This window comes from Neopsephotus bourkii, unplaced genomic scaffold (genome assembly GCF_033783945.1).
Source record: "Neopsephotus bourkii isolate Nb327-2 ecotype Australia unplaced genomic scaffold, CSIRO-AGI_Nbou_v1 NB_1037, whole genome shotgun sequence".
NCBI lineage: Eukaryota > Metazoa > Chordata > Aves > Psittaciformes > Psittacidae > Neopsephotus > Neopsephotus bourkii.
The window spans coordinates 1,950,862-2,095,040 of record NW_026901526.1 but is presented as its reverse complement, the minus strand read 5'-3'; positions in this window follow the sequence as shown (position 1 = coordinate 2,095,040).

The following is a 144,179-nucleotide window of genomic DNA, read 5'->3' as shown; positions in this document are numbered from 1 at the left end:
GCATTCATAAAAAACAAGAATGAAGCTTGTCACCTTAAGTTAAAAAAAAAAAAGCTGTGAAATTTCAGCCTTCAAAAGCCTTTGTGTGTGGAAGAATACTGTTGAAGGAAGTTAAAATGGAGCCCTAATGGAAATACTTTTCACAGTTACTGAAGAGCTGTTTTCCTTCATTCACTTAACAGTATATTTTTGAGCACAACTTTCCTGTGATTTATTACAGACACATGAGTATGAGAAGTCAGTTATTGCAGTTAGGTTTTCTCAACTTGTGTGTGTCCTGCAGCTGATACTCACACAAGTCTGGGTACAAGCCAGGGTCTTTCTGCAAAGGCAGTTATTTCTGACACTATATAGAGTTTGGATAGCAATGTAAGGAGAATGTAGGTGTTCAAGGGCAGGCTAGATGGAGGTTTGGGCAACCTGGTCTAGTGGAAGGTGCCCCTGTCCATGGCAGGGGGGTTGGAACTAGATGATCTTTAAGGTCCCTTCTGACCCAAACTAGTTGATGATTCTATGAGAACTTGATCAGTGGAGAGCAGCAGGCCAGAAGACATATGGCACTGATTCATCTCTCTGTAAGAAATGTTTCCTCTCCAAAAAAGTGTTTCTTATGCAGTTTATAAATCTTAGGAAGTTTGGTTTTGCCATATCTTAGGCTTTGGTTTGACTGTGTAAACTGACCCATGTTTTTATACTCTGCGAAAGTATTCATTATTTGACAAAAGAAAGAGAGCATAGTGAATGCATATATACCATTAGTATCAATCAGCCTCCAAAGCAAACAGAATATAGAGAAAATTCACATTTTTTTCATTTAGGCTTGTAACTTTAATTACATAAATTCTTGCCTAAACACCTGATTTCTGCAGGTGGTGATAGTGCACTGCTTGTGAAGTCTATTGTTGTAGTCTAGAGTACGTTCTTGTCACAATGAGCTCCCCACATCAAAATTCCAGCCGTATAAATAAATCTTGTCTTTCTTTTCAAGAAGCTTTTTAATTAAGAGCAGCTTTGGAATGAATTGCCAGAGCAGTGATGAGGTGCTATGGTAGGTTGAGGAAAGTCCCACCATTGATGCTTTGAATCCTCTTTTAGTATGCTCCAGTATTCAGTTTCTGTTCCACCTTATCCTAAGAACCAAAGCATTATTTTTCAAACAAGAAAAGTGGCAACTTCTAGTTGCAAAGTTAGATGATTGTACATGATTTCAGGAATTTTCTTGAGAGTTTTTTTGTGGTTGTTCCTTAGCACACCCTATTCCTCCAGATAGGGTTGCTGGATAACAGATATCAACATCTAAAAGGATAAAAGCTAGAGATTGAAATGTGCAGTTATACTAGTAGTTTCAGTGAGCTTTCTTTGACATGAATGACACTGGTGCAACTTCCCACTGCTCCTCTGCCACTTGAGTTAAAGCTGGCAAGTAAGCGATAAGCAGGTGGTGAAGGGCATTGTTTTTGCTTTCAGATGATCTAAATTCAGTTAAAGATAAGATCAGAAACATGGTATTTTTCATAAGGGTATTCTAAGAGTAGGACATTATAGATCATAAGGTATTCAGGTACTAGAGTGTGAGGTTCCCATAAATATATCCTCTCTAGACTTTGCTTAATCCCTTTACTTCCTGTTCAGTAATCTGTGTTTTGAGAAACACTTCTGTTGAACTTTATGATAGGATATTTGCTCTTCTCTTACGTTCTAATGAGAATAACTCTTTGTCATCTGATTTAGCCCTTGTTGAAATAGGGCAGTTGAGATCTTAGAACTCTGCTAAAAAGATCTTTGCAGATTTATGTAATTACATTCCTGCACTAAATAAGACAGTCATGATCATAAAGGGTGGTTGGTTGGTTTATAGCAATATTTTTCCTCATTGAAGAGTTCTAAGAGGATTTGGAAAAATCTTAGAAATATGCATTTTGGTAACTGTTTTCCTGTCCAGTTTGATGCCAGTTCTGGCTGCTGGGATGGCTAAACAAATAATGATGCTAAACAAATAATGATTCATTGGTCTTTTACATTAATTTTGACTTTTATTAATGATCAAAATAATCTACGGTTGATTCCATTGAAAATCTGTATGCCCCAATGACATATACAGAAATAGCTGGGTTTATACTGCTAAGATTTATGGTTATTCTGGTGGTTCTGATGAAAAATTACAAATGCTCATGAAATAAGTCAGCTCTGCCTAGTTGCTTATATAGAAATAATCTTCCTACTAGCCACAGGGAGTTCATCAGGTGTGAAAGTGCAATAAAAGGTAAGGCAAAAAAAGAATTATTGTGGCATTTGTCAGTAATGTGTCTGATCTTGAGAGACTGTGCAGATGGATATGCAGATGTATGAAGACAGAAGATTATCTTTCCATCACCTGGATTAATCTCCAGAGTAGCTCGTAATTTCTGACAGGGGTTAGAAGCTGCCCCAAGCCTGTGCCTTGTACGTCATCACTGACAGCAGAATAAAGCAACTAGCCACTTCTTTTGACGTGCTGCATGAGCAATGAGATCTGTGTTAGTGTCTATTCAGACTTAGAAAAGATGAGTAAATATAATGTTTTTTGTCAAAGTATGAACTGGCTATTTCTGTATCTGGTATGCTGTTCAGGTTAAAGCCCTTCCCAAATCTTCGCTGGTGAAGTCAAGCCATCAATCTATCAATGCTGTTAAGGTAGAAAGTATCTGGTTTAGTTAACAATTCACATTGAAACTTGCTAAGTCTGGTTAACTAACTTGATGTGTTGTGGCTTTTCTGATGAAGGCAGAGTAGTTAAGTATTTGTCATGGTGTTTAAAGTACCTTGCTTTACGAATTTTTTTGTGCAAATAATTTTTGTTGAAACCCCCAAACTGATTATTTTCATGCTACTATATATAGTACATATTTATGAAATATACAGAAATTAGTATTGGTCTCTCCAGGTACACTGCAGGGGAAAAACAATTCTTATTCCAGCAGTCAAATGAATGATCTACTCTTAGTTACCATTTTAGTGAAATTGCAGAAAGCAGTGATTCATATTGTAGTTGCTCTAGGCTTCTCCTCCATCCACTTTCATGGATTATTTTTTACAATCTAATCAGCAGTCAAAAGTAGTATAGATCACAACATATATTATGAAGATATCTTACAATAACTAATGTTCTGCTTTCCAGCTCTGTGGAGCAGTGACTGGGAATTGGGGCACTGTTCAGAGGGGAAGTATGTGAGAGAGGACAAATGAATTCACCTTTCAATTTCACTCACATTCTTTACCTTCCTTGATAAGACTGTAAATTGCTCAGAACAGTGCATTCTAATGTGTAAGCATATTTTATGCAGTATCAAGTATAATGCAGGACTGAACTGAAGCATCTATAGCTAGGAAAAAACAATTATGCTATTTCTTGATCAGCACTTTAAATCTTCAATGCAGTAAATTTGTGTCTATTTCTCACTTCTCTTGTTTCTTGGTATTCTCTGTCCTGCATCAACAGTGGGTTGTTTTGTTTATTTGTTTTAAAAGTGAGTTTCAGTATGGTAATGTTTTTGAAATTCACTATGGGCTAGTAAAAAGCCAGGTAATTTCATTAACAGTCATGGGTTTAGAACTGTTCTGTTAAATACCGTGTGATTATTTCAGGCATATAGCACTATACAAATGCATTTAAAATTATTTGGCCAAAACTGGGAACCAATAATGAAATATAATACCTAAAGGAATGAAAAATTACAGTTTGCTTCTACATGTGTTTAAATCTGTATAAAAAAAAGTTGCTCATTTGATTTCAATAGGACTACTCTCTTATGTAAAATTAAGCACATGTGGAAGTGCAATCAGATCACAGACATAATGGTCAATCTCCCATGATATCTTTAACGTAGTAACTCAGATTCTCAACTATACTTCTAGCTCTGCATGCAGTTCAAGATATTTATAGGCATAGTTAAAACTAAGATTGTTTATAAGAATGTACAGAATTAAAGATGCTTTTGCCTTTCTCTGGATTCTTTTAAAATCAAAAGAGAAATTCTGTAAGAAACAAAATTTTGCACACTTGATTGCTATGCAGTTGCCACTAATTGTGTTTCTAGGGTGATGTTGCACACCCTTAACAGAGCAAAGCCTGAGCAAACAGGTGTTTTATATAATGATGAATCAAATTTTGATACTAGCTGTTTAGAACAAAGACCCATAACTTTTGGTTACTTCTGCCTGTTTGTGTTTCAGTAGTTTCTAGTCATGCTACATAGGAATCAGATGCTTTCTGTGGCTAAACCTCTTTATTAGGGGTAATACAGCTGCACTGAAGAGTATTGCTCTTAGGTTTTGAGTGAGGAACGTGAATTTTATGAGCATTTCCAAAATGCCCTCTTAGGAATAGTCCCATTCCCTGATTAAGCCACTATATTGCTATCAAATGCAAATACTTTTAAGAACCAAGTGTGGAAATAATCAGAATGTTCTATGGAGAATCTACCAAATACAGGAATCAAATTATGCAAGGTAAAATGGTGTCTGGTAAGTGAAAAGTTGGATTTTGTGCATTTTTAAAATGACATCATAACGGCTTATTTGGCCAGGTGTTTTACATGCATATTGTAAATTAGATACCTAATGTTTTTCTCCCGTGTGGAACATCTTAAAGACAACTTAAACATCCTTTCCTCCTGCCACCAATGTCTTGGTAATATCTGGTCATATTTGAATTTTATCAGGATAGGCATGAAAAATCAAAGCTCATTTAAGAAAATTTTGTCCTTGGGTTATGGTTATCCCCAGCTTATATGTTAGGCATATAGTATAGCTGTGACTTATATAAAGTCAACAGTTTATTTGGAATGGATCCTCATCTTTACTCCACTGAAGCACTGAATGTAGCTTATTAAGCTGAGATGAATGAGTGCTGACATCACCTACGTTCCTGTGTAGAGAGTTGTTTTTTGTCACCATCTGTTGCAGTATGAATCATGTTTTTCTTATGACTTTATGAGAGAAAAAAATAACTGGAAAAAAAAAAGAGATAATAAGGAAAATGTCTTGGATATTATGGCCTGCTAAGGGGATTTATCTTGTTAAGAAAGGAGTACTGCTTGCCTTGGCTTCTTTTGCTGGCAGTTTTGTACAGCTAGCTAGTTTCCACCAGCTTGGGACAAAGTGCCAGTAAAAGTTATCTAACTGTTCTAGGATTCTGTTACAGAAGCACAGAATAGTTAAGACTGGAAGGGAACTTTGGAGGTCATCTTCTCTAATCCTCCAGCTAAACAGGGCAACTTAAGAGTCAGTTGCCCAGGACTGATTCCAGGCCGCCTTTTAATATCTCAAAAGGAGGAGACTCCACCACCTCTCTCAGCAGCCTGCACCAACGGTTGGTCACTCTCCAAGTGAAACAGCTCTGGGCTGTTCAGAGGAAACCTCCTGTGTGGGGGAGCCTGTGCCTGTGGCCTGTGTTCCTATCACTGGACACCACTGAAAAGAGCCTGTCTCTGTCCAGTTTGTACCCTTGCCTTCAGTTACTTATATACATGGATGAGATCCCCCTGAGCCTTTTCTTCTCCAGGTTGAACAGGCACATCTCTCTTAGCCTTTCCTCATAGGAGAGATGCTCCAGTCTGCTAGTCATCTTTGTGGCCCTCTGCTGGCCTCTCTTCAGGATATCCTTGTCTCTCTTGAGCTGAGGAGCCCAGAACTGGACCCAGCACTCCATGTGTGAGCTCCCTAGTGCTGAGCAGAGGGGGAGGATCCCCTCCCTCAACCTGCTGGCAATACTTTTCTTCATTGCAGTCCAGGCTACCATTAGCCTTATTTACCACAAGGGCACATTGCTAACTCTTGGTCAAATTGGTGTCCATCAGGAGCCCAGTTCCCTTTCTGCACAGCTGCTTCCCAGCTGCATGCCCGCCGGCCTATTATATGAGATTGTTCTGGTCCAGATGCAGTACTTTGCACTTTGCTTTGTTGAACTTCATGAAGTTCTTGTCAGCCTCTTTTGCCGTGTGACTACTTCATGTTTATCCTGTGTGTTCATGTGGTGAAATATTTGTGGATTGGGGCTTGTTGTTATGTAAAGTATATCTTTGCTAAGGTTTTGATTCATTGTGATGAAGTCAGCCAAACTGCTTTCTAGGAACAGGGAGGGGGAAGCATTACATTCAAGCAACACTGACAAACCACTAATCTTTACAAACTGGCATAATCACAGTTTACTTTCCTAGATAGACTGAGATGGTGTCTTTCCTGCATTGCCCAGAATAGATATGTAGGTGGATGAATGAAGTAATGTTCTAAAAAATGTTGCCCCTTAAAAAAATCCTTCACTTTACCTGAAGGACAAGTTGTTAGTTTACCTTCAGGGCTTTTTTGTGGTTTGTGGTTTTGAATTTGTTGGGTGGTTGTTTTTTATTTTTTGTGTGGTTGTTTTGGTGTTGTTTTGTTTTCTTCTGTTGATTTGAAGGAATAATGTCAGAAGAAATCAACAGTATTAATCGTTTAAAACAGGTTTTTAGAAGAAAACTAAATCAAACAACTGTCTGTATTATTAGAGGGCCATGAGGATGATCAGGGTAGCACCTTCTGTATGAAGACAGATTGAGAAAGTTGGGGCTGTTCAGCCTGGAGAAGAGAAGGCTGCGTGGAGACCTCATAGCAGCCTTCCAGTATCTGGAGGGGGCCTGTAAGGATGGTACTCTTCATTAGGGACTGTAGTGATACGACAAGGGGTAACGGGTTAAAACTTAAACAGGGGAAGTTTAGATTGGATATAAGGAAGAAGTTCTTTACTGTAAGGGTGGTGAGGCACTGGAATGGGTTGCCCAAGGAAGCTGTGAATGCTTCATCCCTGGGGGTGTTCAAGGCCAGGTTAGACAGAGCCCTGCATGACATGGTTTAGCATGAAGTGTCCCTGCCCATGTCAGGGGGTTGGAACTAGATGATCTTAAGGTCATTTCCAACCCTAACTATTCTATGATTCTATTATTACTGTTCATTAACCATCTTTGGGGCTTGGGCAAGTATCAGTAGATGCATGTGGAATGATTAGTACCAAAACATAGTAGCTGTTAAATTAGAATTCCAGAAGTCGTTTGCCCATGTAGAGGGCAGTCCAGTAGCACTGACTTTCTAGCCTGTAATCAGGATGATTACAAAAGATGAAGCAGCCTGCGTGTGATAAAATGAGCCCACAGAACCTACTTAGAGCTGAGAATCTTCAGAAATGCCAAGTCAATACAAATCTGAAGTACTACATTCCTGGGATCAAACTAGTTCATGGGTGCTCCAGTTCCATGTTGATGTCCTTTCACTGTATTATTTTTTTTTCTACCAAGTTCCTTGTTTTCACCTAGCCCCCCTGTACCTTCTCACTCTCTTCAGTTTTAACTCTAACTGTTCTGCTTTTGAGACTACGTACTGCTGGGGATGTATTTGTATAAAGCTGCCACTTCAGGGTGCTTTGGGACTGATGTTAAAAGTTGGCAAGGTCATAAGCAGATGATAGTTGCCAGCAGATTAATAGCTGGCTCCAAGCCTGGTGTCACTGGCAGAATTTTGGGTTTTATGATCATGGGTTGATTCACAAAACACCAGGCCTTCTGGCAGCAGGTGTGGTACACCTCTCTCAAAAGGGGATGTTAAGTAGGGCTCATTGAAAGGGCTTTAAACTAGATTTGAAGGGGGAAAGGGATAAAACTAGGCTTGCTAGAGATAAGCCTGGGGGTATCATACCAGTGTTTGAGGGACAGTGTGTTAGCAAGGTCTTTTGGTCTGCTGTTTCAATGAAGTCAGGGATGGAGAGCCATGTGGCAGCCAAGACACACAAGGCTTATTGATATGTTAGAAACCACAGAAATGCCTGAGAATACTCACATGGGTATTAAGGTTTCTAATCCCCAAAAGCTGTAGATTTTGTCTACCCAGAATTTAGCAAAGCTTTGACAACAATTCCCACAGCATTCTGCTGCAGAAACTGGCTGCTTGTGGCTTGGACCGGTGTACTCTTCACTGGGTGAAAAACTGTCTGATTGCTTGGGCCTAAAGAGTGGTAGTGAATGGAATTAAATCCTGTTTGCAGCCAGTCACAAGTGGTGTTGCCCAGGGATCAGTATTGAGACATTCGTGGTCTATGAGTGGCAGGGTAGAAAACAAGGTGTGTGGTGTTATACAGTTTTTATTCCTTTCTTTCTGAACTCTACAGGATTTATTGAGCCTTGTATCTCCCTAAAATGAGAGACGAAGGGAGAGAGAAGGATGGCAAACATTTATAGATTTAGAAATTTCCATATCCGGAAAAGAATTTTTAGAAAATTATTTGCTCTTTATTTTTCTACTCTCTTTATGTGATGGGTACATGAGGGTGGCATCAGCTGGACCAGCATTATTAATCTTTATTCTGGTCTGAAGGAAAAAAATGCTGTATTAATGTGCTCAAGTCATTTTGATATGAAGTCATATGTCAGATCATGAGACATGATTCCAAATGTTAGTGGAATGACCTTTCCCCTGACAAATGGCACAACCTTCAACTTTTAGTGGTTTTGGGGGCAGTTTATGTACAAGTAGCAATTTTTACATATTCAGGAGTAGGGAGAAAGTGCATTGTTTTTATCTGGTTTGCCTATCACATGATATGAGCTAGTTAAAGAACACTGAGGTAATGGCTAAAATAAGATCATAACCCACATTTTGTTCTTAGATTATGGAGGTACTGTAGTGTATTTTTTTTCATATTAATGATGATGCTTTTGATACTGATCATAGATATGAGTAACCTGCATATATGATATTTGGATAACTTGCTTGGCATTGAAGTGAAAAGGTTAGAATGGCAGTTTCGATTGGGATGTGTTCACATCAGGCTCCTCAATATCAGCAAAATCTATTATTGACATAAATGGGCTTTGGATCAAGCCTAAAAGTAATTGAAGTGTAGATCTTAATTATTCATACATTTCTTCACAATGAGCCATTTCTCCCTCTAAAATTTGGTGGCAGAGGGGGGAGAAGAAAGGCAACAATGGACATACAGCTTATACCTGTTTGTTTTCACATGCGATATTTTTGTTTCAACATTACAGTAGGACCACAGTAGGAAGAAATTGTTGACTCTATTTAAAATAAGTCCACAATGACAAATCATGACTTATTTATATTTAAATGTGGTGTAATATGTAGTTCATTTAATGTTCTGTATGCGATAAGACAAATACGGTTTATGGAAGAAATATCTTGTAAGAAGTCAAGAGAGAACGGAAATGAGTTTGGCTGAAGTGTTCTGCGTATTAAGCTGCCCCTTGTTCCCAGACGAGCTTTCTCGCCTGTTAAAGATAATATTTTTCCAACTTTCAGTGATGAAAAGAAGAAAGGTCTGCAGTGTACAGGCTTCAGAAACAGGCAGTGTTTTGGCATACTTATTAACACACTTTGTTTTGCACATAATGAGAACATTGCAAGCTGTTTGGGTCTTTTGTCTAAAAATTCCCACCAGAGGCTCTTGTAAGCCGCCATGGCTTCCAATGATTGATTCCTGTGGAGCCCAAGACTGGTTTAACTGCTATTGTCAGCTGTTTCTTGTGTCTGTTGCTGCTTGTTTTGCTATCAGTGGGCACCATGCCAAAGTTCGGAGAAATCCATTGGCTTTAGGTGTCCTCTCCTTCACTTCTTTTTTCGTGGTTGCAATTTTCATCAGCTTCTCATTGAAGAGAGCTGTCATTTTGAAGCACATCACATGATGACATAGATTAGCTTGCAAAGCCCCATCCTGGATAGAAGTGAAATGGAACTAATGACTGGCATATGGAAGCAGAATGTACAACCGCAGCGGATGAAGTGCATCAGACCTTGCTGTCCTTTGAAATTTTTAACAAGCCAATGATCAGCAGTAATTGAGACCTCTAAAATGGATATTCTACTCTATGTTACAGACTAAAATAGCGACTTTTTCTTTATTGACACTTATATGATAAATTTCTGTAAGACTCTCTTACTTTCTCAACACTTGCAGCTTTTTCCTAAAAGCCAATGCAACAGCAAGTGGCAACAGAGATTATGTATGGAGATCAGACAATCACAGTGGCTATCCCCCAGATCAAAATTAAAAAGCAGAAAATTACTTGTGCAGGCTTAACAGACAAATGGGAAGTGGTGCTATCTCAGCAGTCCTGTTTTTTTTGTTGTTTGGTTATGTTGGTTTGATTTGGTTTGGGGTTTTTTTTTTTGTTTGTTTTGGGGTTTTTTTGTTTGTTTGTTTTTTTTTGCTTAATCTGTCTCAGTTTAAAGCAGTCTTGTAGGCCTGTGAGGCTGGGAGCTAGGGAATAGGCAAAGCTTTCCTTATGTACCACTCATACCACACAACGTTTTGAATCTTGGAGTGTCTTCCATCTAGAGGATCAGGAAAGAGCTATGGGCCCCTAGTGAGGAAAGCCACAGTTTTGAAGTGGAAACAGCACTGGCCCTATGTTTAGTATAAATAGCTGAGAAACAGCCCTTCCTAGGATAACATCTGGGAACCCTTAACATGTTAGATTTGATTTTAGAATCCTGAGTTTGGATACTGAAGAATCTGTGTTAGCAGGACTCAGCTATACCACTTCTGTCTAGTTCTTAGGCTTAGATGCTTTTACAATCTTAATAAATTGAAGACTGTTACCTGGAACAGATCTCTGATGTCTAGAAAGCTGTAGTATGTGTTAATTTGATGAAGTGCAGAAACAGATCTTGTGACAGCCTGTTGCCCAGTGAGTGCTCTGATCAGACTTTCTCACAGTTCTATAGGGTTTCCTTCTGTTTCTGGCACAGCGAATCCTAAATTCTTTTTTGTAGAATGGAGCAGCTTCAGTGTAAACAATATAAAAAGGTGGAGTAGTGGGGTGAGGAATAAAAAAAAGGTAGAGAAGCAGCATCACTGCGGCTGACACTTCCCAAAGATAGTATTTTTTTCTTAGGTTTTGAGGAGATGAGGGAGTATGAGCATTTTGGAAGGTGCTGCAGAATGTAAGAGGATGTTTCCTAGGAGGCAGAAGGATTCTTAAGAATAATTAAGCATTACAAAGAGATGAAATCTAACATGATCTGTAGTCTACAGCTCTTCTCATTGGTAGGCAATTGCCCACTCGGGACATGCAGACCAGATACTTGAAATCCAGGTGTTTCATGGAGAATATAGGTTATACCACATGGACTAGCCAAAAAAAAAATACAGTGTAGCAACCAGCAGTTAGCATCTAAGTCTCCTTTTGAATTCAGCCCCAAACCTACATAAACCCCCAAATGCGTGTGGGTTTTTTCCCCCTATTTCCAGTATCTGAAGTAGTGCTGTGCGTAAATCAGTGGATGATGAATAAGAAAGCATCAGCCTAATGAAATCATTTGATTGCCAGAGAATTTTCAGAAGCAGTTCTTCATGCATGATGTAGGTAACCAAGTGTATTCTTCTCTGAAAATGTGCACCATCAAACACCTTAGTCACAGAAATATAAAGCGGTGCTTTTGAACGTTGCTTCTGTCAGTTTGATCTCAATGTGAGGTCTAGCTCAGTCGCAGATCTCTGTTTTGCCTCTGTGCTCATTTTCTTCTCTGCTTATAAAGTACAATTCTTTTGTTGTATGTAACAATTGTGTTTACTAGCAATGATATAATATTTTTTTTTTCTTTTGTTCAGAAGAGATATTTTTGTAAGAATCCATATTTGCTTTATATAGACAACTTTTGTCCTGCACAGATGACGATTCTGGAAAAGCAGAGGTTGTTATTTGTACAAAACCATGTAGTTCTCAGTAGCAAACCTGAAAATCCAAACAATAAAACAGTCTTTCTGCCTCCTGCTTTAACAAACCAGTTCCAAGGTAGAAAAGTGTCCCTTCCTAGGATTGTAACAAATATGAAAGATACCACCTAATGCTCTAATCACCACACTAAAAACAAGCATGGCACAATCTGTAGGAACATGAAAGCGCATCAGTTATGAGTACAAGTATAGCATCCCAGCTATAATGTGAGGAAGAGATGCCTGTTTTAAAAACATCTGCTACAGACTTTTCACCAAAAAAAAAAAAAAACAACAAAAAATCCAGTGCTATTAAAGGGTTAGAAAAAGTTGTTATTCCCCTGCTCTATCAGTCTAATAACATTTCTCTCCACATTTTGCTTTTAAGAAAACAGTTTCTAAGGCTGAAACACAGTCCTTCAAACGCACATTGTGATGTACTATGCTCATTGCATAAATAATATTGCAAATTAATTATACTGATTTTAATATAGAGTGTATTAACACCAAGTTAATGATATTTTTGAGCTCAAGACCAGTGGAAATACATCTATTTTCTTTTAAGATTCCAAGAGAAAACTGATATTTAGGAAATTTTCTTTGACAAAGGTCAGTTAAAGAGGATGAATGTTTATATTAGGTTTCATGTGCAAAGTGCCATCGTGATTTATGCTGTTGAAATTATATCTGGAAGATCACTCAACAGCCCTAAAATCTAGTCTCTTTAAAAGTATGGTAGGTAATGAGATCTCTCCTCTATTTGTTTGATTACACGGAGTAGCATATTGGTAGAACTAACTTGTTTTCATGGTTTAACCCCAGCTGACAGCTAAGCCCCACGCAGCCGCTCACTCACTTCCCCCTGGTGGAATGGGGGAGAGAATTGGAAGAGTAAAAGTGAGAAAACTCGTGGGTTGAGATAGAGAGTTCAATAGGTAAAGCAGAAACCCTGCACACAAGCAAAGCTAAGTAAGGAATTCATTCACCACTGCACATGGGCAGGCAGGTGTCCGGCCATCTCCAGGAAAGCAGGGATCCACCACGTGCAATGATTACTTGGGAAGACAAAACACTGGAATTCCAAGCACCTCTTCCCCCCCCCCCCCCCTTCCTCCTTCTTACCCCAGCTTTATATGCTGAGAATGATGTCATACGGTATGGAATATTCCTTTGGTCAGTTGGTGTCACTGGTTATGGCTGTGCCCTCTCCCAGTTCCTTGTGCACCTCCAGCCTACTTACTGGTGGGGTGGTGTGAGAGGCAGAAGCAGAAAAGGTCTTGACTCTGTGTAAGCACTGCTCAGCAGTAACTAAATCATCCCTATGTTACCAACACTGTTTCCAGCACAAATCCAAAATATGGGTCCGTACCAGCTACTGTGAAGAAAACCAGGTCTATCCCAGCCAAAGCCAGAACACGCCTGTGGGAAGAGAATGGTGAGACTGCACTGGTCTCACGAATGGGGCTCACAGTTAGCAGATAATATTTCTGGAGCCTTTTTGTGCATTCTTTAAAGCTATTTCATAGTACTGTAGTGGGATTTGTATCACCAAATATATATATTATAGCTAAAGTCCTGTTTACTCTGGCAAATTTCAGGTTTGAAGGCTGGTAGTGAATAGGGATGGAGACCAATCCACTTATTTCTGTTCCCTTAAGAAGTGCAGTAAGGAATTGGGTTGTTCTGCATGATGCAAAGATGGAAAAAATCCATTTAAGTCGATATCCTTCATGCTTGACAAGTGTTTTTCAGGTATAATCACAGCCTAATAATCTTCAGTATCTGTAGTCAAGCAGTGATGTACATTAAAATGCAGTATATGTTGGGTTTTTTTTTTGGGGAGGGGAGGTGAAGAGCCAATCACGGAACAGGAGGGCAGGAGAAGAAGCAGCAGTCGTAGAAATTTGAGATTACCTAATGGAGACTAAAGCAGTGACAAAAGGGAAAAATCAACAACAACTCATCTATAGATTTTGAAAAGAAATTTTCATAACGTTTCATTAGATATACTTTCAAATTTACATTGGGTAACTATATTACTCATGTTAAATATGATTTTAATCTTAAAATGTTTTCTGATAATCTTATGTGCTTTTTGCAATCAGATCAAGGTTTTTTTAGATGTAGATACTCACAGTATGTAACTAGCTAAAACCCAGTCCAAACACATGTGAATTTTCCAAGCTGAGAGACTCAACCCTGTCAATATACATGAGCATTAATTAGATCAGACTTTTTCTCTGAAATGAGTAATTCTTTGACCTGTGGTGGTCAGATAGTGCTCTGCAGTAAGGGGTATCTAAAGACATACAGTTTGTAATAAGGGACAACGTTTTACTTAATCCCAGGTAAAATTTTTTGAGAGAGGGAAAAGGGAGGAGGAAAAAGGATCCAATGTAGGAAAGTCCCCAAAAGTTTCTCTGTGTGTTGGGGCCAGTACGTTCTTTTGATCTGCTGCTTCTTTCTTCCCCACCCCATTTCTTTTCAAACCCTACCAGCTCCTCTACTAAATGACAGTCTCTGTTCATTCGAACTGTCTTCTGTATTCTTAGATCATCTTGGCCTTAATATAGTAAAGAAAGATCAACTATTGTTCATCTGGTCAGCAAAACAATGCGTTGTTTTCCTGAAGCATGGTTGAGACTTGCCAACAAGGAAGTGCTGAAGTTCTTTTCTTTTGCCTATTGTAAGTATTTTTGAGATAGAAACTTTTCTGATATTGTATAGTTCGAAAGAAGGCTTTTATTTGTTTGGGGGTTTTTTGTGTGTGGGTTCTTCTTTTCTTTCTTTTTTTTTTTTCCCTCTTATGCCCATTACTGCTTCTCAGTCCTTTCAAATAACATAACAGTACTGACAAACAAGTGTTTCAGTCAACTCTTATTAGAATGTGGTGCTTCTGAACTCTTTCACCTGTTCTAAAGCCTTTTTTTAAGTTCAGCTGAAAGTTACAAGGAACGACCTTCAATTTTAGTGTTTTTATCTCTTGATCTCTGTGGATGCTGTTGATAAGGGAGCTGTTCTCAGTTGGTGACCATAGAAAACTGTCATGCTAAGTTAAGACAAGAACTGCTTATGTATTATGTTTTCATTTCTTTGGCTCCAACACCCATCAGCTTTGAGCGTCCAGAATGAAGTATCATTTAATGCTATTAAAGTCATGTATTTACAAAACTCTAGCAGAAAAGAAAGTGCAATATACCTTCAGGATGTGCTTCCAGTGACCACTTTTCTCACTCCATCTTAACCGTGGCAACAGAAATAATCACTGATGTAATTTGTATGTATTAAAACAAATTTGTACATATTTAAGTTGCTCCCAATGCTGGTACCTTAAAGTTTGTTTCCTGGGGATACATAATATCTGTGGATTTCAAAAGATCAGAGAGAGTGTGAGTTCACTGTGAACATGATGTGAACTGGCCCACTCTGGGAACCAGGTCTTCACAGCTACCCTTTTAGAGGCTAAACAAGTATTTCCTGGCCTTGCTTTTATCATTATACACATTTATATGACGTCAGAAGCTCAAATAGAATTTAAAAGGACATCTGCAGAGAAGTAAATTTTTTTGTAATGGTACCTGATTATTTTCAATTGAGAGGACATTGGTGAAGTGAAAGTCATACGTGAGTAGGCAGAAGGAGCAGCTAGGTGTTATAGTGCAGTGCGTTCCCCCTGGTTTCCATATAAACAAGTTTTTAGTGTTGGCAACAGGTTTTCATTTTGTTTTCTGTTTTATAGCATGGGGTTTATCTGGCCTCCAACCCCCTCTGTGAAGAGCAGACAAAAATCTCCCCAAGCTCTGACTTAACAGTAGGTCTCCCCAGGCTGTAGTGAGGCCTGCACTGTGCTAGATAAGAAAAGAGTATACTTCAAACAGCTCGGCATTAATCAGCCAGCAAGGCTTCAAGCTCAGTGTTAGAGCAAAGGAATGCGGTTCAGAGGCTTGCTTACATTAAATGAAATTAAATGAGACTGACTCACTTAATTCTTGCTTTTAAAAAGCTCTTGAAGTGCTGTTTTAAACTAGTTACTTCGTGATGCCGCTGAGTGAGGCAGTTAATCTGGCTCATCTGAGAGGGAAAGCGGCAGACCCCATGGGATTCTTTTGGAGAGTTGCTGGGCTGGCCTTTGAAAGAATTTCCTTATATCTCATTCATACCTTTTCAGCCTAATGTATCATCTATTACCTTTAACTAGAAAACTCAGCTCCTCCTATCATATCACTGTTAGGGCAGTCCTTGTAAGGAATGCAGAGGGTAGCTTAAATTGCATTCTGAGACAACACAGGGTCTTCTGCCTTGCACTCAATATTGCACTGTGATTCATGGGCAGTGTTACCTTGGGCATTTAAGGGCAGTGAAGGAGGTGACAGTGAAACTTTACATTGTAATACGCTCTGCGTTGTGGTGGAGAAGGGCATTGGAGAATTTGAACAAATCTGTGTAGAAAGCTGAGCAAAAATACTTTATTCTCCTCATTTTACAAGTTTCAAAAATTGAAGAAAGTCAATATGCTCTGTGGTATATTCATGATAATACAAGATTTTTGAAAATCACATGGATGGCAAGTTACAAGTACAGTCTATAGTCTAAACGGAACGTGCCTAAGAAAATCCTGTAGTTATAGAAACTGTTCTAAAATGGTTCTGTATTAAGGATCTCTTTCCTAATTAAGTGATTAGCCAATCAGAGCAATCAGTTTATGCTAATGAGAGGGCTAATAGTGAATTCCCAGTTGGGGTTTAAATCCATGGCTGTAAGCTCAGAAGCATCTGTTCTAATGATTAAACCATTTGCTCTGTATATATCTGATACTAGTTCCATCAGTTAAACCAATGATAACTGTATCTCTTTCACCTTAGACAGAAAGTAAAGCACTGAAGAATAAAATCCTGTACTGGCACTGTCATTGTGCTCTCTGAACTGTGCTGCAGCAAGAACAGGTCCGTAGCACTTAGAACTGTATCCTCTGTTCCAGCAGAAACAAAGTTCACCTATCAAAATTATGAAGGCTTATACTGAGCAGTGGAGCCATTCTGAAGCTCAAGTGTACTTGCCACTGATGTATGTATTTGCATTTACAAAATAATAGCCTTAAATGCAAATAGTCAGGGGTTTTATGGAGATAGAGTAAAGGTCAATAGGAAGTTGGAGAGGTTCTATGTGAGTGCGAGGGAAGAGGGCTTTTAATAAGCAATTGACAACAGATACTTATAGTCCCTACCTTACCAGGTGAACACTTCAAAAACTAAGATAAATGAACATTTATAACTGTCTGGAAGGAAAATAATTTTTTGTCTATTTGAAGGCCACGTCTAGATCTTCTCCTCCCATCAGTCTCTTTCTTCTACTTAATATATGTAAACATTCTTTTAAAAATGAAGCTATATAAAATAGGATTATGTAGATATTTATATATAATACAATTGTTTTTATGCAATTTCATGTATTTAAGATTAATGGAATTCACTTAAACTATATATAGTGGCAGTTGTATTATGGAGTAGGATTGGTTGGTTCAGTCAACATTCAAGCATGCAGTTGTTAGTTTTCAGTTCAGATGGGGTTTTTTTTTGGAGAGCATCAAGACACTGTCCCGCTCTGACTTACTGTTTTCAAATGAGAGATATTGAAATAAGGCCTCACTTCAAGAAGAAAAAATTGGGTTTGGCATACTATGTTAGTAGAAAGGAATTTGTCCTCAGAATGTGATTTAATTTATGCTAATATCTTTTTTTGTTTAAGTGGTAAACTGGCATATAAAAGAGGGAAGTCATGCATTTTTTAAGAAAACCTGAAAAGGAAATATCTTTACTCCTGGTAGAAGAAAATACTGTACTTCCCAAACATGTTTTCCTCTGGTGTCACCTACAGGAAAGGAGCAGACAGGTATTTTATTATGGGCCTGTTATGTTTGGTTTGGCTACATAACATTAAAATAGACCTGAGGATGAGAACTGAGTATGTTAAGATAGCTGCCGTAAGACTGTCTTCTGTGTTTCCTCCAGAACTGCCCATTATTATCTGGGCTGCAACTAAGCAGTGTACTTTTTTATTTATTACCTTTATTCCAAAGATAAAATGAGAAAGAAAATAAATGTTCATCAGAGGGACTAAGGGATGAGAAGGCTGATGGAGAACCACAGAGTGGAAGAAGAGGGAAGGAATTCCAGTGAAAACAAGGAAAAGGTGGCAGAGGAAATGTAAGGGAAATGATGGGAGAAGAGATAAGCAGCCAAGTTTGCAAGACAGTGAAGGGGCTTTTTTACCCCTGTTTTTTTAAGTGAAAATTACTATGTTGTTAGTAAGTGGAAGTGATTGCAAAATCTGGTAGGCTCAGAGAGTGAGGGACAAGTAGGCTTAGACAAATACTAGTACATTAGGTGTTTTGTCCTGTTCAATCATTTCCACACATCTAGTGTTACAAACTGGAAGACAGAGACCAAAGGTAATTCCATGTCAGACATGTGTAGCACTCCAGCAAGCTCAGCAAAAGGAAGTAATTGAGGACCATTTTTATGCAAGGAGAAGAAGACAAGGCAGAGTCTAGCACTCCAGACAACAATGTTGTGTAACAGGAAAGGGTGCTAATTTGCTTCCATAGCAATCATCTGATTTGCTTATTTGCTTGCATATCCTGCAGAGGAGAGGAACAAGGATTTTTATTTTCCTTTCCTACCTTCTTATTGATACCCCTCCTTATTTCACATTCAGTCGTCTGTTCTGCAGTGTGCTATTCTCTTCAGTCAAGAATAGTACCAACTATTGCCAATTCCAGTCTTCTGGGAGATGCTCTTGCATTGGGCAGCTGTCTTCCTAAAGGCAGGGGCAATCACCTCCCTAAAAACCTCTCACTTTGCTGTTCTCAAGGCTGCAAGCTTGAGTTTGTCCCAGAAACCAATCATCCAGTTGTCACTCAGCGTGCTAGCACCATATGCTAACTTGATGGGAAGCTGTCTTCAAAGCAAATGCAATTGTCCAGTGTACCCCTCCATGATTGTGAAGATGCATATGTGCAACCATGCAGGTGGTGTCTGTGCGTATGCAGGGAAACAGAGTTAGCATGAAATGATTCAAGTGTCAAACAACAGGGAGGGTTTGTCAGTCACATATGCTGTGTGAAACCTGACAGCATTTAGCATTTTCCATTTTTACTTACAGAGGATCTGAAGCCCCATAGGTCATTTTAAAAAACCTCCACAAAACTGCAAATAAAATAAGCAGGAGGAGGTGTGTGTTATTGGGGTCAGTCCAGTCATTTCAGACATGAAGTTTGTATAAGTGAAAACACTGATTTATTCACATCTAGCCATTCTCATTTTCAGCAACTGGGATGAGCTACATCCAGAGACAGAAACATGATAAAGAGTCCCCTGATACTGGTAGTCTTTGAGAGCAGAAACTATTTTAAAGCATTCAAATGACTTTTCTTTTTTTTTTTTTTCCAAAGTTGTTAGCTACTAAATCAGCTTATTAGGCATGCTTCAAAACTCCACTGGGAATCATCCTGCTCTCTCTCTCTTTATTTGTCTTAAGACACAAATCTTTCTTCTAAAAAGCCATGTAAACACAAGTGAGTAGCAACATATTCCAACAGTTGTATTTTGCAATTCCCTTGTGTCACACTGAGGATGCTTAATTCAGTGGCACTATTCACATCAGTGAGGCAAGGACAATAATGGAGAGAAAGTGTAAAAACACCATTTAGGCTTCAGTTTGGAAACTAGAGGGCAAATCTCTTGAGGCTCTGTGTGGAAATGGAAAGCTTTGCCAGGTTTCTTTTCTGTTGGATTCAGAATCATTCGGGGTTTTTTTTGTTTGTTTGTTTGTTTGTTTTGTTTTTTTTAATATTTCCAAAAGACTAGGCCAGTAACAAGCATTCTTTCTCTGTGATTTGAGAAATAACACAAGAATATAAAATGATGTCCCCTTTCACCTTATATGAGGTGAATGGGTCAGACAGATGTCTGGTTTTGTGTCTGTATATAGACATCTGCCAGACTATCTTGGGAACAGTGCTCCTGAATGAATTTCCCAAACAGGTATGTAGTACATCTTCCCTGTGTTGCCCTTAAAGCTGTGTCAGAACAGCATGTTTCCTGCCTGTTTTCTTCTCAGAGTAAGATTGTTGGTATTACTTGAAAGGTCCTCCTCTACTTCTTAAAATTCACATGCTGATACAAGGAAGCAAAATGATTAAGCTCAGTTTTCATGTAGGTTGGACAAATTGTACCTAGGAGATTGGGATAGCTTTGTTGTTGTTGTCCTGAATGGGATTTTTAATAACAGATTTACCTAAAATTCCATCCCCTAAAGGGATTTGAACTAGTGGCCATTGCTGAGGAAAAGATGAGTTCTCTATCTGAAGATTCTCTCACATGGGGGGTTCCCTTTCCTCATGTTGACTTTGATCTCTAAGTAGTAATAATAAAAATAGTTGTTCCTGTTGAACAGTGCAGTTTGCAGTGTCAGTTCAGTGGTTATTGAATTTAACTTCAACTGTTAAATTTCAACTGAGAAATGAGGAACTGAAAAGTTTTAAAGTTAAAAAAAAAATCCTGGACATGTTCAAATTCTCAGATGTCAATGTTGTTTCTAGTTATATCTCGAAACAAAGAAAAATGTGTTCCTATAACTAAAACAAAGTCTAAGGAATACTTTAAAGGATGATAGGGGTGAGGTTGTTTGAACTGTAGTTTTTTTCCCAACTGTTATCAGAGTATCATTAAAAAGAAATTTGCCCTTTTTTTTTGTTATATAGTTTCACTTATCTCTAAATTTTCTTGCTCTAAATTGGAAAGGCATAGATTTGGCTGATGGACCACTCAGTGGATAAGGGATTGGCTGGATGGCCACACTCAGAGTTGTGGTCAATGGCTCTTTGTCCCATTGGAGATCAGTGACGAGTGGTGTCCCTCAGGGGTCATTGTTGGAACTGGCGCTGTTCAACATCTTTGTTGGTGATATGGACAGTGGGTTTGAGTGCACCCTCAGCAAATCTGCTCATGACTCCAAGTTGTTTGGTTCAGTTGATGCACTGAAGGGAAGGAATGCCATCCAGAAGGATCTTGACAGGCTTGTGAGGTGGGCTGATGCCAACCCTATGAAGTTTAACCGTACGAAGTGGAAGATCCTGCTTCACCCGGGTCAGGACAATCCCAAACATAAATACAGGCTGGGTGGAGACTGGATTGAGAGCAGCCCTGAGAAAGACAACAGGGTTGGTTGACGAGAAGCTCAACATGATCTGGTAGTGTGTGCTTGCATCCCCAAAAGCCAACCTTATCCTGGGCTACATCAAAAGAAAGGTGACCAGTGGGTCAAGGGAGTTGATTCTGCTTCTCTGTTCTGCTCTTATGTGACTCCACCTGAAGCACTGTGTGCAGTTCTGGGGCCCCCAACGTAAGAAGGACATGGAGAGGCTGGACCAAGTCCAGAGGATGGCCACAAAGATGATTAGAGGGCTGGACCACCTCTGCTATGGAAACAGGCTGAAAAAGTTGGGGTTGTTCAGCCTGGAGAAGGCTCTGGAGAGACCTTATAGCAGACTTCCAATAGCTAAAGGGGACTTACAAGAAAGCTGAAGAGGGACTTTATACAAGGGTTGTAGTGATAGGACAAGAGGGAACACCTTTAAGCTCAAAAAGGGTAGATTTAGAGTAGATGTTAGGAAAAAAATTCCTTGCTGTGAGGGTGGGGAGACACTGGCACAGGTTGCTCAGAGAAGCTGTGGATACCCCGTCCCAGGAAGTGTTCAAGGCCAGGCTGGTTGGGGCTTTGGGCAACCTGGTCTAGTGGAAGGTGTCCCTGCCCATGGCAGGGGAGTTGGAACTAGGTGATCTTTAACATCTCTTTCAACCCAAACCACTGAATGATTCTATGAGTCTAAAATTGGTTCGTATACATATAGATTCTAAAGCTGGACAGTTCTGGACAGTTACTGAAGCCAGATTGCCTAGTTATGACAAATGCACATGGGTGCTCAGACTAGCATATAGTGCAGAAGTACCTAACAAGCAGTTTAGTGTGGTTTGTAAAATGCCGATTTTCCATGTTTTTGCACAGATCAGTGATTATGATGTGCAAATGAGGTAGCAGAGGACATAACTGAGAGGTGCATGTATATGCAGGTAGCGTAGTTTCAGACTCTCCTAAATTATGCTCCTTGTAAGAAGAAGCGCTAGCAATGGTCTGAATGGTCAGCCAGGGACCTTAATGCTGATTTTTAAGTAGAAAGCGTTCAAATGGTATGGTGAATACAGTGGCAGAAGTCTTAGGGGAAAATTGCTGTTTGTAATTCCTCCAGTCCAGTGGTGGTATGATTATAGCCAAATGAAGAAAATACAGCAGATTCACTTATGTCTGCTACATCCTCCTGAAGGGATAGCATCAGCAACAGTAGAAACACCCCAGAGGGGAAAGATAGAGGCAAGCATAGAGGTGGCCTGGACACCAGGAGAGACTGCTGTGAGTCAGAGTTCACTGTCTGGCTTTGGAAATTTGATCTTCTTTCTGGCAGTGAAGTGGAATGTGATTCTTCACGTAGCAAACCAGCATACATATACATTCAGAGCTGTAAAAATGCATAGAAATCCTGAATGACAGGAATTTTGAAGCAAAATTTGCAGTGAAAGCAGTCATTTAATTGAACAGAGATTGAGCAGGTAGGAGCTTTTCATTTAGTGTGAGCTTCTTTCCTAAACCTCTACTTTGAAAAGGCATATAGCTGTTGCCTGTCAACTAAATTGGGCAGGTGTTTTGATGCCACACATTTTTATGCACTGTTGGAGCAGAAATGAAAGCTGTCAATAAAGAGCTTGGCTATACAAGTGTACGCCCGCTTACATTCTAATCTTTAGAAAAACCTATTCCATCCTTCACTACTGAGGTTTGCAACTAGTGGCAGAAAATGTATGAGCCTTCCAGAGCACATGCACTACAAGCTCACATTTCCTCTTATCAGGGAAGAAATTCTATTTTGTTTTATATTTTAAGAATGAAGAAAGAAAAGAATCTAAATACTAAACGCATTGAGCATTCCTGCCAGTGCCAGGCTTCTGCACTGGAGGACTTCTGTGTGACAAGAAATCAAAAGCTACTGTTCTCTGGCAGCCCTGCCTGTCGTTCAGTCTGCTCCAATAAAAGAAAAAAGAATACAAAAAGTGGCAATTTCTGCAACTACGCAAATATTGTATCCCACTGCCAGTAAGCTTGTGGCTGGGATTCAACATATGCACCAAGTTTAGGGCTAGCCAACACTTAGCATGTTTGTTTAGGTATGTTATATACACTGGAAGCATACAGTCTTTGTAGTTTATTGCTTTCCAAAGGGACTGGTACTCTTCCAGAATTAGATGTTAGCATAAGAAAAGCAACACAGAAGGAACTAGAATCTGTTTGACACATATGTTCCACAGGGCACATGAAATGCACCTTCCCTCCACAAATCACTGGATTTTTAATCTATTAAACTTTCCTCTTGAAGAAATGTGTATTTGCAAATGTAATTACAGTGATTTTTTTTTTTTTTTTTAGGGGTTCTTGCATTATCATTTGCATGAAGATCCTCATGCTTTTCATTTTCATGTGTCTAATGTTGTCTTTTATGGCTGTTGGAGGGCATGTGAAGTGCTCCCAACTTCCCAGTGGAAGCCTTTCTTTCTGGAGCATTTCCGGTGCTAAAATAATACTGGATGTCAGACTTCAAAATGATAAAACGGTGCATAAAGGTAAATGCAAAGAGAGGGTTATAGTCTTCATTTGGGAGGTATGTGAGCTGTGGTTATTGATAAAATTTCACAGACTTCTAATGTTATTTAAAAACTCATGGAAATAGGAGCCTCAGCCTCTTGCCTTCAGGTTTCCCAAAATGTTTTTTCCTTTTAAAGGGTGCAGGAACATAAAATATTTTTTAATATGGAGGACATAGTTATTTTAAGAGGTTATTTTAAATTCTTGCCATGTCCCTATCCTAGGGATTATTTACAGAGGGGGAGAGAGGGGCTCTGTGTGTGAGTACATTTGCATGCATATGTGTATGGACACTTGTAAGTGTCCATACACATAAACACAGTTGGCCTGTCATAAGTTTGTCCAGCTATTACACAGTATCTCTGCAACTTGAGGTTTAAGGGAATAATTACCTGTTTGAATGAGGCCTTTTGACTAGGTGTGTTCGATATTTAGATGTTTCAAGATTTTTAGTAATGGAATTCAAAGAATTTTGGCACATTATGGTGTGATATGGTTTAGAGCGAGCTGTCCCTGCCCATGGCAGGGGGGTTGGAACTTGATGATCTTAAGGTCCTTTCCAACCCTAACTATTCTATGGTTCTATGACTCTATTATCCTCTTAAATTACATGATACTCAAGCTGGCAACCAGTTTTGTCACCTGTAAGTGACTGTTCATCCAGCACATGCTCACATTCATACTATGCATTCACCATGGAGCTTGTTCTAGTTAAGATCCTATTAGCTGAATTACTTTGCAGCAAATTATAAACATCACCATGATTACAGAGACCAAACATCTCCCTGTTAAATTCTGCAGAACAGTAGCTCTGAGCATCAAAGCTACCATTCCAATTACATCAAAATTGGGTTGCTATTCTGTATTGAAAGGCAGCACCGTGAATAGCACAGGTGTGAATACCTCCTCTCATGGGGGAAGTTGAACACAGCAGAAAGGGACTCTCCACAGATCACACATAGGCAAACTGAAAGGATTAGTAATTTAAGCCAGTTTCTAAGTAAATGAAATCAGACAAACAGTGGGGTGGATTTCACAACCTTTTAGGACACTTTCATAATTTGCTTCATGAATGTAAACAACTCTTACAATGCCTTCACTGATCTGAGAGGCAAACGCTGCCCTGCAGTGGCAGATATGCAGGCAGCCCCATTAGAATTGGCAGCGGTTGTTTGAGTGGCATCCAAGGGCTGAATCTGGCCTGACACCTGAAAACTGGCATAACTACACCTGGGATAAAAGTGTTAGGAGTACAAAATGCATCACGCTAGTAGTTCCATCTTGCTCTTTCTGCTTCTGTGTTGTCAGGGTTCCTGCTACAGTAGGAAACTCCTTGACACAGAGCAGATAAATTGCGCTATTCTCATAAACTTAATGTGGCTTAAAACACGATGTGAGATGTTAAACCACGTGGTTTAACAACGTGGCTTAAATCACAACAATGAGATATTAGAGTATCTGATTAACTTTTTCTTTGCCCTTTTTTTTTGGGGGGGGGGGAGGCAGGGGTGAGCTGTTTTGAGCATCACTTTCCCTATTGTAAGCTATTGCAGTGAAAATTTTTCACATTGAGAAAAATCAGCCATTGGAATAATCTCACCAGGGAAGTGGTGGACTCTCCAGCATTGGACACTTTTAAGATCTGGCTAGGGAGGCTGATGTGCTATCTTGTCTAAGACTGCTTTTGCCAAGAGAGGTTAGACCAGATGATCCTTGAGGTCCCTTCCAACCTTGTATTCTATGATTTTAATGTTAGGTAGTCATGGCCCTTCCCTATATCACTCCCTATATCACTCACCCACTTATTTCTTCATTTGCTGAGATCTCCAATTTTATATATCTTTTCCAAATCTTGAATTAGGGACCTGCTTGTTGCAGCTTTGCAATTATGGAGCTCTGTATTGTCTGCGTGGGAATGCAGGGCGGAAATATGGAAGTGATATTTCTTAATTTTATCAGACTGCATTTCTGTATTTTATTTTTATTAAATTGTAATTTTGAGACCAGTATTTTTTCATTTTTCCTGTAAATCAGGAATTATGATAATTTTCACAAGAGTATTTGAAGTAAAACAGGTTATAACAAGTCATCAATAGTAAGTGTTATCTTCTGGTTTTAATCACCAATAAAATGCCAGAAAGGTTAAAAAAATCCTCAAGCCCTGACACACAAAAGAACAGATATGCAGCAAATTAGTGTAACATTTCTACTTCATGTTAGATCAGTTACTGTACAAAATTGGTGTTCTAACTCCCAATTGTACTTTCGCTATAAGTAAATACCTTATATCAAGCATTTTGCATGTATCAGCCACCTTCAAGGACTAATAAAAAGTCTTGCTGTAGGTCACAGCATGTTGATGTAATGCTGCAAAAACCATCAGGAAATTGTGAAGACATAAATAACTTGAGCCCCATCATTATGATAGTTAATGGCTTTAGGGATGGCACTAAAGCAGACAATATGGTCAGAATGAAGTCTCCATCTGTGTCGGTACTGTCAAGGGAAATAGTTTTACATCATTTCTTATCTCTCTTTTGGTCCCTTTGACAAGCAGCCCATGAGGTGTTCAGACCATGCACTGAACTGACTAATGAAAGATGATAGGATAGGAATTGATTAGTGAATTTATCTTAACTGTAAACCCTGCAACGTCAGATGAGAACTCCTCATCTTACCCCTTTCAATATCCATCTTTTAGTATGGTGCCCGTAAAAACCTTCCCACATAACTCTGAAATGTCGTTTTCACAGTGATTCAGAAGTGATCAGAAAGGCAAGCAAAATGACATAGAGAGCAGGGCAAAATTAATGGGCTGTCAAAAAAGTATTCTCACTTGGAAGGATTTCAGGCTTCTCTTAGATCTGATGCTCACCCAGAAAAAAATCTTGACAAAACTGAATACTAATAATTTCCAGTATAGAATTTGAAGTTTCTTTATTTAAACTTTTGCAATAGCTCATAAGTAGACTATTTGTGTTTATTGCCTATTCTTGTTACAGACAAACACTAATATAGTTCTGACGTTTGATCACAGAGAGAGATCAGGATGGTTACTCATGTGAGTGAAGTCATATACATGCTTAAATGTGAGCACAGTGGGAGCCACAGTTGAATGATCTGGTTCACTTTGACTAAGAACTTTGAATGCTGGTTTATAATAGTCCAAGCTGTGCAAAAAAAGCACAGCAAATTAAACAAACCTCTTCTGACAAGCAGCCCCTGCCTCTGAACCTCAAAAGGGGTGTGTTGTAATGTTCCTAATACATCTTGGTGAAAATCACTACATAAAAAGTATTTGGGAGGTAAGTTTTTATAATAGTTTCAAGCCCCACTTACAAAACAGAAAAGCAAAATCTCATCGAACAAGGAAAAAAAAAGCCAAACCCCAACTTTTTAAAATTAGAATAATAAAATATTTTAGGTTGGAAAAGACCTTTAAAATCATCAAAACCATTTCAGGCTGACTAATTTGGTGCATTTTGTTCCAATCTTGCTTTTTTGGTTTGGGAATAATTCATGATTGTTCAATTTGTCCAGACTACACTCATGAGTGTGTAATGATGGTAAAGCCTGATCCTGTTTTCAAAATGACTTGTCTGTGTCAAGAACTGATGGCTTAATTCTTACTCTTCTTCTGGAATCAGTGTTTTGACTTCCTGTATTACTAATTTGCACCATTTTATTTTCTTAATTTTCATGGTCTCTAATGTTGGGTCCTCCATGCTCTGCAATATTCAGGCTCTGAGCCTGTCATTGAATTGTCATTCATTGTAATTGAATTATAGCAAAGAGCTCATATGCCTCTAAATCCCGAAGCCTGGTTAGTTGGGTAAACTCTGACTGGGTGCTTAACAGTTTGAAAATAGGGCATAATATCTAAGCGGTGAATTGTGCTTTACTAACTCCAGTCACCAGGAGAACCAAACTTGAACATGTGTGCATCATGGATGAGATGAATTACTGTCTGGAGTGTCTCTGGAGGGAACAGGGAAAACTTGATAGATGCATAGTTTTTTGTGACACACAGTAAGATCAGTCCTATCAAATATGACCAAACAAGTATCAGTTTCTAGATGTTCATAAACAGATTCGTAAAACTCTTCACCTACTTGACCTAGGTCACCTATTTGAACCTAATTTTAAAAGGTGGGTGGTTTACCTTTTTTTCCATATGAGGAATACTGAGGTAACATCTAAGGTTCTCTTATTTGATGATGGTGTGGAGGATTAGAAATTGAGAATAGAACAAAGAGAGTTGTAAACCTGAATGCTAAAAGTGCATCACATCATTTGCAGGGAATCAGGGCGTATTAGCAATTAGTTAAGGTTTTTCAGGTGAAGAGACAAAACTAGATCTTGGTGATAGCTTTTTCTTTGTTGTTGTTTTTGCTTTTCAGTACTGAAAATGAAAATTGAGGGTAAAAGAAGTAATGGTTGTCAATAGATTATTTTACTGAAAAAAGTGAAAGGTGTAATTATTTTTTTGAGAAAAAAAAAAGATGCCAGTTCTTTGGAAAATGTTCAAACAGAATCCTTCAGATTCACAGGATTTTCTCCTTTTTTTTGGGGGGGGGGGGGTAGAGGTGAGGAGAACTGATGATGTGTGTATGTATTCTGTATTCCTGGACTAGGACTTGTGAGAAGTTATCAGTTGTCTGTAAATGAAAATCAGCTTCCCTCCTTGACTCCACAAATAGAGTAAGGGTGTAGGAGTTTATAGTCTCCCAAAGCTTGTAGTTTTGGGAGAATAAGTCAGTCCCCCTACGGATGTCAAAACAATTAGCTATGAGGGGATTACAGTAAGTTTGCAGGATAATAAAGACTATATGTTTCATATAAGTGTGAAGAAATAGTTTGCATTCTTACATATATGGCTTGATGGAGCACACCTATGTGCTGAAATAAGGTATTTAGGCAGGAATTATTTCTGTCTCTGAAATGAATCAAACTCTAAGTAGTTCCTCAGTTGAGTCTGTTACATGTTCTATTCAAAAAAAGCAACACTAAAGTCAGACCTGGCAAATTAAAACCAACCTCTTTGTGCGGCTTCTAGCACATCTTTTGCAATATGTTTAAGTGTGCATGTTCTCAGTTTAAAATGTATTCCTTCCATAATAGCAGTTCTGGAAGGCAGCAAATAATGAATCATCCAAACATGGCGGCTTCCAGCCAAATTAGGACACCACCACCGGCACAACCACAAAGCTGCCAACTTCCACTAGAAAAAAAAAAGCAGATTCTATCCTTGTGAGCTCAAGCTGCTGAAAGAAGCAGTTGTGCACCTGCTTGTATTGCTTTCCTGTCTTTGTGCTTTGCCAATCTGTACTGATTTTTAGTATAAACCATGGGAAGTTCAGTTTCTCAAGTCTCATCGTGACTTGGATCCACACCTCAGAGCTCTGTGTTGGCTCTCTACACAGGTGCAGTGCAGCACTTCTGTGAAGGTAGAATGAAACCCATCTGTGTCTTCCAAGCTCCAGCCATACCACCCACCTGTAGTCTCATACAGTATGCTGAGAGTGCTGGGTGCATACACCATGTGCAGCTTCCATCTAAGACTTCATCTGAGACTTCCAACACAGGCTCAGTGAGGAGGGCTGGGCAATACATGAGGACAGCTCTACAGTCACTCCCATCATACTGTCTGCTTCCAGTGCTGGTAAAATAGGGACAATATTATTCTGAGGCCTCCACAAACTTTTCTGTGTAGAGTGAGTAGGGTTTAAAAGCCACTTGACTTCTTTCCATTTGTTCAGAAATTTCAGCCAAGACTTACATGATGTGAATCTCCTGACTGAAATTAACTCCTGAGTAGTTATATAAGTCTTTGGTTTAATAGTCCCTTTTGAAGCCTGTAATTTTTTTTAGCTAATTTTGAAAATTAGATTTTATATCATCATCCAACCACACGCTTTCTGCTTTTCATCTGCCTTTTAAATCTTTTTAACAATATCTCTTCATTGGCGTTCACTTAAAACTTGCTATAATGTTTGTGGTAGTTTTCCAGATTTTCTAAGGTGTCTGTGAGGAAGGCATGACTTATATGACATTAACTTTTATAGAATCAGGTTTTAAGTATTAGATGTGAGGCCATATGTCCTAATGTTTATTTTGGTCAAACCAAAAATTGTCCCAATCTTAACCTTTAGAGCAGCTGAAATTCAGTGATCTTCCTTGTGTGCAACAGCACCAACAAGCTATCTTGATTTTCTCTTTTTTTTTTTATTTAATTAACACGGTTATAAATAGTCAATATGTGACCTATTATGTAACCTAGATAAAGATTCCTGTAATGTGTATTCCAGTTTATGAACAAGAGAACCTCATCCTACCATGAAAAATTTCCACTAGACTATACTGTTCTGGCTATTTAAAAAATGCCAGGGCAATGATAAAATTAATATAAGGTGTGTGCACGCATTAAGCATAGCCTATGATGCATTTTTTTAGTTACCCTGTATTGGTGGGAAGTTTTGGTTCTTTTTTACATTTTTAGATAATAAAAATAACAATATTTTTAGATTAAAAAAAAAAAGACAAAAAGTTCACATAGTGATGTTGGAATTGATTAACACAGAAGACTAAATTAGGATTGAAAGCCGCACTGGGGAAAGCAAAATAAAACAAAACCAAAACCAAAGGTATATATATATATTGAAGGGGAGGTAACTGATTTTTCCATAAGGTTGGGTTTTACTTATGATGAAAAATTATGTTTAAAAGATACCAGAACAAGAAAATGGATCTGAGTGCATTTCATGGATTTGTTTTTCTGACAGAAAGCCTCTTGCAGGTTTGTCAAAATGAATACAGAGAGACCACTTTATTTTCTGCTACTTAATGTTACTCAAGTGCTTCCTTAAAAAGGTATTTTCTATTGCTGGATGTGCAAGTAGAAGCACACTGGCCATATATTTGGCTTTTGTAAGAAGAAAAGAAACACCTGGTGAGATACTGTTTTCTGTACCCTTTTTTTTGTATCTGTGAAAGAGATTAAAGATGTCTTCTTAATTTATAAAGCCTTTGGGCAGTGAAATATGGCATGATTAATTTTAGTTCTCTGACTCCATACGGAAGTAAAACAGCTTTAAGGGAATGGTTAGCAGGACAGCTCACAGCTCACATTGGTTTATACCTTCTGACTGAACACCAATTTATTCTTTTTCAATGGTGTGCTTAAGTTTGATCTGGTTTCCAACTATTTCCCAATTATTTAACTTTGATAAACAAGAATAAAATTCCCTACCAAAAAATGCCTCACATATATCACGTCTTCCTGATTCCTGGAATATATTTGTTTGGAAAGCCAACTCCTTTCAAGGTCATGGATTTAAAACCAAACTGAATTATAAATAAAAAACCCCAACACTCAAACAACAACAAAAAGAACCACAACAAAAGCAGCAAGCACCAAACAATAGCTGGTTTAGGTTTGTTTTTACTGTGTTACACACTAAGTCATGTGTGGGTTTTATTTGTTTTATATTTCATGCCTAACAATCTCTTAGCCAAACAACCTTGACAGTGTCCCTTTAACTTATTCATAGCAACACGCAGAGACATCACAGTGAATTTATTTACATCTCTAAGTATTTCAGGCCCCTACAGGTTCTTCATGAAATCTTCTGTGCTGAACTTCAGAATAAGTCTCACTGTCCATTTGGATTGATTGATTGATGGCCTGTGAGCCCAGTTACTCTTCTGACAAGCTGCACTTGCACGAGCTTAGTCTGGGTAAATAAATAGGTCAGTGAAGCAATAAGGTGTGGCTTTGCAGTATGTTTTGTGCAAGTTTTCACCACAAGATTTCCAAGAGTGTATCATATGGGCAGTTGCTGGGACTGGACATTTCTTAACCTTACATGCTCTGGAATAGAATAGGTTCTGGTGGCTTTGAAACGAACTTGCATTAACCAAGCCATCAAATGATAGTTAATACAAGATTTTGAGAAATAATTTGAATTCATGAACTCATCAGGCATTATTTAGATGTTTTTTAATTATCATTTATATTTGCCAAGCATCTCTTTTTGCTTTTCATGTGTATTACAGACAGATTCCATTTCTTTTGTAAGTGTCAGCAATCACTAGCATCATAGTTAGTACTAATCTTGGACTCACAATGATTCTTTCCATCCTCTGTGAGCAGTCTGGAATCTTTGACTAGGTTGATCTCTGACCTCCTTTTAGGCAATGCTATAAAAATGTAAAAGTCCTGCTGTGCTTAATTAAAACAGAAGCATCAGTATCTTTTATGTACAATTAATGGTATTTTTTTTAAACTGGGAGGAAGATAGAGCAAGGCTGGTCCAGATCCTCAGCTGATAATTTATGTTTATTAAGGGTCTGGCATAGAAACTCTGCCTGTGGATTTGGGATTTCATTTATTTTTTAGTTAATGCACACAGTTTGAATTAGATACTTCAGTCATTGCACTGTGTTTCAGCAATGAACATCATCACTGATGACTACGAATTACAGGTCCAAGTAAAAGATAGGCACATTCATATCCTTCTTTAGTTTTATTAAGCTTTTCTGACATTTAGAAAATGCAGTTTACGTTCTTACTGTTATGCATTAGAGTTTTAGGAGAACTCAAATGGGATATAGTTGAACTGTGCATAATCATGGTTTGGGGAGCAATATATTCAGGGAATCCATTTAGAAGTAAGTAATTCTTCTGAATGACATCCTTCAGATGAGGGTGTGCCTGCACTGTGCATGTCAAAGATCTAGCCTTTCTATTTCTTCTTGTCATTGCCAGAATTACTCTTCTACTCTTCTCACAGCATTTTTCTTCTCAAAACTGATTCCATTTCACTGAGATGTCAGTGTGGCATCATCAAGCACTTTGGAAGATAAGATGCTGTAGAAGTGTGTAGAAGATAAGTGTGGGAATTTCTAAGCACTTTGCCCATTACCTGGAGTGTGCAGAGGAACCCTAATTCTGGCTAAGGCAAGCAACTAAGGGCCCCTGTGGCATGGAAGATGCAGTTTAAAGGTGATGATGACTGATGAAATAATAACTGAGGTTAAAACTTAATTTGCTGAACTTCTGCAGTTTCTTGTGGCCAAAATGCTTTTAGAGGAGTTCTATGAGCATGACTAGAAAGAGCCTAGGGATTACTTTAGAATGTTTCAAAGCTCCTACCTAATCACAAGGTCAAGAAATTACAAGATCACCAGGCTATCTTCCCTGTCGCTTTTTGAACCATAGGATCTGTAGCTATGAAAAGAGTATGTGGAGAATAGCCAATTAAACCATTTGCTTACACGAAAGAGAACTAGATTAATCTTGAGAAGTCATCTAGTTTCATATCTCTACCTCAAAATAAGGTCAGATGCTGACAGATGCTTGTCCTCATTTTTTTTCTTTTAATTTTTTTTTTTTTTTTGAATACATGGTAATGAGGGCTCTGTACCTTTCTCAGATTAGGTCTAACATTGATTTGCTGTCCTTGTCTCTTGAAAGCTTTCCTGGAAATGTGCTTATAACCTCTTTTCTGAAATTTAAACCCATTTTGCACCTTTTTCTATCACTCACAGATGTGAGGAACAATCCATTCATATTTGGTTTTTGCACTACTCCTTCACAGTCTTTCACCATTCTTCCTTTCAGGCTTCACTTTTCCAGACTAAAAGCCAGCTCTTTCAGCTCATCCTTATGTGTTCACGTTCTCTAGGCTTTTGAATACTGTGTTTTCTCTTCTCTAGACCACCTTCCATAAACATGCGCCTTTCTTCAAGAGTATTGCCCAAAGAAAGGCATAGTGCTTAAATTCAGCACTGCTGGTGCTGGATGGTTCAATAAGTCATTTGAAGTTTCTTGGAGCTGTTTGCATTAGCATAGCTAATAGTAGTGATTTCCTTATGCCATGGCTTGACAGTGTTGATTTAGGTCCAGCTTGTACCCCACTATACTGTTGCCTCATTACTTGTTCCCCTCAGCTATAATTTCGACCACATAATATCTTTAAATGGTCCTATTTAACCTGAGTTCTGTTTTTCCCCACCCATTTTTCTAGTTTTTCAGCAATGCAAATCATGCACTCTAGCATATTTTTGCTTAATGTGGTACAATGTGCAAGCTCAACATTCCACCATTGTGTTATTTAAAAAGAAGATGATAAAAAAACCCTTTGAATTTGGCAGGAATAGGTTGAACAGGTGAGGCTGACTGTTGAACACCAGCAGTAGCTCAGCCTGCCAGTCTATTTAAACAACTGAGTAAATCAGCTGCTGCTGAGCTTGGGGAGAGAAGGAAGCAGCCAAGTGTGCAAGGCCAGTCTGCTGCTGCAACTTCAGTCTGATGGTATACAAAATAAAATCTAAAAGAGAAGGAGATGTTATGGCATTTGGTTAGAATTAAAATGCTTGACAATTTAATCTTACTAGGGTGATAATAATAGAATAAATATTATTTTGAACTTGTTTGGACATGAAATTAATTAACCCACTGAAAAGTATGAGATGGAAGAGAGTTGGTAGAGAAATGTTGAACTGTAAGGATATACCGTAATTACAGCTGAAGTAAATTTTACTTACTTTAAAGAAATGATTGGGGCACTAATTTTTTTAACTAAATGGATTTAATTATAACTGCAGTTCACTTGTTAATTAACATACCTTTGAGAAAATCTCAGTTTAAAAGTTTAACAATTTAAAATGTCTATTATCTTCTAGTTTCTTTGTCAATTCACTGTATTTGCATTAGGAAATTTTCTACTGATATTTTGTTTGTTCACTGGGGAGAAAAATTCTGTAACTTGTCAAATAATAAAAACATCTATTAGTGAAGATGTGTTTGCTAATACACAAATCAACAAATATTATTATCAGTGAGTTATGGAACAAATAGTAATTTTGAAAAGCTGCCTCTACTCATTAGAATTAAAAAGGATCTTTTACTTGTCTAATAAGCATATGTAAGATTTTCTGTGTGGTTTTGCCGTATGCCCTCAGTGAGGGGCATCACTTAGTTGTTCTGGCCAAACTGGCCTATTTTATTCCTGCTCTCTACCAGCACTCCTATTCCTTCCCAAACCTTCCTGGTTTCACGTGAGATCAGTTTAGTTTGTTTACAATGTCTGTATCTTCTCTTTGGAGTTTTTCCTTTGCCAGCCTTTTCTGTCCACAGTGTGGAGATAGCAGGTACAAGGTGAAAAGAAGCCTGGCTACTTATAGAAACCAGGTCACATAAATGAAAGGAAATGCAATATTAACTGCACCATTTATTCAAATTGAGCATAACGAATGTGAAAAATGTGCAAGTAGCACCATTGGTGTCACAGTTTCTGCTAATTCCAGAAAATTTATCTCAATCAGATAAGAGCCTTAAAAAAAAGAAAAAGAAAAGAAAAACCAGAAAAAAACCCCAAAGCCCAACAAACCCCAAAGCTTCTGCAGTTATCTCAGCATCTCTTAAGACACATACACCCTAATTCAACAAGGTTCTCAAGCTCCTGCTTAATTTAGAAGGACTAGCTGATTTCAGGAGTATTCTCCTATGCACTTAAAGTTAAATGCAAATTTAAGTATTTAGATGAACCAGGATCCTCCTGAGATAAGCTGGGTAGAGGAATGAACTTGTAAAAATGTTAGATAGGTCAAGAAGCTTCTACAAAATCATCAAAGCAATAGCTGCATGTTTGTACTGTAAAGATACTAGTAAACATCCCATTTGACTGAACAAAAACCGTGAAGGGAAAAACCTGTAGAATATAAGTTACTACAAAGAAATTATTAGAACAAAAAAAAAGGTATATTAGCTTGTGAATTGGATAATGGAAGAAGTACGTCAACTGCTGCTTAGTTTATATAGTAACTACTTATGTCTAGAGAAGGAATAGAAATACAGTAGGATTTTGCAGGGATTGTAAATTATTTTAGTGGTAAACAACTCACATATAGAATTAAAGAAATTAATAACCAAGTACTTTATAGCATATACACAAAGTGAAGTATATATGAAGTGTTTTATTAATTGTGTTTTCCTACAAAGTGCATGAAATTTTTATTGTACACTATATTACATACTTTTTCACTGTAGAAGCTTGTTTACTCTTGCATATTTTGTTCTCTGAGGTCCAGCCGATATTGCCATTATTTTGATTATTGTCATATGTGTCATCCAAACTTAGTGTCATAATGGGTTTAAGTGATCAGTAGGAGTTTTGCCTACATGAGGGTTAGGTTAGGAGTTGCCCAAAATAATAAGCAGAGATAATTTAAAGAGTTACACTTAGAGAAGATCTCTTGCACAGAAGCTAAACACAGAATAAAAATCAAATAAATAAAGTCAATGCCAGGTTTCTTATTTTACCAGTAATTCTCACATGACAGAAAACTCACTTCAGTGGGTAATAACTCTGCGTATTTAATCAGCTCTTTGAATCTACAGGTAGATGGGTCCATATATTCATAGTTTTCTTTTCTCACATCAGAATGATTTCTGGTAAAAATACTGGGAAAAACATACAGTAAACCAGTTTAAGCTATGCATAAGTCACGTAAATGCTTGCATTGGAGCAGAACAAAATACACTTGTAATGAGAGCCTTACTAAGCAGGGAGACTGCTGGAGCTGACCCTGGCCTTCAATGAGCTCTTGTCACTGAATCTTCTTCCCATGAGAAAAGCTTTCCCTTAAAAATACTGAAAGTAGTGTAAAATGTTTGTTTTTTGCCCTCCTGCCCATCATTGAAGGCTATGGTTTTGGCTTTGGAAATAAGACATGACTTCCTACAAAGGCCTGTCTTCCCCTGAAGAGCAAATCTTCATAGATTGAAAATACAAACTGACCTTTGACACAAAGTTGTTCTCTGTTGGTGATTACAGGTGGAAAACTGACCAAAAAAAATCCTCTATCATCTTTCTGAGTAGCGAAATACTCAAGTTCCTTGCACAGTTTGGTTTTGTGATTGCTTCAGATGGCACGTAATTGCTGGCAGTCTTTGAAATGAACTCCCTGACATCTAAATTTTAAGTTCACTAGAGGGAATTTGTTTAAAAACCCCAACACACAAACAGGCGAACAATTCTCCCAAGCTATTATTTGCTTCAAGCTTGCAACCAAACTTAAAAATGCAATTGGTAATTACAGTAATAAGCAAAGTGTGGCGCTTAACCTCAGCGGGACTCTGCTGGAAAGCAGACAAGTTTGGAATGCTTTCTAAACTCCTCAGTGATTTTTCATCAGTCCTTTTATACAGCTCTCATAAAGGATACAGTGGCAAGATAGTATAAAGCTCAGAAAACCTCAGATAACGTGCTTTCAACACACTACATCTCGGGTTTTTTTTATTGCACAATAGCTCTGTCTATGAAATCTTGGAGCTGTCGATATAGCACTCTGAAAAGATATCATCTGTATTTGTAGTATCTCCTTTTTACCCATTAGATCATAAGAAGCACATATTTAAATTGTAGATTTAAATGATTTGGTTATTTATTTTTTATTTTAGTAACTCGACATTGGTAACACCTTAGGAATTTGGGGTATGCATTTAGGTACCTCTGGAAACAGATTATATGTTAGAATCTCTTTCTGACCTTTTTCACTGTAATGCTAAGACTGAGTGTGAGCCTAGAAAAAATTAGAAATAATTGGTGTTGTCATTATGGATACATAGTCACAGTTGTTATTGCAGTTTCCCTCCTCCAGCAGTTGACTCGAATGCTTATCTGTCACTGTGTTATTGGAAGATGGAAAATACTTCCTTTTTGATATTTATCTAAAGAAAACACAAAACAGATGAATTAAAATACTTGAGGAGTTCGAGTGATGTCTAATAATAGGTGAGAGAAATGTAACTAAGAGTGAAGTAAAGACAGCTGGTGGATATGTGTGGATATGTATGTGTCCAACAGTCCCTGGGTACAAAACAGTACTAAGTGATGTAAAGGAAACCTAAGTATGAGTGGTAGGAAACTTCTGTTTTGGCAGGTTTGACATGAAAATGAATCTACCACTGTCAGGAGGGTATTGTGACTGACGGAGGTGTATCTCTGCATCAGGAGGGAGTTGCTGTGGTGGGCATGTTCAAAAGATGGATGGGTCAGGCTGGTTGCAAACTTCAGAGCACCCCTTTGCTTTATAGACATTCATTAGTGATTTGTGCTAATGGTTAGCTCTTACTCATTATCAATCATTATCACTAAGTATTCAAACAGATGGTCCTTAACGATCATAGCCCACACTAGCTGTGCATGCATAGCCTTGCAGAGTCATATCAAGTGCCATTAGTGCTGGTGGCTCTTATCTGCACTGGCCTCAGAGTTGCTAAGGCTGAGGGACCAGGCTCCAGCCTTCTTTGGGAAGGGGAGCTGAAGCCAAGGGATGACCTTTTTCTTCCTTATTTTTAGCTGCTCATAGTTGTTTTAAGCTCTTCAAAAGGAAAAACAGGCAGTTCCCGTTCTAGTTCCACCATGCATTTTTACTGCCAGTACATCTTATTTTTGCCTTGCAGATTTTGCTTCTTACACATTTACCTGTACCCTTTTGTGTAGTTATGCTACAGGTTTCTCTTTAACACTTTGCACTATGTATATGCATGTCTAAATATATAAAAAGCTTAGCTGCGGTACAAACTGCTGATGCATTGTCTCTGGTTATGTTTTTAGTAATGTTACAGTGTTGCAAGGTGCTTATACAATAGTAGCTTCTGACACTCTAAAGAGTCCGTAATGTCTGGTTTTAAAGCAAGTAAATATCTTGCTTAGTGGACTTCTACTCTATGATTAGAACATGACTTTGCTTTGCCTACAAGGAAATATGTAGTTCAATATTATAACCCCAAATTAAACAATAGAGCCTACAGATTTATTGTATGAATAGCTTCTCTATCAGCTCTTTTATTATATTGAATAAGACATATCATATGAAGACTGTGTTACTGCCTGCTGTTACTGCCTGCACTAACGAGTGAAATGAAACCTTTTTTTAATTTTCTTTTAATGCAATTTAACTGAAAATCGACATTGGCCTAGGTAAAGAAAAAAATGAAGTATGAATGAAATACAGTATTCCTGTGCTATAATTCTTGTTTGTTTGGGTTTTTTTGTTTTGTTTTAAAATTGGAAGTTCAGTCTTCTTTTTGACATAGGAATAGCTGGGTTTTTTTTTTTTTTTTGGGGGGGGGTTGTTAATGACATTACTAAAATTTTTGGTTGTGAGAAACTAGGAGGTAACTGCATTATGGATCTCCGATATCACTGTAGGGTCAGGTGAAATAAGCTACCACAGTGTTTTATATGCCACCAGAACCCTGGCAAGGTGGAATCATAGGCTCATAACTCAGTTTTCTTGGGATTTTAATCTGATGTTGTATATAGATGCAAATCCTATACCATGTGCAGTACAGCCTTCTGCTCCTTCACTGCTCTAGCCACAACCCCATTTCTGCTCTCTCAAGCAGTTCCATGTTTGTTTAGCTTTCAGCTTTTAGCATAGCTGTACAGAGCTCTGCTCCTTTCACTGATCTGTCATATGCAGAAGGGGCAAGGGGTGAGGTGCAGGGTAAGTTCTGTTCAGGTGCCATCTGTACCTAGCAATCCATGCATCCATATATTTTCTAGAGGCCATAATAGCCTTTGCAGAGATTACAGCAGAAGGACTTTGGGGTTCATTTCTAAGCTCTGTGAGGTGCATGCTGCAGCAGCTCTGAGCATTTCTGCTACTGCAGTCATCCAGATCCTCATTTCCACAGCTAAGCTGAAGGTCTGGCCCTCTTTTCCCCACACTCTCCTTGTCTCATCACTAGACTGGTCTTCCTCTTTTGGTAAGACAACATACCTTTTTCTCCCCAGGCCTATCTATGCATCTCTATCATTCAGTTCCTCTTCTCAGTACTCCTTTTGGTTATTTACTTACCAGCTATTTCCTTTCTTATACCAAGAGGTTTTTATTATTATTATTGTTATTACTACTATTACTTTTTTTTTAATCAAGTAAAAGTGGGACACACTTGGGCAGGCACACAATGTAGCAGTTTCAACTTAAATAACCAAGGTTGGAGAAACATCTAAGCAACTAGAAGCAAATATATCAGTTCCAATTGTATTGAGAAATAGAAAACTATGGCTCTGTTCCTGTGAGAAATGTAGAAGCAGGGATAGATGGTTGAGATAAATATTTTCAATGTATGCAACAAGAAAAATTGTAAAAATAAGAATGTGGCAAAAAATACTGTGGCAGTGAGGAGATGGGCTGACAGGAATAAAAAATGGATGCTATAGAGGAGAAGAAAGAGGCAGGCTTTTGAGTGAGTCTGCTTGTACTGAACCTGGATAAAGCACTCTCCTAAGAAAGAAATTATTGGAAAGATTGTATGGCAGTACTTGACACCTGGACAAGAAAATTCAGGAACTGAAACACCTTTTAGAAGTCCTGGAATAGAGTTAACAAAAGGTTATTCTGGTTTTTCATACGCTCATCAATTTACACAAGTTCTGGTCGATATGGACTGGCTGCAGCCTTGGTTGAGAAGAGGTTGAGAGCGCTGAGCTTCTATCAACTCTCCAGCAGAAGCTGGGGACAAAACTGTAATTAAAACAGCCCTGGAAAAGTTTGTTACAATGATAACACATGATACAGTGCCCTTAGCAGCAGCAGGGAATAGGACTTGATGATGCAAAAGGTCCCTCCTGGTTGCATTTTCCAAAGTTCACTTCTAGAGCCTTAACAATATTTTTAAAAAAGTGTACTTACCAGGAAAGGGTACTGAGTAGGCTTTTTAATACAGTTTAGTTAGCTGTCTTCAAAAAACAGTTGCCTGTGTTTGAATAGATGGAACTGAGAACGTTTTATCCTGTTGCTATGTAACGCTGCCTTTGTGGATCCAGGAAAGGTTATAATGTTTCTGAGGAAACATCAACATTTTCATTGTTTTGAAGAAACACAATACTTCTGCAAAATTGAATTCCTACTCGGGCTTTCAGAACATTTTCAGAAATGGGTAAGGTTTGAAGTGTAAAATACTTCTGTCTTGTTCTGTTTTTGAGAAATTCTTTTTGAAATTACAGAGAAGGGGAAATACAATCTGTATAGATTGAGGAGAATGCATCTTAATAGAAATAAAGAGTAACCTGATATTCCAGGATGAAAACCAGCCTTTGACATACTGCTTATTAAGACCAATGATTTATACCCTCAACAGAAAAACTCTAAGAAAATAACAAACTGTTAAGTAGTTAACACAAAGGCATTCATTTTACTGGAAAATATGTTTTGCCTCTCCTATTGACTCACTGTTTAAAAAAGAATCAATATGTTATTTATAAACAAAGGCTGATCTTCTGATACCACTTACAGCCTGTTATCACGAGCATTAAAGATGTTCCTAAGATTCCACAGACTTTACTGGATTTTAACTCATGTCTTTACTGAATGTAAGTCAGAAGTACCTTCCTAAAAATCACTGCTATTACGCTAGTGTGAAAGAATAAGATGAACTTTGTTTATGATGGAAGCCAGTCCAGGATGCTCTAACTTCCCTAACTCTTCTATTTCCATTAAACACTCAGCCAGTGCAACAGGTGGGCTTACTCCTGTATGTGGAAATTGCACCATAATAACATATTTCATCTTTTGAAAATCACACCTAGACTCCTAATGGCTTTAGAAAAACACATCTCACAGCCAGGTGATCATGGAAGTTGCAAGACCAGCTGCCCCTGAATGTGACAGCTGTAGTTATCATGGGGCTGGGAGCTTTCCTACTCAGATTTAGGCAGATTCCAAAGAAGTTATGCATGTTCAGAGCTGGCTTGTCCATGTCATGGTTGGTCTGGCCTCTCTTTCATAGTTGAATGCAGTGCTGTTAGCTAGGACATGTATGTATCTTTTGCTTGGTGTACACCTGTAAACGGGCAACCTGTGGTACTCCTTCATAAAGGTATGATGCTGCTTGGAGAATGCATATAGGTAGAATCATTATAAAAAATCAGAAATGATGGATACATTTCCGCAATTGTCAGAATTAATTAAAAAGTCAAATCATTACTCATTTACCAGAGGAATGTGGAACAGGATACTATGAGAAGGACTATGCTATGTAAATTTTTCTTTTCCCTTCCTGCTATTGTACAATGCTCACTTTATGCAGAGGGATTTAAATGCTCCTGAATTACCCAGAGTGCTTCCTGTAATTACATGGGGTCTGCTTTGTCAGTACAGGGTGTTTTGACAGTACATTTCTGCCTAGCTGCCTGCCTTCTCTGTGTCTGCCACTACATAGATTGGATATGCTCTTTGCTCAATGTTTGCACCATGCACAATGGAGTTTTAATTCAGAACAGGGAATCATTTCCCTTGTCACAATATATATCACACTGGTTAATGAATAATACCTTTCTCCAGAGAATATCAGAGAACAAGCCATTTTAATATTGCCTGTTATAAGAGTTACAAGACTGAAAGGAGGAAAGAGTTCTCTCCTTACTTTATTTCAGTAAAAAGGATAAAGCCTTCTTTTGAAAATTAATTCATAAGCTTACATTATTATGAAAGTGTACCTGCAAATGTTATCTTAAAATGATTACAAGTGAGCAGTTATTTGGCTGCACCATTTATTCCTGTGCTGTGATGAGATTTTTCAGGGAAATAATATTTCTAGTCTCTCAGGGTGAGGAGGACACTGACAATTTTTAATTTCAGTAACGGTGGCCTTTGTTTCTTTGGGAGTTGTTTGGGAGTGTTTTTGAAGGTGGAATTTATTACTTTGTGTGATAGGCTTATCTGTTGTATAAACTAGATTGTTCCTAAGGCTTTGTAGACATACAGTTTCCCAAGACAATGCAAATATATAGATTGCTTAAAAAAAAATAAAGGTGTACTGACAAAATGTGTATCCATGGAATTGAAAGCAGGGGAAAAAAACCTGCCCAGAAATCAGTTATGTAGTGATTCTAACTGCAGCATGACTTTGATACCTGAATATGCCTTCAGGATGTCTCTACCCTAAGAATTCAGTTTAGGTCAATGTAATGTCCTCAACTGTCTCAACCACTGGAGAAGAGATGAAGTGCCAACTCAGATACTATTTCACATTTAGATTCTCTGTTGAAAAAGTTACTTTGTGTGGAGAAAGTGATATAAATCTGACATAGCTGCGTAAAGGGAATCTTCATGTCACAATGCTGCTGCCTTCACCCTGTTGGTGGCTTATTAATTCAAAGTAGTCACTGAATTCTCTGGTACACCTCTGAAGAGGGGTGGTCGTGAACAATGGGGAAAGGTTTTCCTGAAAGTGAATGGTTTCTGAAGAGTAATGGTACAGGTAAGTCAGGTAACGTGCAGTTACCATGCTCTGAACCAGCCCAGTCCAATGTGTTTTATACTCTTTGTTTTCTGCTAATGATAGCAATTCTATGAGACTTTAACCTATTTCAGATTAAGCATTCAGTTTCTCATGACTGAAAACTAAAAAGCCATAAAGAAGCTCCTGTGAGATTCTGTCCCACCCCTTATCACTTTCTTTTAAATGAATGACCACTTATATTTCAACAGAGGACTTTTGAAGAATAGAGACCTTTTCTAGGGTAAAGGGGGATTTTTAAAACGTGGAAAGTAAACGAGCTGCCTGCTGGTAGAGGCAGTATGACTGCTCTGTGTTGTGACCCATGTTTTTTAAAAGCCAAATGAGTAAAAAGCCAGCATTGTTTAAAACAGCTTCTGAGAGAACAACTTTACATACTCAGCAGCGTGTTTGTTAAGGAGAAAAAACATCCAGATTGAACAGAATGAGCATCTTTATCTGATGTGAACAGATAGAAGAAAGATGATTGGTAAGAAGTGGAGAATTTCTCCCACAGAAAATGGCTTCTTGATCTCTGAAAACAACAGGCGTCTTGTGAAGTGCAGTCAAGGCTTACAAACACATTGTCGTGGTACGCTGAGTTTGAAATCCCAGCTGACATTTCAAATGGTATTTAGAGTTATGACAAATCTGATTTATTTGGGTCTCTCTCCAAAGCTGCCATAAAAGAGGTGCTGATTTGGTGACTTATTAGTCACAGCACCTTCAGACAGATTCTTTTTCTAGTTCTGGAAATTGCCAGCAGATCTATATGTCCTTTTCAGTAACATAGTTTAATTTTTTTTTTTTTATAATTATTTTTTTTTAAGATGCTGTTCTTTTGGCTGGAATTTGTTTTCTGGTGAAGTCTGCACCAGCATGTACGTTTCCTTAGAAAAATATCCTGTGGATCAACAGTTTAGGTAGATGAGGGTAATGCCTTGCAAAATTCTGATTTGAGTGATTAAGAAAGAATTTACTTCAGCTCTGCAATAAAAAACGCCTCTTGTGAGTTTATAATTTAAGTAAAATGGAATTGAAGTAGATCATTAAGTATTATTTCCCTAACAAAATTTATCAGATTTATTTTCCAGAGCAAACTAAAACCATTAATTACAACAAATATCCTCTTATTTATGAAACCCTTTTTAACAGTTGCATTTAAGGAAGCATTTTAATGGAAAATTTGATGACAGTTGTGATCTTAGGATCTGACACAAAGTTTGATTCACTAACAATGCCTGAGTAAAGATGTCAATTAAAGCATTTTTCCCCAGATGCTTTCACTTATTTCACTTAAATGAAGCTCACTTCTTTTGTCCTGTTTCACCATAGAGTTTCTTACTCTTTACTGAAGAATCTTTGAAGTTTGAATGTCCTAATTTTTCATGCAAACAACAGTAGCTACTGGCCATGATTCTAAACTCTTTCATGAAGATTTAAGAGACTGAAATAGTAAATTAAGTTCCTATGTCTTAATGTTCCTATGCTTCATTAAGTTCTGATAATGTGTAAATCCTTATTCCAGTATTTTCCTTTAATATGTCATTTTTTCAGCTTCCTGATGTGTTTGTACATAATGGACCTATACGTTCTCCAGTGTAAACTTAAAATAGCAAGCTCAATTCAGCTCATGGTTTCTCTTTCATTTGTTCACTGAAGTGGTCTTGTACAATGTTAGATGTCCAAGCTGTGCACTGGGTGAAGCTTCAGGTGTGGTCTCTACAGAGGATCTTACTTGATAACGGTAGACCACTTCCTTTTCCTCCTCACTTGTGTGGCTCTTGACTGCATATGACAGCTGTAATTCTCTCATTCTTCTGCAGGCGCTTTCCTGTAATAAAATCCAAAGGTACAGAAGAAGACTTTTGTACCTTAGTGTACTACTTCTGCTTCCATTAATCCATTTCTTAAGGTCATGCTGTTTTTTCTATTTGTTTTACTTAGGATGAGTTTGCAGTGTTAGGCAGGGTTTGTTTTCTTTTGCTTTTTTTCTCATCATCAAGGCATTAAATTGCCACAGTCTTTTTTCTTAGGGTGAGTCCATTATTGAAGCACCAAATGAAATGAGGTTGAAGACTGGTCTTTGAGAGACCCAACTCTTGTCACCCTTTTCTTATCCTGGCACTACACATTATCATAGCCTCTCATTTTCCCCTTCCTAGAAATTCACCTTAGCATTAGAAGGAAAAAAAAGAATTTCTCTATCTTGGCCAGAATCCTAGGGAACAGCTGTCTTTGCCATGATACAATCCTAATACAATGAAATAGTCCTAATATAAGAAATGTTAGTCCTAATATAATGAAATTAATTTAATTTGTTAATGTTAGCATGTGCCAGGGCTCCCAGTTTAGATTTGAGGCTGTTGCACAAGGTCTTCAGAAATGGGTCACCATTTTACAAAGTCTTGTAGAAATGCTTCTTTCTTTTTAAGATTACTCTTCATAGCTGTTCATTGTCCTTTGCCTCTGTAGTATGAGTAACAGTTAACAAAAGCCATTGCCTGGATAAGCTGAGAGTGACAATGACAGTGAAGCACAGATTTTTTTTGCCTTCTCCACTGATGTTATACACGCTGTCTCTGTAATGCATTGTGTGTGTCTTTTCACTGCTGTACATCAAGTAGACTCCTGACAGCAGACTGCCAACTGTTCAACAGAAGGGGGCCAGAGATAGTTTGGTTGGTTGGTCGGTCTGTCTGTCTAGCCTGTCTATCCTAATCTATTCTGATCCCCTTCATCCCTGCTGAGGCAAGGAAGCAAAGGCTAATGTAGATAAGCAGGAACTTCTGGTTTTTTGAAAGGTTTCCAGGTGTGTGTCTCTTAATGGATGTGCATAGAATACGCCCGCTGTATTTTCCCAAATGCTACCAACACTGTTCTCTTCCATCAAAAATTGAAAATAATAAAACCTCTATAGATTTTCAGATGATAGGAAGACATTTAGATATTAAAACAATCTGGAGAATTCTTCCATTTGCTGTCATAAATGTTAACTCTATCCATAATTTTGCATGTTGGGTTGACAAATAAGCTATTATTTTGTCTCTTAAAAATGCAGGCAGCAGAGATTAGTGATTGCTGCAAATTGATATGTTTAGCATGTCCTTCACAGCGCTTGACCTGACCTAGGTCTGATCCTCATTTATATGGCATAACAAAAATCTACTTAACAGATGCTCAGAGGATGCATTTTCGTAGATTCTGAATCTCTCTGGTGTTAATTTGCTTGCGTTGCTGAAAGCAGAGTGGAATATGTCTGAAATGAGCCATGTGCAACCAAAAAGAAAAAAAAAAAGAGAATGAAAGAATGTATTCATTTTGAATTAATGAAACAATGAGCTGGTAGGCCTGTTAATTGTAATACTCAATGGAAAATCGCCACTTCTGCACTCACTGAGCAGCTCACCAGCACAGTATATTGAGCTTTGTGAGACTGCAAAGGAATTTGAGAAGTCGAGGAAGCAAGAGGGGATTAAGTAAGTCGCAGAGTCTTTGTCTTTGTTATTTCCGCTAATATAGAAAGTGTGCAACTCCCGCAGTGGCCTGATCTGAAAGTCGTGTGAGCTGGTCAGGGAAATGCATGTGTTAAATCTTGCAAGATCTGTTCACTTTTGCAGTGTGAAAGGCACATTGTGATAGCACTGCTGTGGTGAGCTAACAAAGCCTTTAGAGTCAGTTGTTGATGTCAGCCATGCTGGGCTTGTGCTAAAGCTAAGAAAGCCACAACTAAATGTATTTTTCAGTTTTGCAGCCCTGCTTGCTGAACATAGGATGGAAGACCCAATGGAAAACCCAAACAAGGGGATCTGTCCCAGACTTTCTTCAGCACAGCTGTGGCCTCCCACAGATTGATTATGTAGTTTTTCCTTCTCCACCTCTTGATGTTGCTGATGCTGCTGTGAGCATTCAGATTCTTGCTGCATTACTTGAAAGATGGAATAGCTACAGCAAGGGCAGACCATCCACTGATGTAAATTGCTACTGCTTATTAGCAGGGCTAAGCCATGTTGCATCAGCTGACTATCTGCTCCATAGAATATCTTGGGAGTTGCTTTTTCTGTCTTTTAGAAATTATTAGAATGCTGATGTAGCAGGAGAAGTATCCAGTAAGACGATGCAGTATTTTGCTTTTGCTAAAGTGTTAGGAAAACAAAATTAAAATGAAACACCACCACACAAGTGGCATGGTTTAATAGGTGACAGATTCTAAAAAAAAAAAAAAAAAAAATTAGTTGGTTTTGGTTGTTTGTTTTTTTCTTTGAAAAATATTCAAAACAGAGATACTGAGGGGGAGGGAAAGATGATTGATATAAAGATCAGCAGATGGACTGCGTATACTGCCTGGATTCTAATAGCTATTAAATGAAATCAATCTGACTTTTGCTGGGTTCATGGTAGTTCACCACTGAATAGAGGGGAGAGAGAGTTGCAAAGATTATGACCACCATATGTCTTAATCCAGAGAAGAGGCATTTCCTTGTGTCCAGCTTCCAGGACCAGCTGACTAGTGAGCTCCCTGATTTGGTAGCTGTTTTCACTGGACCGCAACATGAAGGCAGTCCAATAGACAGCTGTCCCACAAGCCTGAGAGCCTTGTTTTTGAGTCTGTAAGGTGAAGTTGCTTTGCAGATAAATACACAGACATAAATACACAGGATAGGACTTCCACACTTTTGGATTCTTTTAGCAAGAACCTTGAAGTCCTGAGAATCCAGTCAGATGCACATAATCTTTAAGACCTGTCACCACATCAGGGAGATGGGAAATCTGTTTGAATTTGTGTTCAGTGCATCTACCTTTCTGATACAAACCTGGAGCTACAGTCTCCTTTGAAGTGAGGCACTCAGGGTCTTTTGTTAACAGCTCTGGAAATTGCAGCGTGCATAGGGTGACCTCTGTCATCCTCACCCAGCAGTGACAGGGTGTTCAAGAGAAGAATCTGTCAGTCTTACCATAATAAGAGTTATGTATAGGAGTTACATAAAATATCTAGACCAAGACTGAACATACGTCTCAGCAAAGAATGGGCATCACCTTCATGTGTAAGAAATGTTGAATGCAGGAAGAGAGGTACTGGGGGTGAGAAGTAGGTGGAAGGATTCGTAAAATGGTGATTTGCTTCTTCAGCATGCCAAGTTCATAATAATTCCTACTCTCTTTTCTGTGGCTTAAACCCAGCTGAAAGCCTTTTCTTTTTATCCTTTTTTTTTCAGTGCTGCATCACTACATGTAGCCATTCATCTCATAGAAGTATGCTTGCCTTTTCAGGGACCAGTGTTATCTGGTCATGTATACTTACATAGGGCAAGTGTGTGTTGAGGTAGGTGTTTTCACCTTTGTATGGTAGTTCCATCTTCTCTTTTTATTCTATTAATACTCATCTAATACTATTTTTTCATACATTGTTCTATTGAATTTCCTTGCTACTGTGGTAGACAATAGACTCTTTCAAGCGTTTGTCATTTGTCTGTCATTTTTAAGCATTCTTCAGCATTTCTAGGATCCCTTCAGCATCCTTTTTGCTGATGAGTTTAATGCAGGGCCAAACCCTTAACAGGAGAGGTGCAGCACTCAGATATATTTTCTGCTTTTTGTCTTTCTACTAAAAGCCAGTGTGTCCTGATGTCTGTGGAGACACTGAAGTACAGTTTAGTGGAGTGCTGTAACATGAGAGTATTTTTTCCCCTCCCCACGCACATGTAGGTGTGAGTAATCACTTCACTCAAGCCAATGAACCTATTCTTGATTTATGTTGTGATAAAGAAGCGCAGATTCCTTTTTACCAGAATAACAACTATAGTACTGGAAGGAAGCTGTAAAATCTTCATGAAGGGAACCATGAAATGGTAGATTTTAAGGGATTCTTCCCCCTATGATTGATAATGTATGAGCAGCCGTCTAGTGGTACGGGTGGAAGCTGACTAAACAGAAGGGAGGATTTAAGGCAATACTGCCATATGTGAAATGCTTGAAGCGTTTCAACATTTAGCACCAGGGGAAAAAAAATATTCCTGAATTGTTGATTTAGCACCAGACAAGACATACTTGGCTCCAGTGCTAGTCATTCAACTGTTCTTTGTAATCCTGAAACTGTTATCTGAAGGGCTTATAATACATTGAGATCATCGCTTTGGCACTCTTAAAACAAACTGGAAAAGAAGAAAGCAATAATACCAGATGAAATTGTCCAAGAAAATTGGCTCTCACAGACCAAGGAGGATTTGTTATCCAGAGGCTCAGATCCCAGTCATGCATCTGACTGCTTTGAGTGCCTCTAGTGACACCAGGCAAGTAGAAAACTGGCTCAAACAGCCAGTTTAGAACAAGCCCTGGCAACCCAGCTGCCTCAATGCCACCTTTGTTCAAGCACAAAGGGTAGATTGGTGGTAAACCTTTTTATTCTGCTTTCTGTAGAAAAGCTGTGTTCAAGTCAGAGTTTGCTAACAGTGCAGTCCTGCATGCCTGAAATGAAATGCAAGTTCCGTGGATTGCTAAATAAGGTTTAACAGACTCGATGAGAGCTCTGATTTCTAGCTTATGCTGAAAATAGTAATACTTACTGATTATTTGTCTCTGATAAGTGAATCCTTAAACACTGAGTATACCAAAACGAGTCCTACCTTCCCTTGTTCGGACCAGGTGTTGCAACATTGAGTACTTACATTAAGATGAATTAGATCCACCCTAAATTTCAGGTGTATTCAGGAAGGATATAAGAATTAAGCATTGTAATTACCACAGTTCTGTTAATGGATAAAAGAAGTAATCCAGCATTCCTTCATCTGTTGTATTTATATATTTATGTCTTTATATGTATATATAATATATATTAAGGAACCTATATAGCTAGTTTACCTGTAGCATCCGTGGTGGTTTTTAACACATAACTCATCAAACAGAAGCTAACTTTTTCTTCTACTTTCAGTCAGAGAAAGCTGTAACAGCAATGGAACTGACCCTAAAATGTATATGTGTGGCAGTACCCTATTTTGGAGTCCCAGGCAAGAGTGGACTCTTGGGAACAGCCATACTGTTAAACATGCTTGGAACACAAAGCACAGGTTGTGTCCTATTTTTACCTCAACATTAGATGTTGCAACACAGCAAAAGAAGCCGCAAAATAGAGCATTTCTTTCCACCGAGGATACCATCTCAGCCTTCAAGCCACTACCTGGCCATTCCAATTTCTCATGTGTTTTCTTTTTTTCCATGTCTCCATCATACAACACAGTGAAGTTTAATCACCTACCTCTCAGTGCAGTAGGCAGTTCAGAAGTTACAATAAGTCTCATAAATGTCAAACATGGTGAAAACTAAGGGAAACTCACAGGAGAAAGTTGTTTCTGTTAATTCCGTTTAGATACAATGTGGACCATCCTGCACTGTAAAGGTGCTCGTTCTCTTGTAGCTATAATGACTTACAGTGCTTTAAAATAACATCTTTTGAAGAAATAGCAGGGCTTGCCATGTCCTGATAACTCAAGGAAATGCAACTTCCTACTTTTACAGACTTCTGCTGTAAGTTTCAGATTCTTCGCAGGCAGACTGAATGCCTGAAAATGAAATGTCCAATTTGCAGCTCCTACTGCTTAGCAGTATTTATCTGTTTTCTCAAGATGATTGCTTTCTTTGTGGATCTCCATAGAAGTATTAAAGAGGTTTTCATAGTTCTCAGTGTTATATGTTATTCTTCTAAACAAAAACCTACCCACTCATGTATCCTGCTGTATGCACAGAAGAGAGGTTGCAGATTAAATCATGATAGATGCTTAGGGAGGATTACAAAGTTTTAGTGAGGGTCCTTTTCCTTACCGATTTTTACAATGTTTTCCTTGTCACAGTATGTCTAGCTTTTGAGGCAACTTGGAGAGACAGAAAGATACAAAAAACTTAACATTTAAAAATGAATTATTGTGAAATACATGAGTGAAAGAATGACTAGCTTGTGATTTTCAGTTTATGTTTCAGATCTAGAAGCAGGTTCTGTGTGTCGCTGGAAGATGAGAATCACTGCTATCTCTTGGCAGATACCATTAATTTCTAGCCTGGCTGCCTTGTGAAATAATGGCATTCAAATTGTCACTGTTCCAGTGCTGATTATTGCCCATCTTTGATCACAGGCCAGTGTGATTTTATACAGAAAATCGTCATTTATGATGAAGAGAGGAAACATTTTAGCAATTTTTATTTTTAAAATTGTAGTCATTGGCAGCCCTCTGAAGTTTGGAATATTATGGATATTATGAGTAATCCCAGGATTGATGGATTACTGAGCAGCATGAAAGTGAGATAGTTGAAGCTGTGTGGTAACTGCAGTGTATTGAGCAAATCTCTCTGTGCATGTGTTCTGAATAGTACTTTAATGCCAACTAGCTTGGAAGGCATTTAATAGTATCCTTCAATATATAGGGACTTCGTTATGAAGAATATCATTCCCTGAAGCACTGGTGTACGTGAAGGTCCTCAGCAAACATTTCCAGATCCCTTGAACTGTAAGGAAAAAAAATGGCTCCAGGCAGCCTGCTTCTTCTGGTGGGCTTTTAGAATAGCCTTGTGCTTTCCTGTGTGGCCTTTCTGAGGCTTGGGTTCTGAAGTCAGGTACAGTCTGTGCAGATCAGAGGCACAGCTCCTGTTTCTGTGCACTGCTTGTAAATTGGCAATACACCTTTATGAGACAGTAGAGAGGAATTTTTGAAGCATATATAGTTTAATTCAATTTTTTGTTCTTCAGTGTTGAAAATCCATTGACTGCTAAGTGTCAGCAGAAAATGAAAGTCTTGTGACTTGTGAAGAAAAAAAAGGATGGAAAAAATTGATTCTGTAAAAAGCTGAATAGAAATTTTTCTTGTTGAGGGGCAGGTGTCACGTAGCTAAAAAGTAAATTTCATAGCATAAGTTATGACTTATTTTCTCCTCTTTATATCCCATATTAAAAGAAAATTAACACAAATGTCTATAATGATTAGAGTCAGGAGATGCAGTGCTAGAGAAGTAACTAGTCTTAGCTTTCTGTCCAGTGCTATCACATTGTAATATGTATATGGTGCACACTATACAATATGCCAAAGATCATTGTGTCATCAGCAGCATAAATCGCACGTCTGAGGAGGATGGAGGAAAAGCAGTTGTGTTACTGGGTAGTGCTAATCTGATAATGATTAGCAGTATTATCGGTGTTCTTCCCAGAGGACCCAACAATCTTACTATCTAGTTTTGTAACTTTATGAGTTATTTAGAAATGAAACACGTCTGGCTGTGGGATGCGGTTTGCAAAGACCTGAAGTTTAGAGCAACAAACAAACAAAAAAAAATAGAATTCCATGGGGAATTTTGGGAAATAGAATACAATTACTGTAATTAAATGGCAGAGCACAAAAAGCCATGTGTTTTCATGTGATTTATTTTAACCTAAGGCAGAAAAAGAGGAAGTTGGGGGCAGAAGATGCACCTTTAAAAAAGGCACTGTGTGTGTCTGTACAGCATAGTTAACTGTTCCAAATGCAGCTATTTTGCTCAGATATAATTTTGTAGAAGGTGAGGTGCAAAAACATTGCAAAGACAAGCAGACAGTATTTTATTCACTGTGTATCAGCTATAACTCCTCAAATAGTATTGAAGGAATGTTTAGGATTCCTCTATAAAGCTGTCAAAGAGAAAGAAAACACCAAATGAACCATTCCTTAATATTGTTATAAAATTGTGATGACTGGAAAACTATAAAAAGAAAAAAGGCTGAGAAACTGGAAAAATAGGAATATCTGCTGCAGATGATGAGATTTGGTGGCAATATATTACAGGATTAGATTAGGGTTCTTTTGCTGCAGGTGAGATGGCCAGTCAAACTAATGGCATACGGTTTGCTTGCTTAGATGTTCAAAAGTGGAGAATAGATTGGCTTGTGATGTTGTGATAGGAGCATTTAGAGGTTATTGCTGACAGATAAGAACTTAATCTGCCCCAAAGCAACAGAATTAGTGGCTCTAGTGGAAGTAGCATCGAATAACTTACAAGATGTTCTTGTACAACCAACCCGGAGAATGCAAAGATAGCTGAAAGTAATCAAGCTGAGGAAAGGTACTTTTGAATAGAGGAACTTCTTTTGTGTTTGTAAATCTAAAGTTGTCCAGTGTTATAAGTGCTGTAGCCTGAAAAAGCAAGGATAGCTGTCAAATTCCATCCCAAATTCAGGAGGCGAGTCCCCAAAACACCAAAAAAAGGGAAAAGAGATCAGCTGTTTTATAGATTACATATATAAAAAGTGTATTTCCTATTATTCTGCACAAACTGCTGTGCTCTAGGCCTGGCTCTAAAGTGTTCTTCTCCCTAGCACTAGTTAAAATGGTCTTGGATCCTCCCTAATCATGGGACAGCTGCAAGAAAGGCTGCAGCTACACTAAGTCAAAGGCAGCTGACCAAGCCTGTTAGAAGCTGCGAGAACTTCCTCTTGTGTACACTGTTGTGGGTCCGTTTACCTTATCTTCACCTGGCAGTAAGAGGCACTCTCAGATTTCTCAGAGAGTTCCCAGAAGTTCTCCAATGATCCTGGACCTTGGGCCCAGAAGGTCTAGAAATTCCCAATGCAGAACCTAGAGGCTGATGTGTTAACTGCTGTGCCTGTTGGCTGCATCCTTTTGCTGCATTCTAATACTGTTTGTGTTCTCACAAAATGAAACAAAACATGTCTCTGATCTGAGTGCATAAACAGAGAGCTACTGGAATGAGAAATTAAATTATTAGATTATAACCTAGTGAAATGCCAACTTCCTGGAAAAGCCTAGGACATACCCATTGTCTTTATAAAGAAGTGACTTCGGAGGAACAGGACTTAGCTTGTTTCCAGGTTGAGGTCCACCCAAATTCCTGAGAGCAGGAGCAGTTTTCTGTACTCCCTAAATAAAGATCAGGAGTCGAGGGTATTATGTCACCTATACAGTTTCCTGAATAAGCTGTTCTTTTACTGCCTTTAGTTAAAACAGACAAAAATATCAATGGCACCTATAATTAATCTCACCCTCAAGTGCACCGTCAAAATTAGTTAAGTGCAGCAAGTTATAAGCCCTGTCAGCACATGGGGCTGGAGGAAGATAGGAAGACATTTACCTCTCTAAAACTCTGTAAAGGCTACTTGAAATGTAATGGTTCACCATATGAAATATTGTCACCACCTGGAAATTCCTAGAGAGCAACAGAAAATCTGTTGAAGGTTATCTTTCAACACTGTGCTAGAGAGAATTGACAACATTCCCAGAAGAGGCAGAGGTAATGTTGAACATCTGTCCACCCTGGAAAAGGTATTTCCAAGATTGGATATGGTGGGACTTAAAAAAAAAAGAAAATTCCTATTTATGGAACTGTGTATTTGATTGTCACAGTAGACAGGGAAAACATAACTTGTAGGAAGGGTCACAGCAATTGAAGAGACCTCACCTCCCTCTTACCTTATTGAACAATGAGTATAATAGAATATATTAAATCATGATTGCACAAAATAATAGGCCTTTTTATCAGTCTTTGAAGAATGACGCTGCACAGTTTTGAAGAAAGAGATTAAGCAGAGTTTTGCATGAGTCTTCAACAGTAGTTGAAGGTATTAAAATCCGTGGTTACTTCAATTGAGACAAATTAATTTTCTCACAGAAAGTGGCACTGTATGACATGGGGAAGTTTTATCATACACCCTGAGAAATTCCGACGAGCAGTCAGATGGATGAGTCTTCTGACTAAAAAATTCTGGAATGGGATTACTCCCAGCTGACAGCACAAAGCAAAAAGTATGCCATCAAGTTTTGGATGAGAGCTTCTGACTTGTATAATAGGTATGAAATTAAGTTGTATCATTTGGGTGTTGTTTTTAAGTGCATACAGTTCTGAAATATGCAAAGTTTAGTATTAGTGTTTCAATGCAGCTGCATTTGCTTTATTGTCAGTTCAAAAATAATTAAAATTAAAAAAAAAGAATACTGTGGTATTTGCAGGAGAAAGGGTCTCTAATGGAACACTTTGACCTCGCAGCAGCAATGCCTTTTGAGTAGAGATGTATTCAATATCTGTACTGTTGCTTCTGGCTTCTATCAGTTAAAACATTTTCATTACCTGGAACCAGATTCTTTTGCATACTTATCATCTTGAAAAATACCTTAGTATTGCTCACTTGTTTAGGATTGTTTATCTTCAGACTTCAGGCCAAGCTGAATTTTTCTCCCCTCAAGTGAAGCTGGCAGAGATTTCTGATGCTGTCATGGTTATTTTTTGACTGTGACTTGAGGATCAGTCTTCTCCTAGGTTAATTTTGGATTTTTATATAACAAGTTCCCTGCTATTTCAGGGAACTCTAAACGTGATCTTGTGTATTATTTTTGTAAGTTTCCTATGGAGTGGCAAGAACTGATTTCTATAGAGTGGGTTAAAAAACAGTTGTTCTTCAGACCGAACTGAATAAAACACTTATTTTCCAGACCTTTGTCATTGTCGAGTGCTGGATTTGATGACTGAGGTGTTCACTTCCAGCATTCACTTACATGCAAGATACTAGATTAATTTTGATAGGAAAATTTGTGGGGCAAGAAACTATTCAATATCAACAGAAGTGGCATTATCATGCCTCAGTATTTTCAGATGTACTGGGTAAATGGATACTTGGATATTAAAGTGCCACTGTTTCACAATAGGACAAGGAGTAATGGTTTTAAACTAAAAGAGGGGAGATTCCATCCCTATGTGATGAAAAAATCCTCTACAGTGAGGATGATAAAATACTGGAACAAGTTGCTCAGAGAGGTGGTGGATGCACCATTCCTGGAGACATTCAAGTCCACACTGGATGTGGTTCTGGACAACCTGATCTAGTTGAAGATGTCCGTGCTCATTGCAGGGGGTTGGACTAAGATGACCTTTGATGGTCTCTTCCAACACAACCTCTTCTATGATTTCATGAATCTATGTGTTGTGTATTTCTCATGCAGTGTTGAAATGTCAGCTTTCTACAGTAGGAAGGTTTTTCATTTTGTTTTGGTTTGTTTTGTTTTGCCAGTCTAAAAAAACACAAACAGAAAATGTGCTGGGTTTGTTGGGGTTTCTTGGGTTGTTTTTTGTTTGTTTGGCGTGAAATACCACTTGACTAATCAGAAGTCCTTGGAGACAATTCCTATAGATTTTACCACTCTCTAGGACTGTCTTGGTTGACTAGTGCCTTCCACAGAGGATTTTATTGTCTTCTTATTTGTTCAGACTATTACTTAATGATGAAGGTAGCCTAGAATTAATCAGAATATTATTAGTTGATCAGAAAGCATTTTTCCTGTGCTGACAAAGTGGTACCTGTCCTATTACACTCTTACTTGAATGAGAATGGCCCTTAGTAACTGTGTATTTTAAGTGTACTTGCATGTTATTTCTCCTTTGTTTTGGACTACTTACCCATATTGCCACACCTTTTGCTCTCTGCTTAGCATGAGCAGCGAAACTTCCCAGTAAATGTAGCTTAGTCTCAGCTGGCTATTGAGAAGTCATGAGTGGCCTGTGAATGAGCAATGCAACTGCATTTAAAGAAAAAAATCAATTTTAAGACTTTGATGTGAAGACCATTAAAATCAATGGAAAGTACTTCCCTGAAAATGAATGGGGTTTGCACAAGTATCTGTAACGATTTTCCTATCTAGGGTACTTCCATTCCAGAAACTTAGTCAAGCGCTTAAAAAAAAAATCTGATGAGCATGTAGTTAGGGTATTCCTTCTTGCAACCTCTTGATAAAATTAGTCCCCAGTTTTCTAAATGCATGCACTACAAGTAATGTGTTATTTAATGGTACCATGATTTATGCCCATTCCCTTTTGTGCATTGAGATACATCTAACCACTTTCATATTAACAGGACAGGAGAAGGAGACTGCTGCAAATCCTTCAATTTGGCCAGGAGCCACATAGCATGTCCATATGCATTTCTGACGTAAGGATCTGCAAGAAATCTTCATCCCCACATTGTAAATTTCAAGACAAAATCAGAGTTCTGTGAAGTTCATGCTGTGGTCTGGCTTATTTCCTTGGCAAAAAAAAAAAATCAGTCATGAGCCATGGTAACATTAGTGGCCTTGCTAAAATTGTTTACTCCCTCACTGTGCATGTCCGCAATGAACACAGAATGTGAGCAAAGCCAGGAAGCTCAAGGTAATGCATCTTCAATCAGCATTTACCTCAGTAGATTTTCTGGTGGATTATCAGCCAGTTTGCCATGGAACGATGCCACCAAGGGTGGCTACTGCTTGGCTGCATTTCCTCCTGGCTAGGCATATCCTCTGAATTTATGAGAAGCCCTGGACCTTGTTGTGTTCATCCAAAAGAGAATCCACAGGCTCAGAGGGGAGAAGATTATGATGATGTGAAGGTTGAAGGTTCTATTCTTCATCTGTTCTTGCTGGACACATTTGGCAAGGATTATCACCAACTGACCTCCCTCATGCTGAGCAGCTGGAGGAATAATATCACCTGGTTTTGTAAAGGAAAGATAAAACAGTCTGTTCTTAGCTGTACTACTTGATGTTTTTATCTTTTCTTTCCTGAAGAAAAGATAGTACCTAGTAGGTTCTGGAAAAGCTGTGAGCAAGCAAGTACATCTTTACTTAGCTGAAAAATAGAAACTCTTACAGCAGTGGTGGTTTCCACATTTTGAAAAATTACCGGGGTTATGTCACCTTCTGTGGTAATCTAGATAATCTAGTGATCTAGATAAATGCTGTAGTAACTTCAGTTTTTATAGCAATAGAATACATTATCTTGTTTTATTTCTGTGATTGATCAGCAGCAAGAAACAAACCATTGTAGGCTGTTACGTATTTAGTTTCTCACTCTTTCACCTTGTAAAGATGGTCAGTCTTTACAAATGTAAACTACAAGTTCTTGAAAAATATCAACATAAAATGGCAAATGCTAGCAAATACTAACAGGGATTAATGCTGGCAATAACAGAAGCTATTCTTAGCAGGAGAATGCTGCAATATATTTTCCTTAACAAAAGCAAATTCCAATCTGAATTCCATCTCCTCAGTAAGACAAATTGCTGAGAGACAGAATTCATTAACAAGATTCTACTAAATTAATACTATCTAAATTAATTTTTACTATAAAATGGTGCTGAACATAGTTCAAAGTTCACTATAAACTCACTCCCCCCTCTACCCCCCTTTCTGAAACTGGGAACATTGCTGAGTTTGAGGCTAGTTACCAGCTTATTTGTTTTTAAGTTTTAGGATCTAAATTATTCTTTTCTTAAGTAATATGATTAATACAGTCTTTGCATACTCTTACACTTTTTGGTCTTTGCACTTTTAAGGAGAAAATTAGTACTCTTGCTTTCCTTTCTCTCCAAAGTTATCATGAAGTACAGAACTCCAAATCTAGTTCAAAATCCAAAGACAAAACTGAAATGCAAATGTATAGGAATAGTAGGGTTTTTTCTTTTTCTTGTGCCTCCCAGATTCTGTGGTTGTTTTGAAGTTTAGTTACTCATATGGAAATCAAAGAGCAGTTTTAGCCACATGATGCTGATTTCAAATTTTAGAGCTGACATTAGAAATGTTGTGATTACGATTCTGAATGTGCTAGGGTACTTTGACATGTCACGCTCATTTATTTATTTTTAAATTGGGTTAGAAAGAAATATTGATGTATTATTAATAGGCTATCTTTTCAGCTATTACCATGAGAAAAGTACTGATAGATAGCTGCATGATGAAATAGCAGGGTAATAATCAAGAAATTGTTGCGACAATAATGTGTTTCTTTTTTATCCCTCTCGTCCCCCAGCCCTAAGCTGTTACTACAAAAACATAGTATCAAGCTACTGCATCTTCAGTAAACTATGTGTTTCAGGCTCTATTGACAAAAAAAATCCTTATCTAATGATAATCTTCAACATTAATTTTCTGAATTTGTCTCTTCCAACATATGTGCCGCATGAAAAAGAGTTTACTATTCTTTTCTGTTGATGTTGCTTCCCAGAAATAAAACTTCTTTGTGTTGATGCCTGTTTCCAAATACTGTACTTTGGGGTAATAGAGGGTAATAATAGACATTTTGTATAAACCATAATAAATTGGACAGCTCATTTTAGAATTCATTGAGAATGTGTGTTTCTCAAGTCTCCTGTGTGCATCACCATCTGTTTCTAAAGAGTAATATACCTGTCGAGCCTCAAGCTATTTTCCAATGACTCAGGCAATTGGATGAAGAATCCAACAGCTTGATAAAGATAGCACTGTTGTCTACTTTAACCAGAGGAGCAATTTAAGCTTTCAGATTGCAGCTAAGCATGAATTTCTGCATTGACGCCATAAAGTAACACCACAGTCTTTTGTTGGGTTGGAATGTATGAGGCTTGAGAACAGCTTCTGCACTGTAAAGTCACTAGTCAGTTGTCTGACAATGTCATTATATGCAGCAGAAAACATTTGTCTTGAAAGTAAACCATCTTTATTTTGTATAAAAATTAGTGGTTAAATTAACCTGGTTTAAACAGGGACCAGTGGACATAAAAATGAGATATGTTGTATCTTCTAAGAGGCTGTTACAAAAGTGAAGTTTGAAGGTAAAGTTTAGCCCAGGGTTTACAGAGGGTCACCTGCTTAAGCACTGACCCTGAAAGCCACATCTTAGATGTTATGAGTTTTGTGGCTGAGCTTTGCATTAGGAGGATTTCATACATGAAACATTTAAATCCATGGAATTGTCACTGAATTTATTGCAATATTCCAAACTAAATGAAAGAACAGAATTTCACGTTGTTCAACTGATGATATAGTCACTGGCTTGTTTGAATTCTTCATACTGTAATACGTGTTAGGTAGCCAAGAAGGCACATTGTTTGCTGGCTAATGTGCAGACTTAGAAGTAAGGAGGTCTGCATTCAGTTTTTAATCCTGACAAGAATTATTGTTAAATCCAAGATCTAATAACTTGTACAAAAATGCCTCTGTGGTGTACATGCTCAAAGAAACAGAGATCTAGGATGTTTCCCAGAAACATTTCTGATCTGATTTACATACTTTAAATGTTTGCTGTTCGGATGGAAATATGCCTTAGTGGTGTCCCTTCTCTGCAGTATTTCTTTAGCTTTTTTAGCTCAAGCTGAGATGCTACATGCACAGTCCTCTGGACAGTGGATGCATCATAACTCCACAGCACACATCCACAATGATGCACTCCACAGCATCTACAGCAGTGGATGGTCTCCATTACCCACTGTATATCATATAGCTCTTTGGTCTCTGTGTGCATGCTATTTATTGAAGACACAGTAGACTCTGAAGAGTTAGATCCTTCAACCTATTGTGATAAAGCTGGCTTTTGCTTGATGACAAAAATACAATTCACTTTTCTCCCCAAGATATCCAGTGATCCCGTATGTTTAGGTTAAGGGTTAAAGCATCCACCAAATCTTCAAAACTGAAAAACATCTCTAAGTGTATGGTTGGATTTTTAGCTGTGTCTCTGACATTAGACAACTCTGAAAGTTATTCCATCTTTGAGCTTCAGTAGCCCATCTAAGAGGAGGGGATTATAATGTCTGCATCAGATAGAACTAGTATGATTCTTATTTCTACAACAACTCCTGCTACTATCAGGATTATTAGTATCAGTATTATGATACTGTTCACAGAATCAAGACTTTTTGTGTCACAATTTATACTAGTGTTTGGCCTAAGCTATGAACTATCTAAGTTACAGGTGGACATCATAGAAAGATGAGGTTTATGTTGTTGAGAGCAAGACAGTACAAGCTATATCCAGGAGGTCCTGAGCACTGTAATGAGAATGGTATCCAAGCTACTTACTCACTTTTGGTTTAAATAGGCATCATAAAAGGTACTAGTCACAAGGAGGAATTTAAAGGAGGACAATCCATTGTCTTTGCTTATGTTTATGAGGAACTTGTTCCAAGCATAAACAGTGACGTGAAAAGGCAGGCTGGAAAACATGATATAAAGCACTATTTTCTGGCTTAATTGGCATAGTGAATATCCATTCACTTTCAAGTGCAAGGTATTGAAATATTCTCAAAGTAAAGGCTGAGAGAACACTTGAGGAGAAAAATGCTTTTTCTTCACAAATATAAAATGAATTAGTTTGAACCTCATTGTTAGAAGCAGTAGGTCTGCTCAGATATTCTTTGTAAACTAGAAACTGATGATTTAAAGTATACAGTGGAAATCACATTTTTTTATTCATTTGCCTTCAGAAGCAATTATCAATCTTAAGCATTAAGTCAAGAAGTCAAAACTATATTTAGGGACCTCTGCTCTATGTAGAGTGATTGGCATGGTTTATAATGATGTTGAATGACAGAACTAATATTTATTTTGTTCTGTACTGACTGAATAGTATTTCCTTTTCATATTCAGATGCTGGGTTTCTTTGCTCCTAATTCAGTCTCGTAATGCAGTAGTGAACATAAAATCAATAGCCCCTGTCTCAAAGCAGTGTAGATCTTCTCTCCTTTACTTCACTCTCCAGAATGAAGTATCCACAAATTATCCTATAAGCATGTCATAAAATTTGTGCCCCTTGCACAGCCATCAAATAATTTGGTGACTAAGGACAACCATTTAAATGTCGTGTGCTGCCTCTTTCACTGTTCATGCTCAGAGAGCCTTGAAGACTACTAAGTCTTTCAGAAATGTTTTCTTATCCACAGGTATAGGGTGCTTGATAAAAATAAAGTAGGAATAATATCATATGTGAAGTCATTATAAGGGCTGTGTTATCTACAGTGCTTCACAGCTTCAGAGAAGCAATGATGCCTGAGGTGAGGGCAAGCTCTGCTTTTGCCAGTGTGTGCTGTTTCCCCAGAGCTTCTAGGTGACATTGCCCAGCACAAGTGTGGGCAGAGGGAAGGAGGCCCAAACCCCATGATTGTCACTAGTCCCTCTACCAGCCACTTTCTCTCTGTCCCAAGGAGCATTTCCCATATGCACTTCCAGTGTAATGTAATTATTCCAAAGTAAGAACCAACAGGAACTTATATTTCTCTTTCTTTTGTACTGGTCCAATTGTGGGAATCAGGTTGGGGGTTTAAGATCTTAGTCTCTTCCATATAAGTTAGCAGAAGCTTTAAAATTGGCTTTGGTGTAAAAAGGTCCCAAACAATCCAGATCCAGTTGTACATTATTGAGCCTGCAACTATGAGCTTATGACTGAAATCAACTGAAAAAAAAACACCCATGCTCTGAATTTCAATAGGATTTAAATCAAAAAGTAAACCCCAAAAAGACAAAAGCCAATAGTCCTCAAGTCACCTGACAGTTTAGTTTTGGATGGTTTTTTTAAGTATCATAATAAATAAAACATATTGTAGAAATGCATTTTGTAATAATTTTAAAGGCCTTCATGATGATAATACACATATTGGCAGAGGGCAAGAGAATTCCAACTTCATGAAGTCAGTTCTCTAGAGCTCTGTAGTGTCAAACATTTGATTTACAGCTTATGATATATAGGGCTTAAGTAAGCCTATTGGGACCCTCTGTAGTGGAGAATAAGCTGTTTTATAAATCTATACGATGTACAAGTCTACTGTAATGCAAATCAAAACAATATTGACACAAAGTACATTGATTGTCCCTGAGCCACTACCAGCTTTAATAATAGAATTGCTGCAGATGCATGATTGAAGTGGCTTTGTTTAAAGCCTCTGTTTTATTTACAGCACAGGTGGAAACTGCTCTGCAGTAATAAGCTTTCCCTTCTTAACAGTTTATATGTGTTTGTTGATGTTGGTTACCCCCAGGTTCCTGATTTTGAAAGCGACTTTGGCTTGATTCATTGAGCAATTTATGCACCATTTACATGCAGTTCCCCAAGTGTTATTTGAAGTAATTGAGTACATATTTTTATGATCTATAAAGCAGTCCTTTAAATTTGTACACATGAGGAAACTCTTTATGATGAACCTAAGAGTAACCATCGAAGTATGAATAGCATCAAAAAATCAGGGGCAAAATTTTCCCACAGCACTTCAAGTGTTTAAAACTTCATACTTATTTTTTCTTTATTGCAGTTACTTACTGTGCATATGATACTTCTCATGTGTAACATTCCAAGTATTTTATGAGCAAAAGTGGTTATTATTTTCCCTTTCCACCTACCCCTTTTTCACATATAAGATAAACACAAGTACAGGAAGATAAGTCAGTTTTGTAAAGTGGTGTAGAATATCTTTTATTCTCATGAAGATGAGAATAAAACTGCAAGAAAGCAGCGGTTTGCAACACCATTTTTTCCTGTTAAATCACAGGAAAGAAATAATAAACCTCTAAAACCTTTAGGAAACCCTTGCACCTTAGTTAATACATGTTAACTAAGAAAAAAGAATTTCTGAAACTTAGAAGATTTATAATTAGAACCCTACTGCTTATCAAACAATAAGTGAAAAGCACAATAACCATACTGCAGTCCAGTGCCAGATTAGCATTTCATGTTTGAAGTGTATGACAGGTTTATTACCAAATTGCAAATTCCAGAAATTACTCAAGACCAAAAAAATTGCTCAAGTGCATCATGGAGAGGATAATACTTTTGAATCATGAATGACTTAACTCCCTTACGTTAATTAGGCAAGCCACATTTCCTTGATTATTAAAAGTATATGCGAATTACATAACTAATGTGAATTATCAACATGCATGTTTGTGCATTTGTCTGTGTCAGATGAGCATGCGGAATAACTAAAATGAACAATATTTCTCTGTCCTATGGCATTTGGGTTCATGTGTACATGCAAGTGCATATCCAGTGCTTGTGAATAGGCTCACAGATATATACCAGAAAAGCTCCCTCAGCAAGAAATATATCCACTGAGTGGTGGAGATAAAATGGTTTCTTCCTATTCATTTTTTATCTAGTATTTGAACACCAAGGTCTTCATTCAGGAAAGAATAGATTAGGAATATCTTAGATGTTCTTAAACCCACTGAGCTTGATAAACTTGGTGATGAAAACTCAGAAATCTCAAAGATGACTATTTTTGCAGTTAGAAAGGGGTGGGTGACATAATGGACAACTAGAATAGAGCAGATATACCATCAAGAAAAAAAGAAAGAAAAAGGCAAAAAAACCAAGTATTTGTAGTTGCCTAGAATATAAGAGGGAGAAGTTTAACACCCTACATGGTTTTTGCAAGAATGAATAGCACCATAATCATTGTTTACACTGTGGGATGCTGACAGACCTTGTGTCCAAGGACAAGCAACAGATACAAAATTTTAAATTCACTAGGGATTTTGTCTCCCATAACACTACTATAAGCAATTTGAGAATCCTAACCTGTTTTAATCTGGTATAGGTTTCTCTGTAAATCTAACTGGAAAACTGTTCCCAGACAGCCATTGTCAATCTTGCACCATCAAAATGCAGTGCAGTGAGATCTCTTCAGATTCCTGTGCTATTCAATATTTTTATTAATGGCATGACTAATGAAATAAAGTGTGTTTCCAACATATGCAGCTGACACCATCCCAGGAAACCTGACAAAATATTTTAAGAGATTTACTCCCAAAATGATCTTTATAGATGGGAGACATGATCTAAAAACACAGGTTATTTCGATAAGTGCCTGATATTACATTTAGGTAGAAATAGCCAGCTGAACAGAGTGGAATGATAAAGCTATAAATGTTGTAGTTATGTTCTTATAGCAATATTTGATCATAGATTAAATATGAATTGTCAATGTTACCCTTATAAATATGTTAAACAGCATACAGTGATGTGTATAAAAGAATATATCCTGCAAAGCATGCGAATTACGAACTCTGATCAGATCTGGTGTAACACATGCAGTTCTCCTTCAGCCAACAAATTATTATCTCATACTTCAGGTCTCTGTTTGCATGACAAGAAAGAATAGAAGGGTTTGCTTTTTCGATATGTTTCAGTATGTCAAGACTCACAGACACACACAGAACTAGATTTTTTTTTTCTTATTTGCAATGCTATCATGGCATGAAACTGCTTTATTTATGGAACAGTCTCATTTAGTTTAAAAAAAGAAATTCACCAAGTTTGCTAACCAGTAAGAGTAGTTAGTTCAGACAAGGGTGAACTTTGGGAAGTATTCTAAATGCCTGATGTAAAGTTGTTGAGAAGGGCTGGATTATAAATCTTCCACTTGCAATGCTACATACAGATTCTCCTTCCTTATCTGGATAAGTTGTCTTTTGTAATTTACTGGTCACAGATCAAGCTGTAAAGCTCAGATGGATGACCTGAAATAATCAGAAGGAGCAGTATTCAAGTAGCACAGTTTCTAATGAACAGAATTTATTGGAGGACAAGGCTGGTAAACTCCATTTCTTGTTAAAAATTACTGACATATTCAGTATTGTGATTAAATAGCATCATATTTGGTGAACATTTTGTTTAGCTAGAACAAGAACAGACTGGATCACTTTGCTTTGCCTCATTTTAAAAAAATAATTTCAAATGTCCAGTTTAATTTTGGCTTTCACTGTTTGGTTTAATTTGATGCTGGGAAGTTTTGTTTTTCTGGTATATTTATACCTTGGTATAGCCATGCTATTTTCTACTTGGCTTAGCTTAGTCAGTTAGCAGCCATATTTTAGCTTCTCAGAGTTTGATTGCTGATACAGTGCCTAGTTATACAGTGGCTGTGTATATACTCTGATCCAGGAGGAGAGAATCTATTGCATCTTTCATGGAAGAAACAGATCTTCTGTATCCATCTCCCAGCAGAGGAGTCTTCCATGCATGCTGGATGGCCTGTGCCATTGTTGTTTTAAGAGATAGCCATCAGGCCTTGAATTTAACTGAGCACTGCAAGGCTTTGTTCCCCAATATCCAAATGGACAGGAAAACACAGTTTATATAAAAACCAAACAAGCAAGCCAACCAACCACCATCACCCCCCCCAAAAACAAAACAAAACAAAACACAAAGACCTCCATTTTAAACAATTGTTCTACTTCAGGTTCCAACATCTCTGTCTCAAAATTAAATCATTTTCAGATCAGGGAAAAGCAAGAGTCATAAAAGCCCACAGTCCTACATGTATTTGTTGGATGTGTTAAGAAGTACACATTGCCATGAGCCGTTTCTCTGTGTAGGAGGCTTCACCTTCTGCAAAGCTACTCCCTACTCAACTTCACATGCCATAGCTACTCCCAGCCACCAGATAAATAGCTGTACCTCTTTCACTAAAATACAGTAATCAATATTCTGCTGTGCAAGGAGCTGCGAGCACACTGAGTTGGCATGCAATTGCTGGTGTGTGAGGGCCAGTGACTAGACAACCAATGGTGTGCAGATTATAAGAGAAGGATCAGTATCACAAGACTTAAATGCAGCACTGATGGTGGCAATAGCACATGGCTCTTTACTGTTAAGTGATAGTAAACATCAGAGCTTCAGTAAATCCTCAGCAAACTTAATTTTATCCTCCTGCATTTTGATTAAGTCACAGAACAGCCTCTTTGCTAAACAAAGAACCAAGACATACACATACCTCAGCTAGGAACAGAGTGACATTACTAAGGTATCCCTCATGCAAATCATACTATTTGCTGTCTACACAATCCCTGAAATATCTAGCAGCAGGTATGATGGCATACATAAACCTCAGAGGTAGGAATACCAGGCTTTTACCAGAAAAGAAATAATTCTGTTGACCTGACGCTGAACTCATTCCCTGTGCTGGTTCAAGACAGCATCTGTACTTAAAGGCAGCTCCAGGTAAAAATACCATGCGTGCGGTCAAGACAGATAGCAATAAGTGATTTTCCCTTTCAGACTAGAGGGAGGACTGTCAGCTTGGGCTCTGATCCCTTGAGAAGCAGCAGCCTGCTGCCATTGCTGCTGCAAAGTGCAACAGATAATATTTTCTAGAACAAAATGCTAGTTTTTACTGATTCCCATCCTCGTGCAGTTAAAGGAGGGTATTTAGCTAGTCCTGAAATGGCTGGTGCTCATAGATCTCTCTTTCTGCTTTTTGCTCTGTATGTATTTGGAGATTCTCTTCAGTGAAGCTGTGGCCGTTGTCTCCAACAGGAGCAGATAATACTGTTCATCGGAGACTGAGAAGAAACTTTCTCTTATCATAGAATCATAGAATGGTTTGGGTTGGAAGGGACCTTAAAGCTCATCCAGTTCCAGCCCCCCTGCCATGGGGGGGGGGGACACACACTTTCCGCTAGACCAGGCTGCTCAAAGCCCCATCCAGACTGGCCTTGAACACTGCCAGGGATGGGACAACCACAACTTCTCTAGGCAACCTGTGCCAGGGCCTCAGCACCCTCATAGTGAAGATTTTCTTTTTTCCTGCCATTTAATCTAAATCTGTCATCTTTCAGCTTAAAGCCCTTCCCCCTTGTTCTATCACTAAATGCCCTTGTAAAAATCCCTCTCCAGATTTTTTTTAGGCCCACTTTAGTTTCTGGAAGGCTGCTATAAAGTCTCTCCTGAGCCTTCTCTTCTCCAAGCTTAATAACCCCACTCTCTCAGCCTGTCTTTGTAGGAGAATAGTTGTTGACTTCTTAAGAAATGCATCCTGTATGACATCCCTTCTGTCAGGAAGAGGCCAAGGATGTGGGTGGACGGTGAAGGGATTTTCATTCATTAAAGTCTCTGTATGACATGGAGAGCGTTGGAAGAACTTGAATGAAAAGGACGTACTATCTAGGCTTTGCTTTAATATTTCACTCCCAGTGCTGGAAAGAGTTAAAAGATTGGGACATTTCTCCTTTTTTTTTTTTTTTCTTTTTTTTTCAGAATTGTATCTCAAGTTTTCTTGCCAACCAAGATACAATTTGGAAATTCTTGTTTCTTGCCGAGCTTAGGCAAATATTTGGTACTAGAAATGAATGAGAACCTCCCCATTTGTTCATTTAGAATGACTAAAATTCTCCTTTATGATTTCCAGTGGTAGCGCAAACTAGCTTTTTGAAGTGTTTCAAAACGTAAAAAGCGTGCCACAGATTCTCTGAAGGTTCAGATACTCATCTTGCTACTTTCCTGTTCCTGTGTTACTTGCCTGACTAACACTGGTGGTGTCCTTGAGCAGGTGTCTATTTGCCTGGCTCCAAGTTGAGTTTGTAAGTCTCCAGGACATGGCAGGAGTTTTCCACTGCCTTCACTTAAGGATAGCCATCCCTCTACAGTGTAATTGCCCACAGATTAGGCGGGTGCTTAAAAGAATGAATTATTAAAATAGTGTGGAAACAAAATTAATTATAAATCCAAAATATACTATTTAGGTTTCTAGAAATAGAGGTACATAAGAACATTAGCGACTAAAGAGAAGAAAATTAAACTCCTCGCTTTTATTGGCTAGTTTTCTGGACCATTAGTGAGGGCAACTGGACAACTAAATTGCAGAGTAGAATTTAGAGGCAGCAGCAACCAGCAGAAAGAATGTGACCATCTCTTCGAAGTGGCAGTGACTATTTAGTACAGCAGGTATAACTTCTGTGCTTGGCCAAACTACTAGCAAGCCATCAACCCACTGAGAGGAAAAGTGCTTTTATCATGGTTAAGGAAATATATTTTCAGGTGAAGTTTTCCATGCGCTGGAGCTAATAATTCACGTCAAAAGCTAAGTCAATAAATCTTTTTGTAAGCAGATATTAATGAGGTCAATGCATGTGGCTCATTTCTGGCTTATGAGTGAGATAAGAGTAGTGCCTTCTTCTTTCTTTAAGTCCCCTTAAAGTTGATCTGATTATTTTCTGGCCATAGCACAGGTTTGATATAGATTCCTCTGAGGCTAAGGGCTTAATGACTCCTAAGAGATACTGACTGGCATTTAGTGAGTTTTGAAAAGAATTTCCTTGATGTCCTCTGAATCAGGGTTTCCAAGCACCTTAACAGTGTGATATGTCTGCGTAAAATAATCATTGCACTGCAAAAAAGACTCACATAATAATTTCTGGCCCTTAGCAACAAACAAATAGCTTTATCTAACTGTGTGCGTGCTCCAGATGGACAGTCTGAAAGTGCTTGGATTACAATACTGATGGAAGTCAAGCACTGAGAATGAGTAGTGAAATTGTATGGTTTACAAGACATGGCTGGATTTATTATTTATATGGTTAATTAGGAGTAGTCAGGATTTGAATGTAAATATCCTTCTCATGCTACCTTAAAAAGATATTGCTTGATAGGGTGCTTGTTTACAGCACCTATCTTGGTTTTGATTAAAAAATTGATGTCTGAACTAAGAATAGGACATACATTGTGCTACATGCCACATATAAAAATAGTAAAAAAGTTGTGTTCTTTCCTTATAGTTAAACTAATTTCATCTTTCTTGTCTTCTAGTTGTATGAAATAGTTTTATAGTTAAAAGGGAATTTGCATCATGCTTTTAAAAGTCTTAATAGCTATAATAATTTTAATCTACTATGGAGTGTTTATAATATATAGTGATCTGAAGCATTTAATTGTGTAAAAAGGAATATTAAAGCACATCTTCTAATCAAGAGAGTAATGAAAATATTAAGTATGATGGTTTTTGTTATTTTTCATAATTCCATCTGGACATCTAATTTTATTATTTTTTTCAAGGCCTAAATGACCGTGAAAAATGAAGCTAAATCTTCACTGTCAGAGATATGCTCACATAAACTCTATGCAGGTGCTTTATTTAGTGTCCTTTCTGGGACTGCACCAGTTGGCTGTACTGAGATCTTATCCTGCCCCTTGTCAATCAATTTATGTTTCCACATTCGCGCTATAGAAGCGAGGTTCAGGGCTTCTGTTAGGATTGGTGGGTTTTATTTATTTAAATAAAATACTGGAATATGAAGGACAAAAAAATATGAGTCATTATTTTCAGCGTGCTATTTAGTCAAGGATCAATCTCATCAAGAGGTGCAGCAGATCTGACATAAAGAACCTGCAGCTGTCCCAGAACAAAACACACATTGCACATAATAACAGCCACACACAGCTTTCCTCCCTCAAGTGTCTAGGCAAGATACCATAGCATACAATCAATGCAAATCTCCTAGAAGAGTGTAATGTAGCCATTTTTCAAGGATTTGATGCAATTCATCTTTTCAAACAGGCGATTTTTTTTCCTAATGACTTCAATTGAGAAAGTTGTTTCTTTGGTAACTCTATAGAATTTTATGATGACTTTGTCAGGAAAGTGCTTTTTTCTATCTCACCATCTTTGCAAGATTAAGTAAAACCTTATAACTGTACAACTAAGCCAACAAGATGGCAAAGAAAAGCAAGAACATTTCTACCTTGCACAAGTGATGCCATATTTGTGCTGAGTAAGCTTAGGAAAATTCTGCTGTACTGTTTTTTTTTTTAACTACTAGAAATTGAGAGTAGAATTTCCATTTTACGAGGAATTCTATCATGTAAAATATATATTCTAAGTTGGAACAGTAAATTTATATATGGAGTTTCACAGGAACTGAAAAGTCAGAGATTTTTATTTTAAGAGTCAAATTCTTCATTTAAGTGTGATTATTTCTATATTTTTTCCTTAATATTTTCACCTTTTTCTTAATATTTTCACATTGAGAGATAAAATGTATATCATATCCAAAAATTAACAGAAAAAATATTAACTGTGTGAAATCTGATTTTGCTGAAACAAAAATTTTCGTGAAATAGTTCTTTTTTTTTTTTATAGAAGAATGTGAAAATAACCTCAATTTTTTGACAGGAAGGGAAGAGCTTTTAAATTTAAACAAACAGTTTATCTTAACTCTTTCAAACAACTTTTAATCTTGTTTCTTGTCATTGTGATGATTAATTTTCTTCATATTTTAGTAAAAATCAGTGTGTATTGTTGTAGTGCTGTATTAATCCATTGTATAAATTCAGAATCTACATTTCTAAAACTTTTTCTATGGCTCTGTTCATAAGGAAAAATAAATGAACACATATGGGTTTGGAGGTTTTTTTATGCTGCATGCTCTTTGATATGAAAATAATATGATCTATGTTCTGTAGCTAAAATCTGTGAGGTTTCACCTGGGAAATAATATATGTAATTAGAGGATGATGGTCTTGTCTTTTATCACTGAAGGCAAGACAGGATTATTTTTTTTTTTGGAGACAATGATGATGTGTTTTATAGCATTTGGTATCAGTAAGTCCCTTAAGGGCTGAACATAAATGCAAATAAATTAGGATCTTCGTTACATATTTGCAATTTATGAGCTAGTCCAGTTTCACCTACCAGCAGGAATCCCATAAGGAAAGTAATTCTCTATTAGATGCCTGACATTTGCTTTGGGACTGTAGGAGCAAGAAAAAAAAAAATACAGAGTTCTTGTTTGGTCCAGAAACTCCAGTTTTTTACTCTTTATGAATGTCAAGACTGAATATCATTCAGAGTTTATTCCTTCACCCCCTCTCCTGCCATTCTCACTACATATTTTTGGAAAGCAGAGTTGATGGGTTCCTGAATACATGCATGCTACAGAACTGGAAAGCTGCTTATTGTAGCATCCCTTTATCTCATTTATCTGCTAAAATTAAATCTGCTTACATACTTAGCAGTATACTGCAGCTTAGACCTCAGCGTGATTTTTTTTTTACACTAACTCTTATTTTCTGTAGTGATTCACATGCTTTGCCCAGGGGTGTAAAAAGGATGTTTCTCCATGCCTTCACAGTATAAACAATCTTGCATATGCTTTGTGGTGGCATTGATGCAAGTGAGCACATTCAGTGATGCTCTTCTTTCCATATGGCATTCAGTTCCCTGCTTGGATGTTGCTGCCTTGTCTTTGTAGACAGAATCAGCTGAGCTTGCAAATCTTTTCATCATTTTATATTGCACTGATGTCATTGTTCAGCAAAGAAAGTGATGTGTTGGGACACAAAGAATCTAGGTTAAAAGTGAGGATTCCCAAAGTCAAACTCAGTGTGCTTATGTGAAGGAAATTAAAACAGCAGCAACCCCTGCTGGGAGTGGCTTTGTAAAATCAGGTCTTACAACCTGGCTGCTTGGGATTTGAATACTTTATTGGAGTTATGGTTGAGAAGTTTTGGAGATATCTCTGATGATTTTCTGCCTTCACTTTTAACTGTTTGAGACTATTTATTTATTTATTTACGGGAGCTGTTTTCCTGTGTGCCCATCTGTTTGGCCTTTGAAATACTTATGCCTAGAAGCTATAACCTGTAAGTAGTCAACCTGTAACAAGCTGTGGTTTCTGAGTTCTCCAACTGATACAGACCTACTTTGTTTCCTCTCCGTTATCTATTTTTAAAGAGAAAATACATGCTTGTAGAAATCTCAGCCTGAAAGTATTCACGTTTCCTTTTACATTCAACTGTCAGGTATTCCCAAGAACTTCTGCTTTGAAAATAGCTATATCGAAATGGAAAAATGTTTTCAGGTTTTAAGACCTTCTCCGATTGTTTCTTTGAATACGGGTAACTCAGAAGTAGCTTATTTTTATTTCTTCAGCCTGCAGCAAGAATAAAAGTGCCTTTACATTTGCTTAAGACAAAACATAGTTTGGAGCATATGAAAACTGCATGCTGAAAATACTCAATTTCTGGCTTTTCACTGAATCCAACAGTGTGCCAGTGCATGGTGCTCCAGATACATGCAAATATATGTGCACCTGTCTTCAGTGGAGCTCTTCACACGGATAGAAATGTTGCTGTTTACTTCGGTGATTGCCCATTGAAATAATGATAGTACATTTATATTTAGATAGTAGCATCTATTTCAAATGATCCTGAAGAACCTTATTATCGTAAGACTTTCTGTCAGTCATGAGTAATCCTTAGGGATTTCAGTGCATCATGTTTGGATTTTTATCACAGGAATGGGGAGATTTGGGGAATGATCTTTTGAGTCAATTTGTAATCTTCATAACTATAAATGGAAAAATCTTTGCCAACTGTTGAATTTAAACAAGATTTTTAGTAACGTGAAGCAACTTCCAACCAAAATGGATGACAAGTGAAAAATGAGCTAGACCATGGCACTGCAAAGTTCTGCAAAGGCCACCTGGTTATTGGTTATCAGTGGCGTGTCTCAGGGACTCATACTGTGGCCAGGAGTGCGTCATGTCTTTATTACCAACCCAGATAACAGAATGAAGTATCCAAGCAGATTTTCAGGTGATACCAGTTTGTGGGAGGTCTGCACAATGGAAAGCAGGGCTGCTATTAAAAGTACCTACACAAGATGCGAAAGAGGGCTTGCAGAAAACTTGCTGAGTACAGAGGCAAGTGCTAAGTCCTGTAGATGGGATGAGGACCCCCAGCTACAGACCAGATGGAGGGCCAAACAGCTGCAGCTTGACAGAAAAAAGCATGAGGGTCCTTGTGGAAAACAAATTGAAGGGGAATCATCAGTGTACCACTGGAACACAAAAGGCCAATGGCATTCTGGGCTGTACCATGGAGAAGATCCTTCCCCTCTCCTCAGCGCTGCATCCAGTGCTGGGCTCACCAGTACAACATAAACAGGAATATACTGCAGCGAGGCTTGTGGGCTTGTGTTGAAACACTGCAATAGTGGGAGACTGTAGCGTGAGCTGTATAAGGAGAAACTACGAGTTGGGGTTGTTCAGCCTTGAGAAGAGGAAAAGGCATCTTATTTCTGTCTCCAGCTACATAATGGCATCATGTGGAGGAGCTGGAGCCAGACTTTTCCCAAAGGAAATCAGTGGAAGGATTAGGGGAAATGGGCAATGTGTTGAGTTGTTGCAGTGTGTTCCCTGAAGGAGTTATGCACACATACACTTTAGATCCATAAATGCCTTCCAAAAGTTCTGTTTTGAAGGATTTTAGGACTATATATAGCTAAGGAAACTAGTGTGTTCTCATCAAATAAAGTTGAAACCGCAATAATATCATGTGCATAAATATGTATGCCAAATGAGTTTTTAAATTATTTTACATATGTACATCTAAAATGTGTAATTTTATTTAAATACCTTAAATGCAGTTGTTCTGCATTTAGAAATTACTGTGTTCTTTTTGTATATTGAAAGTTCTTCTATTTTAGTTTAAACCTTGCTAATCTAAATCATTTGCACTATCAAATAACCATTTGTAAGTGTTTTTCTAGAATGTAAAAAATGATTTTTTTTAGCAAACCCAGTTCTGAGCTGGTCTAGCTGTTTTTGTTCATGTGCCAAATGAGTGAGAAGAAAATATAAAGTTATGTTTTTAAAGACAATTCACGGTTTTTCCTACCTCATGCAAATAGAAATTTTTGGTATGAGAGTGTGCACAAGCAAACTCTGGCATTACAGCTCTTATTTAATGGCAGCAATTACTAAAGAGCTTTCCAGAGTGTTGCTTTCTTAATGCTGGGGGAAAAACCACCACACTTTCAGATCCAGCTAATACATTTTTAGTCTCATTTGCTTTTTAAAAGTATTCAAATGTTAGAAGTTGCAATAAATACTTTTAAAGCCATTAGCAGCTGTGGTTATATTAGCAGTATAGCTAGAGGGCAGTTACTGCACCTGATAGATGTTCACCCTAACTCATAAGTATCACTAAAGAGGACATTGAGTGTGGAAGCAATGCTAGCTCCCTTCTCCATTGCCTCTACAGGGCTTTGGACAAAGGTGACCGCTTCCACACTGTTGATGGGCATTTGGATATGTTGTACTGATGGAGAAGGAAACCCATAAACATAGGCTGCATTTTTGAGATGCTCTGTCCTTTCACAGCCAGGACTTCTGGCTATGTGCCATGCATAACAGAGTCCATCTTGTATCCGAGAGTAAGGACTGTAGAAACTAAGGTTAGGATAAATAAGGCACGTTCATCTTCCATATCCTAACTGTGCCTCTTCCATGATGGGCAGAAGAGCACAGGGTGCCTAAGTTAATAAAGTGGTGATAAAATCTTACAGTGAATTTCACGTAAGAAGATTACTGGGTGATTTGTGGTACTCTGCTTCAAATACTTTACAGAGGAAAAATGCCATTTCAGTTTTACTTCAAAGACCAGTTTCCTTTCAATGCTTTAACTCAACGCTTTTTGCCCTTTTGTATTAAATTGCAGCAGAGCTTTTTCAGGCTACTTTTCCCCCATTTTAGTGCTTCTTTTGGAAATGGCAATATTTCTAGAGAAAATAAATGTTTTATTACTGCACCAACTTCCACACCCCAAGGAATAGTGCACATTTAGACTTTTCATAGAACAAAGTAATGATTTCTTAGAGACTTATTAACAGAGATGAATTAAAACTGCAAAATATATAAATAAACAGTTGAGAAATGTAAAAATTAGTGGCTTAGTGCCTCCCTTAGCCAATTTTAGCTTTTAGAAAACAACAGCTTGCCATTGCCATTGGCTCTGCAGAAGCAGCAGAAATGTGCTTGGTACTCAATGGCAACATACTCTAAGCTATGTCTCTGAAAGAGTATTTAAATTCCCAGGGACCAAATTGACTCTTCAGGAGTGTAATGCTGTTGTAGCTAAGAAAACTTACTGCTTATTTACATGGTTGGACCACAATGTGCCAACTTAAGTGAACCCCTGAGATCTCATAAACTGTAGGGATGGGGCTTGACCACTTCAGTAGATGGTAGGCCTTTATGAAGCAACTGTATACCAAAGAAAAGGGTTCATGTAAGTGACACTTTTTGCCTTAGTACTAAATATATGCTTCAATATCTGCTAAAAAGGAACTATATAATTCATTTTGTAGCAGCCCTCATCACTAGTGCTTAGTGAAGCCCTCCCATGCATTTTTGTCTCTCTTTGTAGAGCTCTTTGGGCACTTTGTCATGGCTGAATGCTAATACTTTGCTATTCAGTATTTCTGTACTCCCTTCCAAAAGTGTATGACATGATCCATATATCTTGGTCTCATGTGTTGTGAGGGCTAATTAAATAAAACTTTTATTGGTCATTATAATCCATAATAAAGAACTGCCATATACAACCATCGTTAAGGCTGAGTATATAGTCGAGTCAGAGATCTTCAGTCATGACTGACAGTTTCTCTGCTAAAGAGGGGAGGAGATTCACGCAGTCTTTGAAGTTGGATACCTAAGTAACTGTCGTATTGAATTGGGATCTAAATTTGCTATATTTTCCTTGTGTGAGATTGTCACATTCCATTAAGTGCCATGAATGCTCAGAGAAAAATAGCAGTGTCTTTTATACTGCACAGGATACCAGTGTACTGAGAGATAATGTTGGGAAAGCTAATCCTGAGAAGAAACACAACATAAAAGCCAGACCACCTGTTGGGGAAAGTTGCTAAGCATTCAAAGGAACTTCCACTGATTTCAAAGTTATCATGCAGTCACCTTTTACTTTGCTATTAGAGGAATCTCTTTGTAGACGCCTTCAACTTGTCAGTATGGTAAAACTATGTTGGGTTGGTGAGAGTTTGTTTTTCTTCCATTCTGAGAGTGTGTGAATGTGTGTGCTTGATGGAATAAATTTGGTATGCCATTTCTAGGGTGCCTATTCATTACTGTCCTCCTGCTGTTCACATTTTATTAATGAAGCAACCCATCACCCCCCTACCAGCAGACACTTAATTCCTTCCCAGAATCCATCTGTTTTCCGTGGTCCTTTGAAACCAGCTTTTTATGGAATCAGCTTTAAAGAAGTCTTATTTCCATGGGTCAATTAAATACCAAATATTGTTATTTCACAGCTACAGTGCCTTTAGAGTGCCTCTTAGCTGTGATTAATTCTAAGATGATTTCTGGGGAGGGGATTGGATGATCAAGATCCTGTTTTAAAAGAAATGTATTCTTATGGCAGATCATGATCATAAAAGTGGAAAATGAACTGAAAATGAGAAAATGAAGAGCATGATCCTGTTGCTGTCCTTTACTCAGGCCCTGCTTAGTAATCACACTGGTTGCTTATCATGGGATGCATGATATTTTAAATATAGTTTTTAATTCTGATGGTGCATATTTCAAAAGTAATCAGAGAATGCATGTACACATCTATGATGCTTATGTTTATTACAAGCTTAATAAAGAATCAATATAAGCATACAATTACTTTAGGTGCAACAGAGAGTAGTTGTATTTACAATAATGTTTTGAAAATATTCACCATGCTTTCAAGAACTGAAATAACTTATGGTTATAGTCAGTTTATCTTCTGTTGGCATGAAATGTCAGCTGTAAAAATATATAGTGGAAATATTCTCTATATTTCCAAATTGAATGAAAGTTTTTGACAAGTTGTTGTGGTTTAACCCAACCAAACAATGATAAGAGAAAATAGCAAAGGAAAGGAGTACAATACCACGCGCTGAACCACCAGTCCGACCCGGCCCACCCCCTCTCCTTCCGGGTACCTCCCAGTTCCCCCCTGGGCATGACGTGCTGTGGTATGGAATACCTCTTTGGTCAGTTTGGGTCAGGTGTCCTGTCTCTGCTTCCTCCCGGCCTCCCCTCCTCCCTGGCAGAGCATGAGACTCACAAAGTCCTTGGCCAAACCAAAACATCATTTTTATCAGCTTTGTTCCCAGCCTGAAAGTCAAAACACAGCCCTGCACCAGCTACCAAGAAGGAGAAAAAATGACTGCTGCTGCTAAACCCAGGACACAAGTTTAGAAATAATTTTTTATATCCTCCATATTATGAATATATAACAATATATTTTAAATATATATATATAAAGGTGTATATTTCTACACCTTTATTAATTTAAGAGGTGTAATTTGTATGACCTCTCTACTTTTGAGGTCACTTTTATGCTTCAGGTTGGTGTCATTGCTGAGGCAATAATAATAAGACTTTAAAATGAATAGTGGGGCATCACTGAAGAACTGGTGGCAGGAAGTTTAACAGAATAAATGTTGTGGGGCCTAAGCACCAGTGGGGTTTGACTTTCATTTGTGCTGAGTGCCTAACTTTATCCTCCAGCTCAACATCTGCTGCTGAAGTTGGGGGAATATGTAAAAATGTTTGGAGTTAATCTTTAATTTTATTATGTAAATTATTAATTTGACCACTGACATTTGGTTTAGCCCTCTCATGTTTGCATTGTCTGGGATTTTTTTAAATTAAGACAACCTGATCCATAGTATTTTAGATGGTGGATAATAGATTTTGAACTGTCTCTAAACTGAAATGAGGTGACCCATAACTAAAGAATGAAAAATTGCTTTATTTAGTAACCATTGCATATGTGTAACTAATGCTTTGATGGAGACTGCTTCATCCTCCTATAAAATCTGAGACTTGTGGCCTTTGAGGCCTATGAGACGCTTAATGCAGTACAGATGAAACTTGCAGTTCTCAATATAGGGTGAAGATGTTTGAGTGATGGAGAATGCACAGTTATGTTTCATAATATTGCCAATGGATTAGGTAAAATTCTCTTCTCTGGCCTAGGTTGTGTATTTGTACTTAGACAAGACAGTGATGGTAGTGGTGATAAGAATTGTTCTGCGTTTTGTTCCCATAGCCTCTCTTGTCACCTGCTTCACAAACCAAAGTGGTTGTCTGCCATTTTCAGCAAGGAGATGCAGTTTGGAAATGCTGAGCCTGAAAAATCAAACACGATTTTTCTTCTTGAGATAATTCTGTCAGATAGGGTGAATATTTATCGATTAGATAAAAGGGAAAAATAGTAGTTGTTTCTGTTTGTATTCAAAGAAACTGTACTTGGGCTAACAATTTTATGCATTTAATTTACACTGTATTTGCACACATAGACAGCAATATGCTTTATATAAGAATAAGAGACAAAGCACTTCATTTTTATCATCAGGTATCAGTCATGACTTTATGTGCATAACAAAAAGGTATTGTGGCTTTCAGCCATTTAGTGGAATTACATAAACACAAGTGTTTTTTGCTAGGATCTGACTAGGTGTGCTTTCTGGTAACATGAATAATTCTATAAAGCTATTGCTAGAATGCTAGGAAGGAGAATGTATTAATTCCATGTTGAGATGAGTAAGCAATGTTGGAAAGAAACCATATCCAGGCCTGGTCTAGCCTACTCTTAGGTTTGTCTAAGCCAGAAAATTTGAAAGGTTTTGAGAACAGAGTATGAGCCATGACCTCTGGTGCAAATATTTACATTCTGTTATTGCACTCTATAAACCCAGGTTTTTGTAAGTATCACCAAAGTGCTACTCCTTCCCTGTACACTGCTGCTTTATGGAAAGCTACATCCTTGAGGAGAGTGTTCAGTTGGAAGTAAAGATTCAGGATCTTGATCTTCAAGTATAACCAATGTCTCGAGGTAAGCTGGAGGATTTGTCCCTATGGGAAAAAGATAATTTCATCTCCATAAACATTTACAAACAAATCCTGAATATAGATACGGAAATAATGACTAATCTTAAACAAAGGAAAGACCGGACTTCAAAACAGAGAGAGAAGTTCTGATATATGCCCAATGTCTATCATAAACAAATTTCACTGTACTTCAAGCAGACCTTGATTTTTTTGTGCACTGCAATGTCTAATGAAGGAATACCATGCTGCAAAGTATCATATAGATTTGGATTGGCTATATCCAGGATCCAATGACCATACAAGCTAGAACTCTAGATATTTTTTTCCTACTACTATTTTTCATTCAATACATCTCTAAAAATATGCTGTTTCTTAAAGCAGCCTAGTCTGAGTAAAACTTCAATGCCCAGCTCCAATGTCTGTCCACAGTTCCTTTCAAGGAAAACCCAAGTATGTTTATCAGATAAAAATGATAAAGGAATTTCTAGTAGCCAATGTTTTATGCTGAACTGATAGAAAAAGAAGAAATTTGAACATTTTTCATTGCCTGAAAAAGATTTTGAAGAATGAGTTATCTCATTTTAATGTCACATGTTTTAATTTAATAAGGAAATATTCCTTTTTGATAATAGGAGACAGTATACTGGAATATAAAATAGTAAACATCATGTTATAATCAATACCTGCATGTGAATGTTGCAACATAAGTCATGTAAATAACAATCTCAAATGATATGTTTGTTGTATTGCAATTAGCATATAGCATAATCCCCTCAGAAAGTGAGACCACCATATTCCCTTAAACATTTTTTATATTAATAGACTGCATTTTTTGACCAGTTGCATTGATTTGGTTTAGTATTGAAATACAGAACTATTTTAGCATCTAAACAGTCTTTCATCATCCAGTGGGGACTGGATGAATCTAAAAGAAGATGGAAGTGAGGTAGCTGTGAAAACTGTGGCCTTACTATCAGTCTTCGGATGTTGCTACGGTATTGTCATTTGGAATGATGATATTTTCCCCCAGTTTCTCTTCTTTCTTCTGAGAAGTCCCTTCTTTATACTTATAGGAATGAACATGATAGTCATACTACAAGTATTTTACAGATGGCTATGTGTGATGAGTTCTCTGTTGCATCTGGATAGGCTGAGCATTTATTTCTGTTTGTGTTGTTAAAATAAAAAAAATCACCTTTAAAAAAAATCAGATGTTTTTTGTTCCAATCACAGTAATGTTGTTTTCTTTGTAACAAAATGCTCTACAAAAACTGTAACTTCAAATGTAAACATGACTCCCAGTGCCCCCTGCCATGTACACAAACAAATCACCTAATCATCAACCTCAAATTGCATCTTAACCATAGCAACTGGAACACTTACCTTCTGAAATGCTTCATTAATGAAAATACCAGGAGAATTCTTTGCATCTAGAAAATTACAGTGATTTAGAAATGTTTAGTATTTCATTTGTAAGCTTCTAACCTGTAGGGAGTCATTTGCTTTGGTCATTCATCTTCTTTTATTTTTGCTTTTAATTCTTTCTGTTTCTTCATTTATTTTAAGTTTGCCTTTATAATCTCTAGGCAGAACCTGATTCTAAACATTTTAAAAGGGAATCTTCTAAATGTTTTGTTCTTCAGGGGATTTGATCATTTATGGGGGGAGTTATGTCTTCAGTTACATGAAATATAAATCTAAACATGGTACAACAATTTAAAATGTAAAACAGCCAGAATGTTATTTTCCTGTTATTATTTATTAGCCTTTTTTGCTAAAGAAAAAGATTAAACTCTAGATTCTTCTCTTTTGCCTTCCCATAAGCATGTGTTTAGTGGCACACTTGAAAATTGGGACTTCATGATTTGGACAATATGCCAAGAAGACGGTTTTAGTAGTGTAAAGCGTTCAGCAGCAGTATCAGTTTTATCATCTCCCATATCCTGTGATTTGTTCTTACCTCTTCCATCAGTAGCATACCATTTAAAAAAGAAAATGTAATCCAGTGTCCCCTCTCCTTCCAAATCCCCAAACAATAACACAACAGTTCAGCTTAGCTACTGGACGATCAGTTACTACAGATTGCAGAGGGAGCACCTCCTGTATGAAGATAGGCTGAGAAAGTTGGGGCTGTTCAGCCTGGAAAAGGCTGCTGGGAGACCTCATAGCAGCCTTCCAGTATCTGAAGGGGGCCTATAAGGATGCTGGGGAGGGACTCTTCATTAGGGACTGTAGTGATAGGACAAGGGGTAACGGGTTAAAACTTTAACAGGGGAAGTTTAGGCTGGATATAAGGAAGAAGTTCTTTACTATTAGGGTGGTGAGGCACTGGAATGGGTTGCCCAGGGAAGTTGTGAATGCTCCATCCCTGGCAGTGTTTAAGGCCAGGTTGGACAGAGCCTTGATTTAGTGTGAGGTGTCCCTGGCCATGGCAGGGGGCTGGAACTAGGTGATGTTAAGGTCCTTTCCAACCCTAACTATTCTATGATTCAGCTGTATTCTGAAGAAGACTGTATCATTGAATCATAGAATCAATACAGTTGGAAAAGACCTTTAATATCACTAAGTCCAACCTTCACCACAGAACTGCCAACTAAATCATGTCACCGAGGGCCTCACCTACATGTTTTTTGAATGCTTCCAGAGACGGTGATTCCACCACTTCCTTGGGCAGCCTGCTCCAATGGGCGAGCACCCTTCTGGTAAAGAATTTTTTCCTAATATCCAGTCTAAACCTGCCCTGGCACAGCTTGAGGCCATTTCCTCTTGTCCTATCACTTGTTACTTGGGAGAAGACACTAGCTACCTCCTCACTCCATTTTCCTTTCAGGTAGTTGTAGAGCAATAAGCTTCCTTCTCTCCAGACTAAACAATCCCAGACTCAAAACGCCCAGAATATATGGTAGGTAATGCAGTCAATTGGAGTACATGAGATGTAGTTTAAACATTTTTAGGAGTGCTTTTTATCGAGAAAAGACATGGACTGCTAGGTACACTGAACACTGTGCAGAGGAACTGCTGATATTGAATGTCATCAGCTCTGTTGAACTGTCCCATCTGTGTGAAATGTGGTCAAGGGAAAGCCTGTTTAGTGAGTGCATGGCAGTGCAGAGCCTGTTGCTGACTATGTAATATGACCACCTTATGCTCATCTCAGTGGTGTGTGCTTTCCTAAACGAGTGGGGAATAAAGCTATGAAGATGATGAAATTGCTTTGGAGCTTTCTTATGAGAGATGAAATTGATAGCAGCTAAAATGTGAAAAGGGTCTAATCAGAATGGAATGATGTATCAGGGGAAAATACAAAAAGAAAGCAAATACATGTGAAGAAAAGAAATGAAAGTTACATTTTTGATGGCTAAAGAGAAGTGAGATGATACTTAGGCAATCCTTCCATGAATTTTTCATCACATCCTGAGAAAGAAAGCAGTGCCACAGCTGTTTGGGTTTGAAACTAAGAGTCTTTTGATAGCTGTGCTGCCACGGATGATGCATGAATTGGATGGAGGCACTGTGCTTGGTTAATATTCCCTTTTCATCATTCTTTAATCCTATTCTGTTTACTGTTAAAAATGAAGAAATGAAACCAAAATTACAAAAGCCAAACCATCATAATCTCAGAGGTTCTGAAAAGTATTTTCCTGTGCACCTCATTCTCAGAAAGACTGCTTTTAATATGGACACCCTATTTTTTAACACCAGCTGCAGGTCATGTGCTGTTTTTCCATAATTCCCAGTTAAATTTCTTTTGTCTCCTACTAATTACCAACCTCAGGACCCTTATTTCTTCAGTTCTGAACTAGGAACTTCAACTATAAGACATTTCAAAAAGGAAACCGTGACAACCATAATTTCCTTTTGGCCTTTATTATGTCTTTTCTTGCATCTCATGCTTCTCATGACTCTAGAAACAGCCCCATGCTTGCAAAAGACAATAAAGCCACAATGAAATTGCACAGGACTTTTTCTTTCCAGTGTAAAAAACTGTATATTACACTTGGGTTACACAAGCACCTGCATATGACTGGAGAAGCCAGCAGATTGTGAGATGTACAAAAACAGGTGGAAATCTTTCCCAGGACAGTGGCAGTGCAGAGGCTTTTATGCAGCTGAGGAAGCAAGCTCCAAGCTTCTCTTGGAACAAAATCTGATTTGGTGTCAGAACTTCGGTTGCATTTGAATACATGGCTTATTCATGAAGCGTTCACCAAAGACAAAATAAGTATCTCAGCACATCTTCATAGAACCTGAAAATTATGTAGAACTGTATAATAATAGAAAGTAAAAGATTAGTCTACTTTAATGCTATCCACAATAAAATACTCGATATGCTTTCAAAACTAAACCATTTTCTATAGCCAATAGTGTTCTCTCTTACTTTTAAACTTATAATTTTATCATGTAAAATTTAAAAAAATTAATATAAAAAAAGAATCATTATACAAGTATTAATGATTCCCCTGAGTTAAACTTATTCCTAGTTACAGGGAATTACGATATATAATGCTTGATAATTTCTGAGAGAGGGCATAATTTTAACTTCAGCTGTGTCATTTTATTCTGTGAAGCTGCTTATTAGTAGTAGCAGTGGAGCCTTGCAAGCTTTATGCATTATAAAAAACGAAAAATATGAGCTGCTGTCCAGGCTCATAATAGTGCCTGACGTATCAACATGTAGGTTGCAAGCCTGTGAACACCATACCCATCAACTCAATAGGAAAAACACAGATGCAACAGCTCAAAACACTGATTCATTCTCTCCCCAAATCTGTAACTAATTTGCACTGCATAAAAATCATTTAAGTTAAATATGAGACTTGCAGATCATTTCAGTTTAAGTGTGTGAGCAGAAACCTTGATCCTAATAAACTGAAAAATTTTATGGTAGATTTCAGTTTTTCTTTTTACCTGCAGTCTTCCCCACACATTTAAAAGAAATTCTGATGAGGAGCATAGAGTTTTGCTGGTGTAAATTTGGGGTAAATGTTTCATTGGCTTTCAGATTCACTCAAGAGGTGATACATGTTACTTCTCTGTCCAGTGTGACATTGAACGTGTTTTTGCGTGCCAAGCTGCACCAGGGTTCCACTGAGAGCAAACAAGTGCCCCTTGTGCCATGGTATAAAAACTATGACCCAGATTCTCCTAGCTTTGCATGTAGCACAGTTCAGAGCTAAAGGGGTGAAAAGACAGCCTTATGCTGCTCGAACCTCCTCTTCTTAAGCCAGGCCTTCAGCAAAAATGTTGGGAGCCCACTTGAACACAGGAGTTAGGAATCACCAGAAGATCAGAAACTACTGGCCAGTCCTTTTCGCAAGTGGCCAAGGCCACTTTCCTGACTGTGTACCTGTGGGAACTGGTACTGTGCCACAGGATGTTCTTTTGGGGAATACCTATCAGAATGGCTTCACTGGCTTTGAGGCTCTGTGTCTCTGTGGAGACACAGAGTATAAGGTGTTGCTTCTAAACTCCAGGAAAAAATGGGCTTGTGGCATTGTCCTTCCTTAGTGGAGTACCGGGATACAAGGAATGTATTGCAGCAAAGTGGATGCATTCTTTCCAATAAGCCAGAAGTGTTTTGAGACAAGGACATTTTTTGCATCTAATTCCTCATCAAATAGTTTCTACAAGTTGACCCAGATTAAAGCCTAAAGGCAGAGATTCACCCCTCTTGATGATACCCATGGACATGCTGTACCTGTGCATTACCATTGCTTTCAGGAAAAAACATGAGAAAACCAGAGAGGCCAGAGTAAAGTCTGGAATGTCCTTGGCAGGAAGGATTGATGTCCTATGGGCTGTGGGTATTTGTCATCATTATTGAAGTCCTGATTCAGGAAGGTATAGAGGCCTTCTCATAACTTTCAGTGAAAGAGAATACCTAATTTTGCAGTGAATGACCTCAGCTAGAGTACTGGAGAGCACCTGCTACTTCTTTGTTATTCCCAGATGGAACAATCTATAACACCTAAAGTGATGTTTCTGTTTAAAGTGCCTGGCAGCCCAGCAAAGTCAGCTGTACTTTAACCTTCAGATTTGGATGCAGTTTGTGTGACTCCTCTGCAGTAATTTTTTAATATACGTAACAGAGAGAGCTTTGGTGTTGGTTTTGGTAAGGAAGGCAATGGGCTTGGCCAACATAGCCAAGGTGGTGTTATTGCAATAAGGGCATATGAGAGCATATCAGTGTTAAAAGTGCATTATAGTTAAACCTTCTGGGTCGTGCTGTGGGATGATGAGCTTCAGGATTCTCACTGTAAATATAACACAATGTATTTGCCTAAGTTTACTAACAGCTCAGTGTACAGGTAATTTCAGGTACAATATAAAGGAAATAAAAGCTGTACATTACAGGTCATACTATACCTCCGAGTACTGGATTTAAGAACAAAAAAACAGCCTTTAAAATACATCATTCTGAACTGTCCTTGAAAATTGTCTAATTTTATTGTCTAAGACTAATTATTCTGCTAATGTTGTGTGACTTACTTGAAGGCTATTTTTACCATGAAATTTTCCTCACAATGAGAATGCTTCATTCTGCTTCAGTAGTTAGTCATATGTCCTTGAAACATAGGTACTAGTTTTGAAATCATCAAGGGCTTTCTAAATTGCAGACAAGTTTATTTTGTAATTGAACTAGTTCCTCCTCTTTTCAACTCACTGCATTTAGCAAAAGTAAGTTTTCTTAAGGAAACACAGGAAATTACCACAGTATCTGGATTTGAAACCTTATGTGCTTATAAATGTATGTGCATATGTGAAATAATAATATTGCATGAATTTTCAAATATCTGGATCATCTGTACAGAACATCAGAACAGAAATATTCACTAGTAGATCCAAATATAACTATACTTGGTCATGTTGTCCTTTTCTGCTCTTTATTTGGTGCAAGTGTTTGGTTATGAAGGTAGCGTATGATGTCTTAATGTCAACAAACACTCCTTGAATACTGCAGTTAGGCTTAGCTATGCTGATTTCATGCAAAATGTGTTGATTCTCACTAGCTGAAGGCAATTTATAGTTTACTTTTCTAATGTGGGCATTCTGTAACATACAGAGATTGTTCTATTCTGTAAAATGTAGAGATGTTTCTTATTGATAGCAAGTATTTGCATATTTAAAATATGGATTAAAAATTTTAGGAATGTTTTGGGAGGAATTTCTGAACAGTGGTATTGGTTCTTACCAAGGAAGTACACTGTTGAATTTGCTTGCACTCTGACAGAGCTTATAGTATTGGAGAAAACAGATCCATAGCACATATAAAAAAACTTTCTGTTTGCAGTGCTCTAACTTTGGGCAAGGATTTCTAGACAAGCCTCTTCACTTGACTCCATTGAACTCCCATAATATCCTGGCCTTATTTTCTCTTACTTTCAAATTGTTACTTACGTTTATTTGTATTCTTTGTACGTAGGTGGAAGAGTACATGGCTTACTTCTATCCAAGAAGTTTTCAAGAAAGAACTCAAGAGGGAAATAGCTGTTAATCCAAAAATTCTGAGTCAAAGTAATTTATTTCTTTGGCATCTTCAGGAAGTATTCTTCTTCATGGCAGCGACTTTGTGCACATATTCAGTTATGAAAAAAGTTTACAAAAAAATGAAACTACAGGATAGAAAGAGTAAGACAAAGGTGGTCCTTCTTTTTGACACTGACATTCATGTTCTTGTGGTAGTACAGGAACCCTTGATTAAGAGTCTGTCAAGTCCCTTTTGAAGCTGTACAATAAATAAGTCTCTCTATGGAAAAGTTTGAAAGGGTATAAGCAAGGATGCTGTACTCGAATACCTGGGGGATATTTACTAACCTCTTCTTTCCAGTCATCAATTTTTTCAAGTAGAAAATGTCTGGAGGTCACATGATTAATGAGACAGCATTAACCCTTTCCAGCATTATGTTATACCTTCCAGTCATTAAGAACCATATCAGATCCTGGCTGCCAATTCTCATGTTTAGAAAAACATCCTTAGGGACTTCTACAGGGACCAGTGTGGAAATGGAAATTATAAATGGATGACTTGAAAGCTTAGAATGGAGAATTGCTGTTGCTTGCCACACTTGGTTGTAACTGAACCAGGAATTATAATATTATTACAATATTATTATTGTAGTATAATAAAAACGATATACCAAGTTGGAAAAGATGAGGAGATGCTAGTTGTAAGAGGTAACTTTGTTCATATTACACCTGTTTTGGAAGGATGAGGATTCTTTTTGCAAGAGGTCGTGTGTGAATGAGGACATTTGAGAGGGGGGTTTCAATATGAGTATTGACATATAAAACGTTGGATTTATGGCCTTAAGAGATAAGTGTTATTAAATGCTTCATATTTTACAGTTCAGATAAACAGAGCAATTTTTCTCTTATCAGTTTCGGATAAGCAGGTCTCTGAGAAATGTATTGTTACAGTCATCTGTACTTGATAGCTTACAGCTATGGCCATCTATTTGGCACTGAACCACATAATGCAGCCTGTGGACCCAGAGAACATGTAAACCGAGTCACAGTTGTAAAATCTTTTCTCCTTTGTCTTAGCATTTTATTTAGCACTGTGGTCTGGTCAAAATGTTCAAAATGTCTTTAGGCTGGTGGGATCGCTTAGCTCTGTCATGGTTAATGTCTTCAGCATTAAAAGGGTTTTTCTGAGATGGACTGTAGAATAACTTAGATTCATAGAATCATAGAATAGTTAGGGTTGGAAAGGACCTTAAGATCAAGTTCCAGCCCCCCTGCCATGGGCAGGGACACCTCGCTCTAAACCATATTACCCAAGGCCTCATCCAACCTGGCCTTGAACACTGCCAGGGATGGAGCATTCACAACCTCCCTGGGCAGCCCATTCCAGTGCCTCACCACCCTAACAGGAAAGAATTTCCTCCTTATATCAATCTAAACTTCCCCTGTTTAAGTTTTAACCCATTACCCCTTATCCTACCACTACAGTCCCTAATGAAGAGTCCATCCCCAGCATCCCTATATGCCCCCTTCAGATACTGGAAGGCTGCTATGAGGTCTCCACGCAGCCTTCTCTTCTCCAGGCTGAACAGCCCCAACTTTCTCAGCCTATCTTCTACAGGAGGTGCTCCAGTCCCCTGATCATTCTCGTGGCCCTCCTCTGGACTTGTTCCAGCAGATCCATGTCCTTTTTATGTTGAGGACACCAGAACTGCACACAATACTCCAAGTGAGCTCTCACGAGAGCAGAATAAAGGGGCAGGATCACCTCCTTCGACCTGCTGGTCACGCTGCTTTTGATGCAGCCCAGGATATGGCTGGCTTTCTGGGCTGCAAGCGCACACTGAAGCTGGCTCATGTTCATTTTCTCATCGACCAGTACCCCCAAGTCCTTCTCTGCAGGGCTGCTCTGAATCTCTTCTCTGCCCAACCTGTAGCTGTGCCTGGGATTGCTCCGACCCAGGTGTAGAACCTTGCACTTGTCATGGTTAAACTTCATGAGGTTGGCATCAGCCCACTTCACAAGCGTGTCAAGGTCCCTCTGGATGGCATTCCTTCCCTCCAGCGTATCAACCGAACCACACAGCTTGCTGTCATCGGCAAACTTGCTGAGGGCGCACTCAATCCCACTGTCTGTGTCAGTGACAAAGATGTTAAACAAGACCGGTCCCAACACCGATCCCTGAGGGACACCACTCGTAACTGGTCTCCAGCTGGACATTGAGCCATTGACCACAACTCTTTGTGTGCGGCCATCCAGCCAGTTCTTCATCCACCGAGTGGTCCATTCATCAAATTGATGTCTTTCCAATTTAGAGACAAGGATGTCATGTGGGACAGTGTCGAACGCTTTACACAAATCCAGGTAGATGACATCAACGGCTTTAGCGCTGTCCATCAGTTCTGTAGCCCCATCATAGAAGGCCACCAAATTGGTCAGGCAGGATTCCCCCTTGGTGAAGCCATGCTGGCTGTCACCAAGCACCTTGTTGATTTTCATGTGCCTTAGCATGCCTTCCAGGAGAATCTGCTCCAAGATTTTGCCAGGCACAGAGGTGAGACTGACTGGTCTGTAATTGCCTGGGTCATCCATTTTCCCCTTCTTGAAAATGGGGGTTATATTTCCCTTTTTCCAGTCGTCGGAAAACTCGTGATTTCTTACATATTTTATTTTTTTAAAAGCACATCATCCTTAACGGTAATGATTTTTTGATTGAACTCTGAGTTTAACAAAACATCTGTAGGAGAATTTATTTTTCACTTGCAAAAATCATAGAAAGGGAGGACATTTTAGATGTCCTAAGATGTCCTTCAATTACAAAATTGTAGCTTTGATTTTCTGGCTATTCATATTCTGCAAGCCAGTGTTTGCTCTACTCACTGAAATAAGTGTGTTTTGTTCCTGCATACCCTCTTACACCTGCAAAAAGTGGAAATTCTGTATTTCAAATAGAAGGAGCTCTTTAGGTAAGTGGTCATGTCCTTAGCAGCCTAGAAAGAGAAAGCATACAGTGAAAAAGGAAACATCTGTACTTGGAGTCAAATCTTTGGGGAGTATTTCTGCTTCCTTTACAAATACTACAAGTACCTAGATGCCCAGCTAAAATGAGCCGCCCTAGTAAAAGTTAAAGCTAGCTGTATGCTAAATTGCAATTATAACTTGCTTCTGCCCAACTCCCAATACAGTGGTATGGGTAAAAGAATTGTCAATTACTTCCTTATGAAGCTTTAAAAATGAACCATTTTTTAGTCGTGACATCTTAGAAGGAAAACAAACAACAAAAACAAAAAATGAAGGTGTTAAAAATTGTCTTGAAGGGGTTATAAAAGTTTTAACGACTAGGTTACATCTGTGAGGATGACTTTATGTTTTCTTGTTAATTTATGTTGTTTATTTCTTAATTTCTTATCAATTACAGTCTTCAGCAATTTCTTCCAATAAAAGTCCATCCAGGGATCTCCAAAATAAGTTCCGATTTGCTGTTGTGTTCACATTGAGCCGTTTCAGATTTTATTCTCTAATATTCAAAATGCAAATTTGGTTGGAAAAAATGGAAGTGGTTATAAGCCTTGGTTTGTGTAACACATATATCACCATTTTCCTTTCTGCTGGATGGGAACTCAATCAAGATTTCTAGACTATGGATAGTCATCAGTAGCAATAAACTACTTGCTCACAATTGGTATGTGGAAATAACAGATATTTCTAAATGGGAATTAAATTTTACTTTCTTAAATCCACCCAAGACTGAAAAGAGTTCTCTCCTACTCAAGTAGAGAGGAAGGCTGCAGGAGACCAGTTTTTTTATTTTAATAAACTGCTTCCACATATGATACACAGAAGGAATACAGTTTGGTACCCAGATAGAATAAAAAATCTGTTGAGATCCAGCTAGTAAAATAATCTTTTTTTTTTCTGGTAGGTTGAGGATGCTCTGCCCTGTTGTTAGAGGTTCAACACAGATCTCAGCAGTGGTGATGCTCATACAAGTTTGTTCTATGTTTGCTACGCATCCTTTTCACCAGGTTTCTTTTCTCATTTGAAGTCTTGGTCTTTTATTTCAATTTTGCAGCCTTTAGCAGACAAGCTACCCCAGACTTGATGGATAAGCAGTGCCATCATTCAACATAGATGTCAGCATTGATTTTAATATTGTTTAATCATAGACAGCTCTGTAAACTGACAGAAATTCTGGAAATTATCATGATTTCTCTCTCCTCTGCCCTACCACTCCTTGAACTGTACCTTGTGAAAGCTGTTGTTTTGAAATTCCCTGTTCTAGATTGCCAGATTATGTAACCTCATATAAAAATGTTAATCAAAACCAAAGGTGTATGTTATAAGGCTTCAGTTCTGCAACTTTAAATTGTGCTCATGTCGCTCAGCCAGTATATTCAATGTACAAAACAAAGTGGTAGTTGCAGTAGGAACTTACAGAAAATAATGGGCTAATATTCCTACAGAAAAGTAGATCTGAATCTGCCTTTCTTGAAATAATTTGAACTCTTATAATAATTTAACAAAAATATGGTTGAGGTTGTATGTGAATAATTTGGAGCCGACTTTAAGATACTGTAATGGTGCAGTATTGATAACCAGTAATCTTCCCTGTTAACCCTCTCCCTTCCTACCCACAGTATTCTGATTATTTCTGTCTCTGGTTTTGATTTTTTCTTCGTTTTTAATGTAGTAGAAGCATCACATTTCAACCAATTATGACAGTATATATTTTGTTTCCTTCTAATGGCTTCTCATATCTTTCCAGTGCACAGTAGCTATATGATATCTCTTAATGGCTCGAGGTCATAGACATACAATACCAAGACAGACAGGCAGAATTTCACATTAAAAATCTGAATTACATGCATCCATATCAAATAACCAAGAAAAGGGAGATCTTATTTCTATGCTGCATAAGAACTGTCTTCTACCTCCTCTTTGTTCATTAAGACTTTTGTATGTTGCTTAACACAGAGGAGGTGGGGAAAAAGGAAGAGGTCACATCATTTCATAGTCACAATTCACCATGTTGTTCAAACTTTCACATTCTGCAAATATCAAAATGGACTTGCATCCTGGGTTACATATTAGGTCATGTTTAATGTTTAGTGAAATTAATAAGAGGCTTCATATTAGTTTCAACACACGTTGGATCAGACTATTAGACATTCGACACATTACATTCAAAATAACATATATGTGATGCTAGAATAATCATGAAAATTATACTTTCTGCCAGAAATACCAGGAAAAACAAACAAACAAAAATACTTTTCTAATGCACATATGATTTAAAATGCTTCAAATTAGATTTACTCAGCCAAATCCGTGTCAGGATGAAAGCCTTGCAGGTTGTAGCTTTGGAGATAATTAATATGTTCAGGGAACAGCTATACTTCAAAGGCAGAGTATTTTCCTGTATTCAGGGAAAATATATAGTATGTGTACACCATGCATGCTACGACACTGTCTTAGAAGATAGGAATTATCTCAAAATATTAAATAAATAACCTTTGCAGGAGCTTAAACATTCCAATTTTATTATTGGAGTTTTGGGTTGCATTAAGTCATGGTCTGTTACATTTGCATGTGTCTTGCGGAGAACTCGAGCTCTTATAAGGAGAAGAAAGTTTTGAATTCCAAATTGTCAGTTGTTGCCACTAGAAATATATCTTTATTCCTCTGATACTTAAAATCATCAAAGATTTGCTTTTGCAGTGACATATTGCAATGATGTCAAGATTTTGAGAGAAGACCATGACATTATCAAGACAGGAGGCTGGTTTACTGGAAGAGCCATTGATAAAATGCCAGTCTCACACAGGAAGTAATTGTTGTTAAGATATTAGGAGGCACTAATGCCTCAGGTGTTTGCTCATGTGAGTGTAAGTATCAAAGAATCTGAAACACTGCGAGTTTTTATCACTAATCTGTGAAACATGAGAAGTGACTAGCATATTAACTATTGTATTCCACTGACTGAATTACGACAAGAATTATGACAGGCTTTTAGATTTAAAACCTTTTAAAATGGACAATTGTATAGAACAAAATAACACAGATAGCCTGCTTACTTAGACAACTGCAAGTAATGAATCTTTATTTCTTTTTCTAGCAATATCTAAAGGGTATTCTTTAAGAAGTAGCAAAGAGCTGAAGAAAGCTGGCAAATGAAAAGCAGTCTGGAGTAGTTCTGATGATTTACAGCTTTATTTCCACTGAGATTTGCAGAGGCAAGGATTACCTTAGAAACTGTGAGGGAGCAAATGTGAAAAGGTGGTTAGAAGCAGGTTTGGTCTGAGATAGGCATACATGGAAAGATGGATTTGAGGGAAGGGAGAGTCTTGATTAGGTTTTCTTATGGAATTCACAATATTTCCCTCATTTGCTGCCAGCTGGAATTATTACAGGGAAGGGTCTGCTCTTCCACAGGGAAGCTTTTTCATCCCGCCCAGAACCTAACTAAGCATCAACTCTGTAACAAAACTCCCGAGTTGTTTTCTCCTTCCACCAAGAAAGGATGGCAGGGGCTTACACAGCAATAATGTGCCCAACACCACTGCACAGAGGAACTCGAACTACAGGGTGGTTGTGCAGTAGCCCTCAGCAAAGAAGGATACCCAGCAGCTAAACAGTATTTGAGCTGACATTGCTAAAAAAGGCATCCTATCACTATTTTGTCAGTTCCTGACCTAGTTTCAAGTCTAAAACAAATGCCTGGTTTAGGCTTGTAGGCAGAGAAAGGAAGTTATTCAAGTGGTTTAGAACTAAAAAAAGAACAGATCAAGTTCAATTAAAAAATCATCTGGGATTTAAGGGAAAAAGTTTTTAGTTTTATTTAAACTTTATTTGCCTTAGAAAAGAGGAAAATTCCTGTTCCACTGCAGGTAAATGGGATGTTCTTCTTCATTCTCATTTATCTCAGATACCAGAAAGCGTAGCATCAAGAACAGGTAAATATGTCTATTGAAAGAAAAATAATATAAAGGCTGAAAAATGTCATAAGGAAACACGCAATTTAGTTAAAAAATTATATGCAAATGTTGCTTCTATACAGTTCCACTGATGGAGAATTTAGTCATTAATTTGTGAAGGATCATAAATTCTTTGCTCTTCCTCATTTGAACAATTTGTCATAATACCATATCATACCGGAACCTTTACAGGACATTTCCAACTTGATCTGTTTGGAGTGCTGCTAAGATTAGTCTTAAAGAGTAATTTTGGAGGTCATAATGCATGTCTAAGAACACTTACAACATCTCAGTAGTATGTTTTAATCCAAATCATAGACATGTACATTCAGCCCACCTAATTTTTTAGCACAGTTTTTTGGGGGAAAGTTTCTGTGGTCCTTCCTAGGTGAAAAACAGTGCTCCTTAGCACAAAATAACATGGAAAATCAAACACGGTGTGTCCATTGATATTTACAGTAATTTGAAATAAGAAGTATCAATCTTTCATCAGCTTTTTAGCTTCAGTGATTCAACAATACATTCTAATTTTTTTATCCCTGCACAAAGCTGCCAGTGCAAACTGGCCATTTTAAGTGCATTGAGAGACCCTGCATTTTGGCAAGCTACTTTTTCTCTTTCTCCTGTGCTTTAGAAAGCTCCTGGGTTTTTCCCCTTCTGTCTCTCTTTAATTTGTATACCTGGACATATACCTGTGCAATCATATCTCCACAAATACACACATTTGCATTTCCTGTGTAAACACTCTTCTGCTTTTCTCATCTGCTTCATTCTTTCTCCCACGTGTATGTATACTGTCCTCTGCCCCTCCTCCACCCCAGATGTGCTAATGAGGTTCAGTGGATAGCTATTCAGAAGTCATAGATAGAAAATGAATAATCCATTTTTGCAGTTATCATCTCAAAAATGGTTCTTTGCATCTATCAGCGGCGCCTTGTGTGGTCAAAAGCTGAATCTGTACTGTTCAGTGGAACACAGGCCAAGAGCAATCTGAAGCATGGTATAGTGGATAATCTCTACAGTGGATAATCTCTATAGCAGATAATCTCTATGTGCATCCATACACCTTACCCCATCATCTGACAAACATGACAATCTACCTACAGCACAGTACGCTGTGCCCAGCACTCCAGGATCTTCCCAGAAGGAAATCACAATCCTGTATGCTGCGCATTTGCCACAATATGGCACTCCAAAGCAAGTCATCATATACAGTGTACATTTAGGCCAAAGAATTGCACCTGTATGTATGCCCACAGTGTTCAAAAGCAGAGATAAGTAGGAGACACACTGTTTCTATCTTGTAATCTTTTTTTCTGTGCAGTCTTGGGTTTAACTTAGGTGTGATGCTGAGCTGAAAGCACAGTGTGAACCTAATCCTCACCAAATGTACATAGGGAGCCCAGTAGTCTTCTGAGGGTGTAAGGGCTGCCATCCTGTCTTTCTCAAGAGTGGCAAGAAGTGGAGCTCAGCTTTGGTTTCAGTCCCAGTGCGGAAGAATAAGAGGTGACAGTCACTTCAGAAGAGGCTGTCCTTCACAGTATGATTTGGAGTTGACTATTTATCCTTTAGAGTGCAGTGAATAAATATTTTTTTGTTACAATAAATAAAAAAGAATGGAAGTAAAAATGACCTTAACTTCAAAAAATTGTGATATAGCCTATCCTATAGCGTTTCTTTAGTTTAATTATATCAGAAGCCTGAAGCTTCAATGTTATTGTTACTAAGATTAGTCTGGCACGGAGTATTAATATTTTAAATTAATAAATTTTAATTGATTGTAATTCCTAAAAGAATGAGTAGATTTCTGATTCATTGTGTACAAATTCATTTCTTAATGACTCAGTGTGGTAATTTTGGGGAAGGAAACATTGTAATTTTCATGCCTATCAAAAGATAGAGTCCTTCTTAACTGCAGTGCTGAAACTAGTTAATTATAGAGCTGTCCACAACCTTACTGTACACTGTGTGTGTTTATATAGAGAGAATATAAATGCATTAATCCGTGTTTTGTGTTATTTTTTATTATTATTTGAAGATAACTTCCAATATACCTGGTTTACAAATAAGCAATTAGGTATTTTCTGGGAATGCCAGATGCTTGTCCTTAACTTCCCAAGATACTTTCCCTTTCATTTCCCTGTAAATTCATATGTATCTGGATAAAAGCTGTTTTCTAACTGTATATGCATTGTCCATATGGCTAAAAAGCTGTTAAATGTCTGGAAGATTATCCAGAGCAGCAGTGCAGTTAAGCTTTATGTTCAGTGAAGTGTCATTATTTTTTCAGTATAGTAAAAATTAAGGAATATTAAATGGAAGCAGATGAAAAGGTGTTATTACAACATCTCCTGATTAGCCAGTTTGATTTCCTTTTTGATCTTTTCAATCAGCCAAGAAACTGTCTTTAAAGTTATGTTATTGGGCAAATACATAATGGAAAATCAGTTATTTGAGAGGATTTTAACAAACCTCAGCCATTTTTACAAATGTAAATGTACTGTAACCCTTAGCCAACTGGCTAAGTAGCCATCTGCTGTATAGATGATCGCTGATTATGTGCAAAGATAGCAGGTCTCTAATGCAAGACTTTATTTTATTTATAAGGCTGTATACATTGGCTTCCATTCCAATTAGATTTTTTTACAGCTATAGCAATGTACAAGGCACTTTAATAAATGCTCAACAGTATCTATGCCTCTGCCAAGTTGGCTTAATATAATGAGTTGTCCTTTACAGAAATGTTCCAGAAGGGATAGTAAAGGGATTGTTTACCACTTGGTCTTATAAGGAGTTAACCAGGGTTCTGTAACAGCAGAGGTTTGTAGATGAAAATCACATGCTCAATTTTGACTTGCAGTGCACTATAAAACTCATATAAAACTGTTAAACCAAGAGATACTTGTCTTTACATACGAATCATCCTTGAGCAGACCTTCTTTTCTCAGATAACACCATCTCAGTTTAATTGCAAGTAGAGGAAGTGTTAAGGACCCTAAAAATAGTTTTGAATGTGGAATCAATAGCTGCACGACTGTTTTGACTCTTGCTGCTCTGGAAGTATGTGATTCAACCCTTCACTAATCTCTGCTACAAGAGATTGTTGAAGGGAGAACCCTTCTGATGACTATACGGTGAAATTGTAATGATTGTTCTGTGTCAAAACCAATAAGCCTAGACTTCATGTTTCTATTTATCTGGCTTTCATGCTAGGAATCCTGATTCTTAATGAGGACAATTAATCCATTTTCTGGAGTAATTATACAGTTTTGAGACCCTCTTATCAAAAAGATTGGTTGTTAAAAAAAAGAAAAAAACAGTATCAAGGACCTACATGTCAGTTTTGTTAGACAGAAGTTTTTCCAGGAAATTTGTTATTCCACTGAAAACTATGTTTAACATTTTTCTAAATGTCATTGAAAATTTCAGTGTGGTCAGTGTCGTGCTTTGAATATGAGGGAGAAAATGCACATAAAAATGTGCAACTGACCAACGAGAGTGAAATGTCCAAAGGAAACAGTGTTCTGCAGTTTTAAAATTTTATGTACTATAATATGTTTTAGTAAGTGAAGGTGAAATTTGCTAGTGGGTTAAAGAATGAAGGTGCCACTTCCACAGTGAGATTCATGTGAGTAAATAGTAGCTCACTATAAAGACATTATTAAAGATAATAAAAACCATGCATATAACTAAGGGTGATATTTCCCCTTTAAGTGCAGAAAAAAAAACCCTAAAAAAATGTCGAATGAAAATATATGCAAGCCTAGCGGTGAAAGGTAGATAATAAACATGACAACCAAATCTCTAATCTGAATAATACTACCTAAGTTGAACTTGTCTAGGTATTAGGTAACAGCCCTAATTTGCATTAAAATAGGTTTTAAAACTATGTTACAGAACTACAACATGATAATGTCATGTAAATTGTCAAACAGGGAATAAAAAGGTTTAGTTGGTTTACCACTTACTTGTAACTAGCTAAATGGCAGCATCCTTAGCTTGCCAAGAGGGAAGCAACACCAACAAACGTGATGAAGCATGATAGAGTGTAATCATAACTAAGACAAAATGTGAGCCTCTTAAAGTAACAAATACCTGGTTGGTTTACCATTGCTGCCAAAAATGAAGGCAGTGCAGGCTTCTGGGTAATCTGGATGTGCAAGCAATGGAAAAAAGAATGAATAAAATGGCTCAACTCTTCAAAGAGGTGCCAGTTTATTAAATTTTAAGAGCTATTATATTGATTCAAATCATTTCCCCTGCACTTTTAATTGTCTTGCATTTCAAAACTATGGTTTTGTGGTTATCATCCCAATCTAATTACTTCTTTGTGTAATTATGCCTTTTAGACTGTCGGAGTTTGGCTGTTATTCTCTCTGGAATGGTATGTCATGTCGATGAAATACAGAAGAGAGCATGCTGGACTCTTCCATAAGGCAGCAAATTCAGTGGGGCATGATGACAGTGTGTATTCTGCAGTACAGGGCCTTAAACACACACAACCTGTTCAAACACAATCACTTTATTTTATAGCTATCTTAGTTTAATAGGTAGCTTGAGTCTGGGGAAGGAAAGAGCAAGGGAAGAAAGAGCAATCGTTTATGCTCAAACAGCTTTCCAGAAGAGAAGTTTTTCCCTGGAGATATTTTTCTTTACATTGTTTAGTTTAATTGTTTCTGTAAGACACACAGATTCAATTTACATAGAACATCCCTGTCTTCTCTGTTTTTTTCCCAACATATCTGTGTCCTCACTTCCTAGCTCAGATACCTCTTCAGCTGTCCTATAAATACTACCATGCATTGCAATGAGGCAATTGAAGTTACATCTGATATTTTACTGCTTTCTGGAAATGGGCAGAAAATTAATAGGTTAAGTGAGTGAGTATGCTTCAAAGAACAAAAGGGAAAAATTTCTGATGAGCATCTTCCAAACCCCAGAAGCTATGTGCGATTGCTTATATTATCACAGCTGAATAGAAGGGAGGTTTTAATTGCATCAATGCTGTTAAGTGCTTAGGATTAATTTTTTTCTATTTTATGTTTTATCTCTAAACCTAGCATAATTATCTCCACCTCTGACTTGAAACTCATAAATGCTTTGGAGGGGTACACTGAAATGTGGGCAGCATGTCTTCATCTTTTAGAGACAGGAAATATTATAATGAACAGATTTCATATGTGAATCTTTAGGCTTACACTGTAGAATCAGAGATTTTGTGTGAACATTAGAAATCTCTGTGTGTGTTTTGTATGGAGCAGGCCTGTTTTTTAGCAAACCAGAATTGTACCTGAAGTTGGTCGGAGCTGTAAGTCTTCAGACTTCTGAAAACTGGCCCCGGGGTTTTATGCTTAGGAAATAACAGGAAAAGTGAGAGAAAATAAAGATCCTAATATAATGGAAAGACACAATTCTTATTTTGGTTTTTTTTTTTTCAGGATAGAACATGCTGATAATTTCAGCAATATGTTATTATTATCAAAGAAAATGCAACATGTGAATGAAACAGTCCAAATCCTTCCTTCCTAGAAAAAAATTATTGCAAGTGAAAAAAAGGTAGTCTCTGTCTCTGCATTACGAGTTCAATGTGCCATTGCTTGTGTTTGCACCTTGCCTGTTCATCATATCTCATAATACTTATTATGCATTGTTATACATGTATGTATGCGTGGGATTTGCATGCATGCATTTAATCCAATGTGTTTGGTTACTTTACAAAACTTGTCCACTTTAGCAGTCTTTATAGTGATGTTAGCAATGCACAAATGGAGGGCTGGCTGAAAATAACTGAAGAATTTGGCCCTTGACTATCAAACTAGTCTTTGCAAGTGACCATTCGAGATCTGAAGGAAGGATTCAAGAGGTTTTGAGCAATGACAGTAAAATTCACCAGTGAAATTATTTGATGAAGAGCTGAAACTATGGAAGTTCTAAAGGAGTGGAAAGTTATGGACTGTTTCCAGTAAAATATTTTCAATGAGAACCCAGTCACCTTTTCTTACCCTTTTAAGGTACTTAATGCCAGATTTTTATCCAAGTCCAATTGGTTTGTATTAAAAACTTTTGAAGATTCACGAGGCTACAAATTAGTACACCTTAGTTGCAAAATATTTTTCATATACTGGAGATTATGAGATACTTGTTAGAAACAAGTACTGTAAGCTTGAAGTTTTAAATACTGTGCTTACTGAATATTTTCCTGTAAGATAGAAAATGTCCCCTGAGTATTATGTGGTAAGTGTATCAGAGCAGACCTTAGAAAGCTGTAAAACATGATGTTTGAGTTCTGCACTGGACCAGTATACCAAGGAACAATCATACATGACTGATACAGGCATGAATGTATAAACTGGTTTGCATTTTCCATCTTCTCTTTCTTTGATTCTGTGCTTATGCTTATAAAAAGAGAGAATACATCAATTTCTTTGTCCCAGATAGGACATGAATATTACAGGGCAATTTTTTGTTAAATTGAAATTCCTGATGTATGGCACTGTCCAAGGCTAGAAAATCATCTTCCATCTACCCTGGTGATTTCAAAGCCATTTTGGAGATCACTGATTATTTATCTTGATTTATGACATACATGTTGCCAAATCTTGTCATTTTGGCTTCGTATAGCAAAAAATTCCACACATTGCATGAAAATCAATATGAATTCCAAAAATAACTACATTTTCCTCTTCTCTTTTTAACTTGCATGGCAGTGATTGATGGGCTAAGTCTGTGGGCAGATTTTTGTCTTAAGAGAGTATTTAATTCACTGATAATCCAAACATTGTTTCTGAGGGCTCTTAGCTACTGAATACACTTCTTGGAAGACGTACTGTCCTTGATACACATACAGTCCTTGGCAAACATCCTGGATTGATTCCCGGAAGATGTGATTTCACTTCACAAAGTCAAAATGCATATAAGTAGTATTAATAACTAGACATTTGGGAGCATTCTGAAAAAATATATTGGTTTCAACTTATTCTCAATTCTGGGATGATGTTAAAAACATCAATTTGGGCCCATGCATGGATTATATAAAAAAGAAAAACTCTACCATATAGCAGAAAATGTGATACTTCTCAGCTATTTTCTTTTATGAGTCAATACTGAGAAAATAGGTAATGATCTCTTTCTGAAGGTGCAGAATCCCAGAGATTCGTCCACAAGAAAAGGAACTCATTTACATATATATATCTGCTAAACACTAAAATAACGGTATCTAGCTACACAGCCATCTACGCATTTAACTGATAGACTTGCACATTCGAATAATAAGTATTTTTATTTTTCTTCCTGTTCTTGGTCTTTAGTTTGACAGTAAGTATATCTGAACTGAAACATTTCAGTTATAATGAAGTCATCTCATGGTTTCCTTATTTTGACCTAGAATATCATTCACCAAAAGACCTCATAGGTGATTCTCCCAGCCATGCTGAACACAGTTGCAGTTCAGTAATACATGCTTCCAGTGATTACATAGTAAATGAATGTGAAAAAGGTGTCATAAAAACAATCTGTGAATGAATCTCTGAGCACCACATGTTCTCTTGAGTTTTGTGACCCTTTTTTTCCTGTTACAAATCATTTTGCTTGCCAAACGCATCAACCGTAAGCATCTTACAAGTAGCTTGATAATGGAATGGATGCCCTACTTTCTGTAAAGATGGATCTATTAAAAGGAAACTTAAATTTGCAGAAATGATAGGCTTGACCCTCACCTTGGTCTCACACAGATCATTAACATAGAGTCTGATTTAGTGGCATCGATGATCTTTATACTGTCCTTCCAGTGTGGAGGGAATTAAGTTCCCAAATCAGCAATTTCGTTTGGACAATGTACCAAGCTTTTGTCATCTATGTAACATTTTATATCCTCTCTTTAAGATCATCTATTAATGGAAAACGGGTTGCACAGTGATGCATCAGATGTATCAAGACTAATAGCTATCACTTTACAACTTTTTTTAAAAGGATTTTTACATTTTGGCACAGCAGTCAGGTGACTTTTCAGTGAATATGTGATGTGTTTGTGGAAGTTTTCCCTGATGTAACAGATATCATCTCTACAGTTTTATCTAATAAAGTAGATCAACCACCGTGACTTAGAGAAATATAAAAAAGCTGTGGGTTTTCATTTTCCTTTTTATGTATTTCATTTTGGATAATGTATAGCCTTACATTACCACTGTTGCACAAATAAATGATAAGTCACAAGTAATAAGTTTCAATTATTTAAGCTCTAGTAAAACCCGTACCAAAGTACTTCCAGATGACTCATATGTATGAAAATGTCTCAGTAGTCGTTCATCTGTTACTGATAAGGGAAGCACAAAAAGTTGTAGTAATAAGATTTGGGTAAAATTTTCTAATGCACCTAAATGGCAGAAGATCTGATTTTTAGGGCATTGAGCTATGAAACTGTATGGTCAGGCACTGACTAGAATGTAAAGGCGCGTAAGTGCAGAAAGTATGATTTAGAACTTCTAATCTTACAAGCATTTGAAACTTCTGTGTTCATTTCTCTGCAATTTCTAAATGTCTAAATACTTTTGTGAGTCTTGGATCATAGAAGTCCAGATGTAAAGAGGCTTAAAGGTCTACAGAACTATTGAAGAGCATCAAGTTTGATTCAAGAGAAACTGAAGGGCCAAGATTTATGATTAAAATACTTAAGATGTCTAAACCCCCAAAAATATTAGGATTTCCCCAGGTTCTAAAAGTTCTGTTCTGTGTGCAGAGAATATCTCAGTCTTATACTGAGCAGCTTAAGTATTTTCTTTTTCTTAAAGTGACTTATTTATTTATCTGCATAATATCAAGGACCCAAATGTAAACCATTAATTCCTTTGGGTTTTAGATCAGGCTTTATTTCCCCTGGTTGTCTACAGTCTCTTTTCATAGTAAAGCTATCAAAGATCCTGATTACAAGAGTATGTTTTGTTTATTTATAAGCTTGCAGAAGCCACTCATCATTATTTTTCTCATCACCTTTTGGCATTAATGAGTGCTGCTTTAATGTATTTTGCAAAGGGAGTAGAAAAATATTCTCCTAATTCTGAAGAAGAAATAAGGTACTAAAAGGTGGAGGGGTTTATTCTAGTCACACAGCCAGGCACCACATCAACGAGACTGAGCCAGATGTTAACATGGCCCTCACCATTGCAGCACCTCAGCACCTAACCACTGAAGATGCACTTAGCCCTTTGAAACCCTCCCATGGGATAATGAAGTTCTATAATACTCAATGTAAAAATGAAGACTTGAGTTACACAAAAGTTGTAAAGGGTCCAATACTAAAGGTACTTAGAGGTTTATTATCTTGAAAATATCCAGAAACCTCATAGGAAGGAAATAGCTGGAGCAGGGAATTAAAAATTAAATGTGCCCCCTAAGCCTTGATCTAAAGCTCAAACTGCTGAACAGCCTTTCTCCTCCAGGAAAACTCCTGTTACTCTGTATCATATACTATCTGGGTCATATCATGCCTGAGTTTGTTTCTTTTCTCTACTGGTGTGCTGCACAGATACCCATGCACAGACTGTAAGTTAAAGAATCTGATTTATTGGTATCATCTGCAGAGGTTAATACTTACATAAGGAGTGCAATTAACAGGGTGGTCGTTCACTGTCTAGATGGTCGTGGGGGTTTCCATCATGGACATCTTTGTGACAGCTTCTTCACCTAGGTCAGGGGAGACTCCCTGAACTGTTGTCCAGTGAATTATTGTAATTTCCACATGACCACTCTGAGGTCTGTTGACTATCTCTAGCTATGTACAAAATGTATCCTATGAAAAAGTACTGTTAAGAAAATATATCTTAAGTATCTAGAAATAAAGTATCCTATCCAGTAATAAATATATCTGAGCATAATATAAAGCAGAAACCAGAGTTCTCCATCGGTGGTTCCTATCAGTCAGCTGCTTCTGCTGTCTATGCAAGGACAGAACTGCCTTGCAGGAGTCCTTTATCTATCAGTCGGGAATCTCTCCTGGGCAGAAGTGGGTTGGGGAGCAATTGTTGCTGCCTTACTGATGCCTGAGTGTGCGCAGAGGCACAGCCCTTACACCGAGCTACATTATTCTTATAACTTAAAGCATACATTTAAATCTGTAGGTTTCACCAGAAGTTACGCAAGCATATGTTTTCACCTTTTTATCATTTTAAATTATCCACATTCCTACCACTGGTTTTGGAGGGCTTCCCGAAAGATAGCCATTTTCTCACTCAAGGCTCAGCCGGTCCTTTCTGGGAAGCACTATTTCTGCAGAGCCCAGCTTTTCAGCAGCACACAAGAGAGCAGTGGCACCTGTTCTTTTGGCAGAGCAAGCAGGAAGAAAGTGTTGTTTTCTACCAAGTTTCCCCTCATGTTATTGTTTCCAGATGGGTCAAATAAACAGCAAAGATTCCTGAATAACTGAATGACTTGCATGTGCTTTTGCATATGTTTGAATGTATATTCCTGAAGAGGGGAATCAAGTTTTATGCCAGCCTTTTGCAACACAGCCTTTGTTGTTCTTGTTTTTTATTCAGCATATTTTATTTAACAAATAAATTTTAAAAAGTGCTGAACTGAACTCACTATGCCTCAAACGTCAGAAATTGTTCTGTTTTCCTGACCAGGAACCAAGTAAGAACTTCAGAACTGGGCCTAGTGGTTCTGTAATTATAATGTCATATTACTAGCGTGTTCTTAAAAATGTCAGCATAAGGAGAAAAAAGGCTATGGGATATTATTTTCTCATTATCGTGGTGCTCCTTTGAATACTGCAAAAAACATCAAACACACATTAGAAACAAAAGCAGATTGAGTAAATGAGATCATGCTGAGGTCTTTGTTGCTCTGGCTAGATGTTTTTTGATGTCCAAATGAGCTCAGTAACTGGCTTTATCTCTATCTGGGACTGCAATGCAGCCTGCAGCATTAACACGCCTGCTCAGACAGCCAATAATCATGGCTGAGGCTCTGACCTTTTCAGCTTTCCTCATAACTAATAAGCAGTTTTAAGTGAGAACTTCTTTTCCTCTCGAGAAGACACTTCTCATACAAAGACAAATACCAGAAGTGTTACATTTATGCAAAATTCAACTAAAGTTTCATTTTTCTTCTTAAGAAATCTCACTGTGGAAAGCACCTGAGTGTGAAGAACCACTTCTTTGTTCAGCTGCTTTTCCAAACCCACAGGCATGGCTGTCTCACTGCTCTGCATTACAGGGTGACCTTTTCAAATAAAATGTGTAGATTTCCAAGAGCATTTTGGGAAATTTCAGTGTAGAAATTAAGTGTTTGGTTGTGTTAACTCCACTGAGTAGTATCTGAATTTAATCACAAGAATTAATAGGTAGTACTTGTAAGCCCAACGGGTGTGCAAACTGGTTAACTACTTCCCTCTGTTTGCTGGGCTCCTAGTGAACAGTTGTCACTTATTTACTATGGCTTTCGAGTGTATCATCTGTCAGTAATTTGGCCTTTCTGTCGGCTCTTAGGTAGGAGAACATCTGTCTTCAATTCTTAAGGATCCCACTTTGAGCCCTGCATCCTTAAATTGCAAGTACATTCTCAGTAATACTGAGCCTCCTGGCTTCTCACTTTACTAACTGATAAGATCCACTTTGGTCTCTTGTGAAGTATGCATATAGACATAATAGTCTGGCCAAAGCTAACATTTTTCACTGGATGTTGTATGATGCCTTGAGTGCTATAGGCCTAGAGAGGACAAGGGTAAAAGCTGGTATACCTGAATTCAATGTGAGAAATGAAAAAATACATTCAAAATCTTTAAGAAATGAGTCATATCCAGTTACATAAGGGAACACTTCTCCGATGTTTCATTCTCAGCTAACAGCTTGCAAGTTTACAGTGACTTTATGATTAAATATGCCTATCAAATGTGTTCTTGAAAATCAAAGTATCATAACTAAAATCCAGGCATCCCTTTCCAACATAATTAACAATAAATGCTACAGAAGACAGTAAACAAAAAGCTGAGGAATTGCATTCCACTGTCTGCAACTGGACCTGCATGTAAGAGTGATACATATGAAATAAAAGATTTGACTGCTTTGATTCTTTTTATCATCTGTGATGGTTTATGAGACTGGTAAGATTTCCTAGGCCTTTTTTTGATTGACCAGAATGCTTCAGTGAATAAATCAAGCAACTGAATACATAGAGCAGTCTTCTGACAATACCATTTTTTACCAAATATTTGCAGATTTTTCTTTTTTTTTAATGCTTATCTTTTCCAAATTTAAAATTATTTCAATTCATTTCAAATAGTTATTCCTTGATAATGCAGAGGGATTTTTTTCATAGAATCTTAGCATCATAGAATGGTTTGGATTGTAAGGGACCTTAAAGATCATGAACTTCCAACCCTCCTGTCATGGGCAGGGACACTTTCCACTAGACCAGATTGTTCAAAATCGCTTCCATCCTGGCCTTGAACTTCCAGGGATGGAGCATTCACAACTTCTCTGGGCAGTCTGTTTCAGTGTCTCACCACCTTCATAGTGAAGATTTTTTTTTTCCTAGTGTCTAATCTAAATCTACTCTCTTTCAGCTTAGAACCATTTTTCCTTGTCCTGTCACTACATGTCCTTCTAAGATTTCCCTCTCCAGATTTCTTGCAGGCCCCCTTTAGGTACTGGAAGGCTGCTACAGGGTCTCCCCTGAGCCTTCTCTTCTCCAGGCTGAACAAGCCCAACTCCCTCAGCCTACCTTCATAGGAGAGGTACTCTCACCGTCCTTTGGGCTGACTTACTTGGTAAAGGGTAAATACGTGTGGGTCCTAGATGTGTTGAAATGTTACTGTTCAAATGGAAAATCACTGTCTTTGAAAAGAATGACTGACCTGAGTTGATGGCTGAAGTTTTAAGGAGAAGGGGAAACTCTGGAACCTTTCTTGGTCCATACTGGCGGCTTTGAACAACTCTTGAGATTGGGGTATGTGCTTTGGAGTAGCAGTTAGAGTATGTAAAAGGCATGTGTTTGTCACTGGGCCAGGTGTGAAGTATAGTGATTATGAAACAGTTAACTATTCTATGATATATATTTTATAGAGTGTGCCTGAGTAAATAAATATTTTATATGGTGATTGTATTGCATATTTTGATGATACAGTAAGGATATACCTGAGGATACAAGTACTAACATTGGCAAGAAATTATGTCTTTAGCATAATACAGCCGCATTGCTGTAGGAGCTGGCTGTTTGAAATGGACAAGCTTTTGAATTAGCTAATATTGGAAATCATTTTATAGACAGAAGAAAGCACCATAATAGTGGAATGTATTGTTATCATTAAAGAGAGAATAGAAACTCTTTCGTTTAGCTCTGTTGTAGGAATTCTCTTACCAGGATAGTCAATACAAAGGAGGATCTGAGTACTTAAAAGTGTGTTGCCATAAAGGTGGGCTGTTTTCAGTAGCTGGTTTCACAGCTATCCCAGAAGAATTAAGATTTTTCCTCCCTGGTTTGTGCCTCCACTTTTGATCAGGCTTTTTCTTCTAACTAGGAAGGATCCTTGCTGACTTTTTTTTAATGAACCTCAGCAATGAGGCACCATGTTTGATGCACACTAAGAAGTCAGCTGTGCTGTGTGCTCATTCTGACTACATCTTAGATCCAGCTCTGCACCTATAGACCGTGTGTCTCCTCTATGACCATGTTACCCAGCATTCCCATTTCTTCTGAAAAGGGGTAATGCAAATGTTATTGTATTGAGCAAATGATGCCATAGACAAATGTAACATTGTTAACGGATTATAGCTATAGTTTGAATCTGGTGAAATTCTGTGTTGTTTTTCTATCCATTAGAGCATCTAATGTAACCTCTATCATGAGAAAAATTCATTTGCACCTCTCAAAGATGCTCCCCTCACTGTGTTTTTTCTGAAAGATGGCATGATTAAAGTTTCAATTGCTTTTCATGGTTTAATACCAAGATAAGGAGACAGGTTTTTCACTTCCCTCTTCTTCCACAACTCTTATTACTCATCTGATCTGTCTCTGCAGTGCAAAATGCCAGTTGTTTTAACCTTGTGTAATAAGACACTTCTGATAACAGTGCTAACAACACAAGAAATGTTTTCCTTGGAAGTGTAATTTTCTTTTTGAACAAAAATTAACACTACAGAAGACAATGTTTTCTGGCTGTCTGGCAGCAATTAATCGGAACCTCCTGAGTACTAATTCACTGGAATCAGTTTGGAGTGTGTTATCTGATTTATTTTTAATTGAGTGATCAGACTTATTTTCTTTGCATAGATAAAGTTCCTAAATGTTTCCTGTTAATTGTCTTTGGTTTGAAGGGGAGCATTTTTAGCATTTGTCTTGTTGGTTGGTATTTTTCTTAACTTATTAATTACACCATTGAGGTTCAGGCAGTGCTGGGTCTAGGCCTTTTATCCAGGGCAGCTGTGCCCTGAGTCTCATTCAATTCCCTTGCCAATAACTGCTACTAACCGGAATGGGAGGAATCACTTTCTGCCTCCTTTGGCTCTGTCTTTATCAGCACTGACGCTTTGAGGGAAGTAATAAAGAAGCACTATCTTAATGACATCAGGAATGACCTTAATGGACTGGGAGATTGTTAGGAGTAACTTGTTGTTTGTGATTAGTTTTGGAGTAAGGGTAGTGGATCTCATGCTCACAGTAGAGAATAAGCCACAGAACTACTGGCTACGTAGCTGAGGGAACAGGGAGAAATGATAGTGGAAGAATTTTATAGACCCTTAGGGAAAACAGTTTTCATGAATGAAACAGAATGAGTTAATTTTCTTGAAACTTCTGTCAGTTTTGTAGGCAATACATGTCCAAGCTTGAGAATGAAGACAAACGTTATAGGAGGCCTTGATTGATTCCACAAGTACCAATTGTGTCATTTTGGTTTTTACAGTAGAGGAAAGATTATCTTTTTGGATTTTTTTCCTTTCCCCTGATAATTGCTTTGCTTGGGTTCTGGAGTTCCTTTGTGGCATCTTTTACCCAGTACATATACAGGAATTACTAGTTTTTCTGACTAAACCTCTTCTAACCATGTATATCCTCTGCTGATAGCTGAAGGCAAATTCCTTAGGTCAAATGAATATGCCAGAATGATATTCAGTCTAGCAATAGATCCAGCCCTCCCTGAGTTGGTATGTCCGCCTTTTTCTTATAATTGAAGAGCTTTTGGTTGTCATCACTTCAGTTATCCCCCATCTTACAAACAGGTGTAGGCCTAATTATTTTGGATCTCGTATATGATTATTAGAACTCCTGACATGATGACAAGATTTAAAAATAAAAATAAAAAAGTAATGCCTAAGCCATTTACTTTATTCTTTTCCTATTTGAGCTGCTTTAGAGATGTTGTGCTGTCAGAAAGCAAAAAAGTAGATCAAGGGGAGGAAGAACAGCATTTCAGAATCTGTAGTTTCCATTTCTTAAATATAAGTATGTACAGACATAAATATAAAATAAATATGTGTTCTTTAATATATATTTGGGTGGCTTAGACATTTTAAAGTGTAGACATTTATTGGTTTGTTGCCAGTTAAACCTGGCTTTGGGCTGGCTTGTATGAAACAAATTAGAGCTGTCAGCTTTGTTCTTATGGCTGAATTGCTTTAATCAAGAGCCACCATCACAACAAGAGCTCTTTTTCATCAGAGCATCTGAGAGTGCCACTCTTAATTGCAAATTGAGTATGAACTGTGTTCTCCCTTTTGGAAGAAGCCTTTTGGCCACAACTGGTGAGTCAAATGAGTGCGTCATTGCAAGGGAATGGCTGCATAAGCTCTTGTAAGGAAAATACATAAATCTCCAAAGATCCAGTGGAGCACCTGGCTTAGTCATTCCAACCACCTGATATATCAAGAATTCTTGTGTAGTTTTGGAAATCAAATATCTTTACCAGTGGTACAACTCCAGTGAAAAGCAACATAACCTGTCTTTATTGCTCACTGCAATAGTTACAGCGACCTGAGAGAGAAAGTGAGTAAGAATGTAATTGATGATCATACTTGATGATACAGCATTGCTAGCTTTAAAAAATCCTGGAAGATTTTGTTGTAGGCCTACTTGTCTGTGAATTTGGGTATATTTATTTAGGGTAGCACTGTGCTTTAGGAGAGTACTGTTTGGGAGAGCTGTCCCTTGGTATCTTTCCAGTCTATCATGGGGATACACTGTCTTACTCATTTTAATATATAGCCCTGTAAGTGCTTTTTCCATATCCTGTGTTCCTTTGCATATCACCTTGAAATGTGGCCAGCAGACTAGTGTGTAATCTAGAGAAGAAGCTATATCCTAAGTTAACCCTCAGTTAGATCATGGTAGTTGTTTTATCATCTTGCACCCTGCCCTTAGGAGCTTTCCTGGCTGAACTGCATCGAGAACTCAAACGCTTAGGCAATAGATGAGCAAGAAAAGCTGGTACAGTGCAGTAAGTGACTTAGCATCACAGATTCTGAGATTAAAAAAGGTCTACTGTGTTAATCTTGCCTTCTTCCATCCAAAAGCATAGATTGCTTAGGTTCTGACTCATTTACTTGCCTCTATTTTACCTTGTATCAAAGCTGGGGGTTTGGCCCTGACAAGCATGAGCCATTACCCCCAGTGTTGTAGGTAGGTCTAGAACATGCTCCATCTCTTTGAAAACAAAATCATACTTTCTAAATATAGCATGTAAGTCTACAATAACTTTCATGAGGAGAAAATATTGATCTAAAGAGTGAGGTGGTTTTTGCTAGATCATCTCCTTATCATGCTGACTGTTTTGAAGCTAGCTTTTCTTTCATATTGTATCTAATTCAAATAGAAAATTATTCATTATTATCCAGCTGCATCATAGTTGCCATCTAGATAGACCCGAGAGCCATAATTTATCTTTTATCTTTGACACCAAATAATCCACAGCTCAGAACTAAAATCTTTAATTGGGGGGAGTTGTGTGTATTTGTTTTGTTTTGTTTTGTTTTTATTTTCCTACAACTTTATATTATTTACTTATGAAAGAAGAGTACTAATATTTGTAAGTAAATGGAAATATTTTTTTTGTATGTGGATAGTGTCCTTCAGATAAATTAGATAAAATTCCTGTCACAGGAAATTTTGCTAGGACTTCTTAATCCTTAATGAAAGCCAAATTGGTTTTGTTCTGAGGCAAATGTATGAAGGCAACAATCATGTACAAAAGAAATGAAATGATGACCAAATTATTCAGCTCCTTCCTTACCTCGGCAGAGATTTATCAATCTTTAATAGTTCCCCAGAGCCCAAAACCTTGTTCTTGTAAGTGTTCATGGTTTGCATTTTTGAGCCTGGGATAAAGTCCCTCATACTAAGCAGCAGTAGACATCAGGCCTTCTTTAGGTTTACTCAATGGAGCAGAAGGACACAGCATGAACAAGGTGCTTTGAGGAGGCTGGAACCAGTAAAGCCTGGTTTACTTTGTGAGTAAGGTTGGTAACTAAGTAAACTTAGTGTAATAAGGGGCTTAGGCATGTACCAAGTTTTTCTCCTATTTTGGTACCCTTAATGGCCAGTGATTTTGAGGTCAGGCTGTTGTTCTTCCCCCTGTTAGGGCATTGACCATCTGTCCCCACACAGCTGCCTAGGTCCTTTAAACCTGTGTCACTTCATTTATCTTTGAGACTTTTCATGTCTTGTCCTACTGAGCTGAAATTGGTCTGTAAGTTATAATCACGCACATACAAACAGACAGGCATGAGCATGCACAGGCACTCAATGAGTTTAATTCTACTGAAGCTGTAAACAGGGGTAAAAAAGGTAGGATGGTATGGGCAGAGAAAAGATTGTAGCTGAGAAGTTCTGGGCTTAAACTGCAATCCTTGTCTGATTTTTGGTATTGGGCAGGAGATAGTCTAAATGTGTTTCAGTCTGGCTCATCACTATGTCACCATGATTTTATACACTCTCTCTTGTGTCTGCCCTGGGCAGGACTGACCAGCTAACACAGTGACATCTCCCCTTTGGTCTGCACTGTGGTTGTACCTCTCTTGACAAAAGGCTTACATGGATTTTCTTTTTCCAATGAAATCTCTCCCTGAACAACGTGTTCTCCAGCATGTGTACAGATGTCTGGATTTTGTCTTCAGTGCTCTCTATTACTGATATTGTCATACTTTAATTATAATTTTTGAGAAAATGCCACACAAGATGGTCTCAGGAATCTCCCTGAAAGTTAGTAAGAAAAACACTTCTCCTGGGTAACATGAAAGAGAAGAACACACACATCCAGCTCTGTGTGGCTTAACATCAAAGACCTGGGAAATCATCAAAAACCTTTTCCACCTTCTTTAGCCCTAGGGACACCGCCTGGGCTGCTTGTGAGCTTTGGCAGAAGTTGTTAGCATTTCCCCTGAATGGTCTTCCTCATACTTGCCAAATTCTTTGGAATCTAGTAATATAATATCACTGTTTGCTACAAGTAGAATTTCTTGCCATCATCTCAGGTCTAAAGTTACAGGAAGCAAGGACTATAGCACTGCTCAAACACAGTAACTCCTGCTGTTTTCAGGGTTGTTGTTTCTGAACGTTGTGAGTTTGTGTATTTTTCTTTTTTTTTTTTTTTTTTGCCTTATTTCTGCTTAGCTCTGGAAAAAACCCCAAACCCAAAACCACAACACAAAAACAGTTTAAGCTTGATTTATGAAAGTTGCAATTCCATAATCTCTTGATATTCAATTTAAGATAGTGTTCTGCTGTAGGTACAGAAAGGGTTCTAGGGATCAGATGTGATAGCAGCTGTGACTGAAACCAATAAAAGGAGGATGAAGGATTTATCCACTGATAAGTTGCTTTCCTTCAAAATAAAATTATCCAAAACCTTTTTCTGTTGGAACAAGGAGTGGATTTCATAGATGAGATATTAATGAGTATTGTGCTATACCTAACAGGTTTGGGTCTCAGCACTTTTGCTACAGGTTCATTCAGATCTGCTTGGGGATCACTATCCAGAATTCAGTGATGCTATGGAAGTTTCAGTAAGTAAACTGATGGAAGTGACACTGAAATTTATCAGTGTCCTGTGATCTTCATCTGGTTTTAACCACTTCATTCCACTTAATTAATACTTAAATTAATGCATATTACTTCTTCTACCCTATGAAAAAGCTTTTTCTTTTGCCCAGAATTTTCCCCAACTTGACAATAACCAGTTGAATAGGTAGGCATTGTCAGAAATGCCTATTTCAATGATTTGAAGGCACTTTCATGTCTTTTTTTTTTTTTTCCTTTATTGTTGCATTTATTTCAGCCTTCACCACTGCAGTGTACTTTGAGTAGTCACCAACTAGTGATTGTAGTTTGCGTAGAAATCCAACTGATGAGCCACTCTGTGTGCTCTTTCAAAATGAAGTACCACAGTACTCTGTTTCACGGAACAAAGCAGTTGTGAGCTGAGCTGTGGGATCTGAGGGCTGGAAGACATGAGGAAATAAGTGGTGGTTTGGGCACTGGGAGATGAGTTTACATCGCAAATCAGTTAACACTTTATGGTTCCATTGGGGTAGTTTTAACTATTAGTGAGAATTGCTTAAGTTAAGTGGAGGAGAATGCTCCCTTTTCTAACTCCACAAGTCATTAATACCACATGTGGGTCATTTATTCTTGTGAATTCACCTTCTCTGACTTTGTTTTTACATTGTTTGAATTTATGTGCCACTCATATGCCATCTATAGTAGTATATTTCCCCACTTCCCCCTTTACTCAGTTCACTACCATTTGCATTGATCTGGGGACCAACACAGACCTGTTAAAATCATTGGTCTAAATCTGTGTGTGTCTTCAGAAGAACAAGGCTTCATCCCTAAGGAGAGATCAGAAACAAAGCATATGCATGACTAAGCAGTATTTCCAGACTATCTGAGCTCCAATGCAGTTATCAACTCACCGTGAATTAATTGAGGAGTAGGAACCTCCTTGGCAGGTGTTTTGAAGTTATCCTAAAGGAAAAGAAAAGGAAGAAAAAAAGTCTAACATCAGGCGGTCTCCTATGCATCAGAAAGAAGAGATGAAAGGAAGCAAGGAGAGTGAGCACATCTCTGCTTAAATGAGCAGTGCTAAAATAGGGTGATGACGATGACATGACCTATAGCTCTTTAGTAATGAGAACATCCTTCATGTGCAGTGTGTGTTTGCCTGTTCTGGGCTGAAGTCAGGCACTGCTTCAGTCAGCTTTTAATGCCCTGGCTACTGTACAGACTAGAGAGGCTGGGTAATGTGAAAAATGTTTGATTTCTGAAGTGACTATGCTTCAGGTAAGTACCACAGGATGATAATACATGAGTTTATCACATAGAGCTATTGATTGTTTTCTTTTTATATTCCTGCCTAATTCACTTTTGTGATGTTCAGTCTATAAAGAAGTTTCACATATAGGCTAGAAACTACATTTAAGAAATTTTGGGATGTTGAAACAAAGTCTTATTTATTAAAACTTCCAGCAGCTCTTTCCTGTTTTAAGGGCTCTGACATAATGTTATGCCTGATGGTGAGCTGCAATAGGAAAGCTCTCCTCATCTGTGCTGAAGCAGGCAAAGAGCAGTGCACTTTTAGCTTTTAATTTGTGGAAGAGTTACTGATATCCTGTTCAGACTTTCACATGGGTAAAAGGCTCCTTGTGCTGCTTCCCCTTGTTGCTTTCATGTATAGCAAAGACATAGGCACCATTTAGAAAATGGTCAGAATTTAGAACGCGGCACAACAACAGACTTAATCATCCTACTGCAGTGTCACCATGGTGATTTTCATTTGCAACCAAATAAATAAGGCTTATTTTTTTGTGGTTATTTTTTATTTTTAGCATGCTTGCCTGTACAGAAATTTCACAGTGCCACAAAACAAGCCCTTGAACTACATGTTGAAGTAAACTTACATGAATGTGAATGTTTCTTGTCACTGAAGCCAACTGGGGGGCAGTACTTAGGTCCAGCAAACTGTCCTAGCCTGCAGTACTGAGTGGCTTTATGCAAACTCCCTGCTGTGATGGTCCCCTGGAACAAAAATACCTGCCAGTCAGGGCTCGGGACCTCTCCAAGGAAGTGCCAATTAGAGTTGGCTAAATTTGTGCTGGGGAATATAATCTGCAGCTTACAAACAGAGAGGGTCACATGCAGGTGCAGTCTGGGGTGTACAAAGTTGAAGCTGAAAAACATCTGAACTAGTTCACTGACTACCCATTGGGTTTGCTCTATTTGGCATTCTGTGAGACACTTTTGTATCTGTTACTGTGGGTGTCATATGTGAACCTGCATGGACAAATCTAATTTTTAAATTCTGAGTATGCGCACTTTATTTGCGGCTAATAGTAAGAGTTCAGTCAGTACAGCTACAGACATTTTGCCAGTTGCATTTATTTTTGACATATTTTGTTCCTTTGTGTAATATTTTCGTCAGCTTGCTACTTGCCTGTATTTATTGTTGCTGTTTTATTGCTGTTTTTATCCAGCAGTGCAGTTGGTACCTGATATTTGGGAGAACTGAACAATCTGAGCCTAAGTTTTAAAATTAAGACCAGCCTTTCCAGTAAAAATGGGAGAAGACAGACAAGAAATAACAGGTCTCCATAGAAAGTTGTAAGCTCCTTCAGGGCTATCTGCAGTAAGTACAGCTTCCTTCATAGCACTTACAAAACACAGCTGTTAAAATAAATCATCCCTTGGGTTTTCCTTTTGCCCATTATACAGCAACCAGTCTCCCACTTCGTCTCTTCTTTGTACTTAGGGCTTTCATGGCTTGTTACAGTTTTTCTCCATTTGTACAGTCATTGCCAAATACGTCTATAGAGACAGTAATTGCATTTCTAATTCGTTTTAGTAATGCCACTTATTTTTGCAAACCCTTGTACAGTTACCACACACTGGCTTTACTCTGAACAGCGGACCTATTTGTTTTATACGTGCATTATGTGGAAGAATATGACACAGCGCATGACGGGTTTAGGCTTTAATAGTCAGAGATGCCTATAAATAAAAAGCCCTTGCAAGTAATGTTGAAGATCATTGCTTATCCTGCCAAGTAAAAGGCCACACTGTGATGAACGCTATTTACAAGACAATAAGATCAGGAGACAGGTCTTTATTAAAGCCTCTGCTAACAGCTTTTCAGGCTTTTATCAGACCCTTGATCTTTCTCACTAAGTTTTGATGTGGGCTACAACAGGTTTCACATGAAAAGGATTTTTGACCTTTCCATGCGTTAAATAATAACCACAGAATATTTTATCATAAATAACTTGAACTGTTAATGCATGTCAATTCAAACACTGTAGCTCCCTGCAAACACTTTTATAAGCAGTTTATTCCCCTGTGTCTATTTTATATTTGAAAAAAATACTGTCCTAGAAAAAAAAAAAAAACAACCACAAACAACAAAACAGCCCAAAGCCAGCTCAGTACCTTACAAACACAACAGAGGTAGAATTTTAAGAATGTTTTAAGCAAGGTATTTCTTTAAACTGAAGTTGTATGTCATGCAGATGTCTAAGAAACCTCTGGACATCAAAGGGTTTCTGTATGTGTTCCTGACACATAGGGAGAAAGACCTAAAACAAGTTTATTCTATTTATTCTTTACCATTAGTACAAGAAACTAATTACAGAAAACTAATAGGAAGCATCAGTCTTCACTTTTGTCAGAAGTGAGGGATGTGAGTAGGTGTACTGCTCCCTAGAAGGGAAAGGTTGATGATAACTTATTTTATGAATCAACCTAGAGGTGGAACAAAAGTGTTCATCTAACTACCTGACAAACCACTAGCATACCACTTTCTGAAACAGATCCAAAACCTGCTCTTTCTAATAAGCACCTTCACAGAGAGATTCCAGCTCAAATGAGTCACCGTAACAGACATGCAAATACATTTTCTAAAGCACTGTTCCGCAAATGGTAACTGGGGTATGGTGCCATTCTTAGCAACTTGTAGAAGTGCAATTAGAAATATCCAGCCATGGAAGTGCGAATGGGTATGAGAAAGGATAATGTACGATTTCAGCATTGTTTAAAAACTGTAAAGCTCTTATGCTTTACATACAAAGGGCTTATGGTGGTGGAAATGTTATTATTGGTTCTAACTAGAAATTTTCTTCTCTGCTATGTTGCAGTCTTTTTACAAATACACTTCCAAACCCATTTCGCCGAGCTCTGTCTATTTAACCGCCAGACATACATGTCAAGAAAGCAGCAAAATACAGACAAAATCTCAAATGAAGAATTAGATACAGAGCTCAGGAAACCTTTGGCTTCTTAGATTCAGTCCTGGATTCATTTGTTTCAGTCTTGAGGTCTGTGGAAGAAAGCCAGCATAATGAGCAGATATGATTTTTATTGTCCCCTGCTGGAAAACTCTCTCTGTTGGCCTTTTTGCTTTCCTCTGTGGCATGCAGAGAAACACAACGAACCTGGGAGATCCTCAGTGCTGAGCTGGCAACTGGAGGGAGCTGAAATTGAATTTGTGGCAAGATACTATGACTTCCTAATTCCATTTAGGCCAGAACTGTTGTTGCAATGGCCTATCTTGAGGTCTTTTTGAGCTCCCAGTTCTTGATTAAATAAATAAGGAAGTATGATAACAAATAAAAGTAGCATTAGGAAAGAAACTAACAACCCTGAGTTCACAAAAGGGTAGCAATATTTCCGTGTAATATAGTACAGGATGAAAACTGCAAGCTGAGCTTGAACTTTTGAACAGAGGTTTGAAAAAGCCCCAGCTTAATGTATTGTGTAGACCAAATTCACCAGTGGAGTAAATGAGCATAGTCCCTGTGTTCTCAGCTGAGCTGCAGCAGTGTCTTATATTTCAGCTTAGCATATTCCCACAGGGCTGTTTTGCATACTATCTATCTATATAAACTGTTGTAGAGTGCAGTAAAAAAAGTATCTGTTCTTTTGGTTTCTTCGTGATTTACATCCTCTTTGTATGTGTAGAAAGACAGAAAGGCAGGTTATCATCAGGTCTATATCATATGGGAGGATGGACTTCAGCTCTGTTGCACTGAGACTTGTCTGGAGGAGATACACTTAGTTTTTTCCAGCTATCATGGTCTGTAGTTAATGAACCTCATCCGTGAAGCAGCTCAACACATGAGTTTGAAACAGTGTTCTAATTCACTGCATTGAAAATCAGCTAAGTCATATGCACATTTGTAAGGGCTTGCTAGGTGCTGGGATTCTACACTGCAGACATCTCAGGTACTAATTACATCTTACTGTTGCTTGATGAGCTCCATACTTTTGTACTGTGAGAATTCCTTTTATTGTGTCAAAACATAATCCATTAATCTTTCTAGTGCAAATGTATTCATTAGTAAAAAAAAAAAACAATCATACGAAATCTGAGGAGCACAGATTCCTTTTCATCTTAAACTAAGTAGGTGTTGTCTCAAAACTTTGAAATAGCTCAATTGACTTGTCACTGCCAACACTACCTTTTGATAGATGATATTGACTGTTATGGTTGAAGAGGAAATAGGTGAACCAGGGTGCCATTTTTCTGCTTTCTGACTTGTCAGTTATTTCATAATAAATAGGATGATCAAATGAGGGATCATTTGGTGGCAACCAGTCAAGCAACAAGTAATAAACACTTGAGAAAGTCATCAGGAGGAACTTGATACTTGTGAGTACTTTGTCCAACATCAGGGGTGAATCAATACAAATGCTGGCACAGAATACTGGATACCATGGCATCACTTTTTACAGATAAGCTCTCTAAGAGAAAGTTATCAAGTCATGGCTATCTACCTAAGCTCAAAATGTTGAGATAATTCAGTGTATCTGTACCAGCTCATCTTCCCAACCAACCCTGGTACCACTGGGAGGAGTAATTAAATAAGATTTTTATTTTCTTCTGTCCTAAAAGGAAATAATTATTTTGTCTTTTATATGACTTACTGATTTAGGTTTGCTGAGTATACTTTTTCTCAGTAACCTGACAATTTACATACAGAGATCATTTGCAGGGAAACTTGACAGACCTGGAAAAACACCCACAAATATCCTTCTTTTAATTGTTTTATTTTTTTATCAAGTTGTTTTGTAGCAACTTTGGCACACTTCTGCCAGGAACTTTAAGCATTAAAAACAAGCTGTGTTTTAGAGAATATTTTTGATATTCACTGATATAATTTGACATATCAAAGGATACCGTAAAGTTTTATTCCTGTCAAAAGCATATTTTCTTCTAGCAGACTGCTTTTGAAATGCTGCACTCGATATGCGTGCAGGAGAGCTTTCCAACAGAAAACAAAAAAGCCTGAAAAGATCTGACCTAAAAAAGAAACACCTTCATTGCTGAGATCTGCCTGGCCTTTAGCCAGCAATGCAGTGCTCTTGTGAAGAAATGGGGTCTGGCTATCACTTATGTAAGAGGGAGCAGTAGTGCCTGACACCTGGGAGAGCTGGGCTTCGGATTCATCACCCTCTCACTGTAGGCAGGGCTCTGCCGGCCTTCTGGGGGATAAAACAAGGAATATGCAGGATGCAGTACTTCGGCTCTGCTGCTTACAGCTCTTGGTATGGCATCCAGCAAACTGCTTGGCTGTGCAGGGGAATGGGAAAAGAGAAGATGAATGTGTCCTGACAAAGTAGTGTTGTTTTGGCAGTGTGCAGCCTGTAGGCTCCCAGATGCTCAGAAGCCACTTCCCGCACCCCTGCTGAATGCCTGTGCTTCTCAGCTGCTCTGTACTGACTTATAGCTACAGAATGCCATCTTCCCCTAGATCCCAAATTGTAGGGATGCTGACTCTCAAATTGGAACTCATGCTAATTATCTTACCAATAAACCTTTTAAAAATGAGGCTGTAAGTCAAACGTGATCCTTTCTTTCATTTCTTTTTTGCCTTTTTTTTTTTGTTTAGAAATGCAGCTGCATGAGAACACATGTTAAGTTGCCCATTTAGATATTCCGTAGCTAATACCGTTAAACTGCTAAATGCTGAGATGGAAACAGCAGTGGTATAACAATGTTCTGATAATGCAATATAAAAAATAACTTAGTTTCCAGGCTGTCTCATCTCAATGGATGGTATACTCTACAGTTATTCTTTTTGGTTTTTCCTTTTGACTGAGAGTGCACCAGCACCGGTGACAGCTACATAGGTGGACAATAACATTCAGAGCAGGTTCATCTAAAAATTCAGATCCATATCAACAGTAATGTATACATTATTCTCTTGGCCCTAGTTATTACCCAGTTGTGCACAGAAGGCAGGGCCCTGGAAGCAGGTTTTGGCAGGTATGTAATTGTCTTGGTCTTTTTGCATGTTTATCTGTTTATTGCTAGAGTACACAAAAGGATGCTGTTAATGTGCTGCTGTGTCATGTAGGCTCAGCCCAGCACGGGTAGAGCTGCTCTGAAAATCAGGAAGTGGGTTACAGGCAGAGCAAACTCGGTCTAAGGCAATCCCAATCTGGGGTAAGGCTTGAATAACAGAGACTGCAGATGCTAATAGTAGGTATTACTCTTGTGTGGGCTGAGGGGGCTCCTATGCAGTTTTTTTATGTCTAATTTCCATTCTGAGCACCATTCCGTTCTGTGGTACTAACTGGGATGTGACATCATTTTAAAACATTTACTCTTTTGCAAGTACAAATATTATACTAGATGAAAGCTGTAGATTCTCACCTCCACTCTAGGTGGGCAAAGGTGACGAAATGCTTGTGCACCGTGCAAGGAGATACTGGGCAGTGCAGAGCTTTCATAGGCTGTGGCTACGTGGAGGCCAATTGCAGTCCATGTCATACCTTACACTTCGTTGGCTGAAGAGGTAGAAATTGCAGTTTTTTACTAGTTTATCAAGAGTATGCCTGATCATGAACCAGTATATCCTGTGAGACACTGGCTAATGACTCCGATCCTGGAATGGTCATTAAAAAAACAAAGTTTGAAGCTGGTCATTGAGTTTTATTATTGCTTGATGCTTGCAGTATTGAGTTTACTTGTAGTGTAACTGTGATGATATTTGGAAGATTATTCTGGTTAGCACAATAGGTAATTTAAGAGCAGACACATGCTTACTGCTGTATTATACGAAACATAACTTCAGGCTCCAGAATACTTTATACAGTATTCTGGGCTTTATTAATCCCTTCAGCCATAAGGTCTTTCCTACATTTCAGTGATCAGGACCAGGACATAAGTGACTAGCAAGAAAGCTTTACTAATGTGTTGTGATTAAACGACACAGTGAACCTTGCCAACGTGATGCCAGTCTGTAAGTGCATTTATAAGTAGCATCCATTTAATTATACAGTCTTCAAGAAATCTAAAGTTTTCTTTTTGCTGTAGCACACTATGGGATTCCAACAAAAGAAGTCATTAAACATCTCACAGAATTCTGTAAGCTGAAAATAAAAATGTCTCGTTTAGACCACTGCAAAGTATTTCAAGGCTTAACTTTTTCCTTCACATTTCACTCTCTCTCAAGAATGTTCATGTCCAATTGATTATCCTTCCAAGTTTTCATCTTGAAAATGTAAGACCAGGATGGTTTACCAGTTTCAGCTTCTTTCTCCAAACAAACAGAAGTTTAAAGTCATGAAATTCATCAAAAGATACGGGATCTGCAAACTTCTCAGTTCCAATAAATGGGCTTTTTCTCAGTACAAAAACCTTAAACAGCTTTTTACCAACTCTCCAAATGTTTCTTGCATGCACTGAACTCTGTCGGTATGACTTTTGAGTTGCTGTCATTAAAATGAGATTCAAATAGGAGTGGAAGAATCATTTTAGGACTGCTTCAGTTTCACAGATACTTTATGTACCGTGTCCTTTTTTGAATTCATACTTTATTGTGTTAGGACGTTTGAAGGCCCATCTTTTTTACCAGTACCTGTTTGTTGGAGCACAGAAGCAATGCAAATAAACTTGTGAAAGAGCTATGATTTAGTACCTAGAATCAGCAGTAAAAACGAAAGCAGTCCTTGGATTTGCATTGTAGTGATGCTTTCCTGTGCCTAAATGATATTGACTGTTGTTCTTACTGGAGAGGAAATAAGTATGTGCTCAGAGCTACTCAGACAACTATTCATCATTCTCTCAGGTGACAGAAAGAATCTGCATGCCAGAATGCAAAATCCAGTGGCAGCTACAGTTGAGGCAAATCAGAAAGCCTGTGTTAGAAAACTCACAGGCTAATCAGAGTCAAATTTCCAGGCATGAGGCACTTCTTCAGAAGCATTGCTTTAGGACATAACTCAATTCTCAAAACACCACAGTCTGCAACTTAATTCAAGCATTTAGGAGAAAATGAGGGTCTTTAAAATATACGTTTTGTTCTTTATTGCTTTCTAGCGAAGCTTTGGTGGAGTACTGTAGTGAATAATAACATTCGTTCTTAAAATCTGATGCTGGCTCAATCGTTACGGAAAAATAGGATGAGGAACCCTGCTGTGAAAGGCGATGAGGCATCATTAATAAACATCATTTTTTACATGGTAAGAGTGAATATTGTTGCTTGGTAAACTCACTATTAATATCTGTAAATGTAAATGACTATTGCGTGGTTACTTTAATTTGTTGAGAATCATGTAGGTTTGTAACCCCTGACTTAAATCTGACTGCTGGTACAAAACAATAGGTTAAAACCTATGTCACTGAATTTGTTGCCCTAATTAAGAGTCAATTGGAAAAACTGACTATAAGAAATAAAGAAAATAGGTACCAACTGCCAGATTCAGTCTTAAGGGTATCTAGACTGTAAATCTTACACAGTAGGCTCAGAGAATCACAATAGGCTCTCAGGGTGCAGATAAGATAGAAATCATGCTGAACTATATTCAGGCTATGCTTTGATTTACATCCTCTTGGTAGCACATAGAACATGTTCACTCTTATCTTAACCTAGCATACCTATATTTATCCCCAAATAGAGACAAATACAGAAAAGGATAAGCAAACACAACTCTTGGAAAAGTGCCTTCTGCCTTGACCATGAAAAGTAGAGTAACTGGGCTAAGATTAGCACCTATGTTATGGAGTATGCTTTCTGTCATGTTGGCTCAACCTCTCACTGATTTTTAATAGACTTTTATTATTTGAATTCTCTAATGAGAAACACTGTTTCTACAAGATACTGCCAAAATGAAAACCATAAAAGAAAGTAACCACTAAACTATCTCATTCTTAACTGGATTTGAAAACACTGTAAGATACTTGTCATTGCTAGTTTTCATACATTATTAAAAGCTTCATATTCTTATTATAATGACTATAGGAAATGTGGAACCTAATCTGAAGTCAATAAAACCAGGAAAAACAAAAGCTTTATCAAGAAAAATGAAAGCACTGCTTGGAAACAAAAGCTAATTAAAAAATTCTTAAAAATGCCCTAGAGAGAGACAAATGTACTGATAGTAGTCACAGTCTGTTTAATATTGGCAAGTATGTCTAACATGACAGCGCATTCAAACCAACCTTCGCCTGTACAATCCAGCATCTGGCATGGGTATAATGATAAGACTTCATCATATTTATTAAAAAAATTATGCCTATTAAACTACATATAAAAGCATGTCATCTTGAAGCATTGCCGTTCTTTCCATTTATTGATAAAGATCTCACAAGTTTTTTAATTTGTTGCTTTCATATGTTTAATCTCATATTAATTTGTGAGAGTATTTAAGTGATACAGCATTAATGAGGTTTATGCCTGTAAAGAAACACAGGGGACTTCTTGTTCCTCCTTGAAAAAAGAGTTGAAAATACCTGGGTTAGTGTGAATAGTTAATATTGCTAAAACTAAAAGAGAGGGTTTTTTAAAATTCATATTTTAGGATTTCTCTACTAATTTCTGCTTTGATATTTCTTTATTCCCTGGTCTAAAAATGGTATCTTCCTCTACCTGTTTTCTAGAAAATATACAAAATCACCATATGGGACTATATGAAATACATTAACATAGAACCTTATAGCCTATTATCTCTATGATTTCATATCTAAATATGGAACAAAAGAGGTAATACATTTTTCCATCTCTAGCCTCCATTGCTGGATGGGTAGAGTGCCATGTAGATGTAATAGAGTGCCATAGTTTGTGTCTCTAACGGAACATGTTTTCCTTTGCCAAAATACCACCCACAAGTTATCTGCAGGCACCGGGGCAAAATTGAGTTTCTACAGTTCTTGTCACTTCCTTTCTGCAGAAAGAGAAAACCTTTTTGAAAAAGTTAACATTTTCTATAGTTTATGTAGGGCTTCCCCCACATAATACAATACAATACAATATAGCATGTCAAATCCTATTAACTCATGCTTCATATCTGTGTAACTCTGGCAAGGCCAGTGTTTTAAAGGCATACAGCTTTTCTACCCAGTAAAGACCACAGTTGAGGCCTTGAGTGCACTAATAAGCCTTAATGGCCCTGACCAATATCACCTGGGTCTCCTCACACCCACAGCCCCTGAGATTTTCTTAAGCTCAGCCTGGGGCTACTGCTTTCCTTATGGGCTGTGCCCTGTTAGTGCTGGTTTACTCCTTGAGCCAGAGCTCATCCTGTAAACTGGTTTTCTACCTTGACTGCAGATTTGCTTTATCACTGTGATACTGCTTTATAATGTGGGCTCTCAGTTGGACCTGGTCTCCATTCCCAGGGGTGTGCTCTTTGCCTTAGTTAGGTACTGTGTGATATGTATGTGGCTGAAGCAGCCTGTGCCCTGCTGTATGCAGAGTGCCATTTGCCCAGGCTCACTTCTCTTTAGGGTGTAGGGCTGCTCTGGCTGCTCCCTGACATGCTCACTGGGACAGCTTCCCTTAGAAAAAAGTCATCATGGTCACTGGTGATGAGCACGCTGTCAGGGAAATGCAGAAGGTAATTTTACATGCTTTTTCTCTTCCCTTTCTCAAAACTGCATCAATAGTTAAGGTAGCAGCCTTTCCACAAAGCAAAGCTGGGAACCCCTTTTATTTCCTTGTATGCATTGAAAATACATAACTGTAATTATTCTAGCTGTGGTACCTAGTTTTGAATCTTAGGAGACAAGGTTTTCTTTACCTCATCATGTATTTGATTGAAATACCAGAATCTGACTATTCAGTTCTGGAAAATGTCATTTTCTTTGGAGTACATCTGCCTGTCTCTTTACCCATTTATTGGTGGGTAGGTGGATGGATCTCTACCCATCTACCTATTTCTGTATCTTTGTATTTTTACATACATACTTAAGCTTTAAGAAAGCTTAAGTAACTGTTGAAAGTAAATTTATTGTTTAAAATCATTTTATATTAGAGGTGTTGTGAAGAAGTTGCATCAGACTTGTCATTACAGTCCCTTCTGAGATTAATGCTGCTAAGTATACATATAAAAATATATTTATTTGGGACTTTATCGATACTTGTTAAACCCCATGAAAATCTATTCCTCACAATGTGCTGTGACATTCAATATATTTTCAAGATTTCCATGAGCTGTAGGTGTTGCATTAATACAACCTGGTTAGTGATGGAAGTTAAAACCAACACAGATGATATTTCAGACCTTTAAGTCTTTGATACCCATGATATAGCATGTTGTTCTCTCCCAGTGGTAAGAGAATGCCTGATCTTTGCAGACCATCAGAGTCTCCTCTGAGGGCAAGAGCATTCTAATTTAAAGTTTTTAAATTCCTTTTTACTAAAGTGGTTAAGAAATAGTAGAGAAAAATGAAAGGTTTTGACTTCAGAGCCAGATGTAAAGCAACAAAGAAGGGAAATGGCAAAGCTACAATTAGTGTGGAGAACCTCAGTGTAATCATGGGCTGTAGAGTCTTACCCATAGAGCAGAAGCTGGAAAGGGGACAACTATATACTTTTCAAGCTAAAGACCCTATTTTAAATCTTGTATTTAATAAGTAATTCCTGTATTTGAGGAAGCAGCTCATTATAAAAGTGTTTTTGTGGTATAATGGTGTTGTCGATAGCTGTCTATGCATACTCCATGTTACTTAGCAATGACATATGCAGACATTACCACTAACCAGTGTGACACAGATCCTACTGTCTGTCATTTTGCCATATCTCTAGAGTGGTGGAGCTACTGATACACATGGGATAACCACTACTGCTGTGTACATGCAATGCTGCAGTGGTCACTGGAGATAAAGCCACTTTTGTTGCTGATAGAGGTATAATGGTGTATATATTATAGTCAGTGTCTGGAAATAAATTCTCTGTAATTTTTACAGTCCCTTTCCTTTTTGATAAGAGATTGTGGAAATTTGCTGCCAAACTTCACCTTTTCTGGGTTTTGTGTTAAACTTACCTTTGATTATTAAGCTTAGGATTTTACACTGATCATCATGTCTACACTGCCAGCAGCTGAAGCTGGGTGCAAGAAACAGAATTGTAAACATTCTTCTTTGTAGCTCTGAAAGTAGAAGGGGAAAAGGGATTGAGCAATGACAAGTCATCCATCCAAACCAGACTGAAGTGACCCATGCTCTTTATGCAACATAGTGACCTATTCATAATAAAAAGAAAATAGTAATACTCTGAAATCCAATAAGTATGTTTCATGTTTTATCAAATATGACACTAGACTTCTTTGTACATTTAAGATAATACATACAGCATGCAAATGTCATGTTGTCATTCTGCTAAGGGATTCCTCTGCAATCTCAAGTAGAGACTGGGGAAAGCCTTTCTCGTTCAAGGTATAAAGGTGAAAGGAAAATCCCCACCAGCATAGCTAGGAACAGCTTGTTCCTGAAGTTAACTTCAGAGTTGAATGCAGATTGGACACATGTTGTCCAATAGCTCCTCTTGTTTATGCTGAGCGTTTCCTTTTTGTGTCATGTAGAAATCTGGTTGTAAATCAGCTCTATCTTCAAGCACATACTTCTGCTAAGGAAGGTATCTCTTGTGGTTACGAACAGGCTGTGACTGGCAAACTACTCTGTGTAGTACCTAAGGTCTGGCAAAACCTGTGAACTTTCAGTCTGACACTGCATTGTCAGCCTGCAATTACACAGAACGATTAGCCAGTGACTTCACTGGTCTGTTGTTCTGGGTCTGTTTGCATTTTTCTCCCTCAGATTTTCTGTATTGGAAGTCTTCTAGAGTAAACTTCAGCAGATGCTGTGTCGTGCATTGCAAAGTGATTCCAATTCTTCTTCAAAGCCCTAGTACTGGGGGCATAACTGCTGTTTATTTATCTACAGGAGTTATTAGTTTAATGAATACCACAAACAAAACAAAAAGTTTGCAGGTTGCTTCCTCCTGTCTTCTGCAAATGCTTGAAAAAAGAGAGCAATACTGCAGAAAGTAGATCCTTACCTCTCCCTCACCACTTCTCTTCCCAGTCTTATTTCTGTGACTAATAGTCATTAAAATGTTAGAGTTCATCTGTAGGTAGTATAGCGTGGTAATGTTTACAGAACAGGGAAAAATATATGTTGGAAGGCAGTGGATAAATTTAAATGCTGGCAAGAAGCTGGATCTTGTCAATATTTAAGATAACCTACCCTGACTTGCCAAGTTATTGCTGTCAATTCATAGTCACTGCTTCAGTTTCTTGTAAAACCAAATAGCAACAAACTCTTTCAGGCAAAATCAGCCTTACATGAAGGAAGTGCTTGTGTCTCCTATCATTAGTAATTACTAGAAGGAAATAAAAAGTAAGCATTGGTAATTTCTGGAAGAAGAATAAAAAGGAAAGAAGCAACCAAACAAAAAAAACCCTCAAAACAAACAAACAAAACTGAACCCCAGACAAAGGTGTGTGAGGGTTCAATGGCAACGCTGGCTATACTCATTTACAACCTAATGATCAAAGAGGAAGTAACCAAACCAGTTTATGTTGACAGCTGAGAACACCTAATAATATGTAGCACTTGTTTTCATTACTGACAGTGTTTTTCATGAGATGCTTGATGAGAAACAAAGCCAGTAGTTTTATTTGAGTATCTTCTATTTGTGTTCTAGGTATGGCTCTGGGAAATAACATTGGTGTGGATGTCATGAATGCAGTCTGGAAAGGAAGGTAGGAATGTATGCTTTGTTTTTAAAGGACATACAAAGTAATTTATGGAAGTTTACTGGACTGCTGCTTTTAGAAGCTGAGTGATTCCATATGCAGTGTCATATATTTTCTTTTAAGCCTGCTTTTAAGCATATTAGACCTGTTTATGTATTTAAGCTATTATCTGACTGAATTATATTTATGCTTGAACTTCTTGATGAGTTGGGGCTTTTCTGTCCAGTATTTACCCCTAATTTTTAACATTAATGTTAATCTTTCTAAGGTTAAAATAAAAATATTTAACATTAATATCATTCTATTGCATTTTTAACATTCTTGAAGGGTAACCCATGATATTTAGAGAATTGTTCTACATATCAAACCTTTGCTAGCATCTACACAGATTACATTTGTCAAGCAAGTGACCCATTTGTAGAAAGAAATAAAAAATGGAAATCCTTAATTAAAGATGCTTCTGTAGATACTTCACAGGAAAGGAGGAAAAGCACAAAAGATAAAAGTGAAAATATTAATTCCAGAGATTGGTAGTGAAATTATAACCCTGTGTTTTCTGCACGCAGTTACAAGCTGTAATGGAACCCAGGGAGTTAATGCTGCATTTCTCCATGTTATTAATGGCATTAGCTCTTAACGAATCATGGAGCCAGATACTTGACTGTGCAATAGCTTTATTGAGGGTGAGAGCTTCACAATAAGAATGTTTGATTATATTTGTGAAATAATTTACTCATCAAGCAGTGCTATTAAATGTAAGATGCCTTTACAGCACTGTTTCTATTGTTGTTTTCACATTCTATTTTGCTGGCAATAAATCATTTTGAAGCAATTCATTTTTTACACATTGAGAGATAGACAGCAGATCTTGAACTCAGCAGGTGACACATTAAATTCAGAGACATGTCAATCACATTCAAAGCATATGGCTAACTCCTACAGCAGATCACTCCAGCGGAAAAAAACAGTTCCTATGCAATTCTCTATCCATGTCAAGCTGAAATAGAATTTCATTTTTCTTCACCTAGATAAAGTACTCCTTATGAATATTCCATACTTTCTCACATAGTAGTAATAAAAGGCTAACCAGTATCCCTATGTAAAGTACAGAGTCCATACCTTGAAAGTCCAGTTTAGAACTTTTAATCAATGTTATATATAATGTTTCAATTTTCCAACTAGAAAATCAATTGGACAAACAAAAATCAAGAGTGTGATTTCTTATCATGATAAAGAAATGCAATGCTTCATACAACCCCACCACTGGCATCTACCTTTGACTATCAACTAGGGTGTAGGGAAGAAGCTTCGGAAGCCTTCAGGCTTCAGTCTGTGGAAATGCAGACAGACTTGAACTAGCCTGGAGCTTTGCTCTCCTGCAGATTTTATTGCTCACTGCTGACCCGGACTGACACCTCCAGCACTATTCTTCAAGGCAGGCTTTGTTTGTAGGAATTAATTTTGTTAAGGAAAAAAAAAAAAAGAGACGACTAAGTAGGAAAATCCCATACATAAATAAGACTATTTAATGAAGTAGAAAAATCCCATCAGATATAAGCTTCCACCAACAAACTATGATGTCTGAAGTTCTTAGCAGGTAGAAAATTTAGCTGCATCTTCATTTTACACATATTTAAGGAACTATTTCTGCACTGTAGTGTGCAAGCCTCACTTATTCAGACTGCTCAGCATCTTTTTGTTTATGTTGCCAGAATTGGGCTGTAGTATGCAATGGCACTGTTTTTTTAGATTTAAATCATCCAGACTGGTTAATGTTAAAAGGTAATTTTGCACCTCGGTCTGCAAGGGATGATAAGTAATGTCTGCAGTGGTTGAGTGTGCTACGTGTAAGTTTCTGCTTCCTCTGTTGTTTGGTGTTACACTGCAGAGGTCTTTGCAACTCTGAATTTTATTTGGATATTTGCATCTATTACTTCAGCTAATAACATTAAAAGGAAATCTTACAGTATCACATGTTGCAGGGCATCATTGTTGGAGGTTTTATGAAAGTTAGGCAGAAACTCCAAACGGTGCTGAGAATCAGCATGTGGTGGTGATCAATTGCTATTTGCCATACATCAGACTGTTCAGACTTTAACAGGTGATGTCCTGAATATTTCCTTTATTGCAGTTATGATTCTAGTGGGAATGTGTTTTTTTTTTCTCTCTAATGCAGCCTTTCTCTGCTGGAAAATTTGTGATGAGTGTATTTCCTGTCTTTGATGCTAGTCGTTAAATTTATCTATAAATGGGAATAAAACTGAACACAGATGTGACAGATGTGACTTTCTAATTGATATTTGTACTGGAAGCTCTTTGTACATTTTTATACCAGAACACCATCAGTATTTCCCATAAGTAATGTGATGGCTCTTGTTAAACACTTACCCAAAAGGTCAGACACATAGGCTACAGCTCTCGTTCTCCTCTGTTGCTACTGCTTCACATTCCATCACAAGGTGACAGAGTGAAGCGAGTTCTGCAGCCAGGAGACCTCCACTTCACCATTGAAAGATCCTCTAAGAGGAGGGATGGGACTTCTCATCTCTGTGGTGTAAGCCGTGACTTGAAGAAAAGTGGCGTAGCAGCCTTGTGACTGCTCTGCTTAGGTAGCCTTTTTTTTGGCTTATGATGCAACCTCCAGGCTTCTTTCGTTTAAGCAGAAAATGAATTTGTCTCCCTTTACAACCTCTCCAGTGTGCAGGTTGTGCTCTTTAGCAAGGTGTCATAACCAAGGTGTTGTCACAAGCTGATACTGTGTGTTTCCTGTGGCGTGTTTCTAATACTTTTGGTTAAAGCACATTTAATGTTAAACATATATTACAAAAAAAAGAGAGAGAGAAAAAAAAAGCTGTCTCTATGTCATAATTCGTTTAAACATTGGATTTCATTACATGTTTTTTTAAGTGTTATACCCAAACCTCTGCATGAATTTCTGTATCCATCTTTTCCCATTCATTCATTAAGTAAAACTGCCCAGGCAAATGGGAAGAGAAAACAAGAAAGTTTCTTGTCATTTAACTTAATGCACATTTTATTATAAGAGAGGCTCAATATCTATCTGAAAAATAGTCCCCTAGAGACCTGCAGAAAAACTTTCATGATTCTATTAGAGAGAAATAAGGAATTCTACAGAACAGGATAGTACAATCTGGTCAAATGTCCAGAGAGCAAGTAAAGCTAATGTGGTCAGGCATGAGAATCAAGGACATTCCTTAAGCTGTGTAAGTAGAGTAAGGTAAATGCAAAGATTTCTAACTGCATATCTGAGAAGTGCAGATAGATGCATCTGTATCCAGTTTTTGTGATTTATGTTGACAGGGCATATGCTACCAATGGTGGGAATTATTTTCCCCTGACATAAAGGTCCCTCAATGATTGAAATTTGACCCCAATGTGAGGGATTGCTTGGACCAGCTCAGTATTATCAAATTTTCCATAAATTTTTTGAATGGATTGACCTTTAGCATCTTTTAAAAACTCTAATGTTTCCCACTGCATCTCTGTGATGGCCTAAATTTATATCTCTATCCCTGTGTAGCAGGAGATGAGGATTGAAGGTGTGCTCACACTTTCCTTCTCCCTCTAGTCCTCCCCTGTCAATGAGAGTTTTCAGCCTTTTTTGAACAAGAAAATTGGTGAGATTAGTTCCATCTAATGCATTGACATCTTATGATTAAAAAAAAATATATTTTTCTTTCTGAATCATTAATTTTTTGTGATTTCTTTTTCATTGAAAGGATTGATCCACCCCCTCTTTTTAATTTTTGTTACAGTGCACAGAGGTGTTCATTTTAATTGGCACAGTTTTACATGTATGCAAACTATTTCAGTACGGTATTTCTCCGTTTGTGGAGTTCGTGGCACACTCTCCCTCTCACAGTCAAAATATTCGGTAGGTACTCATATTTGGACCAGGATTTTCTCCCTCCTGGTTGCTGGTTTTCTGTGAGTGTGTACACTGGCATCCACGTTTATCCTTGCAATTTTTTTAGTGAACTTCTCTGAGGACCAGAAATATGAGTTTACTTTTTTGGAAGTGGCTGTTAATGAACTTTCTTAAGCTTTCATCACTGCTGGCTACTACTGAAAATCTTCTGTCTTCGCTGTATTTCTAAACAATGAAGAATTTGTGCTTTTGGGATATTTTAAGCAGGCTCATGCTGGTTCAGATTCACAGGCATCACCAGTATGATCAGTTCTTTGCGGTTTTCTGCCTTCTTGAGGGGTGTCTGTGTGCACAGGTTTTCTGCTAGTTTCTTGTTGACCTCTGCAGGTACCTTCCAACTTCAGTTATTCTTGCAATCTGTGACTCCAGTGGTATTGCAGCAGTAGGAATGGTATATCAACATTGTGTAGTACGATTATACATGTATCTATAGCTATAAATACATAGCAACTTTACAGATACACTGAATGCCAGTTAGGTAATAGCATGAAAACATTATGAAGCTAAACCCAGAGACTAAACACACCACTTTAAATGTAAATATATGCTTTTAGAGTAGCTAGTTTTAGAAGGCTGAAAATAACTATGAACCAGATCAGCTGGGAGAGAGAATTTAATCAGAAAAATGAGAATGGTAATGGAGAACTCTGGAAGAGAACTCCCTGTAGGTAATGAAGTGTCTCTTAAAGGTTTAACAAAAGAGAAGTGCATACTGCTTCATGTCTTCTGTTTCCGGGAATGTTCAGTGCAGTTCTTGCAGATTTACATAGTCATAATTTTTGACAATTTTTCTTATTTTTTTTTCTGTATGGGGATGTTGGTGTTTAGCAAACATGCAGTAATACAGTTTTGCATCAATATATAAAAGGTTTTTTATTATCTGCTAATATATCTATTAGAATGGATTTTAATAATTATTTGGTGAAAGTTAATGTCTGTATAAACGTTGTATACTGTATATCTGGACTTCTGCGATGCCTTTGGCACAGTCTCCCAAAACATCCTTCTCTCTAAATTGAAGACATATGGATTGGATGGGTGGACTGTTTGGTGGATGAGGAATTGGTTTGATGGTCGCATCTTGAGAGTAGTGGTCAATGGCTCAATATCCAGATGGAGATCAGTGGCAAGTGGTGTCACTCAGTGGTCCATTATCAGACCTGTACTGTTTAACAACTTCATCAATGACATAAGAAAGTGGGATCAAGTGCACTATCATCAAGTTTGCAGACGATTCCAAGCCATGTGCCTTGACATGCCTGAGGGACAGAATGCTATTAAGAGGTACCTGGATAAGCTCAAGAAGTGGGTTCATGTGAGCCTCCCAAGGTTCAACAAAGCCAAGTGCAAGGTCCTCCACCTGGGTTGGGGCAACCCCTGGTATCAGTACAGGCTGGGAAATGGACGGATTGAGACTACCCCTGAGAAGGACTTGTGGATACTGGGGGATGAAAAGCTGGACATGAGCTGGCAATGTGCATTCACACCCCAGAAAACCAACCATGTCCTGACCATCCAAAGAATCACAGCCAGCAGGTCAATAGAGGTGATTCTTCCCCTGTGCTCTGGTGAGACATCCCCAGGAGCAGTGCTTCCAGCTCTGGAGTTTTCAGCACAGAAAAGATATAGGCTGGTTGGAGTGGTCCAGAGGAGGGCTACAAAAATGATCAGAGTGCGGAAGCACCTCTCCTATGAGGAAAAGCTCAGACAATTGGGCTTGTTGAGCCTGTAGAAGAGAAGGGTCCATAGAGACCTTACTGTAGCCCTTCATAAAAGGGGGCTTGTAAGAAAGATGGGGACAAACTTTTTAGCAGGACCTATTGCAACAGGAAAAGGGGTATGGTTTTAAATGAAAAGAGTGGTGATTTTTACTAGATATGAGGAATAATTTTTTTACAGTGAAGATGGTGATGCAATGGACCAGGTTGTCCAGAGAAGTTGTGCATGCTCCATCCCTGGAAACATTCGAAGTCAGGTTGGACAAGGTTCTGAGGAACCTGGCCAACTTGAAGATGCCCCTGCTTATTGCAGGGAGACTTGACTAGGGGACTTTTAAAGGCTGCTTCCAACCCAAACTAGTCTATGATTATATGATCTGTTCATCTTCACAATATGCATCAACTGTTTTCCCATTTCACTTAAAATCTCAAATTTAGGCATATTTTTCCTATGAAAGAATGCTTCTTTCTTTTGAAGTCCAAAGTTTCGTGGACAGGTTTAGATCAAAATAAACATACCTGAGTTAGAAAGCTGATCCTTCATGTTTGATGAAATATAGCATAACACAGGAAAAGGTCCATCTGGAGATGGACCTCTGAGATTTAAATGATTCAAATCTCTAACATGAGATTTAAATATTTACTGTTACTCTGCTTTTGGTGGTGATTTTGCCCTCCAGGTTTGCAGGATACCGTGATTGCTATTGTGAATATCTGGTTCTCTTCAGATACTTCTTGGAAAATCATAAATTATTCAATCATATTATTAATTTTTATTATTTCTATATCACTGGATTAGTAAATATTTCTGAAAAGATCTATGCCTTTTGAACTACAGTATGTTTTGTCATCTTTGGTTAGCATGCTGGGTGGAAGGTTAGAAATAAATGCTTTCATAATTAGATATTAGAATGACCTAATCTGCTTTATAATGAAGTAATAGTGAGTGTCTGTTGAAAGCAAGTGGCATTGGAGCACACCATTATACATGACAATGTTTAATACCTGAAATAATTTAGCTACCATTAATTATTTCAGAGACAAATTTTAAAGCTCTTTCTGAAAACTCAATTAGGTCATTGTTACTTTATGGAGTATATATAGGTGAATTGCATTTTATAAGTCTGTTATTTGAAAGCCAGTAAACCAACAGCCTGGTCCAAGCATCGTTCATAGTTGCTGTAAATTTACTATTTTCCTTACTAGTACATAACATAAAAAACACTACACTTGGCTGTTATAAAAACTTCTGTGGTTTGACTTAATTTGCTTGTACAATTGCTGAATTTCAAACAACAACAACAGCAAAATTATATTTTTGTTTTTCAACCAGCCTCTGGTAAGGGTCATAAAGTATTTGATAATTGCCTTATTTGGCAAGCATTGATTAATAGCAGATATATTTTTACTTCAGTTTCCCTTTTTTCTTCTAACTGGGGAAGAATGTTCTCTGAAAAAAAAAAAAATCTGATTTGTTCTAATGTGTTAGTTATTGCAACATATAGATTATCTTGTTCTTTAAACAAAGACAAGTCTTCGCTAAGTATATGGCAGGAGAGATCCACTACAGCCATTACTGACTGTATCATGTCTAGGATGTTTTTCAGCAACCTATTTTAAGTGATGTAATTCGGTTCTGTAAATATCTTTTACAGGTACTGTTGTGTGCCTATTATGAACTACAATACAATTCTGATGAAACACAGTTTTATTAACTATAAATGCTAGGTCAGTGTCATCTCCTCCTTGAGAAATAGTTTTTTTTTTCTAACTTGAAGGGGGGTTCTTGGTTTATTTTGCTCGTATTCTTACAGAAACAATCAGATGCTTGAAAAGCCAAAACACTTTCTTATATCAGTGATCAAATGTCCCCATGATTGATTTAGATCTTTTGTATTTTGTCCTTTCTGTAGAATAGAACTGGGGAAGAGGATGAAATGAAATATGAGAGTTTGGCAGTTTTCTTTCTTTTGGTTTCTGTGCAGGGCAACGACCCCTTCTTTTGGTATTTTCAGATCAGTGCTATTTCAGTTGTAGTTTGATTTATTTCACATCTTACTGGCAAATTATCAAAACAAATATTAGAAGTTGTTCAGATTAGCTTCCCCAAGCCCTCCCACAGAACTTGGCAAGTATTATTTTAAATTTAAATACTTGTCAACAAGCTACTGTTTAGAAAAGCCATTCATTTGCTGATAATATTTTTTAATCAAACCAATATACAGTTAGTGTATTCTTGATTCCTGTACACTTCTTCTGACAGTTTATATTCCTATAGATGAAAAAATATGTATTTCAAGACAAAAAAAATTATGTTACTGTATTGTAAATTGGTGCCAGCTTTCTTTTGTTTCTTGATTATTCCAATCTCACAATAATGTGGTTATTTTCACTGTCTCCTTTTGTTTCTTGTTCTTTCTTTTGTTCTTTGTTTTTATAACCTTTTTATGTGGGGCATTTGTATTTCCCTTGGAATTATGTGTCTCTTTTTTGCTGTCTCTCATCTGCTTTGTGTACTATTGCCTCTATTTGTCCTGTACTACATATTGGTTTGGGGTTTTTTTCAGCTCATATATTCCATCTTCCTCATAGACACTTCTTATCCTATTTCTTAACAAAAAAAAAAAAAAAAAAGCCCTGTATTACATTACTATGTGCCATGGTATAACTTTTTTGTGATATAGCCAAAGTTACCCCATGGCAACTAAAACTCTTCTCCCTACTCTAATATATCCCTCTAATGTACGCAAAAGAACAGTGGCAACAGAAATTCTAGGTTCAGGTCAGAGCAAGACATCTTGATAGATTGCAGCTGAACTTCACAGTATTGCTTCTGAATCTTGGGGTTTAAAAGAGGAGTTCATATGAGTCTGATAGAACTGAAATAATACTACTTCCTCTGTTGTGGAAAAAGTTAGTAGTTATTTGCTGTTAAATGCTTGGGTGTGGGAGTAAATGCTGCCATCAATACATTCTTCATTTCCATCTTGTTTGTTGGATTGAAGTTCTATTAGATGTGGAAAGATGTCAATATCAGAAAAGGTGTACAGTGCCTTATTCAATAAAGGTAGTATTGTTTTAAGAACGTGACTTGGTATCTTGGTAATTAAACGTGGCCAAGAAGAGATTTGTTCCTTAACTAGAAAGGAAAATCAAAATATCAAGTAGAACCCTAATGAGAAACATGCATTTAATTGAACTTCAAGTCTTCAGGGAAATAGACTGTTTTGTTCATCTTTGGAACTTTTCATAGCTCAGCTGCATCATGACCAAAGAGCCTAGCTCGCTGCTGCAATACCTCCCCTGAATATTTGCATGCATGTGCATGTAAGTGTCAAAAATGTCTGGAACTGGAAAGAACAGAGAGCAGCAATAGCTACTTTGAACAAAATTATCTCATTCTGACTACCCAGTTTATAATTTAACTCCAGAGATCTAAGGGAATGTTGAACTCCTGCCCTGCATGTAATTGCAAGTGTGGACAGCCTTACAGGTGTGTGAGGATATAAATATACATATACATACACTGGAGCAGTGCTTCATTGCTGTGACAGATGACCACTCAGAATCAAACATGACTTTTAGTCCCCTAGCTAGAGATACATGCTTCGGTATTACTGTAGTGGGCTAGTTACTGATCCACATCCACCTCCCAAAGGAGTAGGAGAAGGGCATCTTCTTCCCCTCTGACTGAGAGACAGGGCATCTTCAACATACTTTCTTTGAGTCTTAGACCACTATTGCAGCCTTTTTCACAGGGCTGTGGTCCTTTGCTTAAATCACAGTAATTTCTTTAATCTAGTATAGGCGCTTAGCATTGGATCTGCAGCTGTTTTGTACAGGAATGTCTGGCCAAAATGCTGCCTCACTGAATAGTACTTTCTCTCATTATGAGGTTGCTTCATTTCTTTCCAAACCACATCAGCTTTTTATACCTGGAAGAATTTACACCAAAATCCTGCTTGTCATCATGTGGCTGTGTTGCACCATAACAACGCAGTTTTTGAAGAAAAGCATGCCTTGCACTATTGAGGAAAGATCTTTAAATTTATATTCTTATAAAAAAATTGGTAGTAAGCTAAAGACAGATGCGTTAACCAACTCTTTACATAATTTAAACAAAGAAAACATTCCCCTTTTCATAGCATTTTGCGAGTATTTAATTCTGCACTTAAAAGTTTATTGAGTTTTCTGAGCTATATTGACAAATATGAGTAATTGATATTTAAAATTATTACAATTTTTTCAGGTAAAGTGTATTTTTTTTTACCAAAACTTCCCATAATTTGGAAATAAATACATTCTTTTTTTTTTTCTTTTTAATAAAGCACTTCTACAACAAATTTTGCTATGCAAAAATGCATTATAAAAGATTAAATCAGAATGTCACCTCATCTGGTCTTCCGTGCCCCTCTGACACATGCTAATGTGAATTTATTCCTATGATCTCATGATTTTACTAGTCTATAAAAGCAAATTATTATCACTGTACACATTCAGAATAATAGCGCTTAGTCTTTAAGTAATGATTTATCATTTATTTCCCTCTATATTACACATGCTAATGCACAAGGTCTCACTGTGCAGTAGAATAGTGTTATTAAAACCCTATTTATAGGTAGGTAAACGGGGGCACACAGAGTTTGAGGGCTTTGCTGGCTGGCTGACAGCAAATCATCTTAAACGAGGACAGGCTCAGACTGTCTTGATTTTCAGTTGTGTTACATATATTATCCCATCAGCTGAATAAGTTGAATATAGTACACGTGAATTTGAAGTCATGTTGCTAAACAAAACTCTCCCATGATGGTGTGTGTGTGAAAAAAATCATGCCTTCTGGAAGCAGGAGTTTTTTTCTCACTGTGGTAAAGGAAGTCAGGGCTTGGCTATGCAAGGTACTCTATTGAATAATTGGAAAGCTTCATTCCTTTTTGCTGTGAGACTGTAATCTGTATGATTATCTATACATCTGTATGACCCATCTATACAGAATATATAAGTGTCTCATCTTTGACAATGTGTATTTTGAGACGTTACTCACAAAAGACTGTCCAGATTTCCTTGGTGCGCTGACCACAGGTCTGTGAAGACAAAGGGATTGCTTTATTCATTTCAATAGGTTTTCAATAAGCTATTTTATGGTCACTTCCCTTATACCTGTGATTTACCCTCGGTGACTTGAACCAACCTTATCAACCAAAAATCGTTCTTGCTGCAGTAGCTATTGTGGAAGTGAAGCGATAACATTTATGTTCCCCTGGGTCAGTGAATGCCAGCTCAGGTCTGCCTCACTTAAAGCTGGTGCTGCCATCAAGGCTCTTCAGAAATTCTGTTTTCAACTGCCTCAAATTTACTTGGAATTTGGCAGGAGTATTACGCATCTTAATCATTTAAATCTACTTAAGAACGTATTTCTGGAGAAAGCGCTTAGCAAGTTAGCATTCCATCTTTGCTCTCCTTGTTCAGTTGGCTGTGTGATCCCAGGATGCTTTTTCTGACACCTCTGAGTTGAGAAAAATATATTTATACTAGACCTCTCTTGTGACTTGTGTGTTTCTGCGATCAGGCTCAGTGCTTGTAAAAGGCATTAAGTGTGGCACTTTACTCTTGCCTTTGGAGAATATTGTCATTGCTGCTTACATTGTTGTTTTGGGGGATTTTTTTTTCCAGGGGTCAGTTGTTGCCTCCCTTTTTCTTAGCTCATCATTAACCATGATTTCTGAATTAACTTTCCATCAGAATCAGAGTTGTGTAGCACTGTAACTTGAAGATGTTACTCAGTTCCCGTTGTGCTTCTCCTTCCTGATAGCAAAATCAACACATGAGATTTATTAAATTCTCTCGTCCGAATTCTCTTTTCTTTTACTTCCTCTGAACCCCCCCATGGTTATGCATTTCTGGTTTGCCTTGAATCATTTCACAAAATACTGGAGTTTGGATAAAGGTAAGTAGGAAACAAATACTGCATCTTTCCTCTTCTAATTGTTTGAATTAATGATTGATCTGCCACTATCCATCTTTATCTTCAGTTCTGACACTCTTTATTTAGGCCATGTCAGTGACTTATTATGGTATTTCCTTTTCTAACTAAGGAGGATGTCGCAAGGGTGTGACCATTCATTCAGGTTTCTGACAAACTGGTGGAATGGACCTCAAACTGTGCTTGAAACATTGAAAGTTAAACGTTTGGAGTGAAATGTTTTGTATCCTGCAAGTATGGGGGGAAAACCAAAGCCAGGAAGGAGCTTAGTGCGGCAGTTCTGCAGGAGTTTAATCTCTTCACTGGTGTGAGGGCTCTTGGCAATAAGTAAAACCCATGACAAACATATGAACCGTATTGGCTAACAGTAGCTGGAATGCACCATTTTTTCAAGAAAAAAATAGCTATTTAGCTATTGGCTTTTTTTCTCTATGGAAAGGAACTAAACTGTAATTTTCTTATAATGCTTTCTCCATTCGTGTCTTTCCTCCCTGCCTCTTAATTGGTCTGTATGCTGCAGGCATATTAAGCAGAGTGAATTTTATGGATTATCCTGTAAACCTGAATTTGAAGAGGTAAGGTCCTTCTGCTCTTGAATTCATAATTCATATAGTTCAATTCTCATTGTTAATTCACTTACTTGTCAGTCTGCCATCAGAGCATAGAGAAAGCAGGTCCATGAGCCTTCTCCCTGTACGTGCATTCTACATCTCTTTCATGATACAGGGAAGAAACAAAGAATACTGGGAATTAAATTATGGCTATGCAAGTCTGAAGAAAGTTTCATATGCCATCTGCATCCCTAAATTAGTAGATGGCAATAATTGCAAAGGAGGTTTCTGAAGTTCTAATTGGTATTTCTACAACCATCCATTGAGGTAGGCAAAGGACATTATTTTCCTGCTGCTGCCACATAAAGGTCATTTGCAAGAGCCACTGACTCAAGAAGTAGTGTCATCACTAATGGAAAGAACAAAGAAACTGATACTAGGGCATATATTTAATGGCTTTTCTCCAATTCTGTAGGCAGCTGAAATTTCATTATTTATTCTCAACTTCTGAATCTCCAAAAGCATTTATAGAGGTGGTTATAGAGATAAGGATTTTCAAAAACAAAGCTTAATGCAGAGTGGACATATTTGCAGATGCTGATTTTTCCAACAAAGTGACATTTGAACTTTTCAGGCAAGTTTCGGTATTTGCTTGTAGCAAGACCCTGTAAAGAACAAAATACTAGTTAATGAGATCTGTGTTTCATTTCTCTGTATTTATATGGCACCCCGTGGATCAAAATATTTGATATATTATTAAACATATAAAACTGACAGTAGTATTCAAGCTACTGAGCTTGAATTATAAAACATCCGCTTATCTCGATACAGCTCTATGTCTGTAGCAGGATAAACCCTTAGGAGAATGTTTCATCTTCAACAGAACAGACAATTTAATTTCAGTCTTGTATGATATATTTTCCTACCCATGGAGTACCAAAATGATTTACAAAACAATCAAATAAGTAGCAAAGTGAATACATGGACAAACGGGGACTTGTATCATGCACAGCAAAACTAAATGGCCGTTTCACTCAAAGTGTATTAAATTCTTCTTGCTTAATGTTTCAGTGAAAATAGAAAACTCATGGATTTTACTTTTGTTTGGTTGACTTTGAGCTATTCCTTCTTACTACAGCACAGAGTGATTTGAATTTTTCTTAGAGTTTGAAATTTAAAGATACAAGGAACAGAAATCAAAAGGTTAATAGCTTGATAGATGGCTATACTGCAATACAGTGCTAGAATTATTCACAGCAACTATTAACAGTTAAAAATATGCAATAAGTAAAATCATAAAAATCTTTACTATGTTCACCAGTAGAAAAAAAAAGGACTGCATTTATGAGACTGCATTGTCTGCCGTTATCTACCCTCAGCTCTTTCTTCAGAGTCTGGAAGTTTTCTGTGTAATTTTTAATGCCCTTAAAGAATAACTGGATATTCACCTTCCATTTAGAGAAAGCAAAAGGGAAGCATGGTACTTGAAGCAGTGAAAGTAGGTGTGCTGTTGACTGAGATACAGGTATGGTCAGGAAACATCATACTTAAGAGACTGGTAGTAATGAAATACACTGAAAGGGAAGTGAGACCAACCTTACATGTATTCATGCAGCTGTAGGTACAGTAAGTTGGAGGAAAAAGTCATAAGCTCATGCAGATTTGCTAGACATGGTAGTAACTTCAGAAGAACAGGTTGTTACCCTTATATGAAGAATGTGCAACAAACTGTACCAGAAGAAACAAACCTGCTTCTAGCAGATGATGATCATTGAGAACTGCAGGCTTACAAGTGCAACTCTCCAAGTTGATCACCTGCAGATGGGCAACACAGTGCAGTCTGTGGACGTTTATTGCTGTGGTGCAGATGATGCTATGAGACAGCAGAAATACACAAGCCTACCTTGAAAATCGGTGAGCTGGCATGAAATTCCTTGATTTAAAAAAAAAAGTGTTATTCTCAATGTGCCATCCTCAGGGGAAAACATACTGTTTGGTAAAGTAATAGAACAAATAAACTTGGCACACTTACCACACAAATACCAGTATTTTTGAAGCACTCTTTTGTCCAAAGGAACTCATATCAGTTAAGAGCGTAGTTCACAGTGACTTTCAGGTTCAGGTGTCCCCCAAAATATAGAGCTTGCTTATTACTGAACTTTCATGCCTGTGTAACAGGTGAAATGATTTTTTATTTTTCTTGATACCTTGGTTAATCAGGGACCTAAGCCAAACCTTGCATTAAAATTACTGAATTTCATGGGTTTAATTTGAAACCACACAAACCAGAGTATCTTTTTATGTGGTTGTGTTATGGTACCTTAAACTAGTCCCTCTGTTGGCCAGGCATGTGCAACACACCACAAGGGAAAAAAACCCTAACAAATCACTAAAGGAGTATATTGCTGATCTGTATCTGTATTTCAAATATAGATTTCCACTCTCCTTTTGAAATACAGCACACGTGTGAAATAAGAAACATTGCTAACGCTATATTGCTTTATTTAGCACTGACCTTAGTGTAACACCCCATATACCAGAGCTATAGTCATCTGCACTGTTGTGTTTTCATTGCCATTCAGTATCTGATGGGCAGTTGTATAGCAGTCCTAAAATGGTGGTGGAAAAATGATCTAAGTCTCATATAAAATTTCAAATGGAACAAGTTTCCTGTGTCTGAGGCTGTCCGAATTTTTGGTGATGTGCGCTATTTGTCTAGGAGTCATTGTGGCCATTTTTACAAAGGTTTACTGGAAATGAAGAAATGTAAATTGACCCCAGGGATTAAAGATTAAAACAAATAGAAATATATTAATACAGTAATTTTATTAAAGAGCTTCTATCCAACTGGGACTACTTGAAGGATCTCCATGTAATGAGATAGCCACATGTACTTTAAAAATAGATATAAGAAAAAATGGGACCTTTGCAAGGTAGCACAGTATCTCACCTGAGAAATGTGCAGTGTTATACTCCTAATGCTGTCAGGTAGAATCACTTACTCTGCTTGTCACTATTTAGAATGTTTCAAAAGCTACTGCTGTTCACATACAGAATAAAGATGTGAAAATAAACTAGTTAATTATAAAATAGGATTTCATCTACTCTGCACCAGTAAAGGCAAGAAAGGTCTTGTGAATTTATACAGCTTGCCTTTAAATTCCAAAATTGGAACTCATGATTTTAGGTGCCCAGCTGAAGTACCTGGAGATGGATGCTGAAGTGTCTCGTGTCTTTCACAATACCCACTCTATTCTGCTGTAACATCATGATTCATTTGGACATCTTAAATCCTACTGACTCAATAAAAAAAACTAAATGCCAATGTCCAGGGCTGTATATATTTGTAACAACTTTCTTCTAAAAATGTTTTTCTTCTATACACAAGTTCTAAGCTGTGCCAGCCTGATTTATGTTTTTTACAGTTTCTGCAAGTACGTACAATGGCCTAAACTGTGGTGACAACACCTATTTCTATTTCATGCTATATCATATATGAATACAGGCTGTTACTTAAGGAAAACCAGAAATTTCAGTAAGTAAACCTGTATTATTGCTTTGGACACTGTTTGCTGTCAGTATTGATAGTTTTGTGATAAATTGTCAGTCTCTGCAGATTGAGTTTCATAACGGGCATCAACCAGACAGCATTGTATGGTAGGAGAAGCCAAACAGCAATTTCAAGTTGTAAGAATAAAATATGAGTTAAAATGTGGCCATGCCAATGATATACTGAGCCATAGTGCAGACAGGATGTGCCATTTCTGAACCACTCTTAAGGGGGGGGGGGGGAAAGGCTTTTTCTTTCTTTTTACACTACCTACTGAGTTCATGGTAATATGAACTGCTCTGCAGGATAAATTACTATAAAACCAGTTTCACTACATTAATTTTTAAAATGTTTATTTTTTATTTTTGAAATGAAGCACAAGTCTTCGATTCCATCTCAGCCTTTCTATACTGGTATTCAGATCCTGGCATATAGCTTTTATAGCATTACGGTTGTATCAATCAATGATGTATTTTTAAAAGCATTTAATACATCAGTTCTTTATTTTTCATCAATTTCAGTAATTTCCTGGAGCGCTAAATGTGTAAGCAGCTCAGCAGTAACAGTAGCACTAAACAGTAACTAATACTGCTTAAGCGGTCAGATTAGCTGGCATTATTCCTTCTTGTTTCTGAGTTTTCTAAATATTTTATGCATTTCAACTTTGTAATGTTTGCATGAATATGTCTCCAATATTCTATATTGCTTTCTAGGTGAAACTGTGCTCTTCTTCCAGGATGTTCCTTGAATTTTAAGCAGGTAGGGAATATTACAGTATTTTCATCTGTTAGATTAAGGTGCAGAGAAGAGTCTGTGCTGTTTTGGTTTGCTTTGTTTTTTAAATCATGAAAATAAGATGAATCGGCTTTTTTTTTAATATATGGACTTAGGATGAAAAATCCTGAATTATTAAAGACAAGTACCACTGAGGTTTTTATGACCCTTCCTGACATCGCTAGGTTCAAAAATGGAGCCAGCTTGCCTCTGGCTTTTGTGCATCATCATAATAAATTTGGTTTATAATAACAACAAGTATAGAAGACTGGAACTTTCTGTTGTCTTGCTAGA